Source organism: Leucopleurus acutus (genome assembly GCF_964270905.1).
Source record: "Leucopleurus acutus genome assembly, chromosome: 8".
Taxonomy (NCBI): domain Eukaryota; kingdom Metazoa; phylum Chordata; class Mammalia; order Artiodactyla; family Delphinidae; genus Leucopleurus; species Leucopleurus acutus.
Window position 1 is genome coordinate 55,857,041 of NC_139151.1, and position 144,179 is coordinate 56,001,219.

The window sequence follows — 144,179 nt, forward strand, 5'->3', positions numbered from 1 at the left end:
GTGTGTGTGTGTGTGTGTGTGTGTATGTGTGTGTGTGTGTGTTTGCTTAGCTCCTGGGGTTCAAGGAAATCTCTGTCAAACAGTAGTTGAATACATGCTGAGGAATAGAGACTTCAGTGACCACACATGAAAAGGAAAACAGTTTCTGAAAAAAAAATAGTTAGGAGAAGTCATTAGACAAGTGAACGATAGCTTTTAACAATCAAAATCAAAAACAAAGAAACACCAAAACAAACAAACAAAAAACCCTGCAAACCCCAGGGGGAAAGGGAAAATCTGATGTCCAGAGTTACCACATCATAATATTCAGATCTTCACTTTTCAACAAAAAAAACACAAAGTATACAAATAAAAAATAGAGTACAACCCATTCAGAGAAACAAAATTAACTGAAAGCCACCCAGAAAACTCAGACATTGGACTTACTACACAAAGCCTTTAAAATAACTGTCTTGGGCTTCCCTGGTGGCGCAGTGGTTGAGAGTCTGCCTGCTGATGCAGGGGACAAGGGTTCATGCTCTGGTTCAGGAGGATCCCACATGCTGCGGAGCGGCTGGGCCCGTGAGCCATGGCCGGCTGAGCCTGTGCATCCGGAGCCTGTACTCCATGGTGGGAGGGGCCACGGCGGTGAGAGGCCCGCGTACCACAAAAAAAAATAAAAAAAATAAAATAACTGTCTTAAATATGCTCAAAGAGCTAAAGGATAACATGGACAAAGAACTAAGGATAACATGGACAAAGAAATAAAGAAAGTGATGTCTAAACAAAATGAGAATATCAATAAAGACAAATTAGAAAAAGGAACCAACAGAAATTCTGGAGATGAAATATACAATTATTAAAATGAAAACATCATGGAAAAAGTATAAAGGTTCCTAAAAAATTAAAAATAAAGCTACCATATGGTCCAGCAATCCCACTTCTGGGTATAGATCCAAAGGGAATAAAATCAGTATCTCTAAGAGATATTTGTACTCCATGTTCATTGCAGCATTATTCCCGATAGCTAAGACATTTGTCCATCAACAAATGGATAAAGAAAATGTGTGTGTATGTGTGTTATATATATATATATATATACAATGGAATATTATTCAGCTTTTAAAAATAAGGAAATTCTGTCATTTTCAACAACATGGTTGAATCTGGAGGACATTATGCTAAGTGAAATAAGTAAGACACAGAAAGAAAAACATTGCATGATCTCACTTATATGTGGAATCTAAAACAGGAGAACTCATGAAAGCAGAGTAGAATGGTGGTTGCCAGGGGCTAGGAAAATGGGGGAGATGTTGGTAAATAAGTTTTTTTTAAAACTTCACTAGAGGGGCTCAACAGCGAATCTGAGAATGCAGAAGATGGAATCAGTGAACTTGAAGATAAGACAACTGAAATTATCCAGTCTGAGGAGCAGAAAGAGAAAAGAATGAAGAAAAATGAGCAGAGCCTAAAAGGCTGGTGGAACACTAGCAAACAGATCAATATATGCATTATGGGAGTCCCAGAAGGAGAAGAAAGAGAGGGAAGGGCAGAAAGAATATTTGAATAAATAATAACTGAAAACTCCCCAAGTCTAATGACAAACACATGAATCTACACATTCAAGAAGTTCAATGAACTCCAAGTAGATAAAGTTACAGATCCACACTAAGACACATCATAATCAAACTGTCAAAAGACAAAGAGACAATCTTGAAAGAAGCGAGAGGGCAGCAACTTGTCATGTACAAAGACTCTTCAATAAGATTAACAGCCAATTTCTCACCAGAAACCATGGAGCCCAGAAGGCAGTGGGATGACATATTTAAAGCGCTGAAAGAAAAAAAAAAAAAACCTGTCAATCAGGAATTCAATATCTGGCAAAACTGTCAAAAATAAGGGAGAAATTAAGACATTTCCAGACAAACAAAAGCTAAGGGACTTAATTACCACTAGTTCTTCCCTAAAAGAAATGCTAAAGGGAGTCCTTCGGGTTAAAACAAAAGGCCTCTCAACAGTAACTTGAAGCCATATGAAGAAATAAAGATATCCAGTAACTACATAGGCAAATACAAAAGCTATTATTATTATAATTTTGGTTTGCAACTCTACTTTTTACTTCTTACATAAAAGACAAATGCATTAAAAAATTATAAATGTTATTGAGCACACAATGTATAAAGATGTAATTTGTGATTACAACATGAAGGGATGAAGTTTTATAGGGGCAGAGTTTTGCATGCTATCAAAGTTAAGTCAGTATCAATTCAAACTAGATTGCTATAATTTTAGGATATTCAATGTAATCCCCATGGTAACCACAAAGGAAATATCTAAATATCTAAAAAATATACTCAAAGGAATTGAGAAGGGAATCAAAACATTTCACTACAAATAATGAACTAAACACAAAAGAAGGCTGTAATGGAGGAAATGGAGGATAAAAAAGGTATAAGACATATGGAAAACAAACACCATATGGCAAAAGTAAGTCCTTCCTTATTAATAATTACATTAAATGTAAATGGATTAAACTCTCCATTCAAAAATATTGGCAGATTGAATTAAAAAAAGATCAAATCTGCTATACACAAGAGACTCATTTTAGATCCAAAGACACAAATAGATTGTAAGTGAAAGGACAGAAAAATATACTCCATGCAAATGGTGACCAGAAGAGAGCTGAGGTGACTAAACTAAATATCAGACAAAATAGACTTTAAGTAAAAACTGTTAAGAGACAAAGAAGCACAATGTACACTGATAAAAGGGTTGATTCATCAAAAACACAAAACAATTATAAGGATATATACACCAAACAGAGTTCCAGAATACATGAGGCAAGTATTAATAAAACTGAAGGGAGAAATAGTTCCACAATAGAGACTTGTGGAGACTTCAGTACACCACTTTCAATCATGGATAGAACATCTATGGGAATGAAGCTAGAAATCAATAAAAGAAGTAAAACTGAAAAATTCACAAATATGTAGAAATTAAACAACACACTCATATAACCAACAGTTGAAGAAATCACAAGAAAAACTAGAAAATATCTGAATTAATGAAAAAAAAAAACCCAACATATCAAAGTGTAGGGAATATAGCAAAAGCAATGCACAGGGAAATTTATAGCTGTAAATACCTACATTAAAAAGAAAGTTCTCAAATCAATAACCTAACTTTACATCTTGAGGGACTAGAAAAAGAAAAGCTAAGACCAAAGCTAGCAAAAGAAAGGAAATAATAAAGAATAGAATGGAGATAAATTAAACAGAGAACAGAAAAACAATAGAATCAATGAAGCCAAAAGTCAGTTATTGGAAGAGAAAACTGGCAACGCATTAAGTACTGACAAAAAAAAAAAAAAAAAACCTATAAAGATCCTTATGCAATATAGTTTACAGTAGGTAACTAATAATAAGTGCTTAGTAAACACGTTTCTCCCAAAATGCTAGAGGAACCTAGCAGTGGGGGGAGGGGGTGGGGTGGGGGAATGAATCCTACTTGAAGAGATCTGGACAGTCCTAGTGAAGGAGGTGAAATTCAAGCTGGGCTTTGAGAAATGAGTGAGACTTTCTAATGCAGAGCATAATGTGTGTGCGGTGGGGGAGACAGGCAGTAGGCCAGGGTAGTGAAATGAGTTAAGAATCTAGAAATGTAGGTTGAAGCTTTGGCTAAGACCCTTGAATGTCAGCTTCATACTACAGTACTGGGGAACCACTGAAGATGTTAGAGAAAAAGGACATAAGGAGATGAGACTAGCATCAGAAAATAAATATATTTTTCTGCTCCAATGGACCAACATAACTCCAAATATTTTGTAAATGTATTAATTCATTTTACCAGCTCTAATGGCTTAAAACTTAATGACTTCTCATTGTTCTTAGAAAAAAGACCCAAACCTTTATAATAAGCTGCAAGATCCATATAGTTTGGCCTCCACCTTCCGCTCCCACCACGCTCACTGCCCTTGCTCTCCATGCTGCTGTCACACTGGCCTAAGTTCCCCTTCCACCACAAGGGTTTTTATCTGCTGTCCATCTACTGGACAGCTGTCCCCCTCCTCTATGCCTAGTTCAATCCTCTTCCTTAAGATTACACTTTAAACAATCCTTCCTGAGGGAAACTCCCCAACTTCCCATTTATATGCTATCATGGCACTATTTCCCTGTCATGGCATTTAGCACTGAATACATTTAGGTGTGATCTTTGATGAACATATCTCCTTTGCTAGGCTGAAGCTCCATGAGGACAGGGGCTTCTCCCCCTGGCTGACAATTGTATCCCCAATGTCAGCCCAAAGAAAGTACCCAGTAACTATTTATTTGAAGGAAGAGAAAGAAAAGTCAGAAAGAACCACTTGGGAGGAATATTACTCATGTCTTTTTTAAAAGTAGGAATTATAATTCATTCCATCTTCTGCTGTTTTAAGCCTCTTAGAGCTTGTCCAAACTCACATGGCTTGTCAGGATTCAAACCAAGGCTTGTTGGGTTTTTTGTTTTGTTTTCAAAGCAAGCACATGTTTTCAGTTACAGTGTATACATAAGCAAGGAAGAGAGAAAAAGGCAGAGTGAGCCTTCTCACAAGTACAAAATCTACAGTGTTTCTTTTTTCAATATATATATAGGTCGTCAAACCTCACTTACTTAAAGGCTTACAAACCTGCAAGCAGAGGCAGAAGACTTTTTCACTATCCTTTCTTGGAAAGGCCTTGCTTATATGGTGCTTTTTTACTCCACTTCCTCTTATCAGGAGCTTGTGACACATAATTAAACTCAAACTGAATTGAGCACCTCTGTTTGAGGCACGTAAGGCTGGTGAAAAGATAGTGTTATAGACAAACGCCAAGTTCCTCTGTCCTTCCAAAGGCTTCTGTCCTTCCTCTGTCCTTCTGTGTGAAGGCAAGTAAGGCTGGCAAAAAGATTGTGTTATAGACCAACACCAAGTTCCTCTGTCCTCCCAAAGGCCAGTCCTGTGTCTGGTGGCACACACTCCTCTAGAGAAAGCAGCAACTTGTGTGACTTGGCACGATACCTATTAGCACATAATTTGTGAGTTTTGGTACATCATTTTTCTCCGAGCCCTCAGTTTTCTATTTATAGAGGAGTGGTATAAATACTAGACTTAGAAAAATACAGCTCGTAACTCTGTGCCTGGCATTTTTTTGAGATGAATCTGCTGTTTAAAAAATGCCTGAAATTTTACATAAACTATTTCATTTAGTCTTCACAATAATCCTATGGGGTCAGAAACATTCACATTGTATTATGGGGAATGTGACTTCCTCAAGTTCATATGACCAATAAACAGAGGAGCCTGGGACTCAAATACAGACCACCTGACCACTATTTCCTTTGCACTATCCCAGGTGCTACTGAGGTCTCCTAGCCCAGCAGGCTATTGACAGAACCTCACAAAGAAATGTATTTAAAGGCATTTTCAACTATAAAGCTCTGTACAGTTTTAAGGATGTTAAGCAATTTGTTACCTTAGAGGAAGAACGAGAACCTGATTAAGATTTTAAGGGTGATGAATTAATTTCCAGAAAACAGCTTACTTTTCTCTTTAAGAGTAGTAATATTTCTGTACTTCAAAAGCTCTCAATTTAAATAATAAAATAGAAAATAATTCAATTGAGAAATTGGCAAAGGACATTTCTCCATAGATGTATGAACAGCCAATAAGCACATGAAAAAAATGCTCATCATTAGCCATCAGGGAAATGTAAATCAGAACCACAATGAGGTACCACTTCATACACTAGCATGGCTATAATTAAAAAGGCAAATTATAGCAAGTGTTGGTTAAGATGCAGAGAAATTGGAACTCTCCTACACTGCTGGTAAGGATGTAAAATGTGTAGTCACTGTGGAAAAGAGTTTGGCAGTTCCTCACATTGTTAAAAATACTTACCATATGACCCAGCAATTGCACTCCTAGATATTTACCCAAGAGAATTGAAAATTTATGTTAAAACTTGTACACAAATGTTCGTAACAGCATTATTCATAAGAGCGCAAAAGTGGAAACAACCCAAATGCCCATCAACTGATGAATGGATAAAATGTGGTATATCCACACAATGGACTATTACTGAGCCACAAAAAGTAAGGGAGCACTGATACATGCTAGAACATCAACCTTGAAAACACTGTACTAACTGAAAGAAGCTAGTTACAAAAGACCACATATTGTATGATTCCATTTATATGAAATGTCCAGAATAGGCAAATCCATAGAGACAGCAATTAGTTTAGCGGATGCCTAGGGCTAGGGTGGTGGTGGTTTCAGGGGTACAGGGTTTCTTTTGGGGTTACGCAAATGCTCTAAAATTGACTGTTGTGATGACTGCCGAACTCTGTGAATATACTAAAAAACCACTGAACTGTATACTTTAAATGGGTGAATTGTATGACATGTGAATTAATCTCAATAAAACTACTTTTTTTTTAAGTTCTCTAAGTTCACCATAAACTGCATCTGCAGTACAAAGTATTTATCAACGTTTACTTTAAACCAAATGGATTTTTCTTATCACTGTCTTTAACAGTTAGGGTTTATTAATTTTGTAGCATTTGCATTGTAATCTCTGAATATCTTTCACGTGGATGACTTAAATTTACATTTAACTTATGGACTTAAACATATGAAATACTAATAGATCTACTGTTAAGACTTTCAATAAAAGTATGCCTGGAGATGGCATCACCACCCACCTACTTAATCAAGAAACCTAAGAGCCACTCTTGTTACCTCTTTCCTTTAGCCTTCGTATCCATTTCATCAGCAGGTAACCTTGTTTATCAACTCCATTAGGGTAGGATTTTCTGTTTATTCACTACGGTATATTCCTGGTGCTTAGAATGGCACCCGGCACACAGAAGATGCTTAATTAATATTTGTCGAATAAACTGAAATTCATGCTCTCCTTGAAATTAACAACTTTAAAAGAAAAAAGATTATATCCCACACTTGATAGTTTGTTAAAATATATACTAATTTTTAAAAATGAAGACTATGGAAATTTCATTTGCCATTTCAGTTGCTGAAACATATTAAGGCTAAATTCTCAAAGGGACACAGGTATGCTATGGTGCCAGAATATGTAGAAGTAGAACATAATGACTTTATTCAAGTTTGCTCTTGTTACCTGATGCATGAATATTTAAAAGATATTTTATAAAAACTTACATCTGTAAGTAATGGACTGACCATAACAGAGGGCTTAACCTGGAATACATGGATAGGCTTAGGGGCCCATGAACCCCTAAAAATGTATGCAAAACCTAACATGTATATTGGCATGTGTATCTTTTTGGTGAGAGAGTTCATAGTATAATTAGATTTTCAAAGAAGTCTATGACCCAAGAGGTTAAAAAAAATTACTTAACTAGAAACAGTCAAAAAGTCTTTTCAACGTGAATTTGTACAACAAAATAATAACCAACAGCTCCATCTATGGGTATAAGTCCTTATCACGTAGCAGAAATAATGACAACTACCAGAGATCAGTGCATCTTGTGAATGCTTGTGTTTAAATCTTCAGTGTCACTTCAGTGGGAATTTATTAACTACAGGATCACAGTTTTTTTTTCCAGATATAGATGTAAAAATTCGGAGACCATTGATGAATTCTACTTACAGTACTTCAGCACCAAAAAATTGGGCAGTTATGCTGATATATGTATGTACAGTTCAACATTTGTCAGTCTTAAAACGCTTATTTATAGTGAAATCTATATAAAACCGTTAAAAATTTTTCTATTTACATTTAAAAAAAATGAAAAGTATAGTTTCCTTTGCCACAACTTGTCAAAACTGACTCTTACCCTCCCACCCTCTTACCCCTCACTCTACTTGTGACAGACAGTGATCACAAGACCAAACATATTGCTTTAACAAATCGTGTCCTAAAAAGGTAGAATGTTTAAAACCATTACATTTAGAACTGTAAATGAACTTTTTATACATTTCAAAGGGGGGTAAACAAAATTATGTAAAAGTTATTTTCAAAGTCTCAGTCCAACATGAATGTGCAATTTCAATGTTAAGATAGCATCATATGAATAATTTGTTTTCCTGAACATAACTGAACATTTCCTTTGGATCAGAAAATGTTTCTTTTCCTCTGTTTCACAATGAAACATTTTCTCATTAAGTTTTCTTAAAGGAGAAGGGGGAGGTTTGGAGATGGAAAAGGTAGGCAATCCCAGCGTACAGGAAATTTGTCAGAAGGAATATGGCCTGCTTTGAAATGTTTACATTTAAATAAATAGAAGGCAAGTGTGCTGCCTAGAGCACAAAGGAACAACAACACAATAAATTAGCATACAATTGGTGAGAATGTACAAGCCACCCAAAAAGTATTTCCCACGGGTTAGGGACCTGATTTCTACCATCTGACAAGGTTTCTTTAATGCCAGTATTAAAGAACTAGTTATTTTATAAAATATGAACTGAGCAGATGTAAAATGTTAACCAATTCAGCACTTACAGGGATTTGCAAAAACATACAAGATTAAAAAAAAAACTGTTCCTGACACACTGTTTCAAAATACAAACTATTCACATTCTCCTTTTTTGATGGTGTTTTGCTCAGTAGAAACCAGCTGAGGAACATTCACAGGAAAAGTCGCTTTCCACTGCAAGACAAACTTTTCCATTAGCCATGGTCCGACAGAGAAAGAATATCATGTCTCACGTCACTGTAGATGTGCATCTTTTTCTTTTTTCAAAAAGAAGTACATTCCCCTGTGAATTTTATCTTGTTTTAAAATGCTACTCCTGCAGCAATCCTTGTTCAAACACTGCTGTTTCAGGGTCCACAGTCTAAGCATGGGCAAAGTGCTCTCTTTAGACATCAAAATACAAGGGTTTCCCTGGACACTTGGTAACCAAGTAGGTTTTAAAGTGCACTCCTGTGTCCAAAACACTAGGACCGTTCAGCAGAACTCTGAGAGGGGCTGGGTTCGGTTCCCTCTTCTGTGCTACTGTCTATGTCCTGCTCCATTGCCGTCTCATCGTCATCCAACTGCTGACTGGTGAAGTTGTTTAGCTCAAGGAGCCCGCTGGGCTCTACTACCACATTGGAGCTGGAGTGGCAAGGAATAGCATACTGGGGAATGGCCTGAAAGAGAAGACACAGGAGAGCTTTACGGTTTAAAAAAAAAAAAAAAAAAAAGGTGACAGAAGGATTTCCTCAACAATAAGGAAGGAAAAAAGGAAACTGACATTAATTGGACAACTACTAGATGCCAGGCACTGTGCTAGATGCTTAATATTATTCCCATTTTACAAATGAGGAAACTAAGATAGTAAGCGACTTAATCAAGGTCACACAGTTGGTCAGTGTTAATGCCAGGATGCCATGATTCAAACCCAAGTCCTCTACAACTCAAAGTGATCTTTCTACTCCTTAATGGTGCCTCTTCTAACAAAGGAGGCTGAAGTCTGGGCCTAATTCAAGAGACAGACTTTGAAGGACATTTTTATTTGGTCATTAAGCATATTTTAAATGTAAATGTAATCAGATTTTGCTTATTATTATCTGTAAGATGAATGGTTAATCTGCTGATACCACAATATATTTTAAGCCCTTTGGTAGTTCAAAGGGGAAGTTATTTGTTTGGGTCACATAATAACAATCTTTATTGAAAATAAGACTAGGGAGGACAAAACTGTCTTTTGAACAATAAAAATACCAATAGATAAACACATATTAGGCCATATTGCCTTGTCAGATTCTTTTTTCTCAACTTTATTATATACCTTCTTAAAAGGTATATCAGTTCATATCATACCCCTACTTAAAACTCTACAATTGTTTCCTATTGTACTTGCTATGAAATCAAAAGCCTTACCATGGATGGTTCCAGCCTTATGCCAAACTCACTGGTACCATAGGGTGTTTGCACTAGTTCTTCCCTTCTTCCTGGAATACTCCTCCTCCAAATCCTTACATGGCTGGTTCCATCTTGTCATCTGCATCTTAGCTCAAATGGTTAGAGTAAAAGGCTTTGAAAAGCCTTTCTTCTACGAAAGGAAACCAGAGTACTGGCTCGATCCCACCCCCCACTCCTATTATGTTCTGTTACATTTTCTTCATTGCATTTATCATCTCTTTGTTTTCTTCTCACCCTTAGAATGTAAGAGCCAAGACAGTACGGACCAGAGCACAGAACTCGACTATCTTTTTCAGTGTTAGATGCCCATAACTTTAAACAGGGCCCAGCACACATTAGATGCTCAATAAATACTTTCCAAATGAATAATGTATCTTTAACATAAAAACCCCAGAGCAAAGCTGAATATCAGCACTTTGAAAATATACCTAACCAAAACAACCATCTACTGAGGGAAGATGCAAATTTAAGTTTAATACTATCAAGAAAATAGTGTAAGATGCCTAGGCATTGATTCTAGGGTGCTGAAGTTTTTTTGTTTTTCCTCCCTCACCCTCCTGCCCCTGTTCCATATAGCTAATCATTGTGAAAAAGTCTCAGGTAGGGTCAGAATTTTAGTTCAGCTCTGGCTTTGACTTGCTGTGGACCTCTGAAAAAGTCACTTCACTTCCTTGAGCTTTAGTTTAATCTTGTGTAAAATAAGATAATTAGAGAAGATATGCTCTAAAGATCATTGCAGTTCTAAAATTCTATCAATTCCACATATATAGACTCCTTCAGAACAGAAGATACATTCCTTTTGTTTACTCCTCTATCCTCACAACTAGCACAGTGCCTGGAAGACAGAGGTTAAATAATACATGTGGAATGAATGAATGAATGAATAAATGAAATACAGATTATCTGTCTACAAAGCGTTTAATATTAAACATGCTGAATTTTTACAGAATAGTTTTTAAGGAATCAACTTCTGCAGACTTCCTTCACTCATGTCAATAGGTTCTTTACTAAATCAGTAAAAATCAATACTTTGGGTCAAAGCTAAGCATAACTAGTGAGACCTGAAAATGTTCTAACAGTATATTAGTGATGATTATAATAACAGGAGCTATCCTTATTGAGTATTACTCTGTATCAGACACTTAACCAGCTGCTTTATATACATTTTCTCAATCCTCAAAACAACCCTGTGAGTTAAGTGTTATTGTTTCCATTTCATCACAGGGACAGAGGTTAACTCTGTTGCTCCAAGCCACAATGTGGTTAAGGAGTACAGGTGAGATTCAAATCTAGGCATTTCTGACTCCAAAAGCTTGGTTCTTAATCACTATGCTGCTCTTCCCTCTGGCACAGCAACCCAGCATATGGTACATGCTAAAAGTTAGTTGATATTCTTGTAGAGAACCCACTCATTAGCTATCATCCTTGATACATGAAGCAAATTACATTTTCACCCCTTTTCACAAAGTACAGAAAATAATTTCTAAATACGTTATTCAAAATTATTTTCAGTTTAGTGAGTATACCAATTTAAACTCCCAGGAGCCACAGTAAATTTTAGTAAAAATAGTAATAGCTACCATTTATTGGGCAATCACTACAAGCCAGGTACTGTGCTAGGTGCTTCATCTCAATTTTGTGTAATCCATATGTCAATCGTGTAAAGTAGGCATTCCTTACTCCCATTTTACTGATGAGGAAACGAAGGCACAGTGAGGTTAAGTAGTCTTGCCCAAAGTCACACAGTGAATGGCAAAGCCAGGAAACTTCCTTTTTCACCAAACCCTACCTCTGCAGGTGGAAAGAAAACGTAACAAATCCTTTGGTCAAGGATTATTTAGTTCACTAACATTTGTTCTGACAGGAAGGAACAAATTATTTGAATAATTTAATGGCCAGATCTATTTGCATTTAAGCATTTCCCCCATATTAAGTTAAATCATATTTGGATTAATATTGGTCAATTTGCATTCTCTCATGGCTTGGCATCGCAGGAAAGGCAAAATTTACTATAGGAACACCTAAGTCACACAATAGTGAGTCTACGGTAAATACTAGACTATCCACGTTTCAATACATCCAAATTCTCAATTAACTAAAATGTGCTGCTCTGACACCTTCCAAGCAAAAACGATAAATGTCAAGAGAACAACCTGATACCTTGCAAGGAGAGAGGGAAATAAAACACAACTTCTAAAAGCTACTCTGGACCCAGTGTAACTTTTCAGTCTGGACCTGTTATACAAGATGACAGATGAGTTTTAAAATGAAGGGAATGTGAGGCATAGTTAGATCTACTGTCAATGAATAATCCATCATGTTCACTAGCCTGTACTTACCAGGGCAGGACAGTAACCATAATAAGATTTTTCAATAACACAATGATTGAAATAAAAAGCAAAGCTTTACGGTTAATCCCAGGTTAGACATAAAATTAAATTACTAAGAAACATTCTCTTACAACATGTTTCTCCAGACATTTCAGTTAATTAAGGTTTTATTGTCCTGAAAACCATAAATTTGGATCAAGAACTGTGTTTCTGCAAGGAAAGGGTCCCTGAAACTAACTTGAAATAGGAGTACAATCCAGTTATATCCCAGAAGTACAAACTACTTATATTCTTTGGGCAAAGACTGGGGAGCCCAAAGTTTGACCTGGGAAGTTGCTGATCTTGTAGGTTGACTTGCTGAGTCAACACTGGCAAGTATGGCTTGCATCTATGAATCAAGCAGACACATGGGCCCAGGGCCCTTGACTGCCTCTAAGGTGTGCTGTTGTGACAATATCTATCAATTTTCTAGGACTTTGTTTCAGAAAATAAGTATAAATTTGTAACAGGTAGTAAACCAAGTTTGTCATATGCCATCTCAAAGATAAATCTCTTTCCCATTTTGGCTTGACTTTTCCTGTGACATCCCAAAACACACCAAACCCACAACCCCCAATACGCTCAAGATTTCTGGTGTTCCTTCTGATTCTTACCTGGATGATAATTTCTGCTGGGCTCTCTTCAGCTTTCTTTTGGACTACATTCTGAATACGCATGAACTGGCCTGTCGTAGGCACTCCTGGTGCATCGATTTTCCTTGTCGTTAGGGGAGGGCCAACAGCAGATGGACTTGAACAGGACTCTCTACATTTCTGTTGCTGGGGAGTGGAATTCGCCATCCCTGCCACCACCACATGGGTGGAGGGTAATGATCCTGCTTCACCAGTGAGCATACTAGTGGCAAGAGCCTTCTTTGGGGGATCCACTACCATATGCTCTACATTTGTATCAATCTGAGCTTCCATCAAAGACATTTTCAAAATGTCTGACACTGCTGTCTTCTCAGAGGCCTGAATGGGAGATATGCTTGTAACTGGTGATGTCAACTTAGGCACAGAACTGCCACCAGTTATCTTTGTAACTGTGGGAGGCTGGCGCCCCTCAAAAGTTATCTTTGTAACAGAGGATCCTTGGGTTATAACTGGCTGCTCCACCTGAAAACAAATTGGGGTTGTGTGTGTTACAGCTACATATCTTTGAGAAAACCTATCAAACACCCCAGACAATATGGCAAAAGAAACATTCGTGCGGTATACTAGGAAGATATTTTGAAGCTCGGTGTTTTAAGAAGAGGGCTGATGGGAAAGTATCTGATTACTTGTCAGAAACCTAGTAAAAGAGGAGGGGTCAAAAGAACCTTTGTTCAGCCAGCCAAGGTTCATAACAGTAAAGGAAAAAAAAGTCACAGCAGCCTTGTTTTCCTTTGGGATTTACATCCCCACACAGTATACTTTCAACCGATCTCAAGTTATTTCATATAATCTTCAGCTTTTTAAAATAAAAAGTAGGGTTTTTTTTCAATCTTCTGCTTCAAAATACATTTATACAAACATATTCTATATATATGTATTTATAATACACACATACATCACTTCAAAGCCACTGATTTTCCATAATATAATTTTTTTTCAATATTCACAGATAATTCCTCCAAAATCTAGAAGATAAATCTAGAAGATAAATTTATTAACCAAATCGTGATGATGTAAAACTACAAAGGAAGATGGTCAATGAAGCTCCTTAAAAGACTATATTTTACTTAGCATTATTGCCACAGAAATAGAGTTTACAGGCATGGAAATAAATATTTTATACCTAAAAATTAAAAATAATTTAGGGATATCGCTTCTAGGCACTGTTGATCAATGCTGAAGTTATTTCATTAAAAACTGCCTGGAAAATCAAGTTCTGAGAGCTATGCTTTTTTTTCTTCCTATATTAACGCGTGCATTTCTTCCCTAATGTCAACCTTCTGATGGGGTAAAGTAATACCAGTGTAATGAGGCTTTTGAGTTTCCTCTTGCCAGGAGAATGCACTGCTAATCACGATAGGGCCGTGATGTTCTCATTTTTTCCGTGAACAGAGAAGTTTAACTTTGCATGCTATCAATATTCCGTTACCTGGCTTGCCGGCTGTTTCTCTGACGAGGCTGGGAGCGGCATTTGGCTCTGGGGGGTTTGGGGCTGCACGTAGATTTTTGGTTGGTTCGGAGCCTGCTGCAGTTTGGGGAGCTGCTGCGTGGTTTTCACTGCAAGCACCTGTACTACAGTTTGTGGGGGCTGTGCCATTAAGGTAGGAAGCTGCCTGTCTTTGGCCACCATGGGATGCTGTGTGTGCTGTACATCTGGCTTGGGCTGTGCTTGTTCTTGCTGGAGAGGGGTGAGTTTTTGATGCCTGATGGAAAGCTGGGGCATTTGCGGGAGTTTGTGCTGGAGCTGGTCTGCCTGCAGGTGGATGGTCTGCTTCTGTTTAGTCTGGAAGCACTGCAGAGTTTTCACTTGCAGCTGAGTCTGTTCCAGCTGTGGCTGGCTAAGTTTCTGCTGTTTAGCTGACTGTGACTGAGTCAGGGCAGATCGATAAAACAGACCTGTCTGAGGGTCTAAAGTGTCCATCTCTTCAACCTCGCCCTCCTCAGTTCCAAGTTCCTCGCTGTGTTTGGTAAAAGCAGTGTGACTGCTTAATGCCTAAGTAAAAAAGGCACAAAGTAAGAATGAAATAAGAAAAACACCTATATTGCTACATTTTCCTCAAATTGGAAAAGACTTGATTACAAGAATCATTCAAAAAAATTTCAGAAGGGAGAACCTAAAAAGACCAAAAAACCCCAAGGTTTCTAAACCTAAAGGGGGCCTTAGATTGAGACTCTTATAATTTCAACTCTTAGTACTTCAACATTAAGTACTGCAAAAACTGGCCAAACTCACTGCAATAAGCAAAGTCCTAGAGGGCCCAGAACTTATAGGTAAGAGAAATAAGGATGCCCTGCAAGCACAGCACGACACAGAAAAAGAAAAGGCTCCCTGGCTCGGGACACAGCTCTCCAGCCTGGTCATCAGAGCTCTTCACCTGTCCAAAGGAAGAACGCAGCAACCCAGGAGTGAGGCAGCCAGAGAAAAGCCAAGGTTCAGAGAAGCCCACTTTGGCCGTGTGCCCATCCATCCAGCACGGTCCAGAGGGAGGCGTTATCTGAAGGCCGTGCCCATCCCAGTCCCCACAGAGGGCCTCTCGGCTCCGAGTGGAGACGGTTCGTCAGGCTTCATGCCAAGGTCTGCATGAACTGCTCGCTGCCCCAGCCCTCCTCGCTCTTTGCTTGGGTTCTAGGCCCACCAGGCAATGGCTCCCCAGAGACCTGGCTCCCAGGAGGGAAGGAGACCGGGGAGGGGACAAGAGTGTTCCTATCAGTAGAAAGGGAGATGGCCTGGTGTCAGTTATAACAGTGTTGGGAGGAGGCAGCGATCTTGAGTGACATGGTTAGGGTCAGCTGTCCGACCTCTCTGGGTGTCTTGAGGAAGGTCAATGTCAGGACAGCCAGACGAGGGCCAGACTCCAGGCTGAGAGCGGACACCCAGCAAAACCTCTGGCCATCTGGCTTCCCTCACTGACAGAAGATCCACCCCAACCCCATCCTTCCCACTGCCTTGTCAAAGGCTACACATCTACTCTAAACTTTAAAACTTTGAGATTCAACTGAAACCCTGCCCTATCTCATAATGACCTTACGCATACAGGTTTTTAATTCAATAATTTCTTCACTGCCTTTCCGGTAGTTTGCCTGTAATTAGGGTCAACCTCTACCAGCTGAGTAATGATAATTTATGTGGCTACTAATAATAAGTCATGCTTAAATCTGATATTTATGATATAACTTTATAATAGAGGCAGGATGCTTTGGGTTTAAATCCTGGCTCTGCCACCCAGAATAGGTTATTTAGTTTCTATGAGCATGAGTTTCCTCATTTGTAAGAGAGAGATAATTCACCCACCTTGCAGGATCATACCAAGAATTAAACAAGTTAAAGTATTTAAAGCTCAAAGCACAGTATCTGGCACAAAATCAATGTCACCAATATATTTTTTCCTTTTCCCCATTACCCTTGGTACCAGATTTTCTGTTTCATACTAATTCATTCTCCTTCCTGTGAGTCTCTTCCTCAACTGATCACATACAGTGAAAGAAGTAAAATATTCAATAAATATGTTAAAAAACGAAAGAAGTCAAATATTTATTTACCTACTTAATGTTTCCATAAGGATTCATTATAAAAGCAAAGAGTAAAACAAATGAAAAACCCAGCAACAGCAACAAACAGCTAAACAAGCCAAATTCTGTTTCATCTGAAAATCTTACCTCAGTGATAAATCCTTCCATAACAATAAAAAACATAGAAACAGTGACCAATTCTGATGTCATAGATTCATCTAGATAGCCTCACCCTTTTGAAATGTTAAGAGTTCACAGAAGATCCAAGAATACTATTTCTTAATTACTTTCTGGTGTTAAGACTCTCAGTTCATTTCCCTTACTCACTCCTCACAGATGAAAGAACTACATACAAACACTCCTCAACTCAGTTATTTCCCCTCTTATAAAAGGAGATGAAACTAAACCTTATTTCAGGAAGGAGGCAGTTACAGAAGGTAGGAGGAAAAAGAAGAGATACAACCTGCTGCATGATGTGGGTGATTGCTCCAGGGGAAGATGCTGGGATGGACTTCACCACCACCGAAGTCTGTGTTGCAGTCTGTGACTGAGCCACGTGTTGGAGGAGGGTCCGCTGAGGCTGGGAGGGCTGCTGGGGCTGGGAGCGATGGCTGACTGAAAATAGAGAAGGTGATGATATTTCTCTAGAAATCACCACAGCATCTGTAACCAGCAGTCATTTGAAACAAACGTCTGTGAGATTGCATCACAGAGAGAAAGTGTGGTACTAGGAGGCAGAAGACCAGAGTCTGCCCACTTATGAGCTGTGTGACTCTGAAAAAGTCACTTAGCTTCTCTGAGACTCTGTGTCCTCATCTGTAAAACGGGAATAACAGAGTTATTAGAAGGATGAGATGAGAAATGTATGTGGAAGCACTGTGAAAACTATTATCACAAAGGAGGAACAAATCCCTTAAAGTTATATCCTCTTGTGAGTTGTACTCTTTCTCCAGTGACCTTTACCCCATTAAGGTAACAAAACAACCATCAGTTTCTGCAATCAAATCCCAGACTAGTATCTTTAAGGACAGTGAGACAGTACAAGTTCTTTAATCTCTTGGTCCCCGTTCCAGATGCAATACAAAAACCAGAAGCATTCACTCCTTTATATATAAAGTGACACTGTCTCATATCCTAAAGATGTAATAAGAGGTCAAGGTGATACTGCAGAAAGAGAACTGGACCAAGAGTCACAACTGGATTCTGTCCCGCTCTGCCACCAACCAGCTATGTGAATTTGAAGAGGTCACTTAAACTCTATGTTATTAACCTCTAAAATTTAGAGGTTTTATTTGTGTTTGTTTTATTTTTGTTTTTTTATTGGGATAAAAACTTATTTTTTAGAAGAGGACCAAATGAAGTAATGAATTGAAAATTGTCCTTAAATTGTTAAGTACTAAAATATAAAGTTAACAAAATAACAGAAAAGTCAGTGTTCTTTCTTTCATCTATTCAAATTTAGCTCATCTGACACAAATGAGTGAGAGTATAGTTTAGGAAACAACCCCACCTCTTAGTCTCTTGCTACAAGGTCCCATGGAGTAAACTATACATTTATATTTACATTTATATATAGATGTAAAACGATACATCTATGTTGATGCCAAACTACCATTTTTAATCAGCCTCAATTTCAACTTTTTTTTTCTTTTTTAAATGTATTTATTTTTGGCTGTGTTGGGTCTTGGTTGCTGTATGCAGGCTTTCTCTAGTTGTGACGAGCGGGGGCTACTCTGTTGAAGTGTGTGGGCTTCTCATTGCTATGGCTTCTCTTGTTACGGAGCACGGGCTCTAGGCACGCAGGCTTCAGTAGTTGTGGCGTGCGGGCTCAGTAGTTCTGGCGCACGGCCTTAGTTGCTCCACGACGTGGGATCTTCCTGGTCCAGGGCTCGAACCCATGTCCCCTGCATTGGCAGGCGGATTCTCAACCACTGTGCCACCAGGGAAGTCTTCTCAATTTCAACTTTTTAAACAGTATAAACAATTATCACTTCTTATTCTACAGACCTTTAAAAATGCTTATGGTCACTAGGAAACCAACTTTTTGAATCAGGAACAGATTAAAACAAATCTGTAAAATTAGCTAAGGATTTTGAGAGTATCAAAACCCTCTCAATAATCCGTGGTTCTAATTCTCATATATCTTGATCTACAATTTCAAGTAGTAGTGGTTCCATACTTTAAAAAGTCATAGTGGAGCGACCAAGGGTAAGATGAAACTACAAAAATCAGTGTAAAAGTGCCATTTATGTGTTATAGTACAGAACTTTAAAACTAGCCAGTGAAATATAAACAAGCTTTATTTTTATAACATATTCTATCTAAATTCACAAATGCAGTTTTTCTATTGTTGCTATACATATGCCTACATGTGATATGAGGTTATAGGTAGCACCAGCAGTATTCTTTTATAAATGTACTACAGTATCTTACTGTATTTCACAATATGCTTTATATGTACATTTTAAATTATATGTGTTAATAAAATCTTTCATATGTGTTCAATCAAACTGAAAAAAGGTTTATATTAAAATAAGTATTGAATCATTTATAATATAACTGAAAAAGAGAAAAAACAAATCATACTAATAATATTAAAATTAAGCAAGCAAATTAATGAAGTTTTTTACTGATGTAAGCATCATCAGAAATGAATGACATTTGAAAAATAAATAGTACATAAATATAATTTCTGATGAAATTATCAGATTATATGGCAGATTTCTGTTGCCCACACTAATCTTCCTAATTATTACATTAAATTTATTAAGAAATGAAATGGATTTAATAGATGATCAGCTAAAACCATTTAAAAATAATCCTCATTCAAGACACTATAAATCTCTTCATAGTAATTCCCCAGAGTGCAGAAAAGTTAGAGAAAAATAATATCCACTGCAGGATGATACAAGAGGCCAGGGCCAGGAAGCTGGCTTTGAAGTCAAAGAAAAAACTCAGTGAGGCTGAGGATATATATGATGGGAGGAGATTATGGAAGGGAGGTCACAGAGTGCATATTTGGAAAACAGCTGAAGTGACCTTAACTGGGCCATGTAAACACCATAAAACAGTCACTTATTTCTTTAAACAACTCATTTTTCCAATGTCAAACTGCTCATTTCTGAGAAAGAATCCTAGTATTCTGCAAAAGGAAAGTCTCTCTCCCTTTCACTGAGTAGAGCTTACCTTTCCTCTACCAGATCAGAGTAGAGCGCATCCATTTAAGTGGTTCCCCCTCAAACAATCATATTTTACCTTAGGTTATACTACAAATGGATGCACACCACTTACCTAGAAGGGGAAAAGCAACCTCTGTCCCCTCATCAGTGCGTTCTGAAAAGGATAAGTAAGGGAAGAAATCATAGGTCTTTTCATCTATTTACTGTTTGATAATCTAGTCTATCCCCAGAGGTTATTATTGATTTCCCCAACATACTATGCTCTGCTTTTTGCTAAATAGCTCTAAAGAAAGATACTAGATGGCTTTCCATAATCTTTAATTGGATTTTCCCTTTAGGCAATTTTAACCCATTAATCTTAACAATATCTCCTAAAATGATACCAAAGAATTCCTTTTCCACTTTGTTATTTACATCCTTCAAATATTTGTAACTTTATGTTCTTTTTTAATCACTGCTAAAGAAAACGTAAGACAGGTGTTCTTTACATACTGCCTCATAAATTATCTCTCCTAACCCCTAATTATTCACATTGCTACTCTCTGAACTATTTCAAATCTCAAGGTAATGAAGTGTCCCAAACAGAAAGCAGTATTCCAGGTGTGGTCTCACCAGAATATGAAAGAATCTATTATCCTTCCTGCTCCACTTCTCTACATATGCCATCCAAAAACCTCAATAGTGTTTTGCTGCCAGACCACATTTTAAACAAATACCTAATGTGCTTTCCACCAGAACTCCTAAGTATTTACAGGGATTTAAAATTTTCCATATTTTTTTCTTTATATTTAAAAAAATTTTTTTTAATTTTCCACATTTTTTTCTTTACATTTTCTTTACATTTAAAAAAAGAAAGAGGCTTTTATACCGTATTTCTCCCTTGACCCACCTCCCCTTCCCCAAAACTAAAAAATCCAGATGCATATGAACATTTATTCTTATATAAAAGATATTCTATCCTCTCACTGCAACTATTGCCCTATGTTCACAGATGTTATTTATGGCCAACTTGCAGTTTTATATTACTAGCAAACTTTCTAACAACCTATTGATTTTTTCCCCCTGGTCATTAAAGACAGGGTAAATCCCAAGGACAATGTGAATTTGCTCTCAGAGAAAACTGGAAGAGATCTAGAAATATAAAAAATATATTCTCCCCAAAACAACCATCTCATGAAATCCAGAAATGTAGCTCTCCTACCTTAATACTGCTTTTTAAGAGGACACCTACCAGTAGTGATGTATTCAGCAACTAGTTCGGACTCTACCACGGCAATTGATGGACTCTCAGGAGAATGTCTCTTTTCCTGGGTCATCTGAATAGGCACTGCCATTTGACTCAAGTCAATAGTGGGTTGTCTTGGTTTAGATTCCAATTTTTCCTTTACTGTATAAAAAAGTCAGGGGAAAAATTAACTTTTATTACAAACAAGTACTAAAACCAGAGTTGTTCTCGGGAATAATGAACAAGACCTCTGGGGTGCCACATGGGCAGTAAGTAAGGAGTCAGTGAATTGAAAACAAAAAAGCAGACTGCTATGTATGGCTGTAGAGTGCACAACTTGTGCAACCATACCCAGTAGCCTAGCAAGAACTCATATGCAATCAGACTAAAATCCGCCCCTATTATCACTAGGCCAAACAATTGCATCTGTTTCCCCTGTACATACTCCCCTTAGAACATTTCCTTTACCCTTCTTCAAGGCAGTACCTGGTATTGTGGAGTTCACCAACCTGAAAACAAAGGGTGAGTAAGCAGTACACAGCATGATTTGCTCTAGGGCACACCTGCCCAGAAGAGCACAACACAGTGAATAGTGACCAGTTTAATTTGATCTATTAAAAATTCAAGATAATCTCCAAAGAAATGTTACAATATTTTTAGTGACTCTTAAAGAATAAAAATTTTCAGTGTCAGGAAAATATGGCCTCTCTGTTACTGCAAAAATGTCAATGGAATGGTCTGGAGTCAAGAATGGTTTCCATGGATAGAATAACTTTCTATATTATCACTTTTTCTACAAAATCATTTGGTTTCTACCCTCTATAAGGCTTTAATGGAAATAGCTGAGTATGTAAAAGATAAGGAGCTGAGGAAATGCCTAAAGCCAAAAATAACACCAATAGAAAGATTAACCAAAGACTTACAATAAAAGCTAGTATTCTTTGGGTAGTGTAGAGTGGATGTTACAAATAGTAACCAGTAATTAAGTACACTGAATGATCATTCAGATTATTCTCACCAAGCATATAATGTAACAAAATCAAGATAATCATTTAAACAAAGAAAGCAAAACAAAACCAAAGGAATACAAAAGTCACCCCACAAATAGAGAGGACATTGAACTAGGAATCAAAAGACATGGACTCTCACTCTGCCACTAACCAACTGGGTAACCTCTCTAGGTCTCGGTTTATTTATCCAAAATGAAAGGGTTGGATGAGATCATCGCTAAGGTCCCTTAAATACTCTGACAATATTTGACCTATTATAATAAAAAAGTCAGTATAACTAACACAGTTTTGCCTAGAGCTTATCAAAGATATTTAGTAACTAGAAATACTGATTGGATCTTGTTAAATAAGAATAGCTTTGCATGGAAGCTCAAGTTGTTAAATTACACAAAGAAGTATGAAGATAAAAAAACAAATTAGAATGCTAGCAAGGCCATTAATGGTGTTTTAGGACCACAAAACTGCCCCATCAATATCAAGGAGGATGGCAGGGGCCCTCCAATCTGCCTCCTACTATTCTTGAATAGAACTGGCAACTGTACTGCATTTATCTCCGTGCTTAGAACTGATAGACCTACTCCTTTCTGGTGACAAAAGGCAACAGGATTGTCCATTTTAAGCAGGAGACAGAGAAGAAAGAGCTCTGCCATTTTTTTCTTCTTTCTACTGATTATAGTCTGTCTATCCTTCAGTACTCCTGTGAACATCTTAATGAACTGACAAGTAAACAGACTGCACCAATGATTATAAACAAGTCCAGAGGGGGGAAATGTGCTCAAATAATAACAAAGAAAATATAACAGTAGTAGTATTTTAGCACAACCCATCTCTAGAGAAAACATGCTTCATTCAATTGAGCATGTGAATTCATACCTGTTGTCTGTTGGAGTTCTAACAGAGCTTTGATTGTTGAAGTAGCTGATTGTGATTCACTGGATACATCCTGATAAATTATGGTGGGGCTAGTCTCCATTGCAATCTCATGTTCTGACCAATCCTGACGCCGGGAAGCAATTACATGAACTACAGGCTGGGAATCTGTTTTATATTAGTTAAAAAAAAAAAACCCTATAAACAAAGTTTCTCTTAAAAAAAAACAATTTGTTTTTTTTTTAATCTTTGTTTTACTATAAACTTCATGCTTTATCTCCCCAAGAAGACTGTAAGCCCCCAGAGGGCATAATGTCTTTCATGTCTGTATTCACTTATTCATTCACTCACTGATTCAACAGACTAGGCACCCATGTGCCTGAGTCAGCATTTGGCACTGAGGATATAAAGGAGCTCACAGAATAATCAAAGGATGCTCAAGAAGCACACAATCTGGTTGGAGAGACAGACATGTAAAGAGACAAATTACAATTCAATGTTATAATTGCTATAATAAATAGGTGTGCGTTTGTGTGGGTGGGTGCATGTTTGTGTACAGTAAGAACAAAACGCTGTATGAGTCTTATTTTCCCCAGTGCACCTAAAAATGTGTTCTGTATTATAACCTGAGCATTCAGTGAACACTTACTGGATGGCTGAGTTACTGAAAGGAAATCCTGTCCATGACAACAAGAATGGATAAATGATCTAGAAGTAGCATGATATGACACGTATAACATTTGGAGTTCAAAGGCTTATGTTACAGTCCTAGCTCTACCAATTATCAGCAAGTTAATTCTCTGGGTCTTAGTATCATTATTTCTAAAATGGCAACACTAAAATTACCTCTCTACCTCACAGGATTTCTAAGGATATAATGAAATGACGTACATAAAAGAGCTTTATAAACTATGAAGGACAATAGAAGTGTTTTATTTTGTTGTTGTGGGTTGAAAAGTTCTAAGCCTTTTTGTTAGTTTCCAAATAAATTATAGCCCTAACTCAAGGCGTATTATATTCATGCTATATAAGTATGCATGTAAATACTAAATACACATCAAATCAAACAACAAATTATTTATTGAGTTTTCCGTCTACAGAATAAGTAGGTTGTATCAGACTATTGTTAAGTTCCTAAACTCCTTGGTCCAAGATACCACACAGGAAATTATACAGGCTATAAAAGCATGACTCTTACTCCCAAGTTTAGATTATAATGGAGGAGACATAAAATAAAGATATACATATAGCTTTGTATTTTGGGATAAAGTCAAATGATTAGGGCAAATAGGGCAACTATATAGAAAGAAAAAGACTATTGTGAATTGGAATGGTCAGTGAAAGCATCACAGAAAAGAATTCATGCAGCCCTAAAACCAAGAATAAACAACTTAAGTTCAACCTTCTATGAACTTTGTATTTTCAAAAACCACAAAGTTGTCCAAAAAGGTAAAGCGGGGGGGGGGGGGGGGGGGAATGACTCTTAAAAAAACAAAAACAAAAAAACTGTCTTCCTAAAGAAAACAAAATCAATATACAAAATATCTGGAATTTTTATTTACCATTAACAAATTGTATTTCCGCTCCCCACCCTAGCCTCTAAACACTAGGTAGAATATATACCACACCAGGGATGTATAATTTCCATTAAACTTTCAAAAAAAATCTAGATGACTGAAGGACAATATCCCGTAGTAATATCAAATGCCACATGAGGCATATAACAGTTTTTCTTTACTCATTCTAAGTTGATATATAGAATTTAAACTTAAGAGAACTGATTATATTAGGGAATCATTAGTTTTATATAAACTAAGTTCTCAATTTTAAGAATTTCTCATGATGCTATAAGTACCCCTGGCTAGGTGAGAGGACCTATAGGCAAAGAATGACTTTGCAACCCAACTCTGTAAAATACACACACTGAATACCCAGAAGAAAGCAAAAACTGCACCGGTAGAGAGATAAGGTAGCATAAGACTGGAAAAGGAGAACAAATTTCCACATGGGACCACCTGTCAGAGACATCACCCCACATAACATCATCCCATAGGGACTGGGGAGATTGGTCTTTCTCTTTCTGCCCATACTCAGAAAGTGTAGCTGACCATACAAAGCACCAATGCAGCAACCCCAAATGCTGTGACACAGAATGGGGGTGTGAACCTAAATGTGAAAAACATTCCTTGAGTGATTTACTTTTGGCTTATGCTTAGACTAGATAAATCTACTGCCTACCAAGTCTGATGCTGGGGTCAGAGTGCAATGACTGAGACACCAGGAGCCTGATCTAACAGTTCCATTTGATTATGCAGTGTGCATCCATCTAGACTTTCCTATGTCTCTTGAGGACGATGGCCTACTGACCCTCAGATATCTTTCCCTACAGGTCATTTAACAAATATTTATTGGGCATCTACTACATGTTAGGTACTAGAGATAAACACTGTATTGCTATATTCAAAGGCAGATTCAGGCATCTCTATGGAAGAATGTCTCCTATGTCTTTACAATAAAAAGCCTATATCACATTTGCAAAGAATCATAAGATCTCTCAGCTAGAAAAGACAATCTAAAAGTATACTATCATCAATGATAGTATGATCATTGATAGATGATGATATCATCAACTATCATCAAGTAATACTATCATCAATCCTATGCTAAAATCTTCAAAATATCCCTAACAATCTAGGAATCCCACACCACAGAACTCACTGTTTTCTAAGACAGTTTCTTTCCATCTTTGCACTGTTAGGACAATTAGAAAATTTTCTTATATAGAGTGGAAACAGGTCTTCTGATTGCTACTCAATGGTTCTAGTTCTGTCCATGTACCTACCAAAGACCAATTCTTTTCCCTCTTCCATGTCACAGTCCTCAAGATAACTGACAACAGTTCCGTGTCCCCCACAACCCCACCCAATTTTCATCTTCTCTTCTCCATGATAAATGTCCTTTCTCCACCTACCATTCTTCATATAAAATGATTCCCAGATGCCTTATGCATCTAAACCATCTCTTCTAAACTAAACCCAAGATGTCTATATCCCTTCCATGATGTAATAGGTACCTTCCCTCTGAAGTACTGTCATAAAGCCCAAGGTCTTCACAGTATTTAACTGCTTATACAGCTTTGCCCCACATGTTCCAGAGAACATTAATTCCTCAAGATGTTCTGCAAAAGGGACTTCCCTGGTGGCGCAGTGGTTAAGAATCTGCCTGCCGATGCAGGGGACACGGGTTCGAGCCCTGGTCCGGGAAGATCCCACACGCCGCAGAGCAACTAAGCCCCTGCGCCACAACTGCTGACCCTGTGCTCTAGAGCCCACAAGCCACAACTACTGAACCCGCATGCCTACAGCCCGTACTCCGCCACAAGAAAAGCCACTACGATGAGAAGCGTGCGCACCACAATGAAGAGTAGCTCCCACTCATCGCAACTAGAGAAAGCCCGTGAGCAGCAACAGACCCAACACAGCCAAAAGTAAATAAATAATTTTTTTTAAAAAAGATGTTCTGCAAAAGAAGGGTTCCATGGTCAAAAAAGTTGGGGGCATTTTACATTATATCCTTCATCTTTCACAACATATATTAGCATATAATGGCTCTGAAAAGTTCTGCAATAAGTATGTTTTGCTTAACCTCGATTTATTCCTCACCCTCACCATGACCTACCACGATCATGAAGCTTCTGGAAAAGCCATCCTAGAAACCAAGCTGTGGCCTACTTGAAGCAATGTCTTTACAGGATGCACTTTTACATTTGCCTCATGCCACGCTCCATCTTAAATCCTTACTCTTGGTTTTGTCTCCTTTTTCTCTTCCATTTTACTTCACATAACCTTATATTCTAGCTAATCTACCTTAAAACCTTTTGGAAATGAAGAGAATATAAATAAAGAAAACTTTTAACATTTTTTCTTTCTTTTTTAAAAAAAATCTATAACCCAATAAGCCCAATAACCCTATTCCCAAGTGAGAAAGGGAAAATAAGAAGATCCAAATAGGAAGGAAAGCTCAGGCGCTGTGGAAGGCATACGGTCCAATCTTCAGTAAGTGATCTAGGCAAGTATGACCTTGAACTATTAGGGTTGGTCATCTAGCTATCAGTATGTAAAAATACTTCAGGGGTATACAGCTTAAAAGGCCCACCCATTAGGTTAGGGGAAACGCCAAAAAGGAAAAAATGTTTTGGACTCAGGCAACAGAAATTAGTTTATAAGGCTGAAGTTTAACTCCGTATCACAGTTATTATGGTTGCTGTTCTGCTGTTTGTTCATTCAGGGACTTTTACTGGGTGTCTACTTAGAGCTAGCTAACCTCTTCGCTAATTATTGAATATATAGAGATGAATATGATCCTTGCCTTTGAGAAGCTAGTAGCCTAGTGGAAAGGAAAATAATTATATTAAACAAAAAAAAAAAGTACAAAATAAAATGATCAATGATAAAGTAGCTGGTAGTACAAAGCAACTTCGGAAGCGTAGTATGTAGAAGGAGTGATGAACCCTCCTAGTGTGATCAAGGAAAGTGCCACAACAAGGTGAAGGTGAAGGTCTCTATTCTAGACTGTGAGGAGATAGTTCAGAAATAAGGTATAAAAAAAAAAAGAAGAAAGAAATAAGGTATAAGGCCTAAATTGCTCCTCCTTGCGGGTGGGGAATGGTGGGGAAAGTTTCAAAACCACAAGTAGAATCAAGAAATTCCTTGGCATAAAAGACATCCTTATTCTAAGACTTGTGTAAAGGAAGTCACCAGAAAAAGGATATGAAGTCAAGCAAAGTTGATTCATTATTACAGTAGAATGCCAACTATCTAACAAATAATGGGCTTTAGAAAATTATCAATGGATGCTTAAACTAGTAGATAAATGTTTTATGAGGAATATGATATTTATATAGTCTCAAAGCATCTCCCATAAATTACCATTAATCTCAGAGGGAAATATGGTAACTTCATAATGCAAAAAAAACGGGAAGACATCATCTTAATTAACCAAGAGATCGACATTAACGTCATCAATATTGGAACAAACTGACATCAGTGCCTCCTGATAAGACAAAGCTAAGGATATATCACATCTGTGGAATTCCTGCTGAATCAAACGATAAAGAAACATCAGACAATACCAAATTGAAGACTATTCTACAAAGTAACTGATTATTTCCTTCAAAAATGTCAAGATCAAGAAACACAAAGAAAGGCTGGAGGATTATCCAAATTTAAGGGGAAAAAAGAGCCATGACAATTAAATGCAACTAAATGTAATGCATGATCCTAATTTGGATTGTGGACTGGTGGGGGGGGCGGGTGGTGGTAAAACTTCACAGAACATGATTGGACAGCTGATGACATTTGAGTGGATTGTAGATTACAGAACTGTAACTTCATATGTCTTGATTTTGATAACTGTATTTTAGTTATGAACAGACTAACTCTTAAGAAATATAAACCTACAAATGTAAGTATTTAGAGGTAAAGGACATAATATCTACAACTTGCTCTCAAATGGTTAAAAAATTTAAAAATTATAGACACAGGGAGGACAGAAAGAGAATCAACAACAAAGCAAATAGGGCAAAATATAAATAAGTGGTGAATCTAGGTAAATATGTGTATACACATATTTACATACACATACACATACACATAAATATGTGTATACACAGGAGTTTTTTTTTTTTTTCGGTACATGGGCCTCTCACTGTTGTGGCCTCTCCCATTGTGGAGCACAGGCTCCAGACGCACAGGCTCAGCGGCCATGGCTCACGGGCCCAGCCGCTCCGCGGCATGTGGGATCCTCCCAGACCGGGGCACGAACCTGTATCCCTTGCATTGGCAGGCGGACTCTCAACCACTGCGCCACCAGGGAAGCCCACAGGAGTTCTTTTTAATCTTCTTGCAACTTTTTGTAAGTTTGAAATTACATTAAAAGTTACTAAAAAGAGGTGCACTAAAAACTACAAAAGCGATATAAAGAAAGAATGGACTCTTATATAGTGCTTCTATTCCCCGTTAAGTATGACCCTCTTATACCTTGAAAACCAAACATAAGTCTTAGACTGATCAAAACCTTTATCCCTTTCCCTGGCGGTCCAGTGGTTAAGATTCTGCATTTCCACGGCAGGGGGCGTGGGTTTGATCCCTGGTCGAGGAGCTAAGATCCCACATGCCCTGAGGTGTGGCCAAAAAAACCCCCAAAAAACCCAAAAAAGCCCTTTATCCCTTTCTCTTAAATCATAGCATATGTATTCCCAGTCCCTTGTCTTTGTGAGAATGTACTAAGGAACTATACAAGGATATGGTGAGAGGAGTAAATGCAGACTATAAAAACTGGCTTTATAGGCAACTATATTACATATACCTACTTTGAATGGTGAATTTTTTCTGTATTACAGAATATTTTAAAAAGAAGTAATATGCAATGAAAGATAAACAACAAAAATAAATGAGGCCATATATAATAACAGATCAAAGAGCAGAAAACTTTACACTCAATCAGTTCCAAAAATAGCCAAATTTTTGTCCCTTTCTTAGAATGAAAATTGAAGGCTCACTAATGAAATGGCATATTAGGGAAGTAATGATTGGCTTATAGCTCTCTTGGGAAAAAACTAGCAATTTCAAAAGATAACCTGAGATTATGTATACACAGATATCTACTGTTCAGGTCCCCATTTCAGCACCAATTCATAACCTAAACATTTTACTGGCCCACTATGAAAATATTTCTCAAGGGAAAAAAATGGCTGGTATTATTCAAATAACTACAGACTTAAAAATAAAAGAGGAAAAAAAACATCTGATGAGTTAAACTAAGAATGGAATCTATACATATCAAATCAGTAAGTCTAAAAGAAATAGAGAATAAGCATCATCTTACTATAACTAGACATAAACTGATTCATAATCAATACAGAATAATAAATTAAATCTTAGCAAATTGATTCAGAAAATATTACTATTATTGATAATATGCAGAAGAAAATTATCCATTTTCTAAAATGAGTGCCATATTGTCTGTTTGTTAAAATCAACATTTTAATTTTTAACTGATGAGTTTTCAAAGACCATTTCAAATGCTACCTCCTTCATGAAGCTTTCTCATGAAGTTTAATACATAATATAAACTAATAAATAAATGTCAAATTGAATTAATGGAATAATCAGCAATGTGAACCATTAGTAAGACTAATCTAGGAAGATTCCACTGAAGAGTTAAAATAATAATTCCTGCACAATATGAAGAAGCTGTATTAGAAAAGTGAAGGTGCCAAGAAAGCATTCCAGAGACAATAATGGAGAGGTGAGGAGAGGAAATGGAGTGAGTGAGGAATGATCAAGAGAAGATAAACAGTTTTGTTTGGATATATCAGAGCTTCTAAGTACAGGTATAAATATACTACCTGACAATATGGGTGGTTAAGGTAACTGACAGACATGGGTACTAGATCTGTAGAAAGTCTCAAAGCTTATGATCATGAGTCTATTTCAAATGACTTCCTAGAACAACATAATTAAAATAGCACTAAGGATAATGATTTTCCCTATTATGGAGTCTGGCTTCATAGCACCTTCCTCATAATTAGGACAACCATATAATTATCACTAAACTGGAACACTTTTGAGAGTGAAAGCGAATGCTATTAATAATTATTCTAGAACAGAAATAAACTAAGACTTGTCCCATGCAAACTGCAATGTATGATCACCCACTTACAGCCCACTTATGGCCCCATCTCTGACCACCTTGATCCTTTCTCAAGATTCAGCAACAACCATTTCAAAAGGTATCTTCACTTTCTTGCATACTTCTCCTACTTACTCAAAGCAAACAGAAGGAATCACAGCTCTATCCAGTTTGATAATACCTACCTGCCAAAATCATCATCTAAAATTTACCAATTACTTGATGAACATATGCCAGGCAGGAAAGAATGGTAATAAGCCTTACCAAAAACAAAACTTCAGCTCACTGATTACATATCAAACAAAAGACAATAAAATCAAAAGAACTAACAAGTCAAAGCATACATGTTTATTTGAGATCCCTAGATTCAACTATTTTAGGACTAGGGCACTATGTCAGCAGTAATTACATAAATCAGAAGTAAAATGGATCTTACCTTGGGAACTTTGGGAGGACTCCGTAGAAGAGGAACTACTATCTGTATAACTCTGTGGTTCTTCTTTTCCCTCCTGAATAGATGAATTACCAGCCTCTGCCACCCTGGATGCTTGCTGTAATGTTTCTGTGACCAGCTGCCTTGTTTGTTCACTAACAACTGTAGCTTGAAACGTCACTGGTTTAGGTTTAATAAGAACCTAGAACACAAGCAAAAATACAACCAGTATAAATTTAGAGCATTTAAAAAATGCTTAACTTCTAGGTCATGATGAAACAAATATTTTCCTGACACAGAAAACAGTGCTCTGTACATTTATTATACTTTGGGTACAGCACTGTTCATCAAAGACTAATTCAATCTATGAACAAATTATAGCAGGCCACATACAAAATTTCAAGCGGTACATGCTACATTACAGCAGCTATGATTCTAACAAGAGCCTTTGACCCTGTTTTTTCTTGCCTGTAATGACTTCAGGAGTCATTTTACAGTCTGTAGGCTATACAGTAGAAAGATAGTCACAAACTAAGGATGGCAGAACAGAAAGACACAAGGAGCCTAGATTCCCAGGGGAATTTTTGAGTCACAATAACAGTCCAGGATTTCCTTCCTCTGAATATTTATCAACATAATAAAAATAAAACCCTAATTTGTTTAAGCCACTGTTCTTCAGGTTTCTTTTCTTTAGCAACCAAATGAAATTCCTAATTAACACAACTGCACAAAGTAAAATTGCTAAGGACCTAAGTCATCTTTGAAGAAATCCCCAGAGGAACACTAATTTAGACAACTATTACAATCGATAAGGAACATGCGATAGATCAACTCTTGGCAAAGGTCAAAACCACAGACACTACAACAAGTGAAATGGGAGAAAAGTTTCACAGTGAACCATTCCACTTCAAAATCTGGACTCTGGGAGTTAACTTCAATTGGGTACATGGAATAAAAATATTATTTCACCACAATTATTTTTTATTTCTCCCATATATAAGTTTCTAAACCTTTTCAGACTCTTTAAATCACCATTTCCAAAAATTCAAGAATGAAAACATGGGTTATGACTTAGATGATAGAGCAAATGAAACTGTTACAGTTGAAATTTAAAGGCAATTTGAACTTATTAGAAAATCACAAAACTTATTGTTTAGATATGTAAACTATTTGGCTATAATACTGAGGGAACTGATTCTAAAGGCAAATTATTAGTTTATAGGTAAATTAGTAGCTTTTACAAAAATTCTAGGATAGCATTTCTCAACCAAAGCTGACATCGATTCCTTTGATATTCTCAGAAAAGTAAAGTACCTGCAAAATAAACAGTAGCCCAGCAACACAGGATTAAATCCTGAGCCTCAATTTCCCAGACAAATCTCCAGAAAAGCTCCCTTATCGTTTACTTGTTGAAAAATGAATGGATCTTCAGCTTCTCCATTATTTAGGTTTCAAGTAAATCAAATTTTATAATATCCAAAGTGCTTTCAAAGGCCATATAAGCTTATAAAAAATACTTTTGAGAGATTATGAATAACCATCATCCCTCAACCATCTTCTTCTCAAAAAACAATATATACCTTCAGCAAATTTTATTCCAAGGGGATTCTTTTTTTTTTTTCAAAGATTTAATTTTATTTATTTTTTTGGCTGTGTTGCGTCTTCGTTGTTGTGCACAGGCTTTCTCTAGTTGTGGCGAGCGGAGGCCACTCTCGTTATGGTGCATGGGCTTCTACTTGCAATGGCTTCTCTTATTGTGGGGCACCGGCTTCAGTAGTTGTGGCTCACGGGCTCTAGAGCGCAGGCTCAGTAGTTGTGGCACACGGGCTTAGTTGCTCTGTGGCCTGTGGGATCTTCCCAGACCAGGGATCAAACCCGTGTCCCCTGCGTTGGCAGGCGGATTCTCATCCACCGCGCCACCAGGGAAGTCCTCCAAGGGGATTCTGTTCTCTAAGCTTTGCTCATGACATGACACAAATATTTAAGATGTATATTTTTTTAAGTACTGAAAAGTATTATTTTGAAAACAGATGATTATACACATTCAATCATAACTTTTAATAATCTGATTCTTTAAATATTACTGATCTTTTCTAGGAATTTGAAATATACCAGAGTCAAGAAAAATCACCATATCTTAGCATACCTGTGTTTTCCCTTGCTGCCCATAAACAATTTTTGTTGGGATGATTTTAGCTGCTGGTTGAACTGTGGAACCTATTCCTTTTGGCTGAGTTACAATCATTTTGGTGATGGGTCTTGTAGCAGTGATAATAGCTGGCTTTGCTCCTGTTGGTACCGTCTGAATAGTCTTTTCTCCCTAAATTGAAGTCAGTAAATATATGAGATTTATATGCATTTTTTCACTGAAAATCACAGAAAGGTTTTACCAGGATGATGGGCAAAGGGCTGTAAACTCTACAACAAAGTACCATGTTTCCAGGTGATCAAAAATCTTAGATCTAGTTGAAATGATCTGAGAAGTCCTCTGACCAACCTTCTGTCCTATGAAGGCATTAAATACTTCTTGGTGAGTGAATTTAAAAAATCACCTTATGTAAGAATACTTATTATACTGTCTTATTCATAGAATATGTACATAAAATAAGAGTCAAAAATTATAGAAGAATATATACTAAAATGCTAACAATGGTTATCTCTAAGTGTTGGGACTATAGGTCTTGTCCCCCCAACATTCATCTTTATTGACGTTTATCTGAAATGAACATATGTGTAATAAAAAAATTACTGTGCATTTTACCAATAGCTAAATGTTCACATACAAAATAAACTACCTCAGTTCCCCAAACATGAAATTATAAGGATATATAGCAGAAGGCCTCTGTGAAACAGTATGGGCAAAAGATGAAATCAGCAGAGATATTAACATTCTTTCTGAGGTTACATGGGAAAATACAAAGAAAAAACATAGGACTTCTCCCACGTCAGCATGTTACTAATATCACTTTAGTCTATTAACTAGATAGTTTAAGCCCATTAACTTTTCACCATTTTCATCTGCTTTATTCTTAAGTACCATTTTCTGGTCAGTTATGGAGTCAATACTTGAGCATAACTAAATTAAATTCAAATACAGTCATTTTACTAAACTATTAAAATTTAAAAAATTAAAATCCATAAAAAGTAAAGGATCTGACATTTTTTCACCTTATCAGTTTTTCTTTTTAGTCATCATCACCTAAATGTGTGGCCATCTAAACTTAGCAGCCAGTAAAAACAAAGCACCCAGGTGAGCTGGCAAAAAGGTAATCACTCTGTGAATTTAGAGCTAAATGATTACAAAATTCACATGTTTAAATATCTGCCGCAGTTATCTAAGGGAAACATGGAGTGTCTGCCAATCATGTGATTACTTATTTTAATACATGTACACCCTTCACAGCAGCATCTCTGGAAAGAGCTCTAGTTCATTTGCCAAGAGCTGCTAGTTTGCAAGTGGGCATGCCCTTCTATTAAGTAGCTCAATGGGGCCTGTCCAAGTATAATTAAAGACCATTCAAAACCAATCAAAACCAACTAGCAGGCTATTTTTTGAAAAAGCTCTTCTGGTGTGTGTGTGTGTGTGTTTACGCATACACAGGTAAGCAAGTTATGAGTACAGGTACATGTACATATGTGGTTAAGCTGATGGTCTTATACTCTGATCTGCTTGTTTGACTATCATTTCCTGTGTCAAACTGTTGCTATTAGATGTATATAGCAGCTAGTACTCACACACACTATTCTTAGATCTATGTGACCATAGGACCTAGAGTACATGGCACTCCCCTCTTTTAATATCAAGTTCCATGAAATTACAAACCAAAAGATAAAGCATTCTGAAAATCTGAATTCTAATCCTGGCTTTACTTTTGGCTTACTATGTGAACTAAGGCAAGGAACAATCTATGTTTTCCCACGTGATGAAAAAATCTAATACTAGACCCCTACCAACATTGTAAAGACTGTGATGCCTAGGAAGCTACTAGAGATCAACTACAATGAAGTATAGCATTTTTTTTCTAGCAAAGTAGGGACACTACCAAACCTAGATAGTTAAGTACAAAGAGTAATAACAGTAAGAAAAAAAAAATTATTGAGGACTTCCTATGTGCCAGGCACTGTTCTAAGCACTTTCAACAGCTACCAGTTAGTTACTCAACAAATTCACTGGTAGAGATCATCATCCCCAACGTACAAATGAGGAAATTAAGGATGAGAGAAGTTGAATAAGTTAGCCAAAGTCAAACAATTATGATACTCAGAGACAAAGCCTAGGTTTGGCTAACTCCAAATCTCTTAACCTCTTAACAACTGCCTTCAGAACTATAAATGAATCTGTTATTTATTTGATTTTTTTTCACTAGCTCAAAGACGTAAAAATGAAAGTAACAAATCATTGTCATTAATTTAGTCTTAGTCCCAAATATTTCTCTTTGCCTAGCCTAGGCGAAATACTAGACTGGTATCTATTGGCCAAAAGCAGGAATAAACTGTCCTCTGACAGAAGTCCCTCTGTAGTTAACCCAGTGGAATCTTCCATCTGGACCAAGCTAAGCATCTAAATCATGGTCATAAGCAACTTAGCTATGAACAACATGTTTTAGAAATTACTATAAAAAATGGCATCAGTAGGTGGTGTTTTTTAAGTTATTACATCACAGCAGGGGTAAATCAAGCCATTCTGGCCATTGTGGGTTCTGAAGTCCTTAGACAAATATTTGTATAGCTGGTCTTTAAAATCCTTAGTGGATTGCTGAGTCTGCAGTTCAAGCTCTTACTTACTCCAGCATTTAGCAATGTTGTGACAACGTTTTTGCCCGGGAGGCCTTGAATGGTGGTTCCTTTTCCTGTAGTCTTTTGCACAACAATCACATTGGGCTTGGAAGTCATTGGGATTGTAGTGATTTTGGTAGTCGTTCCTTAGAGAAGGGGGGAGAAAAGGAGGCCCGAGTTAAGGACTAGTGATATTTGGTTACTTCTGTTTATGTTGTATACAATTAATACATGTAGTTGATGTCATCCCTAGATGACGTGAAGGCTGTCATGAGGATGAAAATGAAGGCCTGGAATAATAAATTACAAGTTGTCCTAGAATGAGAGAATATTAAGAATTGACTCTTACAGCATTCATCTTTTTGGAATCTGAGGGCCTACACACCAAACTCAGAATCTAAAAATATCACTATCTGCTTCCCCATCAATATTCCTCTCCTGACTAGTTAACTGAAACAAATTAGAAGCTCTATTCCATGACAAACATTTCTCCCAAACTCAATGGTATTACCTATGTGACTAGTGTGATAGGAAACTCTTCAAAAAATAACATAGAAAAGAGGTAAATATGTATCAAAATTCTCATGTAACACTAGACTATAGAGAAAATTGATGAAATGTCTTTTATTTTTATGTGACAAGAAAAACACAAAATAAACACAGTCACAGACCAAGTCAGATGAAACGTATACTCATCACCTGCAACACTCTGAAAAGTCAGAGGATGAAACCCTAATTTATATACTTATATATATAAACTTATATTTTCCATCATTAACATCTATGTAGTAGATCTATATCTACTGATCCAAACATATTATTATCTTACCCTCTCCCCCACATCCTTCCACAAACTGCTTCTCTTCCACCTATCAAATCTATCTACCTATCAAATTTATACCCTATATTCTTCTGATTGTTCAAGTTGGAAATCCTGGTGTCAATCTTTGCTTCTTGCCTTGTCTTCATTCCCTGTACCCTCTAACAAAATGAAAGCCCCTTGGCTCCACACTGTATCTTTTCATGCCACTGAGTCCTCAGTGCTTAGCACACACTGTATGGCAATTACTCAAGTAATCATTCAACGAGTATGTGAATGAACTAAATTTGTCACCAACATATGTCTTCTTTCAAAATGTTATCAATGCCAGCTCAATAGACAGGCCCACATCTCTTTTGGCTTCCCATATTTTCTCCCTATTTCAAGTTTCTCTATCATTCAAATAGCTCTGATGCATCCTGCCATAGCAAACATCCTAAAAAAACAAAAAAACCTCATTTCACCATATCAAGAACCAACAACATGTGAAATTGGTCAAAAACCTTCCAAATCCCCATTGTATTTAGTTCCAACTTCCTGTCTTGGGTTTCAGAATCCTTTATAATCTGGCCTTAAATCCACCAATTAGATCTTATTTGTTACTACTCCAAAATACACACCATAAACTCTAGTTTAACAAGTAACTCCTTTTACTATGGCTTCCTATTACCTACCACACAAAGACCAAACTGCTCTGCTTAGCCCTCCAGGTTCCATCAGACCTTAATTTTCAGGATTATCCAATATATACCTCTCCTTCAATGTGCTGGTTTCCACACTGGTCCTTGAGCACACCAATCCCAGTGCTACTTCTGCACCTATAATTTTCTCTGCCTATGAAAACAGGCAAGTCATATTTTTCTGCTATAGGCCTGCATATCATTTATCAAATGACTAAGCACAGAATGGGTACACATTAAAAACACAACTGATTAATATACTCTCAAGAATAAAAGTTAAAATTTAATCTTTTCTACTGAGAAACCTTAGCATTCCTTACTAGTTTTAGAAATAAGATTGCACAAGAATAAGAATATTCTAGTTATATGTCAGTTTTTGGCCATCTTGTTACAATACCTTTATAATACACTTGCCATCATCTAATGCCTCATCAGTCCAAGGTAACATGCTCAGGTAACATAAAAAAGCACTTTTATCCGTGGGCCAGTTTCACAAATGTTTTTCCCTTTACCTGCAGTCTCTGAATAGTGAACTGTTAAGAGCCACAAAAACCAAGCTGCCTCTTATCCACTTACATCAACTTTAACTCTTAATTAACTCCAGTCCCTCATATGTGTTTATGATGCCTCCTCTGACAATGCTCCCTCACCAAATAATTGGTTAATAAAAAAGTGTTCTTAGAAAGTAAGCATTAAGAACTATCTCAAGGAAATGTAAACCAAGATTTAACTCCATACCAAAGTACAAGGATCACTTATTTGACAAAACTTGCTTAACAAATGAATTATATTTATAACTATGAAAATGTCAAATCCTTTCCATTACGGGTGTGTCAATTTATGAGACAGTTGCAAACCAAGTTCACCAGCTTAACAAAATGGGAGGTGGGGGCAATGTTAGAAAACAGAAGAAAAAGGCATAGCATAAGGAAAAGCAAGTACAGCATTATATTACAATTATGAATAAATTAAGAATACAATTTATGACTAGAATTATCAAATTATAAAAGTTTAAAATTTCAATAGCATGTTTCTATATCTCAGGTGACATCTACATTATATTGAAGAAAGAAGTATTACTCATTTAAAAAAAAGTCTTCCTCGGACTTCCCTGGTGGCACAGCAGTTAAGAATTAGCCTACCAATGCAGGGGACATGGGTTCAATTCCTGGTCCAGGAGGATCCTACATGCCGCGGAGCACCTGAGCTCGTGTACCACAACTACTGAGCCTGTGCTCTAGACCCCGCAAGCCACAACTACTGAGCCCATGTGCCACAACTACTGAAGCCCACATGCCTAGAGCCCGCGCTCCACAACAAGAGGAGCCACTGCAATGAGAAGCCTGTGCACTGCAACGAAGAGTAGTCCCTGCTCACCCCAACTAGAGAAAGCCCACACGCAGCAACAAAGACCCAACACAGCCAAAAATAAACAAATAAATAAATAAATAAAGTCTTCCTCTATGTTTTCACAGTATTCAGTGTATAGTTCTCATGTTACAAGAGACTATACAAGTTCACCTGTTTAGCATTCTTTAGGGCAGAGAATGCACCTCATGTACATCACGGTGTATCACAGCATCCGACCACATATCTAGTTCATAGCGTATTAGAGAACTCACCTATACATAGTCTTTACTTATAAGGAGTCAAGATACAATGGGTGCAAGTAAATGTGAATCACATTTGGATCATGGGCCATGATACTGATGCATTCCAGAGATTCCTATTCAAAAATAAGATGCCTGTAAAAGTTTGAGCATTATGGTAGGTAGGCTTAAAGAACACAAATTTATTGGCCCAGATTTTACTATTCACAGATTCTTAAATCACTCTGACAATCTTGGTTTTTTGGATAATGTTTTATGTGTTACTTTGCTCAAAGAATGAGCAAATGAATGAACAAATGGACAAGTATATAGACGCAAGCCTTGCCTGGACATTGTACTAAAGATCAAGGGAATCAAAATCAAGTCCTGCCATTGTCAAAGGTTCTCATAATGTCCTTAGAGTCAAGATAATGAGTTTACCTCTGGGTTCTGAAGGAACCCATCTTCTGCATAAAATAGGCATGATTTTTCAACAAAGCTCTCCAAAAGACTTACATATCTAATAGTTCTCTCTATATATACACATATAAGTAAATATTTGATTCCATAAGACATGAATTAAATAACTGCAAAAATAGTCATGCCTTCCACTTAATTGCTTATTCTAATAAAAACTTGACCTTTCTAGAAAGCACTTTGAAAGCATGAACTTGCCTTCCAAGATATTATACAAAGAAAATAAGAACTTCACATAATAATTTATGTATAATGATGTTTGTCACAGGATTATTTATGACAAAAAAAATTGTTAAGTAACCTAAAACATTCAACAATGAATAAACAGTTAAATCATGGTGCATCGTATGAGAGAACACTGTATAGTAATTAATCTGGGGCGGGGGTGGGGTGTCAAAATACATTTAATGGAATGGGAAAATGATATTATTATATGAAAAAAGATTAAAACTGATTGTATTAGATCTAAATTTAATTTTAAAAATATACATATATACACAAAAACATTTATACAAAAATCTAAATAGAAAAAGGAATAAACAGAAATATATACACTTAAATTTTAACATATTTCTCTAGACGGCGAAAATTACAGGTTTTTAATTTTCTTTGTATACCTTTCTGTATTTTCCAAATTCCCCACAATAAAGGGGAAAATATCATTTTTTTAAAGCCTTCTATGCTTACAACCAGGTGTTTGAGTATATTTTAAGAAAAGCATTTCTTTATGGTTGTGGGTTGGTGGGGGCATGGACTCTAGTATCCAGCGTCTGATCATGGATGAAGGCAGAAAACTATCTAAATTCATCCAACCAGGCTTATCGGTTTACTGTGAAAAGACAGGGATTGAAAACTACTAATAAACTAACCGATAATCCCAGTATCATAGAGCAACAAGAGTATTATAAAATAAGAAAACTATCTTTATAAAGAATACTGATAATGTAACATAAGGATCAGTTTAAAGCAGTCAGAAATGAGAGAAGTTCTTTAGAATTAAAGTGTCAAATAGTGAAGCAAAGGTTGAGGCAAAATGAGCTCCATGCAATGAATAAAGCTATTTCAGCTGTGAGCCCAGTACATCCTATAGTGCTGAAAAAGTTTAAGAACTCTTCCTCTGTACACCCATACACTTGAAATAGTGACTAACCATGAGTTACTTCATATTTAAAAACAAAGGTGGATGAAATGTATACATGTGTAGGGTATATACCTCACCGCCTCTTTGCTTCTAGGGCAATGTGCTTGCCTGTATTGCTCTAACCTCATACAAAGCAGCTAAATCATAAATAAGGTTTGAAAACAGAGGCTTTATGACATGTAGACATTCCTCCAAGCTATATGGTATTAAGAATTCATATGTAAGTAAAGAAAAACCCTTATGGTCATAAAAAGCTATACACTAATAAGAAACATGATTACTTTTTGAAAAAGTATGCGCTCTATACTATTTAAAGATATTGTCAGGTAATAAATTATAATTTGAGTTTTAACTGTGTTATTTAAAATATCCTCTTAAAAGCTGGAGTATGATGATTCTTTCCCTACTGATTTCACCCTCCTCAGTTTGGCAAACATTGAAACTTACACTTAAAAAGTAGAGCCAAATTTACCAGCTTTAAATGTAGTGCTTTATGCCAATACCATGCCCTGCTTTTTTTTTCACTCCTTGAGTTATCAGCAACATCATATTACTGCCAGGAACTTCAATCCCTTCACTTTAAAATGTTAGAACAATTCACCTGGGGCATACAAAATATGGCTAGTCTACAAAAATGGTAGACAGTTAAAGTCCACAGGGCTTGCTTGGTCAGAGATTATTCACATAATTTTAATTAAAAAATAATAATCAATGAAAATGGATACCATGTTAACATTCCACTTCAGGATACACAATGCAAATATTGCAGGAATAAACGAGCCAATAAAAACCAGGTAAGGTTCCAAAATACCAATAAATATTAGCCTTCACTATCTGAGTAAAACATTTTTAAAAAGTAAATAGCCAATATAAATGGTGAAAAGCAAATAAAAATATTCAAGTATTTTTATTTTTAATATGCTAAAGTGACATTAGTAATTGAAATTATGAGATATGATCCCTCAAACATATTTAGACTAATAAATACTAGTTCTTCCTCTATCTAGCTTGTATGGTTTTGGACAGGTCAAGTTCATCCTCTAAACTTAAATATGTCTGTACCTGTAGACTGGGGCTGATACCAACTATTTCAGAGTTATGAGGTATGAATTGATAAATGGGGCAATACTTTGTAAATGAAAAATCTCTACGCAAATGTAAACCATAATCCTTCCATTCTGATTAAATGCAACTAAATGTTCTAAAACTCTCAAAAGCTTAACATATGAAGATTTAATACTAGAACTAAAAAACTATACTTAATCACTAAAACATCAGGACTAAAAACAAAGCTCTAGATTTCTAAGCACAAAACTGCGATCAAACAGAATCCTTCCAACAGTGAAATGTTTCTTCCTCTTATTGGTCACCTATACCTTTAATGTACTTCAGATATACCTACCAGAAACTATATTACTGCTAATTATCTTGCCCCCCAAGGTAGCTAATGATTTGGGTACTACTGTAATAATGCTACCACTGGTAGTTTTCACGTAGGTTGCAGCTCCAGGGGTTGCAGCCATCCGACCTATAGATGGGCTCACTGTTGGCCGAGTATAGGTTGCCTGTGTGCCTATAAAAGGGAAAAGCCAAGAGAAAAACTTGTCATAACTTTTAGAAGAATGACGATTTATGCAGTTTAACTATAATTCAACATAATCTACATTGCTTTAACTTGAAAATGGAATTTCAAGGTGTCAAGCCATTAAGTAACAATTTATAGCCAGTTTTCAATGCACATAGCAAGAACTATAGCCAACTCAATTTGAATTAATTTTACATGTAAAATTTTGTGATGTGTTGCATCAAATTACTAACCCCAAGAAAAAGTATAACCAAGTCTGTTCCCTTCTTCCATTACCCTTCTTCCACTAGTTTGATGCCAAAAGAAACTTAAATTTAATCATCTTTCCTGCCAGAGCATTTTAGATATTTCTGTTATAGATTTCAAGGTCTCTGCATCTGTTTTATGCCGTCTCAGTGCCAAACCCAACGGCAGCACTCAGCAAATAAGGCAGTATATTGTTTGACTAAAATTTTATAAATTTTTAGAGCTTCCCTGGTGGCACAGTGGTTGGGGGTCCGCCTGCCGATGCAGGGGACGCAGGTTCGTGCCCCGGTCTGGGAGGATCCCGCATGCCGCGGAGCGGCTGGGCCCGTGAGCCGTGGCCGCTGGGCCTACGCGTCCGGGGCCTGTGCTCCGCGGCGGGAGGGGCCCCGGCAGTGAGAGGCCCGCGTACCGCAAAAAAAAAAAAAAATTTTATAAATTTTTACTGTTTTGTACTCTGCTACCCTCTAAATATATTTCAATCTTTTAAAGAGTTATTCCATCATTTTACTAGAGATTAAAATTGAAGCTGCCAAGAGTTACCAGGAATATTTCTTCTTAGCCTAAAAAGTTCACTATTTACATATTTCCTCTTAACTGACCCATTAGAATATTTTTCTTCATATCTCTCAAAGGACTTTACATTCTTCCCCACTATTTCTAGAACTTTTTCCTTTCCCCAAACAGGAATTAAAAATTAACCAGATAAGCCTGTTGTAGTTTGTCACAAATCTGGTAACTCAGAAACACTATTCCTAAGCACTGTTCCTAAATTCCTAACACTGTTCCTAAGAGCCGTTAGTTTTGGGGAGAATGAAGATAACTCAGATAAACACATTCTTCAACTGAAAAAAATTTTTTCATGATAATTAGATTCAGGGGTCACTGTGATAACTATTTCAACAACCCCCTCCCAAAAATGGTTTTACTCAGTTAGTATTTACCGTTTTAAAATATAATCACTACCCAAAAAAGGGAGAAGTGGAAGAACATTAAGTAGAATTACTTTAAATTGATTACAAACATACATCTAAATCAGAAAAAAAATCTAGTGCAAAATAATTATGCTATGAAGATACATAGTTAGAATTAGTTAATTATAGCTGGAAAATATTTCAACTTAAGCTTTTGTTTTAAAATTAGAAACACTTACTCTAATATATATACATAAGCACAGACACAATATTATTTTTCACTACCTTTCCCTAACATGAGGAATCATATCTACATAACACTACTATCTTTGTACTAAATGGAGAAAAGTTTTGGGTGAAGAATGATAGATTTAATGCAAGAATAACAGTGTTTTTAAAGCATAGGCTTTGCAAAGAGACAGAAAGTTAAAATGGCAGTTACCAGGGACTGGGGAAAGGTGGGAATGCAGAGTTATTGTTTAATGGGCACAGAGTTTCAGTTTGGGAAGATGTAAAAAGTTCTGGAGCGGGCTTTCCTGGTGGCGCAGTGGTTCAGAGTCCGCCTGCCGATGCAGGGGACACGGGTTAGTGCCCTGGTCCAGCAAGATCCCACATGCCGCAGAGCGGCTAGGCCCGTGAGCCATGGCCGCTGAGCCTGCGCGTCCAGAGCCTGTGCTCCACAACGGGAGAGGCCACAACAATGAGAGGCCCACGTGCCGCAAAAAAAAAAAAAAAAAAAAAAGTTCTGGAGCTAGACGGTTGTAATGGTTGTAAAACAATGTGAATGTACTTAATGCCAATGAACTGTACACTTAAAAATGGTGAAAATGGTAAATTTCCTGTTATCTATATTTTACCACAGTTTTTTTTTTTTAAAGCAGTTTTGGGAGTCAAACAGATCTGGATTCAAATCCCAGTCTTGTCTTTTATTGGCTGTGTGGCCTTGTGCATATTGCTTAACATAAGCCTCTGTTTTGTCTCTGAAAATGAAGATATTAAAGCCTAAGGGAGATTAAGGGTAATGCTTATACATACTTTTATATAATGGCCAATAGATGACAGCTTATAAACTTGAGAAAGGAATCATTTTACACTCTAGATTCTATTATCTAAATCTGGCCCTCTTCAAAAAGTCTGGTAAGAGTTACACAAATTTAAAATAATGGTACTGGCTAATTCTAACATTAATTAATCGTAATGGCTATTGAGCACTCTGCTGGGGACTTTCCATACCTGATTTAACACTTACAATAACTTTATGATCACATTGAAATAGACAATGGAAAAGACTGAGAGGAATTAAAGTAAACTGCTCAAGGTCACAAAAGGTGGTACTATTTAAAATGTTCTATACTGTCACTTCCTTGGGCATAGCCTGGATGCTCTCATAACTGGATAAAATGGCATCCTATGCTTTTCTCAGTCTGAGTAATGCTTACTACACTGTAATGTTATATAGATTCTCAACCTCATCAGTGTGAGATCCTTGCAGGCGGGGACTGTGTTTTCATTCACTCAACAAATCCTGACTAAACACCTACTTACCGACTAGCTCTACATATATATGGTGAATAAAACAGACAAGGTCCCTTATCCTCATGGAGCTCATGGTCTAATAAGGTGAATAACATTAAACAAATCGACAAAAAGTAGCTAAGTAATTAGAAATTATAGTATGTGTTATAAAGGAAAAGAAGAGGACCATGACAATAGCAGAGAGCTAATTTCAGTTGGGAGGAGGAAAGAGTCAAGAAAGACCTCTTTGAAGAACTGTCTCATTAATTTCTATATTCCCAATGTCAAGTGTATTGCTAGTACAGAGAAATTACTCAATAAGTATGATGAATGAATGGACTGACGCTCAAGAAAACTTACCAGTAGGAGTGGTTACAAGTTTAGTTGTCATAATTGCACCATTACTGCTAACCACCATAATAGGGGAATTGCTACTGGTGGGCAGAGTTGCTGTCACTGGTTTGGGTAAGATTTTACTTGGTTGAACTTGTTGTGTGATGATTTTAACACCTTTGAAAGAAGAAAGATAAATCTCAGTACAAATTATTTTTAATAACATGTGCTTTGTATCAACCCAAGAGGGCAGCAGTTACACACATTTACTGAGTCTTGCCTAAAAAGAGGCTTTTGTTCATACTGATGAAAGATATTCTTTTAACTTTTATTCCTCAAATTCCTATCTTCCCAAATTTCTCTCATTCAGAAATATAATTAAAATACCACAAAAGCTATTAACAAGTTTTAATGAAAAACAATTTTTCTTTTGTCTATGATCACATCATATAAGAGCTTTCAAACCAAATTAGCCATTGATCTGAACTTTTACAAACAATCTGTGTTCCATGCAAATACTTGGGATGAAAGGACTAGGATAAGAAGTCAAAAATAAAAGCAGGGCAGGAATACTGATGCAGACATAGAGAACGGACGTGTGGACACAGGGTGGGAAGGGGAGGGTGGGATGAATTGGGAGATTAGGATTGACATATATACACTACCATGTGTAAAATAGATAGCCGGTGGGAACCTGCTGTATAGCACAGGGAGCTCAGCTCGGTGCTCTGTGATGACCTAGGTGGGCAGGATTGGGGGGTGGGGGTGAGGGGTGGGAAGGAGGTCCAAAAGGGAGGGGATATATGTATACATATAGCTGATTCATTTCGTTGTATAGCAGAAACTAACACAATATTATGAAGCAATTATACTCCAATAAAAAAATTTAATGTAGCTTTTATATATTCTCAACTCTACCAAAGATTTCTCTAACCTCTTAAGACTGTAAAGAGCAAGAACATTTTGTTTTTGAACATTTATTTTTAAATTGACTTCTTTTAAAAGTATTTAAATAGCTCACTTTGTCAAAAGTAAAGAACGCACTATTATTGCACCTACATAAAATATGCATGTGGACAAGAACTTGAAGGCAGTATATAAAAATAAAATTAAAATGTTAGGGTGGTGATGTTATGGTATTTTTTACATTTTTCAACTTTTTAATTTAAATGTTATAAGTGTTACACTGCCTTTTCAAATGTAAGATGTCCATTTAAAAGAAATCTCTCATGTTAACTACAAATTTAAGTACTAATAATTGTTAACCAAGGAAGGAAATTTTTGGTAACACTTTTTCCCCACTAAACTTCACTGAAATAATTCATGGGATAGAATACATTTCAACAGACAACTAAAATTTTTATTACTTTTTTGGATGGTGATTTAGGTTAAGACATTAGGAAGCAAACAAATTTATTTATTTAATAGCCTTAAATAATTTCAAAATACTTGTAGCCAACAAAGAAGTTAAAATTATGACATCCAGGCATAATTAGGCAAATTACTTAATAATCTCTATGACTCAGTTTTCTCATTTATAAAATAAAGATACTATTAGTATATACCTTCTAGGGCTATGTGAAGATTAATTACATCACAGTTGTGAAGTGCCTAATACATAGCAAGAGTTCAATAAATAAAGTATTATTATTGTATAAATAAATTCTGATTACAATAAATCATAAACTGTGAAGTTGTAGGGGAAAAATGATTTCTAATATTATCTTATTAATGAATTACAATAATGCTTAAGGTACATAAAAAGAAACCCCCAAAGAAATAACCACAGAGATAAAAATTAAGGAAATCATAAGACACTACTTTGCTTAGTCCTACACAAGCAAGTTGAAAATTTGGATCAAATGGGTAGTTTTCTAGAAAAACAGTATTTATCAAAAACTGACCTCAAAAAAGATATATAAATAGACAAGTTTCCTTGAAACAAAATTTTAAGAGCTCCTCCCCCTTTCCCCCCAACATAGCAGGCCCAGATAGTTTCACAGGACAATTCTATGGTCCTTTAAAAAGAAAATAACTCCAATGTATTTAAAACCATTCCTCTCATCACAAGAAAAAAAATATGTAACTATGTGGTGATGGATATTAATTAAACTTATTGGGGTAATCATTTCATAATATACGCATATATCAAATCATTATGCTGTACACCTCAAACTAATACAATGTTATATGTGAATTATATCTCCACTTAAAATAAACCAACAACAAAAACCATTCCAGAGAGTGATTTCTGACAAGAGAGCATAAGGAGCTCTGCTAACCTGCTAACCCAATGAAACTGGCAAAAATGATTTAAAAAAACAACCAATGAAAAGCTCTGGAAACGGTCCTAAGACCAAATGAAGAAACATCTATTCAAGAATACACAACGGGCTTCCCTGGTGGCGCAGTGGTTGAGGGTCTGCCTGCCGATGCGGGGGACGTGGGTTTGAGCCCTGGTCTGGGAGGATCCCACATGCCGTGGAGCAACTAGGCCCGTGAGCCACAACTACTGAGCCTGCGCGTCTGGAGCTTGTGCTCCGCAACAAGATAGGCCATGACAGTGAGAGGCCTGCATACCACAATGAAGAGTGGCCCCCGCTTGCTGCAACTAGAGAAAGCCCACGCACAGATATGAAGACCCAACACAGCCAAACATAAATAAATAAATAAATAAAAATTTTTAAAAAAGAAAACACAGAAATATTTGCTAAGAACAGTGAAATCTATGACATTTAAACTAACACCTGTTCCTCCTCCCTCCCTATAGGTGAAGCAAGGACTGCTCTCCAGACTGCTGCAGTCAAGAACACAGGGTTTCCTCCTACCCCAGCTCCCAGTTGGCGGGCTTTCTTCTGAGGAGCAGAAGGACTTCAGCTTATCTCTTTCTGCTCCCAGGCACCTGTTTTAAGTCCCAGGCAACTGCAGTCAATAGGTGGGTACTCCCTGCTTCTGCCCAGCCCCCAGTTCATGGAACAAAGGCTCTATCTTGGGCACAGAGCCACTGAGAATACTGGGGTCCTTACCACCGCTGCCCTGGCTTGTGAGGGAGTGGCTCCACCAACCAGGGGAAGCAAGCTGAGAGGATCTCAGGCTGCTTGCCCAACCTCCCACACTTGCCTTCACTGAGTGCTCAGCTCCTAGAGCAGGGGTATCATTCAGAGAGAAGTCTGCCATTGACCCTACCCCCAGAGCTCCAGAGCTGCCTGAGGATAGAAACATGTCCTAAAACATATAGCTCCTAGCCTCTTCCCAGAGGAACTGACTTCATATGTAACAGAGCATGAAGAAGTTCAAGCCTAAGGGTGCTCTCAAAAACAGTGGAGGATGTGAATGAAAGGCAACTAGAAGGAGAATCATGGATTTAATTAAGATACCTTTTAGACTATAGGCCAGTTTGCAGGACAGAACTGAAGAGTAAGGAAGCTGAGAGGAACGCTCCTATGGTCAGAACAAATATCAAAAATGGACCTTTGAGATTATTCCTTCAAAGAAGCCACAATTTGGATGAGTTCGCAGAGCAACTTATGCTCCAGGAATTGTTGAAAAAAATAGAGCAATCAGTTAGTGGAGTTTAACAGCTGGGTGTGGTCAGGAAAAGAGGAAAAAGCCATACCAATATCACTGTCACCTCAGAATGACTGGGCATACCCAGAGCTGTACCTCCCTGAGGAACAACAGCAGAGACTTAACTTCAGCAACATAATTGATCTAGTCACTAAACAACAAAGAACCATGCCAATAACAATAATAAATCAGGGGTGGGGGTAGGGGAAGATCAGTACCCAGCTACAATATATAATGTCTAATATCTATATATCTAATATCTAAAATATCAATGTAAATATCTAAAATGTCCAGTTTCCAACAAAAACTTGCAAAGAAACATGAAAGTATGACCCACACAGTGGAAAAAAAGCAGGCAACAGAAACTGTGAGAGCAACCAGATGTCAGACTTAACAACAACAAAAACACTTCAAAATAGCCATTACACATACGTTCACAGAAGTAGAGGGAAGCATGATTACAAAAGTAAAAGAGGGTATGATGACAAAGTTGCATCAAATAGAGAATATTAATTAAGCAATAGAAATTAGAAGAAAGAACCAAATGGAAAATGCAGAGTTGAAAAGTACAATAACTGAAATAAAAAATTCACTAGAAGGGCTCAAGAATAGATTTGAACTGGCAGAAGAAAGAATTAGCAAATTTAAAGAGATCAATTAGAGATTATGCAAGCTGAAGAATGGAAAGAAAAAAGAATGAAGAAAATGAACAGAAATGTGGAACACCATTAAGTGCACAACATATGCAATGTAACTACAAAAAGGAAGGAATAGAGAGAAAAGAGAAAAAGAAGTATTCAAAGAAGTAATGGCTGAAAATGTTCCATATTTATTGAAAAGCAATAACTTACACATCCAGGAAGCTAGACAAACACTGAAGAAGATAAATATAAAGAGAACCACAAACAGGCACATCACACTAAAAATGCTGAAAGTCAAAGACAAGGAGAAAATCCTGAGACCATCAAGAGAACAACAATTTCCATTTACAATGGGATTTCATTAAGGTTAGCAACTGACTTTTCAGTGGAAACAATGGAGACCAGTAGGCAGCAGAATAACGTATTCAAAGTGCTCAAAGAAAACCTGTCAACCAAGAATTTGATATCCAGCAAAGCTATCTTTCAAAAAATGCAGATGAAATAGTCTTTACCAGATAAACAAAAATGGAGAGAGTTTGTTGCTAGCAGACCACCTTACAACAGACATTCAAGGAAATTCTATGAATAGAAGGAACAAGAAACAAAACAATGATATCCACTCTTGCCAGCTATATTCAACATTTTACCAGCGGTTCTAGTTAGGGAAATTAGGCAAGAAAAAGAAATACAAGGCATCCAGACTGTAACAGAAATTATCTCTCTTTGCAGATGATTTGATCTTTTATATAGAAAATCCTAAGGAATTCACTATAAACTACTAGAACTAAAAAGTGAGTTCAGCTAAGTTGCAGGTACAAAATCAACAAAAAATCACTTGCATCTCTATACATTAGCAATGAGTAATCCAAAAGATGAAGTTAACAGTTCCACTTACAACAGCTACAAAAATAAAATACTTAGAAATAAATTAACAAAAGAAGTGTAAAATTTATAAACTAAGAACCACACATTTCAACACGTTGAAAGAAATTAAAGATCTAAATAAACACAAAAACATCCCATGTTCATGGATCAGAAGATTTAACATTATAAAGATGGTAATACTCTTCAATTGATCTACAGATTCAATGCAAACCCCATGAGATTCTCGGCTGATTTCTTTGTAGAAACTGACAAGCTGATTCCAAAATTCATACAGAATTGCAAGGGACCCAGAATAGCCAAAACTATCTTTTAAAAAAGAAAACAGGAATACTCACACTTCCTCATCAAAACAATGTAAATCAATGTAATCAAATCAGCATACAAATAGACATATAATGGAACAGAATTGAGAATCCAGAAATAAAGTCATACATGTGCTCAGTGGATTTTCAACAAGGGTGTTGAGACCATTCAATGGGGGGGAAGACAGTCTTTTTAACAAATGGTATTGGGACAATCGAAGAGCCATGCATGAAAGAATGAAGTGGGATCCTTATTTCACACCTTAACAAAATTAATCAAAATAGATCAAAGACCTAAATTTAAGAGGCAAAATTATCAATCTCTTAGGGGAAAAAATAAGGATAAATCTTTATAACCTGGGATTTGGCAAAAGATTCTTAAATACAATACCAAAAGCACAAGCAACAAAAGAAAAAATAAACTGTACATTACCAAAATTAAACATGTTTGTGTTTCAAAGGACATCATCAAGAAAGTGAAAAGACAACCCACAGAATGGGAGGAAATATTTGTAATTCATGTACCTGATAAAGGTTTAATATCTAAAATATGTATAGTAAAAAAAAAAACTCATACAATTCAATGATAAAAAGACAAATAACTCAATTAAAAAGTGGCAAAGGATATAAATAGGTATTTCTCCAAGGAAGGTATATAAAGGGCCAATAAGCATATGAAAAGATGGTCAACACCATTAGTCATCAGAGAAATGCAAATCAAAACCACAATGAAATACCACTTCACACAAACTGGGATGGCTAGAACCAAAAAGTCACAGACTAGCAAGTGTTATCAATGGACAAGTGGATAAAAAAAATGTGAATTATTATTTGGCCATAAGGAGGAATGAAGTACTAATACATGCTACTTCATGGATGAACCTTAAACACTGTTAAGTAAAAGAAGCCAGTCACAAAAGATCACATATTATATGATTCCATTCACATAAAAATCCAGAATATAGAAATCTATAGACAGAAAGTAGATTAGTGGTTGCTTAGGGCTGGAGAGGTTGTCACGGTGAGTAGGGAGTGATAGCTAAATGGTACAGGGTTTCTTTTGGAACTGATGAAAATGTTCTAAAATCAACGGTAGTGATGGTTGCACATATCTGTGAATATACTACCTACCACTGAACTGTACACTTTAAATCAGTTAATTGAATGGTATGTGAATTATATCTCAATAAAGCTGTCCTTTAATAGAAAAAGTTCCAGAGCGTTTTAAAAAGGAAAACTTTACAATTCTTTCTTGGAAGCACACATACCATTGAAACTAAAGCCTGACAGAGACTGCAGGCAAAGAGAAAACTACAGACCAATTTCCTTATGTCTATCAATGCATTACTATCCATACCTCATACTAGGTATGAGGCAGAGGTGAAATGGTACAAACTTCCAGTTATGAGATAAATAAGTGCTGGGGATATAATAATGTACAGCATGATGACTATAGTTAACAATACTGCATTGTATATTTGAAAGTTGCTAAGAGAGTAAATCTTAAAAGTTCTCATCACAAGAAAAAAAATTGTAACTATGTGTGGTAATAGATGCTAACCTATTGTGATAGTCATTTTGCAATAGATACATATATCAAATCATTATGTTACACCTAAAACTAATACAAAGTTATGTGTCAATTACATCTCAAAAAATAATAATAAAATGTTCCTATCAAAAAATAAAACAAGGGACTTCCTTAGTGGTGCAGTGGTTAAGAATCCACCTACCAACGCAGGGGACATGGGTTCGATCCCTGGTCCAGGAAGCTCCCACATTCCGTGGAGCAACTAAGCCTGTGTGCCACAACTACTGAGCCCACATGCCACAACTACTGAAGCCCATGCACCTAGAGCCCATGCTCCACAACAAAAAGCAGCCACCGCAATGAGAAGCCCACACACCACAACAAAGAGCAGACCCCACTCGACGCAACTAGAGAAAGCCTGCGCACAGCAACAAAGATCCAACGCAGCCATAAATAAATAAATAAAATAAAATAAGATAAAACAAACAAAAAACTGAAAATGTCAGCATCTCCCAAAGTCCTTTTCTACCACCAAATAAAATCCAGCTTCAGTGGAGGAAAAAAATCCATTTTCTTTTCTTAAAGATATTAAGTACGTTAAGATGCTTCTTCGTCTCCCTGTATCTAAGCCTCCATCCTACCTGCCTTTCTATTCAATACTTTTATGATTCGATAACTTAACAGTAATTGCCTCCTACCCCTGCGTTCCCACTGTGCTAGAGATGCTTTCAATAAACTGCTAAATTGTTATACCACAAACTTCTTCACTGTACACAATGTCTTTTAATCTTAGCACCTCTGCCCATGACAAATTTATGCGGATTCACAATACGGCCTCTAACACAAGACTCCCCAGACTAATTTTTCCACTGCTCACTTCCCATAACCCCAGTGGGCTCCAAAGTATAGTTCTAAAGTCTGGGTTTGTTTCCTCGGCTTCCTTTATCTCTTCTGAGAGTTCACTGAAAAAAACCTCTTCCTGCTGTGCAAACAGCTTTTTTCTCCCTTCTCTATTCCCAAGCACCAGTTCTCTCTATGTAAGTATTTCCAACAGGAGGGTCTCAAAATATATTTTGGAATTAAAACTCTAATGCTTGAGGAAACTGTATGTGGAAGTGAATCTATATATATTGCAATCTTCAGAGAACTGGTGACTGGGGAAGAATTACCATCTCCTGAAACATTTTCCATTTACCTGACTCCTGTTTGATTTGAATGGTAGGCTTGATACCAGGTGGCAAAGGAGACTGCTGAGGCTGTTGCTGATGAGATACCGGAGAAGGCTGGGCCACCTGTTGCTGTGTCTGTTGCTGTACTTGATGTAACTGCTGCTTAGGAGACTGTTGATGCTGTTTAGGAAACTGTGCAAGAATCTGAGTTGGGGCACCCACTAAGCTTTTGGGAGAAGGAAGTCTGGTTGATGCCATTTTGATTGCTGATGTAGATACACCTATAGAAGAGTAAGGATTAGAACATTTAATAGTAAAACATAATTAAAGCTACTTCTGGTTATTGTAGGAAGTAATAGCTTAAAACTAGGTAAATCAACAAAAATAATGATTATTAAGCACCTAGTGTCAGATATCATGTCTATGGTATTTTACATATTTTATACCTAGTCCTCAAACTTTGCAAGGGAAGCATCATTGCTCTAACACTCAAAAAACTAACTGATTTTCCCTTGGTGAAGAGTCAAAACAAAAGAAACAAAGTATCAGGCAGGATGTTCTCACACATGTTTCTCAATAGGTTTTTCTCTTAAAAAACATAGGTTCTCAATGTGAATAAAAGAACACGGGTCGGACAGGGAGGGTGGGGGGGAGACGCAAGAGGGAGGGGATATGGGGATATATGTATACGTATAGCTGATTCACCTTGTTACACAGCAGCAACTAACAACAATGTAAAGCAATTATACTCCAATAAAGATTTTTTTTAAAAAAAAAGGACAAAGCAAACTAGGTTTTGAATCTTATTTGTAGTACAGTTTTTCGAATATTATTTTTCAGGTTCTAATGAGTCAATTTAAACATAGCATTAGACAAAATAATTCACACTGAAACATTCACCTTTCAAATTATTCAGCATGGCAAAGTACAACAGCTTTTCTATGTCTCATTTCCAATTATCTATAAATAAAATCATTTCTTGAGAACTGGGTCATTAAATAATCATGTGAAAAGTTACAAGTGGGCATACTACTCAATATATCCACAGCAAAAAAATTCTCGTGATACAAGGTTTTAAGACACTTCTTTTCAATGCAATACTAATATTAGCAACCATGCGTAGGTAGCAAATACCAACAATTTTCAGTAAAGATGTGTGAGTCTGACAGAAATTCTTCCCTCTCCAAGATTTTTCATCAGTAATCTTATAATTCATCAACAACACAATAGGACTATTATCTGTAAGTAAATTAATACTCCTCACAGAAAGAACCTAGATAGAATATAACTCTCCGTATCAACTTTTTGAGCACTGATAAAACAATGAAAAGAAACTGATAATTTGATGGCCTAATTACCAAGTTCCAATTATCAAACAGGCTATTTCACTCCTTCCTCCACCACAGCCCCACTATGACATTTACATTGTATTACAGAAAAAAATTTAAATAATATCACATTTTTATGTAAAATGTTTCTGGAGAATAATAAAAATGAAGAAGAAGCCTTGAGAAGTCACTCTGACCCTCTCAGGTTCCCCATATGTTGAATTTTCCTTGCCCTATAATTCTCTAAGGGTTGCTATATGGATCAGGTAAAAATCATAGATTGAGGAATAGTTTGAGAGAAGACAAAAGAAAGATGTAGTCAGAATCACCTGGAGGGCTGACTCACATTACTTACACATTCTCCTGCCTTGCCCACTCCCATCCCTCCCTGAATGCTAGGATCTTGGTGACATGTGTATGTTATACTGCTTAGTTGTACTGAACTAGATTATCTCTGGAGCCCTTTTCAGTACCAACATTTTATAACTTAATGACTATAAAGTGCTATTCAAGTAAAACACACTATTTTTAAACTATGTGAAAACTTTAACCTTTATATTGCATTCATAATGAACTCTTGTATTAATTGAGGTAAACTGTGCACATGAGTAACTCCCTAACTAATCTACGTTCTCTATATCCTATTATATAGGAAAAGTATCTAATGTAAAGGCAGTCAGGGTGACTTCAGAATCAGAGAACTGTGTTCAAATTATGTCTTCAGGGCTTCCCTGGTGGCGCAGTGGTTGAGTCCACCTGCCGATGCAAGGGACATGGGTTCGTGCCCTGGTCCGGGAAGATCCCACATGCCGCAGAGCGGCTAGGCCCGTGAGCCATGGCCGCTGAGCCTGCATGTCCGGAGCCTGTGCTCCGCAACGGGAGAGGCCGCAACAGTGAGAGGCCCGCGTACCGCAAAAAAAAAAAAAATTATGTCTTCAACACATAAACTCATAATAGCTGTGTGATCTTATTAAAGTATTTAATTCCTTTAGATATTTATTCATTCAATAAAAACTTACTGAGCATATACTTTATGCTATATCCTTGGGAAACTCTTTTGTATCCATGAAACAGTCCCTACCTTCAGGAAGGTTAGAGAAGACAATCAAATGATCACACAAATCTATCATTACAAATTGTAATAAATGTTATTTTTGTTTTAACAAATAAAAAGCCCCCTTCCTCTTCCTTTTGCTCTTCGATTCACAAAAATTTAGTGCTAAAGCCATCAGATGCTGCAAAGCACGATGGACAACTAGATGGCTAAGCAGAATAATGGCTAAGCATGGGGTGTTAGAACCCACTGCAGAAACTGACTGAGCATGGGAGTCAGAGTCCAAGTAGGTTGAGGAGGGAGTACATGCTGTGGGAGTTCAGGGTACAGTGCCACATATAGAGTTAGAACTCAAGTAGGATAAACAGGGGTTCCATGAATGCGAGCCACCTAGCACAGGTTCTCAAAGCTTGAGCAGGATGTCCACAGGAAGGGGTGGGATCAGAGTCCAAACTGGGTGAAGAAGACTTCTGGGTAGGAGGGTGGCCTGGCACGGGTGTCAAAATTGAGCAGGGTGAGAAAGACATCATGCAAAAGGGTGACATGGGGAAAGTGTCAGAACTCAGGTGGAGTGAAGTAGAAGTCTGCAAGATGTCAAAACCTGAGTGGAATGAGGAAGGTATCTGCATGAAGGTAGAGGCAACAGCAGCAACAATGACAGATTGGTTATAGAGTGGGGAACTGATAAAATAAGTAAGTATATGAAAGATAATGGAAGCTAGGTTTTTGAAGAAGGGAGAAAACTAGAATTAACAAGCAGAGTTTGAAATTGGACATATCAGTATGGACCCAAAGTTTTCAACATATAGAAATAAATATAGATGTATATACGTGTGTGTATAAATCTACATGCAGACACACACACACACACACCCCTTAGCAATGAGCATATCTAGCACCCAAATTTTCTTCTAATTATCACTTTCCACTAAAATGAATCAGGGCTCCTTAGAGAAATGGCTAAACCAAGGACTAGAGTAGGAAAAGTACATGAGGTTGGTAAATATAAAAGAGTCCCCCCCCACCTTTCCGTAATTTCTTTAAAAGAAAATTGACTGTTTAAAGCAAAAGTAGTAACAATGCAATGTGGGGTTTATGATATATATAATTAAAATGTATGATAACCAGAGTGCAAGGATGAGAGAGCAGAAATAGAAATAGAAGTGTATTATTCGAAGATTCTAACACAATATGGGAAGTTGAAGACAGACTGTTACAATTTACAATGTATAATGTAAGCTCTAGAGCTGAGTTCTTAACCAGGGCAATTGTGCTCTCCCTTTTGCCCCTGGATATTTGGTAATCACTAGAGACATTTTTTATTGTTATGACAGGAGGGTGTGCTACTGGTATCTAGTAGGTAAAAGCCAGGAATGCTGTTGAACATCCTATAATGCACAAGTCATCCCCTCATAACAAAAAATTATCTGGTCCAAAATGTCCATATGTGGAGGTTGAGAACCCTACCCTAAGCAATTATTAAAAAAGAACAAAAAAGTAGAGCAATAAGCCAATGTGTAAGAGATAAAATAGAATCTTTTTTCTTAAAAAACTCAATAAATCCAAAAGAAGACAGTAAAATGGGAGAAAAGAAAGCAAAGAATACAGAAAACAAATAAAAAACAATTATTAAGATAGTAGACCTAAACTCAATCATATTGATAATTATATCGAATATAAATGGACTAAACACTTCAATTAAAAGGCAAAGATGGTCAGAATGGATAAAAAAGTAAGCCCTGACTATACAATGTTCATAAGAGATGTATTTTAAATACAAAGGCACAGATGGGTTAAAAGTAAACAGATGAAAAATATGATGCAAACCCTAATTACAAGAAAGTTGGAGTAGCTACATTAATATCAGAAAAGGTAAACACCAAAATAAGGAGTACTGAGAGAAAAAGAGCAATGTTTCATAATAAAAAGGAAGTCAATTCATCAAGAATATACAACAATGTTTCATAATAAAAAGGAAGTCAACTCATCAAGAATATACAACAATCCTAAACATGCATACACCTAATAACAGAGCTCAAAATACATGTGACAACAACCGACAAAGGGAAAAATGTACAAACCCACAATTACAGCTGGAGGTTTTTACACTCCTCTCAATAACTGATACTACAAATAGATGCCGCCCAAAAAAGGAAAATTTGATCAATTTGTCTTTTGTGGTTGTGTCAAAAGAATTTAGAAGCCAACTTGAAGAGGCTCCCACTGCAACAGATTGGACAATTTGAGCACCAAAAGAATATCTGTGATGGATTGACAGACATCAGAAATCTTAATGATATGGGGAACAAAAATCTTATTGGTCACTGAACCATCTCATTATCTGAAAACATATAAATAAACAGAAATAATTCCTGTATGAACTGTACCTCAGGATAACCCATGGTAGTAAGTTAAAGTTCTTTAAGAATTCCAGCTAATAAATGAAGAAAATGAAGATAAAATTCATTTTGCAACTACCAATAAAATAATGATCTAGGGAAAGATTACCAATAGCTATAAAAACATTTGGTAATACTTATATCTACCGATTAATGTTAATATCATTAGAGACCAGACATGTGCCTCCTAAAATGATGCACAGGAAGTACACTTAAATACACTTATAGGTACACATCAGGAATACCACTTATCGAACGTTCATTCCCCATATCTCCAAAAACAATCAGACTTGAATCTGATCAAGTTTCTTGATTTAACTACCAGTTTTATGGAAATATAAACAGGAGAGGGGCTTCCCTGGTAGCACAGCGGTTAAGAATCCGTCTGCCAATACAGGGGACATGGGTTTGAGCCCTGGTCCGGGAAGATCCCACATGCCGTGGAGCAACTAAGCCCGTGCACCACAACTACTGAGGCTGCGCTCTAGAGCCCGTGAGCCACAACTACTGAAGCCCACATGCCTAGAGCCCGTGCTCCACAACAAGAGAAGCCTGCGCACCTCAAGGAAGAGTAGCCCCCGCTCGCCACAACCAGAGAAAAGCCCGTGTGCAGCAACAAAGACCTAATGCAGCCAAAAATAAAACAAATAAAATAAAATAAATAAATTTAATAAAAAAATAATAAATAGGAGAACTTGTTAAACCATGGGAATTAAAATCAGCAAAACCCAGACTACGGGAAACTCTCAGGAAAAATGACTGATTTCTTCAACAAATAATTTGAAAAGAAAAGAAAAAAACAGAAGAGGGACCCATGAGTTAAAAAAGATATAACCATATCAATGTGTGGACCTTATTTAGATCTTACTTTTAAAAAATTCTTTTATGACATAATCAAGGAAATTTGAATACTAACTAAATATTTTATTATATGAAGAAACTGTTAAAAATTCTAGATGTGATAGTGGTATTGTGAGTTTTGATACATACTGAAGTATTTATAACTGAAATTATATGATATTTGGGATTTGCTTCAAAATATTCCGGGTCACTGATGTGTAGAGGAAAATAGCAGGTACAGATGAAACAAGACTGATGATGTGTTGCTCATCCTTGAAGCTGGGTAATGGGTACAATGAGGGTTCATTTTACTATTCTATCCACTTATGTGTTTGGAATTTTCCATAATAAAAAAGAAAATTTCAGTTATCCTGTTTCGTGGATGACCAATTCAGAATAAGCATTCTAATTGGTAGAATTTAAGACTTCCTGTATGAGCCAACCATACACAATCCCCCTACTCCCTACCTCTGGAACCATCTCTACACTTATAAACATGGAGTTAGCCACGAAGTTATTGCTACCAAGACTCTTCCCCTCTATGACCAGCTGCCCCTATAAGACTAACCAGAGACAGATACATCAGCTCTAAAACAGTCTGTCTCTAGTCCCCAACAGAAGCAGACACTGAATGCCCTTGTCCCCTAGGTACCCACACAAGAGCTGCTAAAGAAGCCCTGCAGTCAGAATCACAACTGCAGTTTATATATTACCACTTCCACTAACATTTACCTTTTTAAAAGAAAATGGCTTAATTTCCTTAGCACTTATATCTAAATTAAATATCTCAAACAAGACCCCAAAATAATCATATAGTTTCCTTGAGTATCTACATTCAGATAGTTTACTTTTACATCTTTCATGCTGTATTGAATTTAAGAGAAATCTTTGAGATGTCTAGCTCCCCTAAAATGACGTAGGACTCAAAGAGATACAGGATGCTAAGAAACAAAGGAGAAAATAGGGAAGTCATAAGTTCCCAAGAGATTCAGAAGATAGTTGGAGAAATATAAGAATGAAAAACAGAAGCATGGAATATTCATTTTGCTTAAAAATATTTCGATAGTAACTAAGAGAGATACCCCTCTTATCTCAAATAATAACAATTTCCTTGGAAGAACAGTAATCCTTCTACTACAGCAACACTTTGGCAAACTGTGTGATGAGCACTAGAAGGGAACAACTATCAATGGATGATAACTTTGATACAGGGGTCAGTCAGGTGAGGAAACAGGTGGTCTTTCCTTCTCTCATCACCTTGAAATTTGGAAATGGTGAATTTGGATCATGTTTGCAACCAACATTTATACAGATTTTCTATATAAAACTTATTTCTATTTTTAATAATACTATGTTGTAGTTTACTGCTGTACAAACAGAAAGGCTGGAATGGTTTATTTAAATTACTTAAGGTAACAAATAAAAGAAAATTTCAAGCCTACTATTTCCTGTCATTGACTGAGACATTAAATGGGTATTGGAGACAGAAAAGGACAGATGCTCTCACATCCTACCAGTTAGACCTGCAGAATGAATGAATACTGACTGCATCTGCATCTATGTAACCTCTTCCTTGCTAACAGTTATATGGAACACACTAAAATTACTAAAGCAATTATGAAAAACACTGTTTTCCTATTTGAGTGCCTGCATCACCACTAGTTCATAAACTAGGATATTTCCAAGTCTCAGCCTATCTTAAGCTATATATTGTGCAAGTAAAATTCAATGAAAATGAACACTAAATACTGTTCTATATTGCTTCTGTGCTCCCTTTGAAAGACTACAATCATGGCTATGAATTCTGTATTATAAATGGCTCCCTCTGATTCCCATCTTAAGACTTACCAACACTATAAAAAGAAAATTCTGACAGTGTGCTATCTGCTCTTCATATGAGAGGAAAACAAAGATTTGGAAGAGAGCTCAAGTGATTTAAGCTAACATAGAACTGAGGTTTCCACATTTCCTTTCCTCTGCTATTAAGCAGCAATTGTCCTTCAGTTCAGCCTCAGTTCCTCTCAATACTTTCCATCATCCTCCCATACAGAAAAATTTAGAAGCCTGAAGAAAAGGTGAATGGCATGTCCTTGAAATCATCCTCTTCCCCCTACTTCTTATCATTGGGTAACTTACTTTGAAGAGGTTGTAGGTTGTATATTTAATGTTTCTTCTGAAAAAACCTATAGTAAAATAATTTCAAGTTCCTCACTTAAAAATTTCATTATATTACAGATATTTGTATATGCCTTTGAAATTTGTGGTGACAAGATTTAACCTACATAATTGCCTAGGTGACTAGGTACTGTGCATTTGAAAAAAAAAACTCAAAGTAAGGATATTAATGTAAGGAAACTGAGTAACCCACTATCTTGACATTCTCAAACTAGGGGAGGGAAAGTGGTAATCTCTGATATAACAGATGGTACCTTCACACCCAAAGCATACAAACACACCCACGAAGTCTTCTTCAAAATTCCCACACCCTAATGTTCATTGCAGCATTGTTTACAATAGCCAAGATATGGAAGCAACCTAAATGCAACCTAAATTCGTCAACAGAGGAATGGATAAAGAAGATGTGGTACATATATACAATGGAATATTACTCAGCCATAAAGAAGAATGAAATAATGCCATTTGCAGCAACATGGATGGATCTAGAGATTTTCATACTGAGTGAAGTAAGTCAGGCAGAGAAAGACAAATATCATATGATATCACTCATGTGGAATCTAATTTAAAAAAAAAAAACAAATGAACTTATTTACAAAACAGAAAGAGACTTACAGATACCGAAAACAAACTTATGGTTACTGAAGGGGAAACGTTGCGGGGAGGGATAAATCAGGAGCTTGGGATGAACATACACACACTACTATATATAAAATAGGTAACCAGCAAGGACCTACTGTATAGCACAGGGAACTCTGTGATATTCTGTGATAACCTATATGAGAAAAGAATCTAAAAATGAATGAATATATGCATATGTATAACTGAATCACTTTGCTCTATACCTGAAACTAACACAACACTGTAAATCAACTATACTCCAATAAAATTAAAATATTTAAAAAGAAAGAAATTCCCATAAACACAGGGACAGAATTACCTGATGAATTACCACTTACCTTGTGCTACTGTTGACATGACCACAGATGGTGTGGAAGAAACCACAGCTGTTACTGCAACTGTATTAGGAATAGGTGATGGTGTAGAACTGCTGCTGCCACTGCTGCTACTACTGACCAGAGAGGACTGTGAAGCAGTTATAACCACTGGCGGCTTCTGAGTTGTGGAAGCAATGACTGATGTTGGTACAAGCTTAGTGACTGCTGCATAGTTATGGGATTTGGAGAGAATGTTGGGCACGAAGGTTGAACTTGGTGATGTGGTCACTATAATAACCTAAGGAAGATAAAATAAGTTATTTTCATGTACCTACCATACTACTAATGTATCTAGACTCACAGTTACATACAATTTAAAAATAGCTTATGAAACGTGATGAAGGAATTCAAGAAAAAGAAATTTACAACTAAAAATATACAAAAGCTCTCCTTTACTAGTAATCATCAAAATGTATTTAAAAGAAACAATTTTTACCAACCAAACATTTTAAAAGACAATATTCAATGCTGTACAAGATCAAGTAAAGTAAGCATTTCAATATACTGCTTAGGGAGTATAAATTGGCACAATTTTTCTAGAAAATAATTTGGATAGTCATTCATTTATAAATATTTGTTGAGCATCTACTATGTGCCAGGCATGGTTCTAGAGGCTGAGGATAGTGGAATGAACAAAACAGACAAAGTTCTTATTTTCATGGAGCTACATTCCAGTAAGGGGAGAAAAACAATAAACAAATAAAAAAGTAAATATATGTCATGTAGAGATAAATGGAAGAGACAATAAAGCAGGGCAGGAAATAAAAGAAAATGGAAGTGGTGCATGATTTTTTATAAAACATTCAATGAAGATCTCTCTGATAAGGTGACAACTAAGCAGAAACTAGAAGTAGGGGTTGATCCATGTTGCCACCTAGAGGAAGAGCATCCAATGGAAGCAGGAGTAGCAAATACAAAGCCCCTGAGGCAGAAGCAAGCTTGGTATGTTCAAGAAACCTCTAGGACCCTAATGAACGGGATTGAAATTTATAAAGTAGAGAGCAGTAGGAGACAGATTTAGCAAAGTAATGGGGGACTAGGTGGTGTAAGATCTTGTTGATAGCATATCAACATGTTATGACGAAAATGGCACTTTATCTCTGTGGTCTTCCTTCCAAAAACCTATAACCTTAGTCTAATCATGAGAAAAACATGAGATAAATTGCAGTAGTGGGGCATCCTACAAAATACTTGACTAGTAATCCTCAAAACTGTCAAGGTCATCAAACACAAGGAAGTTTGAGAAACTTTCACAGCCAAGAGGAGCCTAAGGAGACATGACGAGAAATATAATGTGGTATCCTGGAACAGAGAAAGACAATAGGTAAAAACTAAACAAATCTGAATAAACCATGGACTTTAGTTAATATTAATGCATCAATATCGGTTCATTAATTGTAACAAATGTACCATACTAATATAAATTGTTTAGAACAGGGGACACTGAATACAGGGTATATGAGAACTCTCTGTACTATCTTTTCAATTTTCCTATAAATCCAAAACTGTTCTAAAAAATAAAGTACTTTTAAAAAAGCATTACTTGATCTGCTAGGTGAAAAGTACAGCAGGGCAGAGAGACAGTAGAAACAGGCAGACAAATTAGGAGGCTCTTTCAATGACCAAAATGTTTGTGGTAGAATTGATGAAAAGTGAACAGATTCTGAATATATTTAAAGGTAAAACCAACAGGATTTGCTCATAGATACACAGAATGAAGGAAAAAAGCGGCAGGAAAGAGACTTCAAGGTTAGCCAGTATGACTAGAAAAGTGTAGATGATACGGGACAAAGCATTTCAGACGGAGAGAACAGGATGGGGCAAAGGACCTAAGGTAGGAATTAGCTTGATGTATTTAAAAACAGAAAACAGAACCAGTGTAGCAAAAGCATATAGGGTAAAGAGGGGTTGCAAAAGTAAGCAGAGTCCAGATCAAATTTGTAAACCAGAGTAAAGAATCTAAGTTTTATACTAAGTATAATGGGAAGCCATGAGAGGATTTTAAGTAAGGAAACAACAAAACTTGATTTATATTTTAAAAGATCATTCTAGCTGCTATGTGGTAAGAGGTAAGAGCAGAAGCAGTGAAACTAGTAAAGAAGCCACTGCAGTAGACTAGGCAAGAAATGGTAGAGGCTGGTTGGACTGGGGTGTTAGTAGTCAAAATAAAGAGAAGTGATCAGATTCAGATTATCTTAAGAGGTAGAGTCAACAGGACTTGATGTATGGAAATGGCAGGGTTGAGGAAAAGAACAGAAACAAGATTAGCTCCTAGAGCTAATACACATTGGCCTATTTAAATCTCCCAACAATCCTATGACAGAGATACTATTATTATCCCCATTTTACAGCTGAGAACACAAAAATTACTTATAAATCTGTAGTATCAGTTTTATTCTGGGCAAGTATAATGGTAGTTTAATGATACCCCCAAACAACACAGAGTGTCTTCTTCCTCTTTCACCAAAATTATTTTCACCTACCTAGGAGAGAAAATTGTTTTGAAAAATCCAAACAATTTAAGGGGGAAATTCTTTTGCATTTTTGTATCAGTCCTAAAGAAGTTCTGAAATTAAATCAGTCAGTCAAACTTACTGAGTATGTCTGTACTCAGTATTGACATCTCAAAGAAGCTTTGATTATATCATTATAATTATATATTTCAGTGTTAGAGAATTCTAAGTATGTGTCCATTACTTTAAGGAGTTTGTTGATTATCTGAGGAGTCAAGAGAGACATACAAGTCTTGACCAGCAAACACCTCTATAGAGTTGACCGGCATACTTCTACATAGACTCAACCAGTAAACACATATATAGCACTATTACAAACACAACCATCAGCCATCATATAAACCAAGAAGTAGACTAATATGGCAAAAAGACCAGAAGTTAAGAGTCAAATGAACCTGAGCTGAATCCTGCCTCTGCCACTAACAAATGGCAGGGCCCTGGACATGTTAAAATCTCTGGGTTCCAATTTTCATCTATAAAATAAGGGATAATAATACCTACCTTGCAAATCATTATAAGGATTAAATGAGATAATGATGTGAAGCATCTAACATAGTGCTAGGCACATAGCAGGTGGTCAATATTTGGCAGTTCACAAATGGTACTTATTAGTATCTTGTTATTACTACTTAATAAATGTTAGAAGGATATCAGTAAAGGTGTTATAGATCAAATCAAACTGGAAATTTATTTTAATGTACTCTATTTTTGTTTCATTAAAAAATTTTATATATCTTTTTCCCAAATTCTGATACCCTTGAGAATCCAAAGAGCTCACAGTTACTAGCACAGCCAAGCCAATTAAGAGTAGTAATAGCAAGTAGGTTTCATATTTGCCAATTCTGAACTAATAGTAGTGCCTTCCTAGAGTACAGTTTTTATAAGGACTCTGTGACACAGCTGAGGATTCACCAAGGCTTGGCAGGAAAGTAGGCCACAGTTAATAAACAATCTCTGTCATGGGTAGGGAAGGGGAAGCATTCACACTTGGGTCAAACATTTGCCATTTTAGAACTAGAGTATGCATGTAGACTTCTAACATTAAGACAATAACTTCAGCAAAATAAATCTAGAGTCTTTGAGAGCATGTTTTAGGTTATAGGTACAAATGATAAAACATATTTTGAGATTTCAATCTACAAACTAATTTCTGATCTGAAAAGGGGTTATCCAAAATTAGAGATCCACCTTGAAGAAAATTTACTTGCACTTTAGTTACATGTTACAACAAGGGAAACAAAGGGATTTTGAAACCAAGTGAACCAAACAGTGTTTATTCAGGCCATAATTCAAATTACTGACCTTCTAGCACTCACAAAAACTCCTTAAGAGTGCTGGGACTTGCACCCTAAGGATAAAATGAAAAATATCAATCAAGCATGTGAAAGCATAAAGCTATATTCTGTTGCTTTGTTTATATAAGTGTTGTACCAATGTTATACTCAAAATGAAGGCACCACATTAACACAGGTGGAAATTTGTCTACCCTGAAAATATATGACCTACTTGAATTTGAATCAAGTCCACAAATTCATAAGTAATTATACTTAATGTAAAAGTAACTTTAACTAAAGTAATTTCCTAAGTTGACTTCCATATGATTTGTGAGAAATCCAAGGTGAATGTATAATGGCAACAGCCTTACAGAGATTTCAAAAAAAATCCAATTATCCAGCAAAAGGAAAACAAAAAACACACAAAAAATCCCAAAGAATATCTATTAGTCCTACCCACACTCAGTTTGTCCAAGAAATAACAAAAGTAATGGCACTGAGTACACATGAAGTAAGAGTACAGTTTTACATCTAGAACATAATAGATACTTAGCAAATATTTGTGGAATGAATGAGTCTTTTTTTTTTTTGCGGTATGCGGGCCTCTCACTGTTGTGGCCTCTCCCGTTGTGGAGCACAGGCTCCGGATGCGCAGGCTCAGCGGCCATGGCTCACGGGCCCAGCCGCTCCGCGGCATGTGGGATCTTCCTGGACCGGGGCACGAACCCGTGTCCCCTGCATCGGCAGGCGGACTCTCAACCACTGCGCCACCAGGGAAGCCCTGAATGAGTCTTATTTTTAATTTAATTTGTTTTAAATGTTTATTTTTTAAACACAGTAGGACAAATCTAAGGTTCTGAGCCTGGAATCTCATGGTATGACTCATATATGACTTTGGAGATAAATATGTCCTCTTATGAGCATTACAAGTCTGACAATCTCAACCATCCACTCTCAACTGACAATTCAGAAGAAAAGAAAAAATTAAAATATGGTAACGTCAGTGAATCAAAAAAAAAAGTTCACCAATTTCACTTACAGGTGAGCCCCCATCTACTACAAGTATTTTTACATAGGTCAACTAAGAAGATTGGAAAGTTAATAATGTTAGGTGACATTTACTGAACACTCATCATAAGCACTATGTTAAGCACTTTCCATGAATCATCTCATTTAATTATCTAGTAAGCACTATTATTATCTTTGTTTTATAAGGAAGCTGAGGCTCAAGAGAGGTGGAGAGCCAGTACTGGAACCAGATATACTTATTCATTTATTCATTCATTCATTCAACAAATATTAGTCAACACCTATTGCATGTCAGGCACTATTCTAAACATTACGGAATAGTAATGAATAAGACAAAGTCTCTACCTTCAGTAATTTATACTCTATGGGAGAAATAGGAAATAAATAAATATAATGTCAACTAGTTACAAGCAAAACAGAATAAGGAAATAAAAGGACATGGATTTGAGATGGGTACTCTTTTAGCTATAACTTTGCTGCATTATTTTCTCAAATATCAAATTAAAAGAGAAGATGAGAAGGGGGAGAAGAGAGAAGAATTACTGATAAAATAGATCCAGCAAAGAAGGTAGTAAAAAATTACAAAAGTAGATTTAAAAATTCTTAGAGTATAGCAGGCTGAAGACACCTAATATACAGCTCGCCCAGAAAGCAATATTATAATAATATATAAAAATTGATATTCAGAAAGATTACCTTGGAGTCATTAAATACAAAAATTATGTGCAGTGTAACATTTAAGAAATCACCAAAAATAGTCAATTTCTATATATTAAGGGGTAAGCTTCAGTGAACTGATAAATTCATTATTTGGAACAGCACATTCTCAACACTGCAATTAATTTTTATTTTTAAAGTTCACTGACTTCACTTATAGGTTTACCCCTTCTATTAAAATATTTTTATATAGGTCTACCAAAGAAGACTGGAAAGTTCATAAAGTTAGGTAACACTGCTTTCCATAAAATACCTGCAAGGGAAGGGACCTAACATTTTCTGAGTACATACATTACGCTGTACTTTAAAATACCCAATCCCATTTAATCCTCACGACAGCCTTATAAAATTGGCATTACTCTCATCTCACAGATGGGTAAACAGATTTAGAAAGACTAATTTATCTCAGGTCATACTGGAAGAACTGGGGTTCTAATCCAGGCCTCTTTGACTACAAAAATTCTTACTTGATTTTAACACTAAACTATAATGCCTCATCCTAAGACTGAAGCTAGAATTATATTACACAGATCAACTCACTGTCATTTCTAGTTTGTTAAGAAAATTGTAATTTTTTATATATTATATAATGACATATTTCCAATAAACTCAAGGAGTTTCTTTAAATGAAAATTATCATGAACCTGAAGATTTAAAAGTAGGAAAGACCGTCTATTGAAAACAAGAATTCATCTCTACTCCTTCCCCAAAATCCCTCTAAAACAGTATGAAGGGATTTTTTAGAAGAGGCACATAAACCCATAAGGTCAAAATGGAAAGGAGACAATAGCTATCAACTTCTGGAAAGTGGAAAACAAACAGACAAGTAGTAACTGATCAAGCATACTCAAGAAAGTGGAAACCTAAGACAGCAAACAGAAGAAAAAACAAGACAGCTTTCAGAGAACCACAGAAAGACTCAGTAATTTGAGAACACCAGATACTTCTGAAGTGGGGATAAAAGTGGGACTAAAAAGATGTAAATTAGTTGAAAATCTGTTTAAGCAGCATTAAGAGCCCCAGCTATCCTCCCTTATCCTCAAGGAAGACTTAAAACTTATTCTCTTGAGGGAGAGATTGAATCCAAAGGAATCTGATGATACCAGGCAGAGGCAGGTAGGTGCTATGCTGAAAACAGAGAGGTTAGGTAAAGTCTATATACTGAATGATGAGACTATCCAGCCCACTCCTTGCCTTTACTCCCAAAATACTAGCAGACAGGCTTACTACTGTAGGCAAAAGACTGGAAGATTCTTCTCTGAGGAAACTGTCCAGTCCATGAAAAAGCCCTAATGAGAATGACAACTGGTGGAGGTAAAGGGGTGGCGGGTGTTCATCAACAAAACAGCCCAGCTAGCTCAACCTACAATGAAAGTCAGCATGTCCCACCCTACACACAGAGCCTTCTGTCAGCTTTTAGTGTCCGTTTCCACAACCAGCATTTAAGGAAACTGAAATGGAAGAGATAAAATGAAAAAATAAAAGAAATTTACAGGTAAGAGAGAAAACATGAAAGAAGAAAACATCAAAAAAAATTATCATGAATATCATCAGAAAAGAGAACATAGTGACTATGAAAGAGCAGGATGCTATTTTAAAAAAAAAGAAAGAAAGAAACTTTCAGAAAACCAGACAGAGTTACTAGAAATTTAAAATAGGATAGCAAAACTGAAAAATTCCAGAGAAGTAATGAAGGATAAAGTTAAAAGATAAAGAAAATAATACTTACAGAGCATTTACTATGTGCTAGGCTCTGTTCTACTGGTTTGTATTTATTATCTCATTTATTTACACCCCAAAACCCTATAAAATAGATATATTATTTTCCCTATTTTACAAGAGAAAAACTTAGGTCTAGAGTTTAGTTTTCCCAAAGTCACATAGCTAGTAAGTAGCATAAAATGGGATTCAAATTCAGGAAGTCTAGTTCTAAAATCCAGGCTTTTAACTACTATACTACAGTAGAAAAAGCAAACAAATGGAAATTGGGGGTGAGAAAGACTGAAAAATTAAAGGATCAATCTAGGCATTCAACATCCAGAATAACAGGTGATCCAAAAAGAGAGGACAGAGAACAATCAAAGAAATAATTCAAGAAATTTCCCAGAATGGAAGGATATGAGTGTTATTCTATGAGTGTTATTCTAGAATAACAGGGGCCACTGAGTATGTAACCCAATGGATAAAATAAAGACCCACACCAAGGAAAATTACCTTGAACTTTCAGAACTCTGACTTCTTCCAAGAGAAAAAGAGGATCTGGAATTAGAATGGCATTACTCGGCTTCTCAAAAGCAATACTGGAAGCCAACAGCCCATGAAGCAATACCTTCAAAATTCTCAAGGAAAATGACTTCTCACCTAGAATACTTACCTAGTTAAACTTACATCAAAACAGTAGGAGGGTAGAATAAAGAAATTTTCAGTCTACCATACAAGGTCTTAAAAACTTTACTTTCCATCCCACCCATATACCAAGAAGCTACTGGAAGATATGCTCCAGTAAATCAGTAAATAAACCAAGAAAGAGGAAGATCAGAATGAAAGTGAAGGGAGATCTCGGACACAGAGGTATATAACAAGCCTAGGGTACCATCAGCATCCAGATCAGTGTGGCAAGTAGAGGGCTCTAATAACAAAATTGACAGAATACTGATGATTTGAACATACTGACAGAAGAGTTTAGAAATGAATTAATGATAGCATTTAAGAATTAAAAAGAAGATAACAATTATTCACTTAATCATATCTTTCCTTTCGTCTGTGAAACACCTAACTCTGACAACTTCATTACTCTGGAAATATAAGAACTAAGTTCCTAAAGGTAAAGTTATCCAAATACAGGCTGAAAGAATCCTTTATATTTTAATTATTTCCCAAATGGAATCACAATGGTAAAATATAATGAAAGTCTTAGAAGATCTGCTAGCTGTGTCATATTAGGCAAGTCATTTGGCATCTCTGAGCCTCATATACAAAAATATACACAAAAAGTGAAATAATAATACCTAACCCAAAGCTTTATGTGCAGAATTAAAGAAAGAGATGTGAACATTCCCACCATAATGCCAAGCACATAGTAAGCACTCAGTGCATGTTTGTTAAATCTGAATCATATTGACTGAAAGAGATAAAAACAGCAATTGGCAGACAGACTCCCTCCACCACGTACCTTCTGTGTTGTTGTGTTTGTTGTCTGTGTTGATGGTTTGGTGAAGGTTATTTTCACAGGAGACATGTGGGGCGGTAAGGAGTTGGCAATGCTCTGCATGATGTTGCTCATCTTAGGACTGCCACTCACAGGTACAGTGATCGTCTTTGAGACCGGAACAACAGCCTTTGGAACTTCCTTTAGGACAACGGGGGAGGAGCTAGAAGAGTTTGTTCGCCTTCGTTTTCTGGGTTTTTCATCTTCATCTGAACAGCTAACACCTGTAAGGCAGTGACAATATTGCTACATTTATAGCAATATAACCTTGTATTTTATACTTTATTTTTAAATCATTGCATCATCAGTCATCCTTGACCTCTCCCTTTGCCTCATGTCCAGTCAGACAGTAAGTTCTATCAATCCTCCCTCAGGGAAGCTGTCTCTGAATGCCTTCCCTTTTTTCTTTAACCCTATGGCCATGTCAGGCCTTCTTATCTTCTGCCTGTATTTTAGCGACAACCTCCTAAAAGGTGTACGTGCTTCTAATCTCTCCACTTCCATTCTACCCTTCATCCTACTACCAGCTATAAAAATCTCACACATCTAATAAAGCCAATGCCCTGCCTCAAATCCTTTAGTAGTTTTTATCTCCCTACAAGATGAGGCAAAAAATCATTTATCATTCAAGGTCCCATATCTTTCTAAGAACACAATACCCTATTCCACCCACCTTATCCTGGCACACTAAACTGCTCACCATTCCCCAAAGCCACCTTATCACATATTCTATCCATCTGGAGTCTCTATATACTACTGTTCTTTGGGGAACACCACATACATTCAATGACCTCTTCATCATCCAGCAATCATGATCCTGCAAGCCATCTCCTCGGTGAAGCTTTCCCTTACTCCTCTAAGCAAAGTGAATTCATGTCTCCTCTGAGCTTATAAAGCACTTTGTACATTCTCTTCTGTATCACTTACCCCATGGTAATGTGGCTGTCAGTCTGCACATCTCCTGTTATTAAGGGGCTCCCAAAGGACAACGACTAAGTCTTATCGGTTTGTTTCCCTGGTATAGTGTCTTGCACATATGAAGTTAGGTGAATGTATAATTATATCTCAAACTAATGTTGCCTGTGTGACTTCTGAGAATGAAACAATAAACTTCCTGTTACTTCAAACTATATATTGTGTGAAATGGTTTCTTCACGTTTGGGATTCACTTTCAACATTTAAAAAAACAATTAAAAAATAGACCTCTATGGTTATTTTAAAAGATCATCTTGGCTAAATCCACAGAAATCTGATATAAACTTAATATTCCCAGATTCTTAGTTTTTTCTTAATGCACTAAAGCCTCAACTGTTTTTGTACTTTTTTAAAAAATCAAGTGAGAAACATAAAACCTTGCAATATACATAGGAAATCTCTATAAAGCAGACATTTAAAAAAGCATACAGCATGACTCATGGAATTGGTAATAAAACATAACTCCTTATACCCTCAATTTTTAAACCCTAAGCAAGACTGAAAATGACCTAAAATCATTTGTCTAAAACAGCTAAGTCCACCTCTAAAAGCTACAAAGAAATCAAGTTTATAACTATACTGAGAAAAATGAAAGTCAAATATTAATTATCTCCAGTTGATACCAAAAGCAAATCAATACTGACATAACAGACATTAAAAAAAAAAATGAACTGGACATTAAACTGCTTCACAGCGTAGAATCAAAGGGGTTAAAAATTGCAAATAAATTTCAAAAAATTACAGTCAACTAGAAATATGAAAGGACTCTCTAGAATGCTTCACTGAATTTAACAGTTGAATGATATGGTACATAAATAATTTTTTAAAACACTACAAAGATTACATTATAGGAGTAAACACTACATAAATGACATAAGCACATTCCTTTAGTTTCTATTCACATTTCTATTCCATGAAAACCAAAACAAGTGAATCTTAGAGTATAGCACTGTTCAAGGCAGATTCCCCACAGAAAACAAAAAAGAAGTAATTTCTCAACCCCCAGAACTGATTAAAAAGCAATATATACCTAGTTACATGTAAAGAAAGGAATTCTTTACAACCTTCAAAAACTAACCACTGCTAATAGCCAGTGGACCAATGAATTAATCAGGAAGGCAGATCTAATCAGAGCCTATGCTGCAGCTTTTAGTCAAGATGGCCCTGATAACACCGAGAGTATCACTTACTTTTGACATAAACAGTACTTCCACTTGGCAAGACAACTACATTGGAGGCAGGACTGGCTGGTCTTGGAGACTTAACCGTTGCTATGCTGCCACTTGGAACAGGGGTAGAGGTTGGGGTTGACGTGGTACTTGTGTAGGAATAGCAAACCACTACTGAAGGAACGATAAAAAAGTCTGCTGTTAACTTTCACCAAAACTGTCCATGCATACAGTAAAATTATTTTTTTTCTGCAGGCCAATTTTAACACTTTTATATAATCAGAAGTTAGAGGCCAGTACTAGGTTAAAACGTATTAATAAGCTTTCCTGAAAATCATCACTTAACTAGGTTTCCCCTAAGTATTTCGCAGCTGTCTACAGGTGACACTGACAATGGAGAAGAGGACAGTTACAAAGAAACCAAGTTTAAAACTGAGAAAAATGAAAATCATTTTTCCTTCATGGCAGGAGCTGGACAAAAAGCATATACTTGTATTCTTTTTTAATACTAATAGCAGCATCAGTGATGGAGTGATGGATAATTTTTCCCTAACCATAGCAATTTCCAACTTGGCTCTTGGTGAGAAACAAGGTAAGTTTCTTTTATCATAAACAACTCACTAGTCACTTGCCATCTAAGCAGTGCAATAATAACTAAGGTAATGACAACATCATATTTCAATTTATTGAATAACAACAAGCAGAAGTAGCTCATAGGCACTATTTACTGAGTACCATACATTATGCTAAATCCTTTCCATATATTATCACTAATTCTCACAACACTACATCCTCATTTTAAAGATGAGGAACCCAAGGCTCACAGAAGCTAAAAAGACTTGCTGGAGGTCACAAAGCAAAGAAATGGCAAACTAGGATTCAAACATAGATTAGACTATTGAAAATTCTATATTCTTTCCAGTGAACCAGAGAGGTGGTAAATAGAAAAGACAAAAGTCGGAAGAGAAGAAAGATAGCTCTCCTGCAACAAAGAAAACAGGAACTCAGTGGAGGCCAAGTTTGCACACTGATAACTGTCTCTCCCTAAATATAGCTTCCTTCCGTGTAAAACAGAGTCTGGCACGTATGAAAGGAATGTCTCATTCTGCTCCACAACCCATTGCTAGTCAAGAAAAGACAATTCTGCAAAGTAATCTGACAACTGCATTATTTTCAGGGTCATTTTCATGTAACACCAAACTAAGCTACCGAAGTCAACCCAAACATGCGCTCTCAAATTTAATATTACTCTTGGTGACCTCAGGAGACTCCAAGGATTTTTAAAGCATGTATCAATTATTAGATTAAATAACAATAAGAAAGCCATCCCCATCGGCCACGTAACCCCTAACAGATTCAGCACATTGACTGGAACAGAGAAGCAGCATATACCACTGATTCCAGAAGACAAAAACAGAGCTTTATTTTCTAAAGAATCAGTTCAGCATCTTTCTTCAGCAGATAAATGACTTCTATCATCTTATTAATTCTCCATGTCACCTGTTAAGGCCTCTTATCCACTTCTAACAAGACACGCTCATATGAAAAAATTCATTCCAAGAAGGCTTTTTGCAATTTTGTGATTAATATAATTCACACTTTGAACAAAAGGGATATTTAATTTTGGCTGAGACTAAAAACTTGGCAGTTTCTCGTTTCAGAACAAGTGTTGCTCATTATGTTTCACAACTTTCAAACACTGGACAAAAACAGATGAAAAATAAGACAACTTTTCTTGAAGAATCTGAGAAAAGTCATTTCTACACACAGAACTATTTCTCTACTCACCTTCCTTGCTTCCTGTTTCTGCAGGCACTGGAAGAGATGCATTGTGCTGGATAGCTGCATTGGCAACAGCATTAGCTGTTACAGTGAAGGCAGTTTGGGGAACCAGCCGAGGCATCAGGGGTACCAATCGACGACCTTCAATGGACCATTCTGAAGAGCTATTAGGTCCAGACATACTAAACAAAAAAGAAAACACTGCTACAAGAGTTCTCAATTGCTAAAAATGAAGCAAATATATACACTCAAATATAACTTTTTAAATTAGAAAAAGTGCCCTGAGTGAACAGGAAAGGAGATCAAAATTATGCAAGCAAGATCAAAATTTTATTTTAAGCAAGCAAGATCAAAATTATGAATAATAATCAGAATTCAAGGAATTTCACACATATTTAGATTTTTATACATTTTATTCCATAATCTGAATCTTATAATGAACATAATTGAAACTATGAAAAACTGTCCCATGCCTTTTAAATAAATATCAACATAATTTTCATTAGTTTAAATCTGGTATTGCTAATGAAAACTAGTATTTCTACTAACTTTTAGAACTTAATGTTATAATTAAGCTAAAAAGGTAAAAAGTACTCATTATTTCAAAAATCAGATTTTCCTGAAAAATTAAGGATGGAATTCATTGAACTTTTGTAAAATTATCCTAACTGCCTGCATGGCCAGAGGTTCTAAGGCTTTCAAACAAGGGAAACTGAGGCAGTAAACGAGGGAGACTAGGTACTGGGGGATAGAAGGGAGCTGTATATATCACTGCATGTGTCACTGACAATGTGTTATATTACTATCCTTCCTGTTAAAAAAAGTATACTAGATGTGAGGACACTGCAAGAAACCTGCCACTACTTTAATTTTACTTATTTATACCATTCTTCACTCTAAGGAATGTTTGAGGCAATTGAACTCTACCCCTAAGCAGACATTATTATCAGTTTTACTCAATTTCTTGAGCAAATTTTATCCTAGGAATCCAAACAGAGGTTGAAATATGAAAAGACAGTTGTTCACTTCCCTTGGCTTGGCTCCACAAAAGGTAGTGGTATCATTTTTCCTGACTAATGATTAGTGTCGAGGTTTAAAATTCACCCAGAATCAATCAATCAATCAACCTCTTCACTAAGTCAGAAGTATTTCTGCATCTTTTTCAAAACCAAAGATTCTACAACCCAACCTAGAGTTTAAGATTCTGTAGGTCCACTGATTCTTCAAATTTAGATAGAGTACACAAAAGCCCTTGTTAGTGGATAGTGGAATAATGATGATGATGGTAATGATGAAAATTAACATCAATTAGCACTTAGTATATGTGGGGCATTGTTCTAAACATTTTACATGTATTAACTCATACAATTCTTTCAATCTTATGAAATTGGTAATATTATTATCTCCATTTTTAAGATGGGAAAACTGAATTACCAAGAGGTTAAATAACTTGCTTATGGTCACACAGCTACTAAATGTCTCCTTCAACAAGCATACATCATGCTACTGAAAACAACTGCCACATCACAAGTGGAAGGTATAAAAATTTTCAGATGTGTTTTGTCTAACTTTTGCCTTTGAATTATACTAAGTGGGCACTCCTGTCTAATCACTAGTAACTTTCACTGAATGGAACAAATAAATTACTTTACAACTTGAGAAGAATTTACACTCAGTCAAGAAAGGAATTTCTAGGAGTTGATGAATTCAATAGAGTTACAGTGGGAAATCTGCAAATTCCTTCATGGTATAACATAGTCCTACCTAAGATATTGGAAAGAGGGATTCTTAAGACCCCAATAACCCTCACAAATTTGTTATCACATAATCTCCAATTGATGCTAGTTCTGAAACAAAATTCGTACAAACAAGAAAGAGAGACAGAAACAGACCTATTGCTAATTGTCAAAGGAAAAAATTCTAAAAGCTATTCAGCATTTTCTTGGCTTACTCCTAGTTTGCTATCATTTTATTAGAATATCACTACTAAATTTGCTTGGTGAGAGTTTACCATACAAATAAAGTGATGTCTACACTTACCTGGTACATTGTTAAATGGTGGCAGAAATTATGGAAGATTAATAATTTAAAATACATGAATATATATGCTATTGAAAGGACAGAATTTGCAGTGCAAAAGATACAACTGCAACTTTTAGAAAGATCTATAAATCTTCCAAATTTCTACTCAGGCAAACATACTCAAACTTTTTTTAAGTGAATGAAAAATTAAACATCATGTTAGAATTAGATCAAAATTCCTATTTTGCTTACTAATGAGGGTGTATATATGCATTAGTTGCACAAATCATCTAGATAGAATTTTACAGGTTTCTGTAAACATCTTATTCCAGGGCTTTCCTGAGATTCCTAAGTTTCAAAGAACTCCTCTCTATTTATACTAAATATAGCAAGGGAGGGTGGAAACCTGGCTCCAGCCCCTTTTCTGAGAAGTCTAACAAGATACTAGTGGAACTACCTTGGCCCTCTCATCCTTTGGTATGCAGCACACCAGCATGAAATCCTCATCCTCACATAGAAACTTAAACAGCATCCCATGAATGTCTGGCTGATGGAAAAGGAGTTAAGAGAATAGTAATTCTGGATAGCCACTTTATTTAGATACAATGCTGGCAAGAGTGGCCCAATTAAAAACTGTGAAGCCCCTTGACATTCCAGGCTTTAATACTATAATATTCTGACATGTTTCAAAACTGAATTAGAGTATCAAACTTAATAAATGGTCTCATGCCAAATAATAAACACGTGTTATGGTTCAAGCAAGGCTTTTCTTTGATCCCAGACACTCCACTCCTTTTGTTTCCATCTCCTTTGTGCTCAACCTTCTTGGCTTTCTCTTTACCTTTCAACCACATTCCTTCTGGCCTAAGCTGCTGTTTTGAGTGGGGGAGGGAAGGGAGAGGAGAAAGGGAATGCAGTCAGTTCAGATGCACTCCTCCTTGGCTCAAGTTACTTTTTTCAGGCTCAGAGTTTGAAGCCCTCCTATAGATAATCTTTAGAACTAGGTTCTGTTACTACTTCTGAGGGAAAGAGGGCAGAGGAGACGGACAGAATGAGGGATCTATGTCTTCCTCACCATTCCCCACTCATTGACCCTTGGGCTCAACAAGTAAATACGACGTCTGGTCGAACTAAAACCACAATATAAAATATTAAAACAGGAGTATAGAAAGACCTAAGTAGCTTAAAATTATACACTGAAGTAAACGGTTTTCAAAAAATTAAATTTATGTGTTAAAGAAATCAGAAAGGAGAGAAAAAAAGAGGAAACAGGTAGATAGAAGCCAACTCTCAATTATCCATGCTAACAGAGAGAGGAGGGAAAGGGAGAGGTCAAACAGATCAAAGAAACTAACATATTATCCAAAAATACTTTGGCAAATACTTGTAAGTTCTTCCATCAAACCTCTCCCAGGACAACTAACAAGTAGTAAAATGAGTAATTAAAATTTTCACCTCCTCTCCCTTCCCACCCTCTGACTAGAGGTACTTTCAAGCAGCAAAATAGCTAAAGGGTGGGCAGTATTAGGAAGGAAGGGGAGGAGGGGAAGAGAAGTAAAAGCAAGGGGCACAGTTAATTCATAAATGGAATATGTGCCCCTGAATAATTGAGAGCTTCAATTTTGAAATAAATACAAGAAAAAGCCTGAAATAATAATAACCTATTTGCATACCTGTAACTTGGTCTTTCACCCAAATATAAGGATAAATTCATTCTTTAAAGGGGAAAAAAGGAAAAGGAGACTAAATAAGTGTTATCTTTAAGTATGAAACTGATGCATCAACTTACAACTAACTGCCCCACAATACTGTTCCAATGCTTTTAAGGTACTAATTTTGTCTCTAAGTGCCTCTGAATGCAAACTATTATTTACTTCTTTATTACCTAGCGCATAAGTTTCCTATTACAAGTTCTCAAATTAGAATCTAGGCTCAGTTACTATTTTTAGAGTATCCCAATTTAAAAGTTTAGAGCATTTAAAGAAGGAACACAATATGTGAATGTTTTAGCCATGTTGGCCTAACAAGTAAATACTTAATGATGCTAGAGGAAAATTTTCAAATTTCTACAGTGCATACATACCAACCACTGAAAAATCTCCAAATTCAAACAGCTTAGCTTTCAAACTACACAGTTAAAAAGGTAGCACCCCATTTTATCAGTCAAGTAAAATCAGTAACATTAAAGCACCACATGAAGCTAATGGATCTTCAGGGTCAATACAATACTGCCAATTGGGTTAAAAGCATTATTTATTACATTATGGAAATGTACTGAATTTTTTCCTTTAGTTTTATTTCACATTAAAACATAAAAATAAAAAACAGATGAATATTCTATAACATACCTTATTTTATAAAATGTTCCTACCATCTTGCATTAACATTTAAAGGATAATTTCTGTTCTTTTCTGTTTTTCAGGAGGCACTGTCTCCATACATACTGTTAATGCTCAGTCTGTGTCTTCCACCACCCTCCACCCCATCTATCAAATAGTTATAATGATCTGAAAACAGTTTGATAAGAATCCTTTACAATTTTATTTTTTTGGCTTTTCAAAGTAAATTAAGGTATACTGTAGTCATATTTCTTAAAAGCAGAACATATATTTTACAATCTTTTTGCTGAATCTCAAAATACATGAAATATTAGTCAGTTAAAAAATTTATAATGCCTATTTATAAAGCAATATACATATCAAATACTATTACAAAGTAACTCTAAGGGGCTGTCAAATTTGGGGAGCACACTACTTTCTTCTTGAACTTTGCTTCGAGTAAAGGAATCATCTGCTAAACTGTGGAGGCCTTTAGTTATACAGAGATTACATTGCAACAGGATTTGACCTGAGTACTTAAAGCTTGCCTAACCAAATGCAAAAACATAACCAATTGAATAAATAGTTAACACAGCTATGGTCAGGATCCCTGAGTACAGAGATATTACTATCAAGATAAAAGACTCAGGAATCTGCTACACAATAGGAAGACTTTCAAAACTACGGTATACTACGTCATGAAAAATCAGGGGTGGTATGACTAATGGCTTACTTATGTGCAATTGTTGTTAACCGTTCATCGTTTACTGCTCTCCGAACTTCAGCACGGTGGCGCTCTGTTGAGATGCTATGAAAAAAAATAGCCATTATAGAACTCTGCCAAGCAGGCAGCTCTTTTCTATACTTTTATTAATGTTTAAGTCAACATTTTGCTTATGGGGGGGGGCAAAATTGATTTGTAAAAAGATATAGATAGGGGCCTAATATATATCTTCAAATGCTTTAATTAAAGTCATAGAAAAGGATTCAGAATGATTCTGTGTAATTGCAGAGAGAATTAGTTACAAATTAGAAATCACAGGAAGACAAATTCAGCTTGATATCAAGTCATTACATCCAAAACTCAGAAATATCAGACCATGTTCAAGATTAGCAGAGGTTCCTGTTATCTAAATGTAAAAAGCCACTGAATGACCCCTAACATGGTTACTGAGAAGAGGATTTTGGCACTTGGAAGAAAGTCTTCTAAAGTCCTTTCTAAAGATTAAGAGTCTATAATTTTATGTTTAGTGAATATAATAAAGAAATGAAAGTGGCAAGATAATGTTTCCTGTAGATATATGCTATGAAACTTGACACTAGGATATTACTCCTTTATTACTCAACACTTGAGCTGTGTGTCTTCTACATTGTATCATGTTACCACTATAGTAAAAATGTACTTATGTTGATCCTAATTACATACATGTAAAGTTAAATCTAAACAACTGAAAAAAGGCTATACCCATTCCATTCATAAATACTCAATAAAATGAATAGCACCCTTAAAAGTGTAATCTTTATTGCTAAGTTAAATCTATACCACGGACTAAAATATTTAAGGGGCTGGAAAGCAGAAATTTACGAGGCAATGTAAACAACAAACAAAAAATATAAATTGTTAAGTATGGAGGCAATAAGACTGATGATTTGGCTTAATAACATCCCTATTTTAATGTTAATTAAATGCAGGAAAAAAATCTCTTCCCTATTTTCACTTAAAAAAAGAATAGGACAAAATGGTCTTAAATGTAGAAAGGAAACTTCAGTTAAAACAGAACTGAATTTACTGAGAAAGCTCAAGATGTTAAGAATGGATCAAGGCAAAGTATCAAAGAATCCCTTTCACCAGAATTTTTTTAATGAATTTTTTTAACTCTAGTGGGAAGCTGAAGGGATAAACTATCCCTAAGGCTATGACTATTAATCACCACCCATTTCTATAAATTAAGACAACAACTTCCTAGTGTCTCCTTCTACCCCTGCCACTGGGCCACTCTAGATCTTCCTATCCAGTCGCTGCCAGCTCTTCTTTCCTTCACCCAGGTCAAAAATACCTCCCTTTTCCAAGCGGCCCAAACCTAAGATAACCTGCCTTAAACCTTTTCTGATTAGATTACATAATAAATGGTAAATTACAAAATTTTCTGTAACAAAGCACACAACTGGGATGGGATCTCTAAACACCAACAACTTGACACCTCTGTCTTCACCTTAAGAGTGAAAAGTATTGAAACACCTCAAAATGAAATTTCTAGACTCATCTCTCACAAACTTTTATGATAATTTACCTAAGAACTTTTGAGAGTTCTCCAAGAAGATCTTTCTTTTCCTTGGTGAGATCTCCCTGTGCCCGAAGTGCACTGATAACTCCAGCATATGCCTCCAATTCTAGAAGAAGAAAATTATTTTATCAAGATAGGCCATCAATATTTAAGTACTATGGCTACATAGAGTGAAACTTCAGGGCAGGAAACCTAAAAATCAATATGCAAATATTTCATTAATGTCCTCTCAAAAATTTTATCTAAAACCATAGGTTAAAATGTGGCTTTTATAATCTTATTTTCTTTTTTACTGCCTCACAGAAGTCATGTATATAAAAAGTTTAGGTAGAAAAATCTAATGGTAAATATTTCGTCTTATGCATCATCCTGAAAAACATTCAACTCAGATGCTACCAACACCTGGGAACAGGTTCCAAGTGATATAATAAGGCTGATGAGAGAAGTTTTTAGCATTATTGATAGGTACCTTTACTGGCCAAACTTTGAAATAATTCCTTAGGCTTGCCTAAGAATTTGACCTATATTCTATCTGTGAATAGTGTGCAAGTGAAAAACTACTGGATCAAGAGTCAAATGACCAGATTCTGGCTCCAGCACTAACACTAGTTGTGTGACCTTGGACAAGTCCTATCTCATCTCTGATCCTCAGTTTCTTTATCTAGAAGACACTTTGAAGGTACCTTCCATTTCTATGATCCTCTGCATCTATAAAAACCACCAGCAAAATGACTAAGGCAGATTAGCATACACGAATTGCTCTTACAGCAATCAGGACATAATACACTGAACCCTAATGCCAGACAGTTTCATTTCACTAACTTTCCACAGCAACAACTGTTATTTAATGAAACTGTCAGTCCCTAGTAGTGGTTAAAATATAAAACCAAAAAGCCCTCAATGGCTCCCAATGAACCATGCCTGCCTCTCAGTGTACTTCCTCGTGTACCACCTTCCAATAGTCCCTCCCACACTGACTCTGGGCTTCGCATGTGACTTGATTTGGCCAATGGAACATCAGCATACATGAGGCAAATAGCAACCTTGGACACAGGACCTTGCTCTCTTGTAAGCCTGAGATCACCAAGCTATGAAGAAGCCCAGGATGAAAGGTCACATGGAGAGAGAGGCCCAGCCACCTCAGCTGAGCCCAATTAACCAGCTAAGCTACCAGCTGAATAGAGCCACATGAGAGAGCTCAGGCAAGACAAGTAACCCATAGAATCATGAGAAATAATAAAATAGTTGTTTCAAACCATTAACACTATGAGACAAGTATACCTGAGCAAAACAAAATGATGGGAAATAAGTGTCCAGACTACAGTTATCTTCTTACTCAATTCAAGTTGCTACCGTATTTGCCAACGCCTTACATACAACAGATACTGAATATTAGCCAAATAATTAAGGCATGCATACCTGCATCCAAGGTACTACACCAACAATAAAACAGCAGCCTCATTCAGTTCATATTATTCACAGTTCTATCAAAAGAAAAGACTTTATATAGAAGAGTGAGCTTAAATAGAAATGTCTGGTCCAACTGAATTATCCCATGTGTAAACATCCTGCATGTTCAATCTAGGCTGGATATTACGTAGATGTTTCATGTGGTCTCTCTGGAAGGCCAAACTCTGCTTCTCTGGAGTAGTGAAGGAAATACTTTGTTCCAGGAAACACATATTTCAGCTTTTATTAGGACCTAAAGTAGAGTTCAGAAAGACACTGGGGATAACTAAGAAACCACTATATCTAAATGTTTATGCCCCATTTATGGAATATTTTATTCAACAAATCAGTATTGAGTCCTATTATATATACCAGATAGTATGCTAAATCCTGCCCTTAAGAAGTTAACTCTAGAATAAAGCTACAGTGAAACAAGTCATCAGACAATTCTAATACAGTGGTAAAGGCACAGAAGAAAAACACATCATCTAGTCTGGAAGCATAAGCTTTAATCAGAAAGAGAACTGTGCTCTAGACAGGCAGTGGGGGAAATGCAAATGTGCAAAAGGAACAGAGAGAGTAAAAGAGCATATAATGTTTCACAGAGACATTAAACTTCCAGTAATAGTGACTATTTTGAGAGTTTTACACTAGGGAAAGTAAAAATATGTCCATACTTGGTTAGTTGCTAATTCAAACCAAACTACTAATTGAACACTACTACTACGAGGTAACATGGAGGATCTTTATATGAACAAAACGAAGTCCTTATCCTCAAGGTGATTAAAATCCAACAAGGATAAAAATGGAAAAACTGTTTGGGGCCAGACTAAGAAAAGCCACCATTTCCAGTCTAAAAAGTTTTTGATAGAACTCAGTGATTGATTAAATGTGGAAGGAATGGCAGAAGGAAAAGAATCAGGTTTTTCAGTTTCCAAGATATTTAGTAGAATGGCAATACCATAAAAAGAAATGGAGAGGTCAGAGAGAGGAAGTGGTTTGAGGAAAATCTTCACTTTTGGCCTGTGGAATTTATGATGATCAAAATTTCACTATTTCACAATATTTCAAAAAAAGTGAAATTAACTAAAGAAAGACAAAGATTCTTGACATCTCAAGTCTCATTCCAAGTCCAACTAAAAAGTCATGCACAAAAGAGGTGGCAACCTCACACAAAACTGTAACTCAGAACACAGTTCTCATAGCTACACAATCCAGTGCATACCTCCTCCCTTCATTCAATGAGAAACTCACTCATTGTAAAGAACTTTTACTAGCTTCCCAACCTCATTCACATTTGTGGATTTCATTTGATGAGAATCCTAAGATTCTGACAAATATCAAACTCAGTTGAATTTCTGGTATTATTTTTGGTACCATTCTATTACAGTGTTAACTCTAATGACGCATAAGTATAACAAAATAACACACGAAAAAGCACAGAAAACAAAAGATTTGCCAAACTATTTTTATAAAGCCCTCAACCCATTCCATTTAAAAAAACCAGCCATTCAATTATACTACAGTTCATAAAGCCTCATGTAAGAGTTACAGTTCAGGAATGGTCATAAAAAAATAGGGCAGGGGAGAGGCAGGATAGAAGGAAGGAAGCATTTATCTATCACTGGTATGTTCAGTGTGTCATAAAGAAATTCTCTATCCCAATTTCTCTACACTTAAGTAAAATGTAATGTTTAGCATCTGATGTTAAAATAATTTATAACATTTTTAAAAAGAATTGTTTTAAAATGAATTCTTTTTTTTTTAAATGAATTCTTTTTTTTTTTTTTTTTTTTTTTTTGCGGTACGCGGGCCTCTCACCGTTGTGGCCTCTCCCGTTGCGGAGCACAGGCTCCGGACGCACAGGCTCAGCGGCCATGGCTCACGGGCCCAGCCGCTCCACGGCATGTGGGATCTTCCCGGACCGGGGCACGAACCCGTGTCCCCTGCATCGGCAGGAGGACTCTCAACCACTGCACCGCCAGGGAAGCCCCTTAAAGCTAATTCTTAAAATATTTTAAGCTAATTTTTAAATGCAGTACCTTCTCTAAACTTCGGACCTAGAGCTAGTGTTTGAAAGCTATTCAAAGGTTTCACTGTTATGATAATGAGCCAACGGGTGGGGAGGAAGTCTTTCCGCAAATCACTCTCAAGGCTCACCTCCCAAAAGATGATGATGTTACCCTCTAGGAAGGCTGTTTTCTTTTGTATAGAAGCAGCTCTTCAGCAATATTACCCACACAACTCTGACTAAAATTAAGGATAAATTTAGACTTAAAGGTTACAATTTTTATATTCAAACATAATCTCTTGATTCAAGGTCCCAAAAGCCCAGAAACTCTAATGCAATCAACTTCAGTTGTGATCTGCAATTATTTCAGCTATGAAATAAATAAAAATCCAACTTTATAACTGGTAGCTAGCAAGTTAGAGCAATTGCATATAAGTGTGTAGAAAATCACCCTCGAATTACTAAAAGTTTGGATATAAGGTTAAAAAAAAAAAGAATAATTGACCCCCCAAAAAAACAACCCACCCCAAAACAAAACAAAAAACCTCTCTAGAGGTGCCAAAATACAATGCTAAGAAGTAGTTTAAAATATAGAAATCCTCATAGTGGCCTAAGGGGAAATAAAAGGGCAAAGGTTATTAGCAGGCAGGGCCATATTTGCTATGATTCAGATTTATGCATAGGAATTCCCAACAAAGATTTCCTTTGAAGAAAAGATTCACCTGCAAATAAATAAATGTCTGAAAGCAACTGCTTTAAAACGCTATATACTCATATGTCAGGCACTGTGATAGGCCCTTTTTATATACACTTAATCCACTTAAACTTATGAGGCAGATATTATTGTCCTTCATTTACAAAAGTGTCAATAAATTTAGGGAGATTAAACAACTTGTCCTTGGATCATGTCGGTCATTAGTAACAGGACCAAGACCCCAGGTCTATCTGAATTCAAGGTCCACACTTTCCCTTTCAAAGTCAGAGATATCTAAATAATTCCTATCCACTGCCAAAACATCTAATATTCTTTTTCAAATTACTTTTTCATTTACTGAGTCCCTACTATGTGCTGGCCTGAGACTACAGTGGTAAATAAGACAAAAAGGTTCCTTCTTGGACCTTACAGTCTAAGGCTGCATTTCTCAACCAAGGATACTCATGTAAACCACAGAATAAAGAAAATGATTTGAATAACTCTTTTCTTCTCAATTTTCCCAAGGATAATACATACCATTCTAGATGCATGAAGAAAAGTTAGTTCATTACATACAATGGATAACTTAGTATTAGGGCTTAATTCTCTCCCTAAATGCTAGTTGAGAAAGGCTGCTCTAAAGGAAAAGAAGCACTAAATAATTCATTACAGGCGTAAATGGTGTTTTATTACTGAAAGTAAAATATAATTTGTTGAAGTCAGCATAGCTTACATTAACTTAGAATTCAGAAACAGTATGTAATTCACACCTACATTCATGAAGGTTAAAAGTATGTTAACATGAGACTGGAATCCTATTCCCTGGGTTGAAATTCTGACCCCATGACTTACTATCAGCATTACTTCGGGTTCTAAGCTTCAGGTCTGTCATCTGTAAAACGGGGACAAAAGAAGAAACATACCTATCTTTTTGGTTTGAATGAGGATTAAATGAGGTGCTGAATGTAAAGGACTCAGAATAGCCCAGTAGCCCTGAAGAACTTTTAGCTGCTATTATTATTAATATGATTCATGCATCTACTGTGTACAAAGCACTATACAAAGCAGTAGAGAAATAACAGAGTAAGACAAGAACTATACCTCTAAAGAATTTCTAACCATCATGAAATATGATATCCATGCAAACAGCCATGACCCAAACAGAAAGGCAAAAGGATCACAGGGAGGCATGAAACATCAAAAATGAAAATCATACCCAATTTTCGAAGAATCCTTTTGCATTCATCCCTGCTGAGATCCAAAAGCGTTGGCCACACAACAGGCATTGCTGCTTCTTTTTGGTAGCCCCAAAGAGCTTGTCTTCCCTACCAAAACAAAAACCAAAAACTCAAATTACGAAAGTACATTCAAAAGCCCACTCACGTGGAGATCCACACGCTAAGAAGCAAAACCAGTAAGAATATCTCACAATCCTATTTCACCTCCATGCTTTCCAACTTCTGACAAATGAAGAATTTAACCATATGCGAGCTTACTATTCCAGCCTATCATAGTGGAAAGAGCATAGGCGTTGGACACATATAGGTTCTAATTCAATCTTTCAACTTACTGGCTGTGTGATCCTGGGTAGATTGGCCTATCTGAACATAAACTTTACACATCTGTGAAACAGAGATTTTATGAATCAGTTTGTTATGAGGATTAAATAACAGTGTATGTGAAGTTCTTATCCTAGTGGCTGACGCATTATTTCATAAATAGATGCCACTACCTGTGTAACCTTGGGCAAGTCACTTGACTTCTGCCGGCTTTCTCATTATGAGCTACATGAAATAAAATACGTAAAGTTCCTAGGACGTTAAGTGGGTTAATGGAACTTAATATAGTACTTTCTCCTCGAGTCTTAACAATGAAACATGAATTTACACCCAGCAGTCCTCAAAAAAACATTTACCAAAAGTTTAGATGTCAGGAACTTGGTACTGGGAATTCCCTGGTCTAGAGAAAAAGACAACAGCGCTGGGCCCTTGCACTATACCTGCTTAGCACACAGCAGATCCGCTGTAAATATCTGTTCAATAAACAGATGAATGACTGATAAGAGCAAGTAATATGAATGAATGAATGAATGAGCGAGTGAACGTATGAATAAGCGAGCTCAGTGTCTCCTCTAGGAGTCAGGCATCGACCCGTAATAACTGCTATCTCCCGTTCCAAGAGCTGGGACTGCTAACTCCAACTCCACGCCTGAAGTTGAGCCCCCTCCCCCTACTTCCCATAGTCCTCTCATCTAAGAACCAACCCAGAGCAAGGAGAACTGGAGTGCGCGCCCCAGCCGGCAGAATGACATAAAGAAAAGGGGTGGGGAGGAAGAAGGGGCAGAGCCAAAGGAATCCGCTCCCTCCACAAGCCAGTCCCCGCCTCCCGACAGGATCTTGGAGGCGGCCGGCGGCAGCCGGAATCAAGCACCACGTCACAGCATCCCGACGCGTCCCCGCCGGCGGACCCCATTGCGGGGCCGCATCGCACTGGAAACCTGGGCAGAGGTTGCCGGAGCCCGCTCCGAGAACCGGAATCCTGTCTAATCCTTCCCCCACTCAAGTGTCAAGGAGGCAAGCCCGCCCCGCCCCCTCCCCAAACACGCACTCTCTCGCAGCACCACAACAAGAGCAGCCCGCCCACCCTCCTCACCGGTGCCGCTCAGCGCTCACCCCAATGTCAAGCTCACGACCCAAGCCCTCAGGACCAGTAGCCGGAGTCAGGGGCTCCGGCAGGCATCAGCCTCCTCAGCGGAGAGGACAACGGAGAGAAAGAGTAGACGCTCGGACAGCCAGGCAGACGACCGAGACTCACTGGGAGGCCCCCAGAGCTGGACCCCAGCAATCTCAGTACCAGGCCTGCCAGAGTCCCCCTCAGCCCACCTCGGGAGCCCCACGATCCCGTTAGGAGACAACGGAGGATGGGGTTGGGCGCCCCAAGCCGGGCTCCGAATGCTTGGCCCGGCGCTCTTCCAGACTGGCTATCCTGCCAGTTCTTCCCAGCACCCTGTCTAAGAATCACCCACCTGCCCGGCCTTTCTGGGCTCATCTAAAAGGCTCCTCCGCCAAGACTAGGGGACACCAGGAATTGGGTTTGTTTGCTGTGCCTCAGAAGGGGCAAGATGGCGACAGGTATCAAGGCGCAGGCGCAGCCGCGCGCTGGCAGTCGGGAGGTGTAGTTCGCCTTTCCCGCCTTTCGGAGAACGGACACCAGAAGGCCTCCATTCTTCTGTCCCTCTTTTCCTGCACGTTTTGAAAGGAAAGGAGAGACATCGCGAGGGGTGCTGGGAGTTGTGGTCCGAACCCAAACTCCCTCCTCTTTCGCTCTTGGTGTGCACGCGCAAGGAAGGCTGGGATTGTAGTTTCCTTGGCTTGTCCTCCACACCTTCCTCTCCGGCTTCGCGCGCCTCGCCTCCGCCTGCAGCCTCCCAGCCAATGGGCTGCGCCCTCCGCTACGTGCGGCGTCACACGTAGTGGTCAAGATGGCGTTGGTAGCTGGAGCTGAAGGTTCCCCGCGACCTTTATTCTGGGGGGGGGGGGCGGGTGACGGACGGTGGGAAAGCACGTTAGTCCCTGAAGCGCCGTTGAGGATTAGGATCGGATTCCTCAAGAGTCTTGGGAGCAATTATCAGCGGCCTCCAGCCCCGTCAGACGCAGCTCGAGGAGAGAGAATACACGCTACGACACCTGACACAGTGGACATCGCAGTTGCGCGTACCCGATCTGGGGGTTGCGGAGTTGCAAGTAGAGAAGAGGAACCCGAGCGTTCTCGACTTTGGGTTTCTCCGCGTGTGAAGTAGGAATGATAGTGCTATATCTGTCAAAGGCAAGAAGGAGAAGGGGTGTGTTTGAGGCCCTGCGACGTGGTAGGTTCACCCTTCAGCCTTTGTTCGTGTTTAAGGTGTGAAGAGGGTATTGTTGCCCCTGTTTTACGGATGAGAAAAGGGGCCCAATATACAAATAATCGCGGCCATAAGATCGAAGCCAGTAACTGCTACTGTTGAAGATCCAATCAAGTTTTGTGATTGCTCTCCCTTTTAAATTTTGTACTTTGGGAGACATCGGATATGGTAAAAATACTCAAATGGAAAGGAGTTTTTAATGTGCTTTATGATATTAACAAAGTTTTCTTATAAAATGTTAGGTTAATATTACCCTATAGGGATGTTGTGATACACAAAGTAGAGAAAAGTTATTTGTAAATTTTGGACCACTATAGAAACGTGTGAGATTGTTCATGTTCTTGAATCTCCAATTGTAGGTTAGGTTAGGAAGAAAAAATAAATAACGGCATTTGTGTACTATTTGCCCATTAGCTAAAAATCCTCTCTGAGGCCCAGGAAAATTATTGTTGAAACCCAAGTCTGCCCCTTCAGAAAGTTAGGAAGTGGGACAAATAGTCTCCCGGCTTTCCCACCACTCCCTCCCTGATCTTCCAGTGCATTCTTTTCCATCTATTTCCTACTGAATTGAGGTACCACCGCTTTCTGGCCAGATACTTAACTCTTGGAAAGATGATAAATGAAACTTTAATAGAAGATTTTGTAGTTGAACATATATTTTTTGATTTGAGTATCTTAGTGAGGCAGGTATAATTAAGATTACCCCCCACTAGGAGTGAGAAAAACAGATATTCAAGAACTCACCCAATTGAAGGGAGTTGGGCTTTATAACTCCAGATCTTCGACTGGAATTCACCCAAATCCTATAGATTTGGCTGAATTCTCTTCTTGTAGTCCCCCGAATATCTTATAGTCCTTCCGCTTATGCTTGGCCTTGGTAGGTGCCAAGTACTGTTCTAAGCATTTAAAATATTTATTCCATCCTTAAAACAACTTTATGAGGTAGAAACTATTATCTAATTACAAATGAGGAAACTGAGGCATAGGAAGGAGGTGAAATAGCTTGCCTAAAGTTACACATTATAAGTAAATGGTGGTTATACTACAATAAAGATGTTTAAATAAGTAAGTGGTGGGACTTCCCTGGTGATCCAGTGGTTAAGACTCCTTGCTTCCGCTGCAGGGGGCATGGGTTCCATCCCTGGTCGAGAAACTAAGATCCCCCGTGCTGCAGTGGCACGACCAAATAATGATAATAATAATGATAATAAGTAAATGGTAAAGCCAGGATTGAAACCTAAGCAGCTTGGCTCCAGTGTGTGCTCTGGACTAGTGGTTCTTAAATTTCAATGTTCAAAGAATCACCTGAGTATCTTGTTAAAATACAAATTTTAATTGAGTAGGTCTGGGTAGCGCCTAAGAGCCTATATTTCTAACAAGCTCTCAACTGCTGATGCTCTGGCATCAACTACTACCTCTGATCTACCACACATCCTCCCTTTCCTTGGAACCATATTTGTCTTTTGCAGCAATAAACTGACTGGGAAGCAGCCCTTTTGACTTATAGGCTGCTGCTCTTTCCACTGTATCACACTGCCCTTAGATTCTTACCATCAGAAAGTTTTATTACCACACTGGTATAGCCAGAAGGTGTACTAAAAGGGAATAGCAAGACCAAAATTTTTTTAAAATATACAAGTAGAATATCAAATAGTAGATCAAAATAAGTGGATTTGGGGGACAGAAAAGAAAGAAGGAAAGTAAACTGGAGATAACTGGCAATTACATATCCAGGCTCAATAGAGGATTAGAAGTGCTTGGAACAATCTAGAACAGGTTCAGAAAGGTAAAAGATCTGGCCACTGCCTTGTTCACTGTGTCCCTTACTCTCCCCCACTGTCCATTCAGTTCTCTAGTCTCTACTTCCTAGGTAGCTGACCCCATTGTTTTAGTAGGCTGATGATGAGGCCTCATCACCTGTGTGAGATGGACCTTTATACCAACAGTTTTTCTCCAAAGGAACCTCTCTATACTCCTTGCCAGTACATCTACCATACTGCCACTACTGTCAGGGTGAGTTTTCTGAACTTCAAAGCACTTGTCAGTCCCCTGCATAAAACTTGGGAGGCTCCCAGATGCTAACAGAATAAAGTTTTAGCTTTTTTATAAGCAAACCCATGCTAATTCAAAGAAACATCCTTACACATCTAACCTTTTCCTAGAGCACTGCTGTCACCTTTTAATCTAGTCTAAAATCTAATGTTTTCTTTAAGTTCACTGCTTCCCTTGAAGCCCTTTCAAATGGAGTTCTTCCTTCTCCCCCCCATCTTCAATATCCTGAACCAGAAATAAAGGCTGGCATTCTCCTAACTTGTCACTACATCTGTATTAAGGTCGTCTACCCCTGTTTAATGGCTTTCACCATTAAGCCATTCAAACTCCATTTCACCCTCATTCCATCACTCTAGGGATGAAAGGATCTTAAGGAGAAGATTTTTTTTTAATAAATTTATTTATTTTGGCTGCATTGGGTCTTCAATGCTGTGTGCGGGCTTTCTCTAGTTGTGGTGAGCAGGGGCTACTCTTGGTTGCGGTGCGCGGGCTTATTGCAGTAGCTTCTCTTGTTGCAGAGCACAGGCTCTAGGCGTGTGGGCTTCAGTAGTTGTGGCTCGCAGGCCCTAGAGGGCAGGCTTAGTAGTTGTGGTGCAAGGGCTTAGTTGCTCCACGGCATGTGGGATCTTCCAGGACCAGGGCTTGAACCCATGTCCCCTGCCTTGGCAGGTGGATTCTTAACCACTGCGCCACCAGGGAAGTCCCGTTCCACCTTTGAATCAGTAAGCAAGATATTCCACATTCAAAACAAAACTTTCTTTTTTTGCATATTCTTACTCCTTTACCCTCACCAAACCTGCTCTTCAGCTTCAGTGAAATCTGCAGTTTACAGTCTCCCAGTTCCAAATCTGTTCCCTCATCTGGTTTTGCTTTCTTCCCTTTCTACCCTGGACTCCATGATGATTTATTTCAAACTCAGTCTCATCAACACTTTCAAGTCCATTCAGCCATCTCTGCCCTTCCACATTGACCCTGAAACAGCCCTCAACCTTGAATCAGTTTCTTCCCTGCATCCCTCCTCATGATGACTGATCTATTAGTTAACTATTAGTGCATAATACGTTATCCCAAACCTTAGTGATGTAAACCAATATTTTTTTTTTTTAAATTTCATACAGTTTTTGCAGTTTCTATGGGAATCAAGAGTGGCTTAGGAGGGTGGTTCTGGCTTGGGATCTCTAAAAGGTTGCAGTCGCCTGAAGGCTGACTAGGGCTAGAGGATCAGCTTCCAGGTAGGTCACTCACATGGTTGGCAAGTTAGCGAGTCAAGAGGTCTGTTTCTCACTATATGGATCTCCTTATAAGGCGGCTTGAGCATCCTTATGAAATGGTAGCTGGCGTCCCCTAGAACAAGTGTTCCAAGAGAGCAATGTAGAAACTGCGGTATTGTGATGTGCCTGTGTGTGTATATACAAAATCAGGTTTTATATTTGTGTGTATATGACACATACCATGAAAGGGAATTTGTACAAAGCAGTAAATCTAGAACAACTTGACAGAAGTAAGTTGAAATAATATTAGGTAGCATTTAAGTCCCATTATAAAAAGAGCACCTTGTGTGTATTATCTCATTTAAACCTCACAACATTCCCATGATGTAGTAATTATTGTTCCATTTTACAACTGAGGAAACCAAGGCCTAGAGAGAAGAAATTATCCAAAGTCTGATATCACCAGAAGACTTCCCAAGAACACACATACTACAGAGTCCTAGTTATCTATTGTTGCATAACAAACCATTGCTGTGGCTTAAACGATTTATTTTGCTCTCAAATCTCTAGTTTGGGTAGGGTTTAGTGGGGACAGCTCATCTCTACTCCTCTGGGCAACTTGAAGACTAAGAGCTGGAATCATCTGAGTGCTCATTCGTTCATATGATTAGCAATTGATGTCGGCTGTTGCCTGGAATCTTTGCTGGGATTATCAACGGGAACATCTGTATGTGGCATATCCATGTGGCCTAGGCTTCCTTACAACATGTGGCCAGATTCCAAGGGTGAGTGACTGGAGAGAAGGAAACTATATCATCTTTATAATCAAGCTATGGAAGTCATAGCATTATTTCTGCCATACTCCTGATTGGAACAGTCAAGCCCACCCGGGTTCAAGGGGAAGGGAAATAGATTCCATTGCTAGATAGAAGAGTGGTAGAGTTCTGAAAGAACATGTGGGAACAGAAATGTTGCTGTGGCCATTTTTAGAAAATGTCCTCTGTCCACAATAATCCCTCTCACATGCAAAACACACTCATTCCTTCCCTGCAAAACCCAAAGTCTCTTCCCATTATGACAGCAGACCTGGGCTGTTCAGAGACTAGGAGGTTGCAGTCATACTGTGAAATTCCATTTATATAAAGTTCAAAAGCAATAAAATCTGTAGTTATAGAAGTTGAAGAATAAATACCTTTAGCGGAGCAACTACTTGAATGGAGCTTGTAGGAATGTACCAGGGTGCTATAAATGTTCTATATCTTGATCTGGGTAGGAATGATATAAATAGATATGCACATGTAAAAGTTTACCAAGCTGTACATGTTTACCAAGTGCACATGTAAATTGTGTCCTTTCTGTAGATTATACCTCAATAAAAAGTAAAAGGGCACTACAGTGGTCGATACAAGCCATTACACATTTGTCAAAACCTGTGGAATGTACAACACAAAGAGTGAACCCTAATGTAAACTGTGGACTTTGGGTGATAATGATGTGTCATTATCATATCATAATCGATGTGTAGGTTCATCGATTGTAACAAATGTACCACTCTGGTGTGGGATGTTGATAGTGAGGGAGGTTAGGAGGCAAATGAGAATTTTCCACTCAATTTTGCTGTGAACATAAAACTGCTCTAAAAAATAATTAATTAATAATAATTTTTTTAAAAAGCCGTAAGTTAAAAGGATTGAAAAAAACCTATCTGTGCCAGTTAGGGGCCGTGTGTGTGTGTGTGTGTGTGTGTGTGTGAGAGAGAGAGAGAGAGACAAATGATAGATGAATGAATATATGGATGGGTGAATGAGTGAATGAGTAAAATGATTTAAGGAACAATGGAAATTTTTGGTTCACTTAAAAGTGAGTGCTGGGGTAGTTCTGGCTTCAGGCATTACTGAATCTAGGATTCTAACAGGGCCAGTCTTAGTATCTCTCCATCCCTCAGCTCTGTCTTCTACTGTATTGGCTTCATTCTCAGGCTACATGTGTTGGCTCCCAGCAGTTCCAAGCTAATATGATCCGCCTGCTTATAGGCTCAGAAGAAAAGAGCACATGTCATTTCTTCCAGCAGTCTTAACAAAAGTCTTCTTGCTCTGTTGCTGTTGACTCCATCTGAGTCACATGCCAATCCCTGAACTGTGGCCAGGGGAATGTAATGCTCTGATTTGCCAGGCCTGAACCACATGTTACTCTCTGGGAAAGGAGGAAGGGTGTGGGTAAAGTCAGTTATTCCCAAAGCACAGGGAGTGGGTGTGAGCGTGGGCTTGGTTTCCCTTAGGAAAGTTAGAGTACTATAATCAGAGGAAAATAAAAGAATGCCGCACAGCAAAATCACAGATGCTTACTAAAGTAAAAGATGGCAATGTGATAAGAGTCATAAAAATGTTCCTACCCTTAGATATAGGATTCCCATCTGTGGGAATAATCCAAAATATGGGAACACTTACATATACAAAGATTTTAATTTCAATGCTATCTAAAAAGATTGACAACTTAATTGTCTTACAATAGGAGAGTATTTACATACCCCATACATCTGTTTCAGTATGTAGTCATTTAAGATGAAAATTACAAATAATTAACATCAAGGAATATGCTTATGATAAGTGGTAAAACCATGTACATATAAACATCAAAAAAATAATGGAAGAAAAACACGCCAAAACAATAGCATACTAGAATGGTAGAACCATGGACGATCCTTTTCCCTTCACTGTATTTCCAAGTCTTCTTTTAGTATTTATATTATTGTTATGATTTAATGTATTTTGTAAAACTTCTTAGTGTCTTACCAAGAATATTTCTTTCTCTTAAGTATGGAGTAGAGCCAGAATAAACAAACTGCTACATCAGTTGGCTAGTGATTGTGGTTAAGGTCATAGATCCTCAGAGTTAGAAGAAACCTCAGAGATATTCAGTTTAAACCCCCCCCCCCCCATTTTACAGGAGAGGTGTCTGAGACCCAGAGAGGTAGATTGAACCAATCAATTAAGATTTGGATTTTGGTGAGATTGTCTGCTTTTCTGAAAACCCATCCTCAAGTTCAAGTTGATATCTAGCCTTCCTAATTCAAATTAAAGCAGTTACCGTGTTTGTTGGGAAAGTGGTGTTCTTAAAAGAATATTAAAAACTAACATCATGGCCCTTTAGGTCCTTCCCTTTCACATCCTTGCACTCTTTCTTTGTAAACAACTTAGTGAATAAATACAAAGGAAGCCCAGATCTGGCTAAATTTAATGGGCCAATGTTTACTTCTTTTGGGTATCAACTTATTCATTCAATGAGTGTCAGGCCATGAAATTATGAAGATGAATAAGATACAACAGTTATCCTCCTGGAGCTCACAGTTGAGTGGGGAAGTTAGACACATGCAGATAGCTCTATATACCATAGGAGACTGTGGTAACACAGAACGTTCACAGAAGCATTTAAGGAGTGCTATGGGATCAGGGAGAAAAGGATTGTTTCCATCACAGAAGGCTTCTAAGGAGAGGTAGCATTTGAGCTGGGCCTCACAAAGTAACAGGATTTTACCAGGCAGAGAAGTAAGGAGAGGGTATCAAGGGTGTCATGGCAGAGAAAATAGGAGAAGCAAAGGCATGGAAGCATAAAAGGACACACAGAAGTGAAATGAGAGATGTTGGATTCTTAGTGGTCCTCAACTGGGAGTACCTGTCAGAACAACTTGGGGAGCTCTATCAAATTTCAGAAGATTGTGATGTACACTCTTGGCTAAAAGCCTTAGGTGGCCACTGAGATCTTGTCCGTACCCTAAATAATTACCACAGTACCTCACAAGAGAGCACCAGACCTAATAACACAAGTTATTGCCATTTAATCCTCGTTGGAACCCAAGTGGCAAAAATACTGTCTGCTCTGGACGGTGATTTGACACTGATTAATGACTTGATCATTAGAAAGCCAAAGGAATTGCAAATGAAAATAGAAATAAAGACATAATCTCACACATTAAGTTTTCCCTAGTTCATTTTTGAAAAAAAAATTCAGGTTCACCCAAGTGCTAAGGTGCCTCAGGTGAGGAGCTGATTATAATCAGTGATTATCCAAGGTGAGATCCAAAATATTTCATGAAGATGGAAATAATAACCCTGTCGGAAATGGAAATCAGCTATCATGGGGGAGGGGGCTATAAATCCAAACATAATATTCAACTTGTCTTCACCTCAGAGAGTTTCCAGCTGTTTATGACATTTGCTGTGATTTGCCAGAGATGAAATGCATTTTTTAAAACTCTGCTCCAGCCAGCAGAATGAAAGCCTTGGAGCCATAGTCTCTTTCAAAAAGTGTTGAGCACTTGTGAAGTCTTCAGAGAAATGGTAGAAAGTGTCTGCTTTCTTGTCAGTTCCAGTGAAGGTTTTTTTCCTGTAACCCTAGGATTGATCATTATTTTCTAGGTGAGCTAGTGGAAGACCAAGTCAGGTCTCTCATGGGTGAAAGGGCACTTATTGAGATGCTATGGGCTTTAAACTTATCACATGAAAAAAAACCCCACAAACTTAACCACATCAAGGCCAGCAGTTCAAATCCAAGCCTTGCTAAAGGCAGAGAGATAATAAAGGAACACATGCTTATGAAGAGCCTGAGGAATATATGTGTTGAGAAATGATTGTGGGAAGGAAATGGTCCAAATAACGCTTGTGTGAGTGTGCTCATGTGCGCACGCGTGTGTGCGCACACACACACACACACACACACACACACACCCACACGCACCCTGAGCTGAAGTGTACAAGGCAATCAGTGCTGATAACAGTTATCTTACCAGACTCTCATTAGATTGGAGACTCCTTGAGAGCAAGGACTGAGGTTTTTGGCTTCTGAGTCCCCAGCACTGTTGACTGAATTACTGAATGGTGTGTTGAACCCAAAAGTACAGTGGTGTGGGCATGTGGCAATGTCTTCCCACAGTCACCCAGACTGCCTCAGTTTCCCCAGGCAGGCGTTACACCTTCATGCTCTGCCCTAGGGCTGTCCTCCTTCCATTCTTCCTCTGCCTGGAATGCTTTTACCCTGTCCCTTCATCCACCCCCTTGCCTTTTGAAGCCTATCAAAATCCTTCTTATTCTTTATAGTCCATCTCAAAATGTCTTTTGAAAATAATTCTCCAAGCACAGATAGGAGCAGGGCATGTTCTTGAAAGTCAGAAAGATTTGGGTTTGAATCCAGTTCTACCTCATTCAAATTCTTGAACAAGTTACCTCATGTCCTTGTGCCTCTGTTTCCTCCAGATGGGCTTTGGGGAAGATTTAATGTGAAAACGTATGTACGGCGCCTGGGTCAGTGACCAGCACAGGATACATTATCAGTAAGTGTTAGCTCTCTGAAACCCAGCTCAGTTCTTTAAAAATGTTAGGTCCCTCTGCCTATACATTCTTTAGGTTTCCATTAGACTTCTTCCCCCTCCCCAACCCCAACTCCCTCATCAAGAATAACTGCTCCCTCCTCTGTTCTGTAGTGCTTTGTTTATGCCTGTTTTCTAGCACTTAGTATAAACTGACGTGTGCTGTAACTCATTGTGTTTTCCTCCCACTTTGGCTGAAAATGCCTCAAGGGCAGTATCTCCAGCAACTACATTAGGGACTAGCTTAGGACAGACATTTCATAAATAGTTATCTAATTGAAACAACATTTAACCCAGCTTTCCAGGAGGCAAAGTGAGCATGTAACATGTCTTCTCTCAACCAGCGTTGAATGGTCTAAGTAGCAAGGAGGAAATTCCCCTGCAATTAAGTGGTTCAGAGTTGATTGCTGTCCATCCAGCCCAAGTGAGCAGAGCCTCCACTTCCAGATGTCGTTGTTTCTCTCTCTTCCAACTCAGCCCGGCCAGAGGAGCATTCCCATAAGGGTAACTCAATATATGGTGGTTGTTTGTTTGTTTTTTTTTTTTGGTTTTTTTTTTTTTTTTTTGCTGATCTGATTAGAGTGTGAAATATTTTCTTTGGAGAAAATACATAAGAGTGAGGTTTTCTTCTTTTTCACAAGGGATAGAAGGTGAGGGAGAAAGAGGAAAATTGAAGCCAGAGGAAAATCTGTTGTAACCCAGGAGATGAACACATACAGTCAACACATCAGATACTGTCCTGGGTCAAAACTTCAGAGCCTGAGCCATAAAGGACTCCATACCTTTGCACTGATCCTAGGAAAAGAATTAAACAGAAGCAAAAGCAAAAAAATTTAAAAATCTCTTCCCCAGAAGCTATTCTTTGCAGTGATATCTATACCAGTCAACTGGAAGCAACCTAAAAATTGAGTCCAATTCAACAAATATTTACTGAACTGCTAAGTGCAGGGGCATTGGATTTATGGAGATAATGGTGAAGATAGACTTTTAACCTTAGTCTGTTCTTCTATTCACTCAATTATTTTCATCCTTGGGAAAAACACAGTATTTCAGTCAGTGTTCACCTAAGGAAGCAGAACTCTTATGAATTATGGGATAAGGGGTTTATTATAGGAATTGGAACTTGCACAATTGTGGGAGAAGCTGGGGCAGTGTAGCTCTGAAAGTGGAGGGGGGCGGGGATCAGTGAAGTCACCAACCAGAAGAAACCAAGCACACCCAGCTGCAGAATGGGGCTGTGATGGGGGAGCTCCTGGAGGAGTCTAAGGGGGAAGTCTGTGGGTGCTCAGCCAAGTGTCTGGTGGTGGGCTTGGAGCTCTGATGGGCCAGCAGTCAGCAGTGGGAGGAGCTGGATGTGGAGTGGAGGAGAGTGAAGACAAGCTGGCACCTGCCGGCACCTCCATGTCTGCTGTCAGACCCATGACTTCAGAGAGCAATGGCTGCTGATTCACTTCTGCTTCCCAAATCTCAAGCAACTATTCTTTTTGAACCAAGTTTAACCTAGAATCATACAGTTGCAGCTTAAGCAAGCGGACACATAAATTGCCTCCATCATCACAAAGTCATTTCTGTCTTTTCCCAATTTTCTACAATGGAAAAAGAGTGTCCTTTTAAGTCTGACAGGACCTGAGTTCTAATCCTCCCTAGCTGTATGTTCTCAGTTAAGTTACATTTCTGGACCTGAATGGATCAGGAGCCCTTGCTCTGTGCTACCATAGCTCTCTGCTTCTCTCTGTTGTAGCATTTACTTCACTTTCTTGTCATTATCTATTTATGCATCCATTTCCTCCACCAGACCACAAGCTCAAGCACGGGGATCATATCTGATTCTGCTCTATAGTTATGGTACCTAACAGAACCTGGCACAGAATAGATGCTCCACAGATGCTTGCTGAGAATGAATCCTTGAAATGGAGAAGAGAAACTCATCAGACTGTCAAGCTAATAGTGGAGTCCGGCACAAAGACATTAAGGAAGTGTACCCTTCTCTGTCCCTATCATGCTCTCAGCACACTGTAAAAACAGGCTCCAGATACCCTTACTTCATCCATAGCTTCTATCTTAAACCATTCCACTTCCCAGCCTGTTTTAACCATCCCGATTCCTGGCTCCTGGGCTTGTCTTCTCTTTACTACCTGCAATCACCTCTTGGACTTTTACTTGAAATGTTCAGGGCTTTGGCTCTCTATCTTGTTTTCCCCTCTGATTAAACTATTTCTACTTTCTTGACATATTTCTCACCCTCTGAACCCTAGATTCTCAGGTCAAAGACTACAAAAGTTCCTGCCCTCAAGGAGTTCTCAGGCTGGCAAACAAAAGACAAGGAAACCAGCAATTCCGGGACAGTGTAGTAAGAGGTCTGGTTGAAGTATGTGCGGGGTACTGTGGGAGCAGAGAGAGAATGACGAGCACCTAATCTTACAAAGAGAAGGGTAGCTGTTAGAAGGAAGTATAGTTTGATCTGGGTCTTAAGAAATTGCTTAAGAAATTCCCAGGCAGAGAAAAGGGAGGACATGCATTGCAGACTGAGACCAACAATGCAGAGGTGTGAAGACAGGAGAGATCAAGTTCTGGGGGGGCTGCAGGCGGGTTGGTGTGGTGGGAAGGGCTTGGAAGCACAGTTGGGAAGTGGAGGGAAATGAGCCAATGTTTTAAAATTTGGAGATTTCACATAAAATCCTGGATTTCCAGCTTCTGTTGAAAAATCAGAAGATCTGGCCACACCAGGCTCTCATTCTCACGTTAGCTGAGTATTGTTTGTCCTTCTTAGATGCCAGGGGTGTTTTATAACTTGCAAGTCTCCACCACACCCTTTTATCATCACACTTGCACTCTTGTTTTTCTTTAAGGGAAGAAATATTTCTTAGTACCCATGTCTCTGTGAAAAGTGGGGAAATGGAGGTTAGATCACAAGGGGCAGGCAATAAAAGAAAAAAAAAAAAGCAACGAGGAATAGCATGTTTCTTTGTGGACGTGAAGAAATGTGTATCTGTTGGAGAACTGCAACTTTTTCTTAAACCGGGTCCCTCACTCATTTATGTTACCTGCACGGTTTGCTATATAAGGAGCGATGACTTCATGGGGCTGCCTTACTTTTCATAAAACTTCGCAATGTTCACAGGCCATCAAGAAGGAATGTGCCAGGAGTGCTAGTCTTAAAGAAGGTGTAGGAGACATGTGCATGTCTGGCCAGAACCTGTCGAAGAGAAGCCAGCACTGACTTTCAGAGCCTCAAATAGGTGATGAATCAAGTAGGAAGAGATTGAGAGGGCCCAGAAAAGGGCTTGTCCAGGGCCCAGAGGCAGCTAGTGGCAGGGGTTCTCTGCAGCTGGTGACAGCGTGGAGGAAATGCTGTGCAACCCCTGCTTCCAGATCCAGGGCCAGAAAACCAAGCTGCTCCCAGTAATCACGCAGAACTGGCCCAGCTTCTCAGTAACAGGGTTACTGGATCCTTCAGAAACCCCCCTAGTCCTCACATCCTGGGACTGACGGCGCTGCACTTCCAAGTACTATCTAAGGCCTCCAGCTTTCCCAGAGCCTGGAACTCCTCCTCTGGGCTCCTCACAGCTGGCTGAGAGGCTGCCTTGAGCTCCTTTGAGGCCTCCTGTCTTCAGTGATAATTCTCTGCAGCTTGGCTCTGGCAGTCTTACCTCCTCTCCCTGTGTAACTGATCCTGGTCCTCTGGCTCTGTCAGCACCTCTGCTGAGTGCACCGTGACGTGTGTGAGCCTTGAGCTGGGAGGGAACCCTCAGAGCTAAGTGTGAGTTTCCTCCCAGGCCATTGAGGCTGCCTTTCCGTGGTATGCAAGACACTTGGTCTCTGCTAGTAGGAAAGGAGTGCCTTCATTAGGTGGTAAGGGAGAAGGGATCCCTTAAATCTTCAAATTGATCTCCCCGATTCCCCATCTTTTCCCACATCAATTCTGCTTGTACCTGCTGAATTAACTTACACTAAAGCTTAATGCTGAGCATGCTCGTGTGTGGTATTGTTTGTTTGTTTGTTTGGCCATGCAACGTGGCTTGTGGGATCTTAGTTTGCCGACCAGGGATCGAACCCTCGCCCTCAGCACTGAGGGCATGGAGTCCTAACCACTGGACCACTAGGATATTCCCATGAGGATGTTATGTTTCTGATCAAAAGCCTTCATTGGCTCATTTCCTACCAAATTCGAACCAAGTCATTTGCCCTGGCATGCTGGAACTTTCTCAGGATGACCCCAAATGTTTTTCTAGGCTTCTTGGTACCTCTCAGGTAATCCTAGACTCTTCAGCAAAGGAATGGACCTTAGCTGTTATTTTGTCTAATCCTGAATTTGATGATAAGAATCTCTTTGTACCATCCCGGCTTCACTGCCAGGGGACGATGCAAGGTAATTTCCTGTTGGGGGAGTTGGAAAGTGGTTAGGTCCATCCAGGTAGAACTAAACCTGGGGCAAGAGAGAGATTTTATATACAAAAGCATTAGAGTTAGTCCAGTTGTGTCTTATTGGAGGCCAGTCTATCCCTTACAACAGATGTTCTCAAGCCACAGTGGCAGAAAAGGCCCAGTCTGCTGGTAACAGGGGACTCAGACCAAACCAATACATGTGTCTGGGTCCCTTTCAATTGCAACCATACTGCCTTGCATCCTGTGGCTGCCCCTCCTCTTCCTAATGGGTGCCAGCATATCTTAAGCACCACACATCGTGGATTCAAGTTTCTGAGAATTTCATCCCAGAGACTGGGAAGCAATGAAATGTGGAGGAACAATCCTGGTCTTTGGAGCCAGCCAGACCACGTTGGGTTTTCATTGTCTTGCATAGTATGATGTGATTAAGAACTCTGGCTCTGGAGTTAGGCAGAGCTAGGTTCAGATACTATTCTACCATTTCCCATCTCTGTGACTAAGGACAAATTACTCAACTTCTCTGAGCCTTCATTTTCTAATACGTAAAATAGGGACAATAACACCAGCCTCATTGATTTTTGGTGACAAATGATAAAGTACATGTGTATCAGCTAGAATGTCTTCAGCTGCAAGTAACAAATAAAAACTCAAAATTGCTGAAACAATTAGGAAAATGTATTATCTCACAAAACAAGAAGTCTAGAAGTAGGGAAGTTCCAGGATTGGTTTATTCTTCAAGGACTCAGATTTGTTCCGTCTTTATGCTCTTCCAACCTCAGCTTGTAGGCTTTCCTAGGCTGGCCTTCCTCATGAACATAAGATGACTGCCACAGTTCCAGACATCACATCCACTACAATATGCAAAAGTAGAAGAGGATCATCTCTTTTGTGTTTTCTTTTTAAGAGTAAGAAAACCTTTCCCTGGTGTTATCACAGAACACACTGTCTCTCTCCTCGAAGTCTATATATGCTACTTCCTCACTGACGCCCCCTCTCACATCTTTGGCTGGAGCTGGGTCACAAGCCTACCTTTAATCCAATCACTGACAAAAGGGATAGAATCACCATGATTGGCTTGGCCAGTCATACTGGAGATAGAGTCCCCTTTCCTTAGGGATGGATATCTGGACAAAACTAGGATTCTGTGAGCAGAGAAGGAGTGGGATGGTTGTTATGTAGACAACCAACAGTGTCTGTTACCACATGGAATCTGGCACATGGTAAGCATTAAATATATGTTAGCTATTGTTGTTATTTATTATTATTAGCTGTGCAAACTTATTCAAGTCACATGTCTCCTAGAGTGCCAAGTTTCTAGTTTGTTGGATGGTTATAAAATTAAATGAGATGGCATATGTAAAGTCTTAGGTGCTTAGTAAATGTAGCTGTTTATTGTAGTGGTACATAATTATTGCCAGAGGACTTGGGCAGCAGGCTGACCATCTTCAACAAAGGTTCCTGGGATGACCTCACTAGAGCACTAGAACCAGTTCAAATTTAATGTTCTATAGTTGTGATTGTGCATGTTAATTTGCCAGCCCTAATCCTTCAGGAACAGTTACGTATGCCTTTGTGTCAGGAGACCCCGTAAGACAATGATTCTGCTAAGTGACACACTGTGCTGGTGCCCTTGCCCCTAGAGGGCACTAGAGGCCTCCCCTACTCAAGGGTTTGATGGCCTAAGATTAACAACCCATTTACCACCAAGAGTAGATCTCACTTCTTGGCCTTGAGTCCTCAGCTTAGGAGGGGAGCTTGATGGGCAAGAATCATCTTCTCCACAGCACTTAGGACTATAGCTTTGTCAGATCCAGATTCCCATCCCAGCTCTATCACTTACTAGCAGTGTGACCTTAGGCAGAACTCTTTATTTCTCTTTGAGTGTCATTTTCCTCATCTGTAGAATGGGGATGATCATGTAATATCCATTAGAGTTATGGTAAAGATTAAATTAGATGGTAGCTATACATAATGCTTGTCAAATTGGGTGAAGCTTAATAAATGGTGCCTGTGTTCTTGTAAGTACTCAATAACTATTTGCTGATTGACTACAGAAGGTGAATTCGTGCACATATGCACTTGAAGACAGTGATAATTAACCCAAGTCCAATGCTCATACTTTTACAAACTAAATTTTCCCAGTAGAGGTAGAAATTAGCCTTGGCCTAATTTTTACACACAATGATACTGAGGCTCAGAGAATAAGAACTTAGTCTGGATCTCAAAGCAAGTTAATGGCAGAACAGGGATTTGAACCCATGTATCTCTGATGCCAAAGCCCCATACTCTTCCACTGACCCATCTTTCCCTCTTACCCTGCTCGTTTGAAGGCAGTGACCCTCACTAACCACACATTCCACATCCTTCCCCACAGCGGTCTCTTTAGCCTCTGAGTTCTGAGAGCACTTGCTTGAACCTTCCATTGGTTCACACTTATGAGTATGTCCAGTTAGCCAGGCCATAAACCTGGGCTCACCCTCCACCCTTCCCTCTCTTTCACTCTTCATGTCTAATAGGTTACTAATGTCTGTCAATTCTACCTTTTAAATAACGCTGAAGTCGTTACATGCTTCTCTCTTCCCACTACCACCACCCTGTTTCAAGCCTCCAACATCTCTCTGAGTAATACGGCCTGGAGTAATGCAGCGGCCTCTCAACTGGTCTCTCTGGCCCCCATGCCATTCTCCAGAATGACATTTCTGACAGAGAAAGCTGACCGTGTCACTCATACACCTAAAACTCCTTCAGAACAGGTGTCCCTGCTCACCTGCGCAGCCTCATCTTTCATCACTTTCCCTTCAAATTCTGGTCGCTGGTCTCTTGTGATGACCTGCCATCCCTGAACAGACACACTGTCTCTCCTCTCCAAGCCTTTGCACATGCTACTTCCTCTGCTGGAATCAATGCCAACCCCACTCTCAGGCTTGCCTGGAAAACCCCTCCTCATCCTTCAGGATGAGGTTCAGGAAAGCACCCCCTCTTTCTCTACCTCCTACTCACAACTCAAGTGATCCGGAAGCACCTTGCACTTACTTCTATCATTGCACTGATCTCCCTGGATTGATAACTTGTAACTGTCTTTTTCTTCTCAATCTTTACCACGAGATTGTAAGACCATTAGTTGAGGGTAGGGTTCCCCAACTTATTCATTGCTCTACCCTCTGATGAGTAGCGTGTTGAAGTGTTATCACTGCACTGAAGTCTTATCAGTGAAGGGGAGCTCTGCAGTTTCCACTGAAGTTGCCATGGGTGTCGTGTGGAGCCCGACATAGCACCACATTCACCTTCCCTCCCTCTTCACCCCCAGAATCCCAACCGCAAAATATAGCATGATGACTTACTTCCTTGGGAGCCTTCCAGCAAGTGGAGCATTTCAATAAACAAACAATAAAAGCGTAGAACAAATGGGAGAGGGAAAATGTAGGCCCTCAAGAGGAGGATTGAAATCAGACTTGGCAAGAGGCTGTGAATGCTTCTAAGTCTGATAGATTTATGATTGGGAATTTTGTGTTTCCACGTGGACCTTGCCTGCCTCTATTATGCTAACAGGCAGGGCTGGAGTGAAAGTGATTTGAGGAGAGGAGACCTAGATTCTTCTGACTTGGAAACAGCTTTGAGTTTCTACATTCCATCTTCAAACACAGGGATCCTAAATGGTCTTAGGGGGGTACAGATGCCTTTATGCACACGTGTGCTCTCTCTCTGCTCTCCCTCTCTTTCTGTCTCATGACACACACACACACACACACACACACACACATCTATATGTAAGGATTGATTTTTTTAAAAAACTTGATCACTTTCTCATACTTACCCAAGAAATTAGATAGATAGAAAAGGGACCCATAAGCTTTTTTATTTTTCTGGATCTCAGGAGGATTTAGGCATTTTAGATTCTCCTATTTGTCTGAATGAAACCAAATGTCTCCATTCCATGTCTCAGGATTCCATTCCTTCTCATTCATGCCCTAACTTTCATCAAAGAAACCCGGGGAACCTGTGACTTCCACTAACATTATAATTGGGCAGCCACAGGATCAAAGTTTGAGTCTGATTTTCAATTATATTAGTCCTGAAGTTGTAATAGGTAAAAAAATTATTTTCAAGCCATAGTAGAAGCTCTCCATTTCTCTTAATGTGCCTAGAACTGAGAGTGTAGAACTCTGAGCTTGTGATTTTCTTCCAATAAGCCTTCTGGTGCCGTCAGAAGCAGCCAACCTGTCTCAAAATCCTTGTAGTCACAATTCCCACCACAATAGTCATTTCAGCAGAAATTTGGTCTCCCAAAGACTGGCCTTGAATAGGCATTTCATCCCAGGTATTCACAGGTGATAATTTTTTTTCATTTTTTTTGTTTAATTTCACAGGTGATAGTTTAAGTAACTCTTGCTGTTACATGTCATGGATTACTAATTACTGGAAGAGGCAGTCCACCACGGGCCCCAAGGGTCCCTGTACATCCTTGTTTTTTATTTATTTATTTTTGGCTGTGTTGGGTCTTCGTTGGGTCTTCATTGCTGTGTGCGGGCTTTCTCTAGTTATGGCGAGCAAGGGCTACTGTTCGTTGCGGTGCTCGGGCTTCTCACTGCACTGGCTTCTCTTGTTGCGGAGCACGGACTCTAGGCCTGCGGGCTCAGTAGCTGTGGCTCGTGGGCTATAGAGCGCAGGCTCGGTAGTTGTGGTGCCGGGGCTTAGTTGCTCCGCGGCATGTGGGATCTTCCCGGACCAGGGCTTGAACCCGTGACCCCTGCATTGCCAGGCAGATTCTTAACCACTGCACCACCAGGGAAGCCCACTACACCCTTGTTGAGTGTGCCAAACTGCAAGGCCTAACCATGCTTGGACCCTGGGTCATTTCTGTAACTAGTCTCAAAGGCAATTAAGTAGACCAAGGTGACCACAGCATGACTGTTGTACAACTATTCACTCACTCCCTTGGGGAAGGAGACTGGCTTGTTGGTTGCTTGTTGTAAAAGGTTCTGAGCCCTTGTCCAGGGCTCCTCAGTGACAGTGCAACCCCATTGCACGTGTAGCTGCCATCTGGGCCCATTGCATTGTCCCATGGGAATTGAGGGCAAGGAAACCAGCTGTACCATGCTGTTGTTCCTGCTCTTTGCAGTGCTGTGAAATACAGTCTTTCTCTGATCCACTGAACTTGTCTACTTTGGGGACCTCTGGAGTGTAGCAAGCCAACTTGGAGTCTTGTTACTGCTTGCCATCTTCCATGAGGTTGGGGTTCTTCCCTGACCAGTATCCCATTTTCCACTGACAAAGACCTTATAGCTGAATTCAAGCCCAATCAGGTCATATAACAATCCCAGAGTCCCATCTCTGAGGGTCAGTTTCCCAACCACTTTCCATATCAACTACTGTATCAGCCAGTGTTTTTCCAGTCAGAAAAACAAATCCTTCTAGGTCTGTGCTGTCCAGTACTGTAGCCATTAACCGCATGTGGTTATTTACATTTAAATTATTAAAATCAAAAGTAATTAAAAAGTTAGTTCCTCAGTCACACTAGCCGCATTTCAGGTAGCTACATATGCCTAGTCGATACTGTACTGGTCAGCGCAATTAGGACATTCCTATCATCACAGAACATTCTATGGGACAGCACTGCTCCAGATCACTTCAAGCAGAAAGGGATTTAAAACAGGAAATTGTTAAGCATATGGGAGTAAACCAAGGAAGAAAGGGCTTAGGAGGGTTAGAACAGAAAAAGGGACATGAAGAGGGTGCCGCCACCCTGGGAGAAGCCAGCCCACAGTAGGTAACTGATCTGTTAGGGGTGTCGCTGCTGGGGGCACCACCAAAAAGCAGGACAAAACGATGCCTTCTTCCTTCCTCCTGCCTTTCGGTCTCCTGCCAATACCTTCCATCTGGCAAGGGAGGCTTAAAAAATGTAATTTGTGAGTTCCTATACTTCTTGTAGTACTAAAGAGAGCAAAGGATGGGGGGAAATGTATCTTACAGCAAACAGACAAATAACTGCAGAGTAGGGGTTTTATCAATAATAATAATATTATTAGGAGACGCCAGGAGTCCCACCCTGTAGCTCACATCCATTCCCTTATCTCTAGCAACTGCCCCCTGCCCTTTATGCTCCAGCTACGTGGCACTGCTTTCAGTTCTGCCCTGAAACCTTATGATATTGCTTCTCCTCAGATCTTGCACATACTGTTCCTTCTGCCTGGAACACGCTCTCCCTCGCTCTTCACATAGCTGGGTATTCCCATCCTTCAGATATTAGGTCTGATATCACCTCCTCAGAGAGACTTTCCATGACCTTGCCAATCTGTCTAAACTAGCCTCAGCTCCCCTACCTCCTGCCCCAGCCGTCAAGTCATCCTGTTTATTTTATAGTCCTTGTTTCAATTGAAAATTATCTTCTGTGTTTACTATGTCTTCTCTCACTAGAATGTAAGCCATAGGAAGGCAGGGGCTTCGTCTGTCTTGTTTGATACTGTGTTCTCAGAATTTAGAACAGTGGCCGGCATGTAAGAGGCCCTCAGTAAATATATACTGTCTAAATGAATAGTTTCCATCCATTCTTAAGGTCTGAAATCTTTCCTGTCTCTCTAGCTGGGTGAGGTATTTCTGCTATGTGTTCTAAGAGGAACCCATACTTCTCCCATTGTGACACTTAAAATTACTGTAATTACTTATATCTGATCCCTTGCTGGACTTAAACTCAATGAAAGCAGGGACCATGTCTTTCTTGTTCACAGTTGAGTTCCCAGTGCCTAGCACAGTGCCTGGGATATAGCTGAAAGTGAGAAATTACTTGATGGATTTGGTAATCATATTGTTCTACCAAAGAGTTTGGGAGAAGATTTATTAGTGATGGGTATACTGAAACTAAGCAAAAGAAAACAAGGCAATTATTAACTCTTGGAAAAACTCCAAGAAAAATCTTAGCAAAAATGGAAATGCTATCACACAGCCCTGCACAGCTTGACTATGAATAATATTTACATAGCTGTAATCGGGGTCAACAGAACTGTATTAGTTATATTAGACTTTATAAGTTGTTAACGTTTTGACACTTTTCTATACTGGTTAGTAAATATCAATAGTAGTTACCCCAAGCTCCCTGAGTACCCCACTGCCACTGCTCCAGCTGCCCTTGCCCCCCATCTTAAAACTCCTTGAACCTTCTCAGGATCCACAACTACAGAGACAATACCTGGCACAGACTGGGGCTCTAGACCCTGCTGGAAAGGCCAGCATCTCTTTGGATCCGTCACGTGTCCGTGTCAGTCAGCAGCCTACAGCCCTCCTGGGCACTGCCTTTGGTTTCCCCAGAAGGCTTAACTCAGCACTGCTTGTTACACCTACCGGGGCCCAGGGAGCCCTGCATAGGAACCATCCAGAGACACCCGGCTACTAGCCAGTGGCCAGCCTGCCCCACCTCCCACATATCAACCCCCATTCCTGAATGTTCCGCCTTCCCCCAGCAGGCTCAGACCTCACCCCCGAGAGATAGCAGTCCTGGAGGGAATGCTGGCATCTCAGATGGCAAATATTTTTAATGGTACTCCTGGTCATAATATGTAAATACCACAGAATGATGTAACCCAAAATTGTGATATAATTATATTGGAAGATAGGCAGGGAAGTGGTGTTAGAGAAATCTTCCATTGTTCAAAGTCAATATATAATGTCTGAACTTAAAAATCAAGAAATAACAGTAGAGCTGTATTATTTGGAAAACAGAAGTAAATACCAAAAGAAACAGCTGGAAGAGTTGAAAGTGTCTAGTTGTCTCTGAGGAGAAGGGCTTGGTGTGGGGAGAGATGAGACAAGAATCTACTGTTTTCTATCGTAAGCTTTAAAGAAAATTTGACTTTTGAACCATGTACATATTACTTTTTAATTCTTTTAGGAGACTATTCCAGGAATCCTGATGAGAGGTGATGGTCCATGGTGATGGCAATGAGAGAGATAAGTGGATGCAAAATTATAATTAGGATATGAATTAGCATAACTTGGTAATTGCCTGGTGCAAAGAGTGAGAGAGGGGGAGAGGGAGGAGACTCACACAGATTTGGGCGTGTAAGCTGGGATTAGAGGATGACGGTTTCTTGGTGAGCACTTGGATGCCAAGGGTCCCTCCAATCACCACATAAGGCAAGAGTGACTTACTCCGCTTAGGAGGATTGGAACTAGTTCACAAAGAAGGGGTATTTGAGCTGGGTCTTAAAGATAGTATAGAAGTTCCCGGTTCCACAAAAGATGAGCTCTGTGGTGAGAGGGTATGTTAAGGGAAGGATATTCTTAGGCAAGGGTGATGGGAAATAATAGGAAGTACAAAGGCACAAAAAGCATGGAAGCATTATTTTGGAGGGAAGATATTGAGTTGTCCCGTGTGGCTGTAGTGTGGGAGGCGAGAAAGAAAGAAAGATGTTGGGGAAGAAAATGGTGAAAAATGAGCAGGAACGAGAGTCTGTGGCCAGAATCCAAGAGCCTGTAATGTAGTCCAAGTGGTCCTCTCTCTCGAGCTGGTGGCGGAATAACAGGTACAAACCTTCTGGAAAATCAACTTGGAAATATACATCAGAAGCTGTTCAGATGTTTCTAACCTCTGTTCTAGTGATCCTTTTCCTGGGGATTGTTCTTAAGGAATACTTTTTTTAAAGGATGGAGTAAGCAATATACATTAAGATATTTATTACATCAATATTGGAAACAATAAAAAATTGGAAAACAACCAACATTTCCATCAGAGGAGACTACCTAAGTAAAAGATGGCACATTCATCCAATGAATAATAAATACAGGGCTTCCCTGGTGGCACAGTGGTTAAGAATCCGCCTGCCAATGCAACGGATACGGGTTCGAGCCCTGGTCCGGGAAGATCCCACATGCTGCGGAGCAACTAAGCCCGTGCACTACAACTATTGAGCCTGTGCTGCTCAATAGCCTGCGAACCACAGCTACTGAGCCCACACGCCTAGAGCCTGTGTTCCGCAACAAGAGAAGCCACCGCGGTGAGAAGCCCGCACACCGCAACGAAGAGTAGCCCCCGCTCACCGCAACTAGAGAAAGCCCGCGCACAGCAACGAAGACCCAACACAGCCAAAATAATAATAATAATAATAAATACACAGACTGGAGTGCTTGTCAGAATTTAGGTGAACTCACTCAGGAGGCCTGCTGGGCTCAGGGGAGAGGAGAGGGTCCAATGTGGGCAGGAGAAGAAGGGTGGAAGCAGAGTGGACCGAAGGCCAGTCCCAGCAAGGGCACAGGCAAGGCAGCCACCATTATGGGGCATTTGCCTTTTGGTATCTCTTTTAATCCTCACAGCAATAGCAATCTTATGAGGGTGGTACTAATACCAACCCGATTTTACAGCCAAGGACCTGAGGCTCAAAGGAATGGAGCGATCTGCCCAGGGCTATCTAGCTTCGATGTAGATTCCACCCCAAGTCTATGCGATGGCAGAGCAGTCAGTGCTTTCCTCTGCACCATGATGGCAAGTGTCAACAACCACCACGTTATCTATGGGGCATCCCTTTTTACATGGCCCTGGCATCTTTCTTCAGTCTTGGGGTAACAGGGCCAAGACTGTGTGGACACCAGAGATTGGCAGTAAGTAGCAAAATGGAAAAAGCTGTATGATGACATATTCTTATTGCTTACAAAGCTGAGCAATAAGAATATGTAATTGTATCAGTGATCAAAGCTGCCCCCCAAAATTGTGCTCACAGTCAACAGCAGGAAGGGGCAAAAAGAAATGGAAACAGATAATGTGTGAATGGGTTATCTCTTTCTCCTATTTTTGAGGTTTCTGTTCTTATCACTGTATTATGTGCACAATAAAAAAACAATTTACGGGGCTTCCCTGGTGGCGCAGTGGTTAGGAGTTTGACTGCTAATGCGGGGGACGCGGGTTCGAGCCCTGGTCCGGGAGGGTCCCACATGCTGCGGAGCGGCTGGGCCCGTGCACCACGGCTACTGAGCCTGTGCTCTAGAGCCTGAGAGCCACAACTGCTGAAGCCCACGTGCCTAGAGCCCATGCTCCACAAGAAGAGAAGCCACCGCAATGAGAAGCCCGTGCACTGCAATGAAGAGTAGCCCCCGCTCACTACAACTAGAGAAAGCCTGTGTGCAGCGATGGGGACCCAATGCAGCCAGAAATAAATAAATATTAAAAAACAAAAAACACCAATTTACAATGAAAAATGGAAACATGGAGAAAATATGAGTCCCTGGGGTGGCCCATGGCCATGCCTGGCGCCCAGCTGCAACTCCTGGCCTTCCAAAACCATTCTGACAGCAACACACATAAAGAAGAAGCTGGCTTCTTCTGAACAAAGGAGGAAAGGAGAGAAATGTAGTGTGTGACCCACGCCAAGAGGCCTCAGGTCCTTGCCATCATGCTTCAGATGTTGGTGTCATGGCTGCATCTATGTGACCTTCTCACCTGAGCCAGGGATGTATGGTTGTGACCAGAGCTTCCCAGTCCAGGCCACTTTGTATCTGATGGTCGTTGCTGTTCCCCATTCATTTTTGTTGTTGGCTTTCCCACCTGGGGCTTGAGTTTGGCCTTGCTGGAGGAAGAGCCAGTACAGGATTCTCTCTGATTGAGGGACAGAGGCCAAGGTAACCTCAGCCAGCAAAGAGAACAGTGAAATAGCAACATCCATGCTTGGGTTTCAGAGCTGGGGCCCAGCGAGTCTTCTTTTGTTCATGCTCACACTCCCTATCTCACTCAGTTTTACTCTGTCTTCTAGATCACCATTCCTATCATGATTCCATGCACTTGCCCACGCTGTTCCTTCAGTCTAGAGCACCCTTTCTGGTGCTTCCTGACAGAGCTAAACCCTGCTTATCCTTTAATACCACGTCCTTGATGAAACTTTTCCCGATCTCCTTTTGGGGAATGAATCATTCCCTCCTCTGACTCACACAGAACTTGATTTGTATCTTTCCTATGGCAATTGTATTTTTCTGCAGTATGTTATAGTTATTTGTGTCCATGTCTGTTTCTCCCACTGAATGGCGAGCTTCTCAATGTGGCCAAGGAGCATGTCTTATCCAACTCTGATTCCCCACACAGCGTGGCCAATGCCTGCTATATGGTAGGTGCTCAATCAAAGTGTGGAATGACATTAAATTACAAGGGCTGAGTTCTTTGTCTTCCTGTGTCATGGATTCTCTGGGAATGCTGTTGAGATTGTGGGCAGATGATCAATTGGTTTTATATCCCTTTCTTTCCTGTGCATTTTGAAAGGGGCTGGAAGAGGAAGAGAGTTAAAGCTATCTGCGGATCCATATTGCAGAGATTTCAGCCAGGGGTCTTTGGAGAGGGTAGTAATATGAATAATAACTAACGTGTGCAGGGACTCTTATACTTTTACACCCATTAACTCTGCTGGGTCTCACAAGGACTGTAGGATGTAGGCTGGGTAGGCAATATTTGGCTTGTCCCAGTGTTATAGCTGAGGAACCCAAGGCTCAGAAAAATGAAGTGATTTGCTCAAGATTACATCAACTCAAAGGAGAGCTGGGACTCAGACCCAGACCTGTTGACTTCAAATCACACGCTCTTGGGATTGCAGAGGCGACAAAAACACAGACTCTCTTCCTCTTGATAAATGTTTGCAGAATGAAGGAAGGAAACCAACAGTTTAACCCTTGAGGAGGTGTACCTGCGTCAGACCCCACTTGTTATCCTCACACATGTTTGTTTGCTCATCTAGGGGTTTAGCTCCTCAAAGGTAGGATCCATGCCTTCTCCTTTATTTCTCTCCCCACAGCTCAGGCCTTTGGCAGGCGCCTCACTTTTGCTGGCTCTTGGCTTCCATGTCTATAAAATGAGGAGGCTGAGCTAGAAGTTTAAGTCGGGTCACATTCCCACCAGCGCCCAGCACAGAGACTGGCCCACAGTTTCCATCACTCTCCCCATGGACGACTCTCAGCTCCAACACTAGAGGCCTCCAGGACTCTAGCTGACATGATGGAGTGTGTACCCTGAACGTTGCAGCCTCTTCCCAGGCTGGCTTTGGAAACCGAGCTTCCTCCAGACAGCAGGACTGCTCCGCTCACACAGATCAAGTTGGGAGCCTCATTAGTCATGTCAGATGACACGGTTAACACTTGGGGCTGGCACGACCAGTTCATCAAAAGCTCCTATATGCCTGGCTCCATCGCTGCAGCTGAGGAACTACTGTATGTGGAGCAGGCAGCACGTCAGAGGAGCAGTGCCAGAGAGCTTCCAAATTGGTTTTGATTAATTGCATGGACATGTCTTTAATTGGTGCCAGGCTAGCGGCCAGAGAACTTATGGGAAAGCAGGATGTTATGCTTTCATTCCCTGAAGTCCCATAAAGCAATGAAAGATGAGGAACAGAATCACTGCTTGTTGAAAATTTATTGACCGTGCAGACCCAGAAAACAAAAATTAACTATCTGAATCGAAACCTAACCTCATTTTCCCAACTCATTGGAAGCCATGCATGTTCCCCTTTGTGCCCCTGGCTTCCTGCTGAGATGTACAACTGAGTGAAAGGTGTGATTTCTAAGGAATGAGTGCTGTAGCATGGAGATGGTACCCTCAGCTTTCCCAGATGGGCGCAGAGGTATCTGGGAAGGTCCCTCCCCTCAGAAACATCTCTTCCTCCAGCGCATCACCGTCCTATGAACTGATATCAGTCGTTGATCCGTTTTGGGTGAAGTATTCATTTACACATTCATTCTTTCTTTTCCATCCTTAGAGATTTGTGTTGAGTGTGTCCTAAATACATAGCACTGTTCTGGTGTCATGGAGAATACAGAATGGAATGGTGTCAAGTACAGATCCTTCCCTAAGGGAAAAGGTTATCTAGGAGAAAGGAGAGGATGGGTACACAAATGAACTGATGCATGATGGGTGCATCACAGAAAATGAAGCATTGAGATTTGCCATCAAGAGGACTTGGGTTCAAATCTCAGCCCTGATTCTTATTTCTGAGTCACCATGGAAGTCACTGATCCTCTGAGTTTTAACTACAGGATAGGATAATAACACTGCACCTGGCTGCCATGAGGCTTATAAGAGGTAGCAGAGTTGAAAGAACACAGTGCAGGACCTGGCACCGACCAGTAAACGGTTGCTAATTCTGAATAAGCGGTACCAGGGAGGTTCTGAGAAAGTGCTATGTGAGAGTTCATGTATTCAAGGAACAAATGTTTACCAATTACAGACTCTGTGCCAGGCTCTGTGATGGGCATTAGGGATTTAGACAGGAAGTTCTGCCATTGACAAGACTGAGATCCACTAGGGAGTAGCAATGCTATAGTATGGTAAGAATGGCAAGTCGTTACATGTGTGCTGACAGAAGTCTGCTCTGAGCCAGTGGGGAGGAAAGGAGACAGTGGTCACTTTTACCCAGGGAAAATAAATAGGATAGATTTGCCTGAAGAGGCGATGCTTGAGCTAAGTCCTAAAAAATGAGAAGATTTTTGTTTGTAGATAAAGCACAAAAGGGTATTCCATGCGCAATAGCACAGTGTTCTTTTTGTTTCTAGAACAAGCAGCGGTTATCCCCTGAGATTTTGGAGTTAGCTGCTTTCTTTGTATGGAAAGTTCTTCCCCTAAATTTCCCCAAAGGGGACTTCTTGACATTTATAACCTGGTATTTTCTTTTTTTTTTGCGGTACGCGGGCCTCTCACTGTTGTGGCCTCTCCCGTTGCAGCGCACAGGCTCCGGATGTGCAGGCTCAGCGGCCATGGCTTCACGGGCCTAGCCGCTCCGCGGCATGTGGGATCTTCCTGGACCGGGGCACGAACCCATGTCCCCTGCATCGGCAGGCGAACTCTCAACCACTGCGCCACTAGGGAAGCCCAACCTGGTATTTTCTTATTCATTCTTTTGTTTATTTTATGTCTCCCTGACTAGAATGACAGGTCCAAGAGAACACAAGATCTTGGCTGTCTTTCTCTCCACTCTATCACAATGTCTAGAACACTGCCTAGCATAGTGTAGGTGTTCAATACATGTTTGTTGCCTGAATAAATAAATAAACAACAGGAGGCACAGGAGGGCCTACTGCAATCAAAGAACCATAAGCACACAGCCTGGTACACAGCGGGCATTGAATTTTTTTCTCATAAAATTGAACAACAAGGAATACCTAAGGCATAGGCTGGAGGAATTGAGGTGGGAGATAACAGAAGAGGTGGCCTCTGAGCTGCTCCCTGAAGGCCAAGAAGGATGACAATGTGATGGGGATGTTGGGAGGGGATCAGGAGGACTAAGTAAGATAACTTTTCAATCTCTTCCAACCTTGAGCTTCTAAGACTTTCTCCCAAACAAATCAGCTCTTGCCAACCTTCCGGGTCTCCTCACTCACACTCCTCCTTTCTACTCCACTCTGTCTGGAGGCTGTAAGGACATCTGACACACCATTTCCTGCCAGTGTAAATCACGGACTGATATGTGATGCTTGTTCTCAGTTTTTACCATCCCCCAGGTGGAGATGGCCCTATAACTCAGGGTGGAGGCCCCAAGCAAAGGCAGCCTTTCCACAGGATGGCAAATAAGGGGGAACTTGTTTACCCACCAGCACCTTCCTGGCCCTGGCCCTGCTCCCAGGTAATTTTATGTCCTCTGGTCCTGGATCTGCTCCTTAGTTGGATGCACCTCAGTTCACTTGCTGGAGCACTGATGTGTGACTGTTTAACTGCCGCTGCTTCCTGTCCCAGGGATCCTGGGCCTCAGGGAGCATGAGAAAGAGACAAGAAAGAGAGCTTTATATGAGGTAAGCTTTGACAGTCATAATAAAGGCCAAAAACTAACTTACACTTATATAGTGCTTAACAATTTACAAAGCCCTAGAGAACTCCTGTTCATCCTTCAAGACCCTGCACAAATGTTACCTCTTTTCACCCAACTTCAACTCCAGGTAGAGCTAATCCTTCCCTCCATTATAGCCCTTATTACCTTGTAATGAATTTATTTGCGTATGTGTCTCATTTCCTTCATCAAACCATCAGCACCTTGGGGACAGATCTCTTCTCTCTAGTAAAACACATTTCTTTTTTTCTTAAAAAGTAATTTTCATCATACATATTTTTCTAATTATGAAAGTAATATTTATAGATATAATGATAAAAAATTGTATATATAAAAGTATAATGAAGAAAATTTTAAATCACTTATAATTTCATCACCCAGATAAAACCACTGGCACCATTTTGAGTATATCTTGAGTCTTTTTTTAGCATATAGAAAGTAAAAATGGACTATGCAATGCATCTGGTTTTATAGTCTGGCTTTAGCATCTATTCCATTGTGAACATAAACTCGTCATTGACAGTTCTTCAAAAACATCATTTTAAATGGCTGCATTATTTTCATTTAATGAGTATACCACAGTTTACCTGACAATTTCCTCATTGTGGGACATTTGGACCAGTTACTTCTTTTTACTGTTTTACAAATAAAATAAATAACTGTATACATAAATCTTTGTCTGCATCTTTGACTATTTCCCTAAGAAAGATTCCTAGAAATGGAATGTCTAAGTCAGCAAAATGCCAGGGGTGAATTATCCATAAAGGCTAATAATGGAGAAAAGCCAGAGGTACCAAGTCAACTTTAAGATGCCTAGATATCTTGCATGGGATTTTGCAAATAGACTGGACACAAAACCCATTTCCCCATTTAAAGTTTTATGGCTTTGGCAATTTGGACAACCATTCTGAGTTTCCATTTTCTTATCTAAAAAATGAAGACAATAAATGTCTTTCTCACAGAATGATTCCTTCTGATCTGGGAACTTCCAGAAACATGATCAACTATCCTAATATAGATGGGTTTCCCATCCCACCCCCTGCTACAGACACGTAGAGATGCTGGATGAACTATAACAGACGTTATATTTTTATTGCCAAATTTGAAAAAAATAAAGAGAAATCCCCAGATATCAAAAATGAAAAAGAAATGAAAAGCTCAAAGCCAGAACAGGTCATAGGTGACATGCCTTAGCTGCCACAAGGATTACACACTTAGCTATAGTTCCTGAGATCTGCAGGCCAGGGTTCCACCGAACACTAAGGAGTAGGAGATGGGGCTCCAGTCCTGGGCAGGTGAGAAAGCTGGAACTGAGCCCCTTGCATACAGCTCTGACATTGGAAGCTTTGTCCCCTTCCATGAAAAGGAGACTGGAAAAACTCTACCCCAAGGTTAGAGAAGTTCAAGGAACCTTGATGTCTGAAGAGGCCTTGGGAAGGGAAGAAATGGCACTCAAGAGAAGCAGAAATCCCAATCGGTGCCAAATGCATATGGAGGTTTAAATTTACTCTGCCTGTATGTGCAGACAGCTAGTGAGATAAATTAACAGAAAAATTGGTCCAGACCTTAAAATTCTTAGGTTAGGGCTGAAGTAAGACCTATTAAAATTCTTAGGTTTAGGCTGAAGTGAATTCAAAATAGCTCTGCAGGGATGTTTACCAATCCAGGGCTTGCAGAATCCACTAGAAAAAACAATCCCTGATGAAGCTGCTCCTGAAAAGTATCAAACCACATGAGGAAAGAAATGAGCAAAATGGAGAATCAACCAACACAATAAACTAGAGAGAAGAAGGGTTAAAATAGAACCATTTAAAAGAGACTATGGGTGGGAGGGAGTGTCAAGAGGGAGGGGATATGTGGATATATGTATACATATAGCTGATTCACTTTGTTATACAGCAGAAACTAACACAACATCATAAAGCAATTATACTCCAATAAAGATATAAAAAAATTAAACCTCTTTTCTATTCAACTATAAATAAATAAATAAATAAATAAAGACTGTGGGGACTTCCCTGGTGGTGCAGTGGTTAAGAATCCACCTGCCAATGCAGGGGACACGGGTTCGAGCCCTGGTCCAGGAAGATCCCACATGCCACGGAGCAACTAAGCCCGTGCGCCACAACTACTGAGCCTGTGCTCTGGAGCCCGCGAGCCACAACTACCGTGTGCCACAACTACTGAAGCCCACGCGCCTGGAGGCTGTGCTCCGCAACAAGGGAAGCCACCACAATCACACCGCAACGAAGAGTAGCCCCTGCTCACTGCAATGAGAGAAAGTCCGTGCACAGCAGTGAAGACCCAACTCAGCCAAAACTTGTTTCTTTAATTAATTATTTTTAAAAAAGGAAGAAGAAAATTCAATCTAGAAAAATAAGTTAGATGTACGGAGGGGGATGCAAGTGAGGTGCTAGAGTCAGCTCTTATCAGCCCAAAGAGCGACTGTTAAATTTTAAGGAATTTTGAGAACTGGTTGTAAAACACAGTCATTGCTAAAAATTAAATTATACAAACTTGCAATTAAACGAATTACTTTCAAAATAAAGGTAAAAAATCCTCACAGTGCATCACTTCTTAATTATTTTACTACAATTTTTCTATTATCTATGCACTTGAGGTTATTATCTCCCACATCTATATGGTAGAAATACTATAGAATGGTGTGCTGCTGTGCATTTTTTTCCTTCTCTATATTTCAGTGATGTCACATTGGTAACTTGAGTATTTGCACCTCAGAGCTCAACAAATGCTACAAGTCAGGGCTCCCTTACTCCTACTACATGAGAACTGGTTGTTAAACATCTAAACACCACTGAATATAAGAAATAATGGTTTACACTGCTAGGTATATATCCAAGAGAACTGAAAACATATGTCCACAAAAATACTTGTACACAAATGTACGTAGCAGCCTTACGTATAATACCAAAAAGTGGAGCTAACTCAAAAGTCCACCAACTAATGAATAAATAAAATATGGTTTATCCATAAAAGGGAATATTATTCAGGCATAAGAAGGAATGAAGGACTGATACATGTTCCAACATGGATGAACATTGAAAACATTGTGCTAAGTGAAAGAAGCCAGACACAAAAAGCCATATATTACATGATTCCATTTATATGAAACACCCAGAAAAGGTAAATCCATGGAGACAGAAAGTAGATTAATGGCTGCCAGGGGTTAGGGATAGGAGGAATGGGGAGATTTCTTTTGGGGATAATGAAAATGTTCTAAAATTAGATAGTGGTGATGGTTGCACAATTTTGTGAATATGCTAAAAACTATTGAATTGTATCTTTAAAATGATGAATTTTATTGTACACAAACTATATTTCAATAAAAAGAAAGGACTAAAAGGTAGGCAGAGAAATTGGTATGCATGTTTGTAAATATAAATAAATTCTGGTTGTTAAAACATCTAATGGAGGGGGGGGTGAGTGGTTAAAAGTCAGTTGGAACTAAAATACTAAAAACCAAATTAAGGGCTTCCCTGGTGGCGCAGTGGTTGAGAGTCCACCTGCCGATGCAGGGGACACGGGTTCGTGCCCCGGTCCGGGAAGATCCCACATGCCGCGGAGTGGCTGGGCCCGTGAGCCATGGCCGCTGAGCCTGCGCGTCTGGAGCCTGTGCTCCGCAACGGGAGAGGCAACAACAGTGAGAGGCCTGCGTACCGCAAAAACAACAACAACAACAACAAAAAAAAACCCCAAAAAAACCAAATTAAGTGGAAGATAGAGGGGGTGGAGAACAGAATTAAAGAACTCTAAAGTTCCTGAAATTTTCACAGTGTGCTAAAGATAGTGATTAACTTAACAATGTTAGGTTGAGTATGCACATTGGTAACAGAAGAACACCCACTGAAGGAATATAATTAGAATGTATAACTTCCAAACCACTAGTGAGGCAAAAAAGGGAGCAAAGAAAACAACCAAAGTAAAAGAGGGCAGGGTAAGAGAATAAAGCAAGTAAAACACATGGCAAAGGACAAAACAAAGGGGGAAAATATCCACAATAGGTCATAAGTAGAAGAAATGTAAACACGCTTAAGAAAAGACAGATTCTCAGATTGGATTTTTAAAAATCCAGCTGTATGTTGGTTACAAGAATGCATTCGAGCTTCCCTGGTGGCGCAGTGGTTGAGAGTCCGTCTGCCGATGCAGGGGACGCAGGTTCATGCCCTGGTCCGGGAAGATCCCACATGCCGCGGAGCGGCTAGGCCCGTGAGCCATGGCCGCTGAGCCTGCGCGTCCGGAGCCTGTGCTCCGCAGCGGGAGAGGCCACAGCAGTGAGAGGCCCGCGTACGCAAAACAACACAAACAAACAAACAAACAAAAAAAACAGAGTAGCCCCCACTTGTTGCAACTAGAGAAAGCCTGCATGTAGCAACGAAGACCCAAGGCAGTTAAAAATAAATAAATAAATTTATTAGGAAAAAAACAGGTGTTTAAACAAAAACTTGTACACACATGTTCATAGTAGCACCATTTATAAGAGTCAAAAGATGGAAACAACCTAAATATCCATCAGACATTTAAACATCAACAGATAAACAAGAAGTGGTATATCAATACAACAGCCTGTTACTCAGCCCTAAAATGTAATGAAGTTCTGATGCACGCTACAACATGGATGAATCTTGAAAACATTATGCTAAGTGAAAAAAGCCAGACACAGTGGTCACATATTGCATGATTCCATTTATTTGAAATGTCCAGAATAGGCCAATCCACAGAGACAGGAAGTCGATTAGTGGTTGCCAGGGGCTAGGGGAAAGGGGGTGAATGGGGAGTGACTGTTCAATGGATACAACGTTTCCTTTTGGAGTGCTCTGGAACTAGATAGCGGTGATGATTGCACAACACTGTGAATGTGCTAAATGCCACTGAAATGTAGACTTTAAAATGGCTAAAACGGTGAGTTTAATCCGAAATTTAAAGAAGGAATTTCCATAAGTCTATTCTTTCATTCATCTATCAGACATTTATTGAACAGCTCCAGGGAAGCTTTATTCCGGATGCAGGCAATACAGAGAAATCAGATGTGGTCTTGGCTTTCAAGTTCATGGGTTGGTAGGGGAGGAAAAACATTCTGCAGACAATTAAGTTCAATTAAGTGTTAGGGTTTCCTTCACTTAAGAATGGGCATTGTACACTGTGGGGACTGCTTTGCCAAGAAGTGAGGGGTAGAGAATAGCAACGGTAAGGCTGAGGCGTGAGTGCTGAGTAGGAGTTTTCTAGGTGGATGGCAGCAAGGATGGATTTGAGACAGCGGGTGTGACCTGAGCAGGCTCAAAACGCTGGCATCAAAAAGCCTCCGGTTTTCAGCAAACTCCAAACTAACTAGCACGTGTGCAGCAGTGCAGAGGATGGACTTCAGGACAGTGATGTGAGAGGTGGGTGACCACCCTGTCCGGTTGCAGTAGGTGACGCTAAGACATGTTAGGGGAATGACCTGGACTTGACTGCATGTGAGAGTCAAAGGAAGTATGATGCCAAGATTGGGCTACTTTGTTGGTAGTGGAAACTGCCAGTCCCTAAAGTGGGTCTGCAGGACATTCTGTTCTCAGGGGACGTGAAACTAGAATTTACACTCCCCCCCATCTATGTATTCTACTATTTTTTAATGATTTTTTTTCTTTTTGTATTTATATTTGAAACCTACTTCCCTTTTCTTTGGGCTTACTCTGTTTTCCTGTTTGAAATATATGTTACTCTGGAAATGTCATGGCATAGTATAGTGGCATTTACAAGTGAAGTGTAAAGAATTTTCAGAACATCTAGAAACGCAAGTCTAGGGTTTAGGAATATAAGCCCTAACGATGTGATAGCGTTCATGCCTTCAGACACTGTGTCATAAATATAAACACACCCGGAAATTTGAGACAGCATAGAAGAGATAGTTGAGAACTTTATTAGGATTTATGTGCCCAGATTTTTTAAAATGTATATGAGAAATATTAAAAACACAAAACATAACACACTACTTGGGAAGAACATCTGGAAAAAATGAATGACAGAATGCCAACATTTACTTGTGAATACACAGTCTGGGAGAAGGACCAGGGGGCCTGGACACCCCAGGAAAACTTGAAAAAACCTTTGCACCACCTTCTCTGTCATAAATATGTTCCCCACAAACTGCATGTAAATCAGTTGTTGGTAAATCATATTTATCAAATGCAAGGGTGACAATTATTTTAAAGTTATCTTAAGAATGTACACTTTAGTAAAGGATATTATTACCAATGGAGTAATGGAAAAAAACCTCACTGGACCGAGAGAAATTCAAGGTCCTTCATTATTATCCTGGCTCTGCCACCAACTAGATGTGTGATTAGAGAAAATTCACTCAATCTCCCTGGGCCAATTTCCTCATCTAATCTGGGTTGTACCTCTGAATTTTCACTTATTAGATTCTTAAAGCAAGATACAGGGGTACTGGCTCACAGCCTAATGTCTAGTTTCTTCTGAAAGGTGATACTGCAGGACAGAACTGAGGGCCCTTTTACATAAGAGGAGCCGGGGATGGCAAGGCCAGCAGGCCAGTTACCAATGCTTTACCAATGCTTTGTGTGTTTTGCATCTTTATACTCCACTTTCTCATTCCCACAATCACCCTAACTGTGATGATAACAACTTTTGTTCCAAATTCTTTACAAAAGCTTGTTCCTTAGAGCTGTGCTCTGGGAGAGACTGACAGTCTAAGGTAGGAGCCCATTCCCAGTGGTCTCTCCACCTCTGGCCCTTTCCCTACCCCCACAAGGCCGGTACTACCTAAGGGCAAGGGCTATACCCTCTGTGCCTAGTACAGGCCCAGGCCTAAAGAAGGAATTCAGTAAATGACTATTCACTGGATGTTTCTGAAGGAGTGAGGCAGAGAGTTGGGTCTGGTGAAATAACTGAATCCTAGGGGTGAACTTTTGGCTGCTTCTTTAAACATTTCTGAACTTCCCAAATTTTCTACAATGGGCAAAAATATATAGAAACCACAAGTATTAAACCCTCTTTTTCCAGGCTTTTAGTCAATGCCCTGGTTTCCCATAAATAATGTAAATTTTGTCCAGTTCTCCGATGTTTGGAACAGAACAAAGGTCACACATCTTTTAAGAGAAACAGCTAGTACAGTTTCCTAGTTCATTTTGCTTAAACAGCAAAGAAACAATGCATTTGTCTTTGTGGACAAATGCCGTCTAGCTCCAAGCAAGGACCCCTGCCAACTGGCTTCAGAAAAGGCCGTTTATCAACAGTGTTTAGGCACCACCTTGATTAATCTGCCATACAGGAAGTACAAAGCACATCTGTAAGCATTCTTTTGTCTTCTTAAGCAAAATAGGTTTAGGCCGTATTAACTTGAAAGAGGTAGAAGGCAATGGGTCAGGCCTTCCGCTGATTACTACCATGCTGTAGACTAATTCAGGAACTGTTCGGAAGACTGAAGAAGCAAAGGAAATTACTCTCTGTTGAGTACTTACTACATGCCAGATATTGTGCTGGGCACCCCATATACATTATTTTAATGTAAGCCTCACATCTAACAATAACTATCTAACATACTATATTTTCACTCATTTATCTTATTTCTTGTCTGTCTCCCCCACTTAAATGTAAGCTCATAAGAAGAAACATTTTTTTTGTCTTGTTCACTGCTGTATCCTCAGTGTCTACAACAGGGTCAGATACATATAAACAATCAATAAATATTTGTTGAATGAACAAAGTGAACATCTCCATGAGACAGGTTTTATTATTCTCCTTTTATGGATGAGTAACCTGAAGTGCTCCAGTCATGCAAATGAACTGCCCAAAGTCCCATGGCTTGTTAAGGAGCAGGACAAACCCGTCTCACTCCTTTGTTCTTTCTATAGACCAAGAGACTTAGACCTTGAAAAACTTTTCCAGCTTGACAAATCCGTAGCCTAGATGCCTATAAAACATGTATTTACTTTGGGTACTCATTTGAAAATCTGAAATTTCACCGAGGAGATATATTTGGCATTTTAATGGTAAACATTTTGCTAAAATAACAATGAAAGACACATTTTCCCAACAGAACAATTTCATCTATGGATAGACAGGAATTATCTACATCATTTCATACCTGAAAATCCTGTGAATAATTACTCTTCAGATATAAATAAAAGCACAGTAATTCTGGACACCAACAAAAACATTTGCAAACCTTCGAGTTTCCTAAGTTACATCATTAAGATGACTATTGATATTCATGTGGTATTCTCAGTGTGGAATATCAAATACTCCCATGTACATCCGTGTTGAGTGTCCCAGCATGGGAAGAGGTAGACTCTGCACATCAAAAGCCATTCCTATCCTAAAGAAATTATATGGGAAGCTCAAGGATTCTTCAGAGAATCAGTTGTAATAAAATCCATCTCAAGAATATTCATTTTGTATGAGAGAATGGAAGAATGAGGTTAATTTTACCCAGGAGAATACTTCAAATCCTTTCCATTTGTCAGAATATATTTGATCCATATGTGCTCCTTTACCTCCCTAGGACCACATAACAGGAACATGCCGTTTGTGGTGTCTTCTCATATCACTTGGGATTTTTGTAGGGATTCTGGTCCCCTTCTCCTTCGGGGAAGGCCCCTTTCCCTTCTGTCCCACTCCTGCTACCAATACAATAGTATCATACAGTCTCCATGTGGACCCAGCCAGTTAATTGTTCCTGGACCAAACTAATGGTTTGGCCCCATTCTCTCCATTGCCAACTTTTGGTGCTATTGTTTTATTCTGATAATAAAAGTATTAATATTTTAGAAAAATATTTTTGGATTTATGTATATAATTTTGTATGTCACTCTTTTCACTTATAAGTATTTTGCCATGCTGTTTTAACACTTCACAAACATTAATTATAATGACTGCATAATAGTCTACTATATCATCATAGTGTAATTTACTTAACCAATTTTCTACTGTTGGACTTCTGGATTGTTAAAGCATAAACTCTGCCCACATTTCAGACTATTTCTTTTTCTTTTTTTTTTTTTTGCGGTACACGCGCCTCTCACTGTTGTGGCCTCTCCCGTCGCGGAGCACAGGCTCCGGACGCGCAGGCTCAGCGGCCATGGCTCATGGGCCCAGCCGCTCCGCGGCACGTGGGATCTTCCCGGACCGGGGCACAAACCCGTGTCCCCTGCATCGGCAGGCGGACTCTCAACCACTGCGCCACCAGGGAAGCCCCAGACTATTTCTTTAGGACAGATTCCCAGAAGTAAAATTAGAGGATCAGAAGTTATAAACATTTTTAAAGCTCCTGATAGATACTGCCAAATTGCTTTTCAGAAAGCTGTTGCCAATTTACACTTCCAACATTGCCAGCGTGTTTTTCTACCAATACAGATTGGTCTAAAGAATAATAAAATTTAAGTGGAACATATAGTCCTTAAATTATTAATGCAGCTGGAGAGGCATCATGACCACAGCAGAGAGGCCTGTGGCAAACGTCATACCTTTTTCCAGGTATGCAATTAACAATGAGTTAGTGTGAGCACATGGAACAGAAGTTTTGCAAGAGTGAACAGCAATATAATTAGATTTCAGACTCAAATCTAAGGCTTGTGTCTGCTTTGTCTGTTGCTGTACCCTAGCACATAGGACAGTGCCTGACACATAGAGCCACTCGATAAAAATTTGCTGAATTAACACAGAATCTCCTTTCAGATGCAGTTTTTCAGCAGCTGTAGGATTTAGCCACTCCTGGATTCAAAGGAAACATGACTGGCTGGATTAAACATCCTTGCAAAGGTCTGTTCAATCCTGAGATTCTATTTCAACTTTGGAAAATCAGTTTAAGTGAAGGTGACACAATATGGCACTCTTTAGGAGAAAAACAAGTAAACATATCTAAAAGAACATAGCTTGGTACCAGTTGCCTATATATATATATATAATTTTTTTACAAGCATGCAAAAAAATATAATTCAATGAGTTTTGTCACCTCCATAGTAGTCCCTTTCATAGGTGATAACAAACTTATTCAAATGCTGTTCACGGTCAAGGCAATTTTGGAATTACCTTCATTCTGTTATCACTGGTTGTAACTTGGCACCATTTTCAGTATTGCCAATTTTTTTTGGAAATATTACAAGGGCAAAATATAGGTAGCAGTTTGTGTACTATAATTTTTAGCCGAGAACAGCACAAAACTTATTTTGTGAATCAGAATATGGTCAAGGTAATACAGTCAATCATTCAGCTCTAGTTCACGCTCCTGGCACCATAAAGACTACCTTCAATATTCCACAATTTCTATAGTAGTAAATTGTCAGACATTGCCAGATCAGTTTGGCATTAACAATGTTACTGATGGATCAATCATCTGTCATTTTTATATACACATTTTATATACATTAGACCAGGGGTCAGCAAACTATGGCCCATGGACCAAATCTGGCCCACCATCTGGTTTTCTATGAACTTACCACAAGCTAAGAATTTTTTTAATATTCTCAGTGGTTTGAAAAAAATATTTTGTGACATGTGAAAACTATATGAAATTTAAATCCCCGTATCCATAAATGAAGTCTCATTAGGACACAGCCATGCTCATCTGTTTCCATATTAGCTATGTCTGGTTTTGCATTAAAATGTTGAGAAATTACAATAGCCACTGTATGGCCCACACAGCCTAAGACATTTCCTTTACAGAAGAAGTTTGCTGACCTCTTCACTAAATGCAAGTGGGACCTAAGAAGTACTGAAGTTTCCCACTACAGATTTTTTGTTTCTGGATATTAATACTGGGAGAAGGGTGATGCATCTGGGACAGTATTTGCAAGGATCTGGTAAGACAGAGACTCGAGAAGATAAATATGAGTGTTGCCTCAAATAGGATGTCAAAGCCTGGCAGAATCTGAGGGGTCTGATCCAACTAAGGAGTTAGAGAACACAGGGTTACATATACAATCCCAGCAGCAAAGAAGACTCTTATTGAGCCACATAGGACCCTGGTGACCAATCCCAAGGAGCCTAGTGAGACTTGCTGGCAATGAGGTCTGCAAACGGCAGGCTGGCTGATCAGTAGATGTGATACAGCGACAGTTCCCAATAGTACCCCACTCCTGTACTAGATATCCTCAAGTCATTTAGCATCCAGATTTATCCGGGCACCTCCAAAGTCTGAACTCTAAGAAATGGATCTGAAAGGAAGACTCTGGAAAGCAGGCCCCATGTACACATCCTTCCCAAACAATAACATTTCAGTGAGAACTCAGAGCCAGGGGCAGAATTCAGAAGACTGCAGAACTACCCACGTTTTTCGAAATCAAAGATTGGTGAATACTTTATTCTTTCTGTTTTTGATCATTACCAGTGGGACAGGTGGAAGGTGGGATGATGGGTGGAGAACGGACTGGATAAACTCAATGATGAAATGATCTGCCCTGGAAAGTGTTTATTCCTCCCAGACTTCCAGCTGTAGTGTATAACATTCCATGTGGATTTTGAACCAGAATGGGGAAGGGGAAGGTCAGCCTGAAAGCCAGAGAGATTCCTTGACTGTGTGTTTAGCTTGAGAATTATGGTCAAGGTTTGCAGATGGCCAGCTCTCTTCCTGACAACCTACAGACAGCCAGGCTTCATCTCTTATGGTTAGATGGAGCTTCTCCTGCCAGGGAAAATACAGTTGCTGGGAGAGTGCGATTTGCATATTATATCTCTGAGAAACTTTCATAACTCCTGAGTACTAGAGGTAACCAAATTGCCTCAAGAAACTGGTAATACTGGTTGCCTCTGGGGAGTGGAACCCCTGGTGGCTAAGGGTGAGAGGGAGCTTTTTTGTTCCTTCCCAGTGTGACCCTTATATATGAAGGCAATCTGGGGTCAGGGATGGAGCAATTTCTTTACTCAAGACTATAGGGCTGGGCATTCCCTGGCGGTCCAGTGGTTAGGGCTCTGTGCTCTCACTGCTGAAGGCCTGGGTTCAGTCCCTAGTTGGGGAACTAAGATCCCCCAAGCTGCGTGGCACTGCCAAAAACCCCCCCCACAAAACAAACAAAACAAAACACTATAGGGCTGAAGTGGGGAGCTGGAAGAGGGATCTAAAAATCAGAAGAGAGAAAAGTTGCAGTTGAGTGGAAAACCATGACCAAAAGGGGAATTCAAGGTAAGCATACCAAAGTGGCCAAAAGCAGCTATTGGAGGGTGCAGTCCAGAACCAGAAAACAAAGCCCAGGGAAACAGAAGAGCAAGAGCAAACTGGAGAATAAACTGAGTGATATCTGAGAAAAGTCAAGGACAAGGGCCTAGGGCATGATGGGTGGAACCCTGAGATTATAGGATCAAAAAGCTCAAGAGGTCTAGGCAGCAAGGTGCAGGCCAGGCAAAATTCATGTCAGAAATAAAACAGATTTGGCAGGTGGACAGATAAGGGGTACTGTTACATGAGAACTCTCTTGTCTGAGGACAGTCTTTTGAGATTATGCTCTAAACTGGTGTGTAGAGATTCTGAGCAGCCATGTGTGAATGGTTTGCTCTGCGTGAATATTTTTACTTCCCTCCAAACTTGAGGCTTCCTAGGGTTTATTATCATCTTACTGAATATTTTCTGAGAAGCCTTGCAAATGGGCAATGGGTTCAGGTAGTGCAGTTCAACCTGACTACCGCCCAGGACATGATCTAAGGTAATAAGGTAAGTCCTTTTCATTACAGCTACTTGTAACAATTTGAATTCACCCTCCTGATTACCTGCTTCTGGTTGCTTTGCTTCCAAACCCTGTCTGGGACAACATGGCTTCCAGTATCCTACTCTCCAACATGGTCGTGGTCCAGCACCTTTGGCAGGGTCATTCCAGCCCTGTTTACAGGACAGGGATAAATCCAGAAATAAGTTCTCTCAGGACCTCTGTGTTATCACAGATTGGAAATAATGCCTGTAGGTACTGTTGTGGGAACCTGGCCTAGGCATAGGGGCATACAATTCTGCAACAATTACCCCCTGGGCTGAGCAAGGATTAATATTGGTTCAGTCACCAAGTGGCCAGCTGTGGCGGCTTTCTTCCAGAAGTGCAGTGTCCCTGTTGCAAAGGCCTTATGGGGAGCCCAGGGCCTTATCCGATGTAGGAAGATGGAATGGTCCTGAGATGGAATGTCTAGAAATTGCTAAGTAGGCAGACGTCTGTGAGCTGTTGCTTGGTTTGAGAGCTTTCCCGAACAATATCTTTTATTTGTGAGATAAGGTCTAAGTTTCAGAGTGCCTCAAAGCTGACAGGTATTAGTGGGAAACTTGTAATTTTTTGAAGATGATAGTGAAAAGAACTAAAAACAGCTGTGTTGAATAAATGTTGGGCCTCTACTATCAACCAATACTGTTTACTAACTTACCAGTTAAATAATAGGAATGTAAGAATCCTTGGGTTAAAACATAGACATTGGCCAATCCTGTGAAATGCTGTTACTAACCATTCCCCCCACCCAACACACACACACACACACACACACACACACACACACACTCACTCCTCCACCAGCCATTCTGAGATGTTTCCAGTCTATGTGGTATTACTTGGAACCCAATTGGGAAACGTTCCATTCCATAAATCCTGGCAGAGAGCCAGAAAGAGATAAAGGAGTCTCAACTAGGAAAGACTGCTTTTTTGAAGGTTTGATGAGAAACTTAAAAAACCCAATCAAATAAGTAGGCTATTATATAAACCTATCCACAGACTCAGGGGAAGCAATTTATAAACTACTAGCATAGAGTTGGGGGCGGAGAGAGGAAGCAAGTCATCCCAAATTATTTATCTTCTGTATAACACCATTATCTTCCTCTTTGGACTTTGCTATTTCAGCTAATAGTGCCCTCATTGTCCTACTGACGGAGGTTCGGAGCCTCATGCTGTTCTACCCCCCTGGGAAGCATGCCGTCATTTCCTAGCCTCCTTGTCCCATCCTTCCTTACGGATCCAGTCCAGGAACTACCTCATCCATGGAGTCCACCCAGCCCTTGGTGACCTTATTTCATAATATCACACTGTCAATGCTCAGCAGTGTTCTAAACACTGAAGGTGCTCAAAAAAAAGAAAAACCCGACAAGGTTGATATTAGTTACTAGAAACAGGCTGCTGTGTGGGAATCAGCACGTAGGCAGCAGACTCCCTTAATTCAAGGTCTAGAGTGTCACCTTGTCTTCCTCCTCACATATCACAGCCTGGACCTTAGTGCCCTGGTTTCTATTTTCCAGGACCAGATCCTCCTCCTCCATCAGAGGGGATACACCCAAATGAGGGGGGGGCGGGGTTCCAAAGACAAGACTAGAATGAAACAAACCCAGCACTTCTGTGAGGGGTAGGTCTGTGAGAAGGTCAGGATGGGTGGCCAACCCCTGAGTTCTGAGGGGCTCCCACTGAGTCATTTGGGAGGGATCGGCCCTTAGCATTGCTCACTATGTCAGTATGCCACTGCCTCCTGTACCATACCTCAGGCCCTGACTGTGAAGCAGGCTGGAACTGTAGGCCTTCTTTTGGGGTCCTCCCAGCAGAGTATGCCTCCCTGGGCACAGAGAGAGAGACTCCAAGAGGTCCTGCTCCCACTTTTCATTCGTATGATCCCCTGAGGCAGAATACTGAGAACAAAGGAAGAGGACAGTCACAACAAGCTAAGGTCTGGACAGTGAAGAAAAAACTTGGTAAGGAAAAAAAAAGAAAAGTCAAGCACAAGCAAGTACCAGAAGCCAACAGCCAGAAGTTCTTCAAAGTTGTGGAGAACAGCAAGGAAGATGACCCAAGAGTCCAGCAAAGAGTAAGTTGCAGGGCCATGACATGTAGAGAGGAGTCATAAAGAAGCTGAAAATAGATGAGCGGCAAATAAAGGTGCCTAACCTTGAGGCAGCTTTCTAGTTTGGGTTCAGCTACCCCAGATTCCTTTCACCACGGTGTGAACCAATCCTGAGCCGCCCTGCTGGGAAGGCTTGTTGAAGATGAAGTCTGCAGCAGCTGGCTGGCAGGAGGGATTTTGGGATGGGATACAGGCAGAGGCATTTCCCCACCGGCTTCGCACTGGAGATGACTCCATGGTTCAGAATTTGTTACTTTTTCCCTCACACATGAGCTATTTTTCCTAGTTTCCTTTGAATGATCAGACCGAAAGTCAAGTTTTCGAGGTTTAGGCTCATCCTTCAAAATACCCGATATAACTTTTGCAGATACCTTCCTCATATTCAAGTTTTCTTTCAGAATGAGCCTAACGGTTTCCTTATCTAAATTTAACTCTTCAGCCATCATCCTCACAGTTAACTGCCTATTCGAACAAACCAAGTCCTTGACCTTCTGGATATTTTCATCCGTCCGGTGGGTGACTGGACGACCACTTCGGGCATCATCTCGAATGTCTTCCCGCCCTTCTTTAAACCTTTTATGCCAGTCGAAAACTCTGGCCCTTGACATGACTTCATCCCCATAAGCTTCTTTTAAAAGATGGTGAGTTTCACTTGCAGACTTGTTCAATTTCACGCAGAATTTGATACTAATCCTTTGTTCTAGATATCGGTCACTCATTTTGGCACTCAAATAACACAGGAACGTTAAAATGCCACAAGTGTGAGGGGAAGACAGAGGGACCAATCTCTATAGGGCTGCAGGTGGAATCATGTCGCTATTCTTGCTCCTCTGAAGACTCATCAGGGAAGAGTAATTGCTCTTCTGAGTTTCAGACCCTCGGCTTCCAATCTAGAAGCTAACGGGGCCAAAGAGTAGCTGCAAAGCTGGGGAAAATGAAAGCTCCTAGAACCCACGTCTGCGTCCAACTCCGCGGCACGGAGATCTGCTGGGGGTGTGAAAACCAGTTACTGAGGTCGTCCCGTTCCGCGGCCCTTAAGAGTCTATGGCGATTTCCGCAATAAAAGCCTATGTGGTGTTAATTTAAGCAAGCAAGAAGCGATGCACCGGTGATATAACGTGCAAGCTCGCCCCAGACCTGCAGAAACCCGCGCACGCGAAACCTACCGGAGCTGCCCCGGGATCCGAGGCTCTAGAGGCCGGGAGACACGCCCGCACGCGCCATTCCCTCCACTCTCGGGGTAGGCCGTGCGCAGGCGCACTGCGGCAGCCTGGGCCAGGCCCCGCCTCCGCCTCCGCCTCGCCACGCCCGAGCAGGCGCGCTTCCTTGCGCGTGCCCGCCTACGGAGAAGTCGGCGGAAAGGAGGGGACGGGGAGGAAGGCTGAGGGAAGAGAGGGCACCCACGGGCGCCAGGGTGCATTGTGGGAAGGAGGCGGCAGCGTCCCGGGCGGGCGGGAGGTGCACCAGCGGCGGCGGCGGCGGTAAATCCTCCCGGCCGCTCACAGCACTGTCGAGCCGCATCCCCAGCCCGGCCTCGGACCGCGGCGCCCCTCCTGCCCCTCGCGGCTTCTCTCCCGCCCGCCCCTCCCCCCGGCGCGCCGGCCCTAACGAGCCGGCCGGCCGGCCTGGCTCCCCTCCCCGGCCCCGACGGGCGGGCGGGCTGCCCTGAGGAGGCGGGGAGGGGAGGGCTGGGCCGGCCGGCGGGCAGACAACGATGCCGAACTTCTGCGCGGCCCCCAACTGCACGCGGAAGAGCACGCAGTCGGACCTGGCCTTTTTCAGGTTCCCGCGGGATCCAGCCAGGTGAGCGGTGGGCGCGGAGCTGGCAGCCCGGGCCCTCCTCCGCGATGCGCGCTGCCAACCGCCGACCCCGGGCAGGCTCCGGGGCTAAGAGGGGCTGGGGGGGCACAGTTGTCGACCCCAGTCCGGCTCCGAGGTGGGGAGCGGGCCTCTAGCCGTGGGCGGGGTGGCCCTCTAGGGCCTTGGAGCACGTGCGCCCGCGGGGGCTCGGCGCGTAGGGCTCCACCCGAAATTAGAGGCAACTGGGGCGGCGAGGGCGGGGTAAGGTGGGTTCTCGCCCTCATGAGCTCGTGTGACCTCGGACAAGTCTCTGTCCTTCCTGGGCTTTAGTTTCCCCAGCTGTCAAAAGAGGGACTTGGATTCTATGGTTGTGGTCACCGGGGCCCTTCTACCCCCGGGACAGTGTTTCTTTTTGGAGTCCGGCCACCTTTGATCTCAAGTCAGGTCACAACTACTCCCTCCTTCGGACTTGTTAATGGTTCATATTCTGGCTCTGACCGTTACTCATTATCTCACTTGGTTAATGTGGGGATAACGGGGGGTGGGGCGGGGGCGGGGTACGCAAGAGGGCATGGGAGTTGGTATTGAAACCTCTTCTCTGAGGTAACCCACACGCTCTGACTTGTATTTAGAGAGTGGTAGAGTAGGGACTGTGTTTGAAAGGCTGAGGATTTTTTCCTTGGCATCCCTTGTTGATTCATTCATTTCAGATCAACACCTACTGTGTGCTAGGGCACTAACATTAGAGGTACTGGAAATTCACAGTGAACGAGGTAGCGGTGCTGCCTGCAGAAAGCTTACAGTCCATTAAGGAGGCAGATATGTAAGCAAAAGATTATAATATAGCATGCTGTTTATTAGTTCTACAAATATCTATCGAAGGCCTACTAGGTACTAGGCATTATTCTGAGCACTGGGAGGGTACAGATAAATAAATCGAAGTCCCTGCTGTCATGGAGTTTACGTTCTAGTGGGGTGAAATAAGTAAATACACCTTGTGTCAGACGGTGATAAATACTATGGAGAAAAAGCAAGTGTTTGATGGGAGATAGGGTAGGGGAATAGGAGTAGCAGGGGAGGCACGATTGCTATTTTAAATAGGATTATCAGAGAAGGCTTCACTAAGAGGGTGTATTTGAGCAAAGACCAGAAGTAGGTTAGGGGGTCAGCCATGGAGGTATCTAGGGGAAGAGCATTTCAGTCTCTGGAAACAGTAAATGCATAGGCAGGGCATGCTTGTTAGAGGTCAACCAGAAGTCTGGTTGGACTGCTAAAGCTGGTTTAAGGAAGGAGGGAGAGGAAAAGATGAGACCAGAAAAATGTGTGTGTGTATGTGGTAGGGGCAAATTGTGTAGGCCATTGTAGGCGGTGGAAAGCACTATGGCATTTAGACTGAGTGAAATAGGAAGTCGTGGAAGGGTTTAGAGGGGAGAGACGTATACTTTAAACAGGATCACTGGGTACTTGTTAAATACATTGTAGGGAGGCAGAGGTGGGAGCAGAAAGGCCAGTTAAAGGCAATTGCGATAATCCAGGTTAATAGAGGAGGAGGTGGTAAGTAGTTGCATTTGAGATATATTTTGGAAGGTGAAACCAACAGGATTTGTTAATGGTGTAGATGTAGGTTGTAAGAGAAAAACTGAAGTCAAGAATGACTCTAAGATTTTTAATCTGAGCCTTTATTGAGCTATGGAAGACAGGGAGGAGCAGGTTTGGTGGAGGAATATTAAAAGTTTGGTTTAGGACATGTGAAGTTTGAGAGGCCTGATAGACATTCAAGAATAGATGTCTTCATACTATATACATCAGTGAACTCAAAATGGTCCATATTTAGATCAATGATCTAAATATTTAAGAGCTAAAACCATAAAAAGGTATACAAGTCAGGAATTTAGAGACTTCCAGACTGGAGATTGTAAATATGGGTGTTCTCAATTTATAGAGGGTATTTAAAACCGTGGAACCAGGTAAATAAAGCAGAGTAGATATGAGGATTGAGCCCTGGGGTGTTCCTAGTGTTTAAAATTCCGGGAGATGAGGAAGAACTAGCTCAAGAGAGTGAGGAAAAGCTGTTGGGTTCTGTGGGAGCAGAGAAGAGGAGCATCTTAATCTGCCTGAGCCTCACTCCATTCAGCATTATCTTCCTTTGAGACAAATTGGGAGTATATTTCACTTGCGTAATGAGGACACCACTAGTCAATTCTGGACCACAGGTTGTTCATGTTCATAGGTAGTGGATACTCTTTTCATTATACTTCTTAGTCAGGGAGTATGTCCTTTAGGGGCTTACAGTCTCAGATTTGGAAGGAGTTTTTAGATCTAGTGCAGTATCCTTTGAAGTGTCAGAATTCCCTCAAGAATAGTGGCTTTTAAACCTTTTTTGGGTCTCTGTCCCCTTTGGGAATCTAATGTAAGGACCGTTGAGAGAAGACATCGACACAATTTCATATCAAATTTTTTATGGACTTTAGGGATCCTGCGCATTTCTGACAGGTGAGCCTTTGCTAAAACACCCCCAGTGCCAGCTTCTCTGCTTTGTGAGGGGATACTTGAGGATTCTGGACAGCATTGGCTATTGTTTCTTCCTTTTATTGAGTGGAAATGTGCCTCCCTATAATTTATGTTAGGGAGGTCCTAGTTTTGTTCTTAGGGTGACAATGAACAAAGCTGTTCCCTGTTTTATTTTATTTTTAAATTTTATTATTTTATTTAATTTATTTTTGGCCTTGCCGTGCGGCATGCGGGATCTTAGTTCCCCAACTAGGGATCAAACCCGTGCCCCCTAGAGTGGAAGTGTGGAGTTTTAACCACTGGACCGCCAAGGAGGTCCCTGGTGCCCTTTTTATGTAAGAGCCCCTTGAGTATTTCAAGACCAAATTATGAACTTTTCTTAATTTTTTTAAGAAAACATCTTTATTGGGCTTCCCTGGTGGCACAGTGGTTAAGAATACGCCTGCCAATGCAGGGGACACGGGTTCGAGCCCTGGTCAGGGAAGATCCCACATGCCGCGGAGCAACTAATCCCGTGCGCCACAACTACTGAGCCTGTGCTATAGATCCCGTGAGCCACAACTACTGAAGCCTACGCCTAGAGCCTGTGCTCCGCAAAAAGAGAAGCCACCACAACGAGAAGCCCGTGCACCGCAACGAAGAGTAGCCCCCACTCTGCAACTAGAGAAAGCCCGTGCCCAGCAATGAAGACCCAATGCAGCCTAAAATAAATAAATAAAATAAGTAAATTTATTTAAAAAAAAATCTTTATTGAGATATTCACATACCGTACAATTCACCCATTTAAAGTGTGCAATTCAGTGGGTTTTGGTATGTTACATTTTTAATTTTTAAATTTTTTGATAAAAATATACTGTTGTCCCTTGGTATCTGCAGGGGACTAATTCCAGGACCCCCCCACCACCACCGTGGATACCAAAATCCATGGATGCTCAAGTCCCTTATATAAAATGGCAGTAGTGGGCTTCCCTGGTGGCGCAGTGGTTGAGAGTCCGACTGCCAATGCAGGGGACACGGGTTCGTGCCCCGGTCCGGGAAGATCCCACGTGCCGCGGAGTGGCTGGGCCTGTGAGCCATGGCCGCTGAGCCTGCACGTCTGGAGCCTGTGCCCTGCGGTGGGAGAGGCCACAACAGTGAGAGGCCCGCCTACCGCAAAAAAAAAAAATGGCAGTAGTATAACATAAAATTTGCCATTTTAACCATTTTTTTAAAACTATTTTTGAGTGTATAATTCAGTGGCATTAGTTACATTCACTGTGTTCTGCAATCATCACCACTCTCTATTTCCACAGCTTTTTCATTACCCTGAGCAAAAACTCTAACCATTAAGCAATAACTCCTCATATCCCAGTCAACTTTTCAGTCTCCATGAATTTGTCTGTTTTAGGTACTTTCTACTCATACTATGAGTGGAATCATACAAGAATAGTCCTTTTGTGTCTGGCTTATTTTACTTAACAATGTATTAAAGGTCTTAACTTTTTTCTGAACCAAAGGTCAATACTATAGGATTTCAAATTCTACTGAATTTGACAGTTTTTTTCCACTGTGCCCAGAGTTAATTATAATAAAGGAGTACAGTAGTTTCCAGAGTTGTTTATTGAATTAATAACAGTATTCTTAGGGTTAGTGATTATAACTAGTTTTTTTTTTCTGTAAATGGGTTGTAGGGAGGATTGATAAAAGGTGACATTGCCACCCTACCTATTCAAAAGTTAACTCACATTGTTAACTAACAATAAACTAACAATAAAGTATATTTAATGCTATTAAATAGTACATTTCCCATTCATATTTATAAATGCCTTGCACACTTTTAGAAACAGCTATTTAGAGGTAACTTAAAATTCAAGAGTGTAGGGCTTCCCTGGTGGCGCAGTGGTTGGGAGTCCGCCTGCCGATGCAGGGGACATGGGTTCGTGCCCCGGTCCGAGAGGATCCCACATGCCGCGGAGCGGCTGGGCCCGTGAGCCATGGCCGGTGAGCCTGCGCATCCGGAGCCTGTGCTCCACAACGGGAGAGGCCACAACAGTGAGAGGCCCGCGTACCAAAAAAAAAAAAAATTAAAGAGTGTAATCAATAAACGGCACTATGTGGAATTTCATACACTAATATCTCATTGGTTTAGAAAAAGTGGCATTAATGTACTTTTTAAAAAATATAAAATAATAGAATCAACTCACCTTAGGGCAGTGGCAGGGAGATAGATTACCTAAAGTTAAAGTTTAAAAAAAAAAACGCCTGAATCATGATTGCCCCAGGATGGCTTGACTAATGCCCAAGCTTGGCAGGAACCTGGGGACAGTTTACAGTGGAACTCATCCCCAGACCAGGTAAAGGTAGAGCTAATGAATTGCTCTTCTTATTAGAGAGAGTTGGGCAGTTAAAGGGCTCTCCTTCCTCCTCAGGCAGTTAGTACTGACTCATCCCTGAGCTAGTGAGGTCTTCCAAGTTTCTTTGGTAATTTAATCAAAGTTAATTGAGAGTTGATGTGCTGTAAGATGTAAAATGTAAAACGGTGGTTTCCCAGGCACTTGTGAGGGTCTCCAAGACCCTTTCAAGGAGTCTACAAGGTAAAAACTACTTCATAATAACACTGATATTATTTGCTTTTTTCATGCTCATTCTCTCAGGAGTGCACAGTGGAGTTTTTTAGGGGCTACGTAACATTGTGAAATCACTGCTCAGATAAATTATATTTTGTGTTCTATAAAATTTTCTAACTGTGATTATTCAGATGCAGGTGTTTGGTAGATATTTTCTTGGAAATGAACAAAAATAAGCCTGCCACTTCAAGGAAAGCAACTGACAGCCAAGCATTCAAGGAAAAATTAGAATTTTGGAAAATTTATATTCATCACTTTGAGCTTGACAGCTCTCTAATATTTAGACTTTTCTGATGCGATCAGTGGTGATATTGATAAATGTGACTTTTAATATATTGTATAGTGAAATGTGTTACCATTCCGATGGTCTGCCTAACTCAAACTGATAAATTCATGATTTTACAAAGACATGCATGGATAAAAGTTCTATTCAAAGTGCAAGTTAGACTAATGGATTTTAATGAAACAGTGTGAAAAGGCTCATTGGTCTGGTTTCAGATTCCACATTGCAGCTAATCTTTAAGAAACCACCACTTGTGGACTTCCAGTGTCCTATCAAAGAACATCCACAACTGTATGGGAAACAGAGGAATATTGTAATAACCTTTGAAACTCCATGGCATTGAGGAGTCATTGTCTTTGGTTGAAGTCAACCAGAATAACATTTGGCAACAGATTAAATACAAAAGCAGATGTGAGAATCTAGGTATCTTCTGTTAAGTTAGACATTAAAGAGATTTGCAAAGATGGTGAACAGTGTCATTCTTTTCACTAAATGTTTTTTGTTTTGGAAAAATAGTTATTTTATTAAAATGTTTTCTATGTTAACATGTAATGGGATTGCTATTTTTAATGAATTAATAAATATTTTTTAAAATTCTAAGTTTTAGTTTCTATAATTATGAACATTGTTAGGTAAAATGCACATAAACAAAAGTTCTTTAGATAGTTAATAATTTAAGAGGTAAAGGGGTCCTGAGATTACGAAGTTTGAGAATCACTTCTGTAAGGTACAGTCTTAAAGTACTTTCATATGCTCTCATTTAATCCTCCAAACAATGCTGTGAATTGTAATAATAACAATAATACTTAGAGAATACTTTATTCTGTGTGCCAGGTACTATTCTATGTGTTTTATGTACACTATTTCAATTAACCCTTGCAATAAATTTTGAGATAGTTTGAAACAGGAGGGAAGGGGGCAGGGCACAACCTTTAAAAGAATGACATAGCCATAGGACATGACAAAAACTTGTTAGAACCAGCTAGCCATAGGACATGACAAAAACTGGTTAGAACCAACTAGATCCAAGATGGCGGAAGATTCAACTTCCAGTAGACCTTGAGCCTCATTATATGCTCATTGTAATATATTAGCTAAATGACACACCCACCAGCGCCATGACAGTTCTGAGGCCAACCATAAAAGGCCCAAAAGTGGGAGGTGGCCTAATTTCTGGAAATCCCAGCCCCCTTCCCGCCCCCCCAAATAGTTGGAATAATCCTCCCACTTATTAGCCTATGAAATTACCCAGCCCATAAAAACTAACGATGCCATATTTTGAGGTTCTGTTGCCTTCTGAGATGGCCCACACTCTGTCTATGGAGTGTGTTTCCCAAGGCCTCTCGCCTTCTGAGATGGCCCACACTGTAGAGTGTGTTTCTCTCTAAATAAATCCCATTCTTTTTAAAAATTTATTTAGTTATTTATTTTTGGCTGCATTGGGTCTTTTGTTGTTGCACACAGGCTTTTCTCTAGTTGCGGCGAGCAGGGGCTACTCTTTGTTGCAGTGCGTGGGCTTCTCATTGCAGTGGCTTCTCTTGTTGTGGAGCACAGGCTCTAGGCACACGGGCTTCAGTAGTTGTGGCTTGCAGGGCTGTAAAGCACAGGCTCAGTAGTTGTGTCGCACGGGCTTAGTTGCTCCGCGGCTTGTGGGATCTTCCTGGACCAGGGCTCGAACCTGTGTCCCCTGCATTGGCAGGCGGGTTCTTAACCACTGCACCACCATGGAAGTCCAGTAAATCTACTTACCTATCACATCATCTTCACATTCTTTTGTGAGGAGGCAAAAACCTTAAATTCACTGGGAACACTTTCAGATGAGCAAAGCAGACACAGAGAGGTTAGCTAACTTATTCAAGGTCCTACAGGAATATCTAAAACCCCAAATGTAGGATAAAGTATGTAATATTATCCAAACTTATTTGACCGTGAAACCTTCTTTTTTTTTTTTTATTGGAACAGTTCTTTGACTAGTGTTCCTTGGAATATGGTTTGGAAATTCTGCATAAGTTGAAGACCATTGAAGGAAAATATTACAAACAAAACTTAAAAAGGAGTGGCCAATAATGGTTGAATAGTACTGAAAGAATGAAAGTGAGGATAGAAAGTGACCATTGGATTTGGCAGGATGAAATTCATAACTTTTAGCTGTCCTGGGTAGCCATGACGAAATCTTGCACCGTCCCACTCTGTCCTGCCCAGAATGTGAATCATCCCTTCGTCCAGCACATCCACACTGTATACACTACCACCAGTTAGTATTGGAAAAACATAGTATATATAGGGTTCGGTACTATATGTGGTTTCAGGCGTCCCCTGAGGGTCTTGGAATATATCCCCACGGATAAGGGGGAGACTACTGTACAGAGAGGTAGAGGAGTTTTACCTATCTGGGTGTGTGTGTGGGGGTACATACTCTTCAAATCTGAAAAGATTTCCTCAATAAGTGACGTTTGAGCTAAGATCTGACGGCTGATGTTTGCAAAGGCTTTGGAAAGGAAGTGAAAAGCAATGAAGAGGATTCTAGGTTGAATAAACAGCATGGGGAACAGCTCTAGGATAAAAGGGATCACAGTGCATTCATGAAACTGAAGTAAGGCATGTGAGGGGACAGAGTGCAAGGGTGGGTGCGATATGAAGAGGGAAAGGTCGACAAGATCTAGATTGTACAGAATATTATGAGACGTGAGGTTCTTTATCCTAAGGGTAACGGGAAGTCACTAAGGGATCTTAAGCAGGGAAAGATATTCTCAAATTGGCTTTTTAAAAGCATTTTACACTTGGAGAAGGGGTGAGAGAAAGGGAAGACTAGTTTGGAAGTAGATGGATTTGGGGAGTCATTACACTCTGCCAAGGGAAAAAAAAAGTCTACAGAATCTGGAGTACAGGGCACAGAACAGCGACAAGGAGAGCTAGGACAGGGAAGACATTGGTTAAAAAAAATAATTGAGAGATAACTGTAAGTGTGTGTATACATCTTAACACATACACAAATATATGTATGAAAAAAAACCCCAAGATCTAGCCACAAGTCTCATAACTACTACTAAAACAAAACAAAACAAATACATGTATGCATGTAAAAAAGGCTTGTGGTTATATGTAATTTTTATAACTTATTGATGTAAAACATATATATACAGAAGATCACAAATCATAAGTGTATGGCTTGTTAGATTTTCAGAGTAACATGTCCATGAAACTTTTACCCAGATTTTAAAAAAATGGAATGTTACTAACATCCCAAACTTCCTCTCCCCTGTGGCCCTACTCTCCCCCATAGTAGACACTGTTTGACTTCACACACATTAGATTAGTTGGTTATTGAGGAGAAGGGGAAGAGTGATGGGGAGCTGTTTTATTGGTATATGACATACATAGGAAAAAGTACAAAAATGGTAGTCTAGAACTTGATGAATTTTTACAAAACGAATATACCCAGGTTACATTCGAGATATAGAACATTACGAGCACCTCAGAAGCCTCCTTTGTGCCCACTCCTAGTCATTACCTCTCCCCAAATGTATCCACTGTTATCACTATCATTACCGTTTTGGGGGTCTCCAAGCCACCCCCATATCCAGAGATTTACCAGGACTCATGGAACTCAGTGTTTAATTGTACTCACAGCTAAGATTTATTACAGCAATGTAATAGAAACACATATCTGGATCATGAGAGGAAAAAGACACAGGTAGAGTATGGGAGGATCCATGTGTAGGCTTCCTTATGCTCTCTCCCTCCCTTGAGGGGTCACTCAGATCCCACTTTCCCCACCAATGAAAATGCAACATGTGTGCCATGTTTCTGCCCAGAGAAGCCCGTTAGAGACCCAGTGCTCAAAGCTTTTATTGAGGTCTGGTCATTTAGACACACTCTGCTTAGCATATGCTAAAATTCCAGACTCCCAGAAGGAAGGCAGGTGCTCATTAAAGGTCATACTGTTTGCACAGTCTAGGCGCCATAAGTCACCTTATCAGTTAGAAGAAGTTTTATGTCAGTGTAGGAAACTGTTTACCAGCCAAGTTCCCAGACATCAGCCAAAAGACCAGCCTTAAAAACAAGCCTTTCTGAGGATAGCAGTCTCAGGCCTGCTGTGTGAACTCTTTTTCTGCACAATCACCATAGATGAGTTTTGCCTACTCTTGAACTTAATATGAAAGGAATCACATAGTCTGTACTCCTGGCTTATTGTGCTCAACATTATGTTTGTGAGATCTAGCTAGTTCATTCATTCCCATTGCCATAGTAGTCTATATATAATAGTATACCACAGTTTATCCTTTCCACCCTTGATGGGCCAAGTTGTTTCACCTTCTCATCAACATTTGGTATTATTTCTTTTATATCATAGTCATTCATATGAGTATGTAGTAATATTTACAGTTTTAATTAGTATTTTCCTCATGACTAATGAGATTGAGCTTTTGAAAAACTTTATTTTTTAAAAAAATTTATTTATTTATATTTTATTTTTGGCTGTGTTGGGTCTTCATTGCTGCATGAGGACTTTCTTTAGTTGCGGTGAGCAGGGGCTTCTCATTGTGGTGGCTTCTCTTGTTGTGGAGCATGGGCTCTAGGCACACGGGCTTCAGTAGTTGTGGCACGTGGGTTCAGTAGTTGTGGCTCGCATGCTCTAGAGCGCAGGCTCAGTAGTTGTGGCGCATGGGCTTAGTTGCTTCGCAGCATGTGGGATCTTCCCTGACCAGGGCTTGAATCCGTGTCTCCTGCATTGGCAGGTGGATTCTTAACCACCGCTCCACCAGGGAAGTCCTATTATTTTTTTTTTTTTTTTACTGAGCATTTTTTTCCTGTGTATTGGCCAGCTTTTTATTGTTAATTGCCTGTTCAAGTCTCTTGCCCATTTTTATATTGGGTTGTCTGATTTATTTGTAGGAGTTCTTCATATATATTTTGGATATGAATTCGTTGTTGGATTTGTGTATTGCAGATACCTTCTTCCATTTTGTGGGTTGCCGTTTCACTCTTAAGTGACTTCTTTTAATGAAGAAAAGTTATTAACTCTAAAGTAGCCTAATGTATTCATCTTTTCCTCTAGAGTTTATGTTTTCTGTTGCCTTTTTAAGAGATCTTTGTGCCAAGGTGATGAAGATGGTCTACTGTGTTATCTTTTAGAAACTTTGTTTTACCTTTTATATTTAGATCTACAATTCACTTGGAATTTATTTTTTTGTATATGGTGTAACAATACAGGTCAAGATTCATTGTTTTTCATATGGATATCCCATTC

General features: G+C 39.3%; 2 protein-coding genes across 5 annotated transcripts; both read right to left on the reverse strand.

Moving 5' to 3' along the window:
• Positions 1-7,899: 7,899 nt before the first annotated feature.
• On the reverse strand, positions 7,900-88,341 carry EMSY (EMSY transcriptional repressor, BRCA2 interacting). 4 transcript variants are annotated; one of them, XM_082845484.1, is made up of 22 exons: positions 88,260-88,341; positions 86,451-86,559; positions 81,087-81,186; positions 79,529-79,603; positions 78,151-78,192; positions 74,462-74,637; positions 72,695-72,847; positions 70,494-70,753; positions 61,750-62,026; positions 53,021-53,275; positions 44,927-45,076; positions 41,712-41,882; positions 35,612-35,748; positions 32,973-33,146; positions 30,830-31,028; positions 22,705-22,869; positions 20,828-20,983; positions 19,709-19,750; positions 16,881-17,032; positions 14,337-14,900; positions 12,869-13,369; positions 7,900-9,110 (listed from the first exon to the last, which is right to left on the reverse strand). In XM_082845484.1, exons 2-22 carry the CDS (start codon positions 86,518-86,520, stop codon positions 8,916-8,918), a joined length of 4,014 nt encoding a protein of 1,337 aa, XP_082701610.1. In that variant the 5' UTR covers positions 86,521-86,559; positions 88,260-88,341; the 3' UTR covers positions 7,900-8,915. The 4 variants fall into 4 exon arrangements, with proteins under 4 accessions (XP_082701610.1, XP_082701611.1, XP_082701609.1 ...); XM_082845485.1 differs by lacking the exons at positions 78,151-78,192; positions 88,260-88,341 and having other exon boundaries at positions 86,451-86,558; XM_082845483.1 differs by lacking the exons at positions 7,900-9,110; positions 12,869-13,369; positions 78,151-78,192 and having other exon boundaries at positions 13,410-14,900.
• Positions 88,342-131,784: 43,443 nt separating this feature from the next.
• GVQW3 (GVQW motif containing 3) lies at positions 131,785-132,447 on the reverse strand (the record flags this gene model as incomplete). Its single annotated transcript, XM_082843919.1, has 1 exon — positions 131,785-132,447. One exon carries the CDS (start codon positions 132,445-132,447, stop codon positions 131,818-131,820), a length of 630 nt encoding a protein of 209 aa, XP_082700045.1. The 3' UTR covers positions 131,785-131,817.
• Between the last annotated feature and the right edge of the window lie 11,732 nt (positions 132,448-144,179).

What these genes read in the sequence shown, in the direction of transcription:
- EMSY (XM_082845484.1), bottom strand. Translation starts at nt 86,520, where the DNA reads ATGCCTGTTGTGTGGCCAACGCTTTTGGATCTCAGCAGGGATGAATGC. An exon ending in AGAAACAGGAAGCAAGGAAG is followed by an intron (nt 72,848 to 74,461) that starts GTGAGTAGAGAA and finishes TCGTTCCTTCAG; the next exon opens with TAGTGGTTTGCTATTCCTAC. An exon ending in GTCCTCCCAAAGTTCCCAAG is followed by an intron (nt 22,870 to 30,829) that starts GTAAGATCCATT and finishes AATATAAAACAG; the next exon opens with ATTCCCAGCCTGTAGTTCAT.